The following is a 144,179-nucleotide window of genomic DNA, read 5'->3' as shown; positions in this document are numbered from 1 at the left end:
TTTGATTAAAAAATATTAATTCAGTTTTCTGTTTTTAAATAAGAAGATGCGTTTTGATGCTCTGTTAACTAGTTTAATTCACCTAAGTCAAATTATTTTGTCTCCAAAAACTATACTTGTTTTCCAAAACCTTTGTTGTTTTATTTTCCTGAAAAATTAAACCATTTCCATGAAAATCTGGGTGTCTAGAAACTTATTTTCCTATTCTGAAAAGAGTTTCTGATCAGCTCAACAAAAAATCTCATACCATAATATAGCATTCTGTCAAATTCTTCCTTCATGGATCTGTACCATGTATATCCTTCACATATCTGTGATGGATTCCTACTAATATTTCTTTTTTTAATTCCCTTGTCAATGTTAGAAGTTAATTATTGCTCCTAGTGAATATGTTGGAATTCTGCACAGCACAAGGTCCTGCAGTCATGAACAGTCATGAACAACTGTGACAGGACTTTCCGAAGTCTCTATTGCTTTCTCTTGCAGAAGGAATGGGAGAAATGGAAGTTGCTCAGCAGGTTCTCCTGGTAAGCAAAGTGTAACAGAACCTGCAGATATAAAGGTTTTCCTGCAGATATAAATATACAGTTTTCCCTTCAAATAATATCAATTTGAGTATAATTACCTAAATACTGATAAGGAGATATTTTTTTAATGTGAAAAAGTAGGTTCAGTTGCTAAAAATTGAAAAGACAAATCTGAATGTGATTTAGTTTCTCAGGGTTTGTTCATGCACAGTTGTATCAGCTTCCTTTAGACCAATGCCATGTAAGTGAAGTAAAGCAGTTTTCTATAAAACATTCCTGAGATCAGGCATAGATACTCTACATTACCTTTATCTCTTCTACAACACTCCAAGAAATTCCTTAAATAAGCATGTGGGATTTTAGATGCTTTTGGAAACCACCCAGGCTTTACTTTAAAAGAACACATAGTTGCAATCAGAAAGATAAGCTACACAGTCTTGGGTTACTCTCTGTTTATATATATTTTTAGTTTAAGAGTCTTCCTCAGTCATCATCACCAGCAGAAGAGTACCTCTACATTTTCAGAGAGGAGTTGGAAATGCTTCAAAGAGGTCTCACACTATACTCATGAGAAAATTCCTAATGATTTTTTTTTTCTTCACCTCTCTCCTCCAAATCCAGACAGTGGCTTGGATGAATAGTTCAATAGCCAACTATAATCAGTGTGTTAATTATATGACAATCATTGCAAAAATGTTATAGCTGTTTTTAATTCTGTAAATATTCTAATGTTTGTAGACAAAATACATCAAAGGAATGTAAAATATTGCTATGTCCTTTTAGGACACATCCCAGTTTTCATACGTGCATCTTGTCACGTTTGGGAAGTATAATTTGCATATTAGTCAACAAGTCCACTGTAAAATATCCTACTACTGTGACTTTGAAATAAGTAGTTCAGCATAAAGCAAAGAAGTCCTGTGGTTTGTCTTTTATTATCATAGGAGAGGTGTCTCTAAACATGCAGTGGAAAAAAGACATCTATGTTCAAATAACCATTCAGAATCAAAGCTGATTGTTAAAAAGATAGGAATTTTTCTTTCACTTTTGTTCTACACCTTATAATTGACTCACGCAGTTTAAATGGTGCAATAAATATACTCCATCACCTTAGTGAGAGCTAATAATATACTGTTTTCAAGTGGTTTTGTTGACTTGAATCTGCTGTGTCTGAAATAATTCCAAATGTTTCTCTGGAATGAATTGCTTAATGTGTAAAACAAGGTAGCACTTTTTACCATGCAAAATGATACAAAACTAATAAACAATTCAGTTGCATTTTTAAACATTTGCAAGTTCTAATGTTATATCAATATTTAATATTTTTAGTAGAAAAATATCAATTTTATTGGAAAGAATGGTAGAATTATAAGAATAGCTGCGTGGTTAGCCTAGATGAAAATAGAACTGATATGGGTGTAGGATTAAAATAAGGGTAGGACAACTAACAGTGACATAAAATACCAGACATCTAAATTTAGGATAGTTTGAATGCTCCAAACTTTGTTTTCATTGGCTTTTATGTGATGTTTCATAAAGTTATTTGGATGGAGCTGAGAGCCTATAGCAAACACAGTCTTTCCACAGAACTATTCTGGAAAGCATCTTAATGTTTTTTCCGATAAAAATTGTTAACAGAATAAGAATAAAGATTCTTATACCTTCCATTTCACTTGGGCATGACTGTCACAACAGCCTAGACTGCAAAAGTGGAACATAAGTTTACAAATAGCTATTTATTTCAAAAGGAAAAGTCTCCCCATACAATTTTACCCTTTTCTGTTTTTTTAACTGAGTATTTAATGCCAGGTTGATCTGTCCTGCAGAACTGTCTGATGATCATTTCTATTTCTGCAGCTTGTTCCTTAAAAGCTAACTGTGGACAGTTAGTGCTGGAACATCACGGTGCTTTGATTGAACAAAAGAAGCAGAACACTTCTCATTGAAATATGCCCTGATTCCTAAAACATGCAGGAGGGACTTGTGTCTCAAAAAGAATACAGTGAGAGCAGGTTAGTGTGGGAAGAATGGTTTAAGCTGTTTTCTGCCCTGTGATTCCTTGTCTGGGGTACCACCTTGCAAGCTGAGGCTGGACTGATGGTAGCCACGTGAAGGTTAGTCATCTGGTCAGAACAAATCACCTCAGCTCCCTCTGCAGTCCATGGAGGAAGATGAGCAGGTGTGAAGGGCTCTCTGTCCTGCCCTAAGACTAATTTTACTTCATAATTAGAAGAATCTCTTTCTTACTACAGTTCATAATACAAGCCTCAAGGATTAGCTCAAACTAGAGGCCTGTGTTCCAGACGACTAGAGCTAGGTGAGAGAAATCTTACCTTCCATGAAAAAATACCTTATGAGTACAGCAAAAGATTGTTTAGATTCACACCAGGGCAAAAAAAAAAAAAAAAAAAAGGAGATTCAAAACTATCCTCATGAGCCTTCTGTTACTGTGCACCAAGTCGAGCTCAGAGCTGAAAGTTTTCCCCCTGCTATTCTTCACAGAAAGTTTTTTATCTCCCTCCCCCCCACAATTCTTTCAACTACTTGCTGAAGTCTCTTTGCAAAGCTCTTTCAGGAAGAGATGGAAGACAAATACACAAATCTACCTGACAAACAGCTTTAGAGAGAAGACTGTTCATGTGTATTTCTTGGCATGCATCGCTCCTTGTAAAAAATCTCAGTCCATCTCTAGCTTTTTATACTAATTAAGAGTGATTCCTTCCTAAAGAGCAGAGATAGGTATGAGTTACCTGACATAATCCTCATTCTCAGTGAGCAATTTTTTTTCAAGATCCTCAAGCCTGATATGTGTTCACCAAAGAAAGAACTGGAGACTGGAGATTGAGATAAGTCCACTGAAATGCAGACTTCTTGTACAAAGAACCTTAATAAATCCACCTCTCAGTATTTTCATATTATGAAAGAAAACATAGCTAGTTGCCTTTAAGGTGCCAGCCCAAGTGATGGCAAATTGCTTCCTAAAGTGAAACTGGAAGGGTGAACCTTGCCTTGGAAGGATCTTTTCCTGGGAAGATGTTCAGAATTGTGCACTGAAAGATCTCAAGACAGGTAAATGGAATGGGGAAAATAAGGAAAAGACATGACATGAATCCAGGTGAACTGGGTATGTATACAGACAAAATGAGTCACCACTTTCAAGTTTTGTCTCTAATCTGGCACTTCAGTTGTTTTAGAAAAGAGATGGAATTTTACGCAAATTAAAGAGTATATTTGCACAATTGCCTGATACCTATAAAGCAATCCAGAATTAATTTTTCTTTGCTTTGTGCAAATCTTTTATTGACTGTTTTGTTCATTTTATAAAAGTAAAACAAATATTTCTTCAAATGGTTCTGATTTATACTCTACATCTCCATGTACACATGCATACATGTATAGCTATATTTTTAGTGATGCTGCTGGGTGGTCTGAGAATTTATGAAAAATAAGTTTAATATCTATCCTGTCCAAAGAGTGCTAACAAAAAGAGATATTTTTTTGATTATGAAAGATTTACATTTTCCCTTGGTACCTGTTCCTGCAATTTGAAAATCTCTTTGTTTTGACCCTTTGACAAAGACAGCAGGGTGTGTGGTTTAGAGAGGCAGATAAAATCCTGAAGGCATAAAAGAAAACATTTTTTTAAATTTCATGATCCCTGAATAAATGAACTTTCCTACTCAGGAGGGAATGATAACTTGGCAGGAAGGTGGAGATTAGGAACACTTTATTTTCTATTTTCTAATATTTTTTAAATGAACATTTCTTTTCTACTACTAAACATGAATCTCTGTGAAATTATAGACCTAAAGTTGTTTAATTTTTTTTTATTTTACGTACAAAATATGGAGCCATGAAAGGGCATATTTGTATAGAACAACTCCATCCACGAAAATAACTTCTTTCTGCACTTATGCTAGAAAAAGATGGGCAGTAAGTCATAGAAAATAGCTTATTATCAGTCATTTCTATTTTGTTCTTGTTGATTTATCTGAAACTCTCTATTACATTTTCTTCATTATGACATTTAAAATCTTTATTTAGGAGATTGTATCAGTTGATAAATATGTATTTCCAAATTCTTGAAACTAAGGACTGGAAATTGAGTACTTTTGCAAGTATTCAATACGATCCCAGTTACGGAAGATTTTACTCTGTGAAGGTAATTAAATAGAGTGAATTTACTAGCTCTGTTGGTCCCAGTAGCAATTCTTTTTGTTCCCTTTATTAAAAAAAATATTAACAATTAGTTTCCATTCCAGAACCTAATTCCAGGTCCTTCTAATTTAACAAATAGTTTCTCTCCTTCCAGAGTGTACTAGATGATTCCTCAACCTTTTTTTTTTTTTTCCCTCTCAGCTGGTCTGAAGAGCCATGGCATTAGCAAAGTGCTTGGCTGGTTCTCTGCTTCACAGATTTTCAGTCTCTCCCTATAGCCAGTGGAGCCCCAGCAGTTCCTTCTGGGCCTTCTGATGTGGTAATACTAGATGCAGCTGCATAGTGCATAGGGAGCTATATAGTTTCCAATAAACATTAATCTCCGGAAAACTAGTGGTATCCATTTTCTTAAGTTTACTGCAATTAGATTTTAAATTACTTTATCCACAAGATTTTAAAGATGTTTCAAAATAATAGCACTTCAGATCTCAGTTTCCTCTTTTCAAGCTAAAAATGCTCTGAAACATCAAATCCCCTTTCCTAAAATGTTTCATTTTCATCACAAGGAAAACTGCATTTACATTGCCTTTTAGCTTACAAATGAAAAAAGACAAAATTTCTGGCATCAAGTCACTTGGTGAATAGATTGCAGTAGTATTCTTCACAGCACCATTGATTGCACAAACCCACAGGCAAGTGAAAGAATTCACACTAACTCCTCCCTACAACCCCTTGCTTGGTGGCCCTTGATCACCTCCCCCTCACTTCTGTGAGGTGGAATTGTTTCTGTTTTGTCTGTTGGGAACTGACTCACACCAAAAATAAGTAGGATCTTCGTGTGCTGGAGTGAAACCCTGGCCATGTTGCCTAAGTGCCTATTTCGTATGAACATGTTCCAGAAGCAAAGTGGGGAGTGCTGTTTGAAAGTATCTAGACAAAGTTGATAGAACACTATTATTTTGTCTGGATGTTTTCTATCTCCCCTCTGTTTTCTTCCTGGTCTCACTTTGAGGCTTATAAAAGTAGCAGAAAAGATGGTGGCAGTGTCTCACCTACCTGCAGTGGACTATCTGCTTGCATTAGAAGGATAAAAACAAAACGTTCAAATGTAAGATAACACTGACAAAAGAAAAAACAAGAGTTTTTGGAGATGCTGCTACTGCTCTGCAGCTATCAGACAATTTTCTGTGTTACAATCCACTGTACTGTGATTCAGAGCTCTTTTCAGCAACTTCTCAAATGTTGGGTTTTATTTGTTATTCCTGTTTGAATATTACTTCTCAAATTCAGGTCAGTAAGACAATGATTGTTCCCCTCCATGGTTACTACATCAGTAGAGCTGTAGTGACAGACAAACTTTGTAAGCACAAAGCCTCTGTACTAATACAAAATTATTTACACACTCTATTGCCAAATGGAAAACACAATAATTATGTCAAGGTTTTCCCTTTGCCCAACAACGCTTGAGGTAAGTAGGCAAGCTAAGCAACCCGGCCAGTTTCAAAGCTGACAGTAGTTTTTCCAAGTTTTAGGATCCTACAGGTTATACTATGACTGAATACAAAGCAGAAGTCTTAGCCACGCAGTACCCATTAATTTAATTGCAATTTTATAGCTAAAAACCCTAGATAGCGCTAAGTAGCTCAGCCTCCATTACCGAAAGTCATAGATTATAATTACTGTCCCCTTGACTTCAGAAGACTGATATTTTCTTTTACCTGATATTTTTATTTTATCATAAGATAAATGAAATGTGCACTAAAGCAATAATAGCATGTAACTCTTCCTTTAATTTGAAATACACTTTTATTCCATTATAAGAGGTAAACCTATCTGTTTCTGAGTGCAGCTATGCAATATAATTTTCTTCTGGTGCAGTTAATAATATTTTAAAATTCTTTGTTAAAATGAAAGGCAATAATATACAGTAAAAAAAAAGAATTAAAGAAGCATTATACCTTTAAGAAGAGACATAAAAGGAATGCCTAACTGTTTTCCTGAAGGTGATAGTTCTATTGAGAAGAAAAATGTCACACTGAACAAAGAAAAATGTTCTCTTGAAAAGAAAAATGTTGTATATTTTCAGTTGATGTAGCATTTTGAGCAGGTGAATATGTCTCTATGCTTTAGAATTTCAGTAGTTTACAGCAGCGTGCCATGGAACAAAGTAATTGGACAGAGAAATTAGTGTCAAACTTCTGAAGGACTAAATATTTGAGCAAGAAAGAGGGCTATAATTTCAAGGAGAAGACAGTAGCAATAACAGACATGTTAAAGGATTGGCTGAAAATCAATTAACATAAGTAGCTAAAACATATTTTTATAGTACTGAGTCTCTCAAGCACGTTGTCACACGCGGAATTCATTTATTTATGTAATTTGGTTCTCAGAAGTGTGCATCAGAGTGGAAAATATAGTGTCAGAGATCTGTAATGAAAGTACTTCAAACTGCTAAGTGTTTGGAACCCAGCTGCAGAGGGAAAACTTAAATAGTATCATTAAAAAAGCTTAAGGTCTTTGGAAAAAGGCTGTGAAGTCATCCGGGTATAATCAGCCACATAAACTGCATGTGACAGTGTGATCCTGTTATCTGAAAACTCAGTGAGAACTATTTCTGCTTCTGAAAGGGCTCAAATGAGTTATAGTGTTCTTCCATTTTTTGAATGTAAGTTATTACATTTCAAATGTGATTATGTGTGTATGAAAATGAGTGTGTGTGGAGGTATGGGAGGAATATCACCTTGTCAAATACTACTGACAATCTAGTCTGTGTTCTGTGCTGAGAGGATACAAAATAGTCTTCTTCCTTTACCTGATTAAATATAAACAACACAAAATTTTAAAGTAAAAAGAAAAAAAAACCAGACAACTCTAAAAAGGTTAAAATTTTGATGCACCTTCACACATACATATGCATACAGAATATGAAGTTTATACACTTGCACACAAATTTGCACTTATTTATTTATTTATTTAAATATGAACTGAATTCTCGTTTAAGTGAAACAGTAGTAACGTAAAATGTGAATCACAGATTTTCTAGTAAATCTTCAGGTATAATTTCCCTCCTTTCTAAGCAACTCTCTTCCTCCTTTTCAAGAAACAGGAAGTGAGTTGTTTCTTGCTCTTATCCATGCATACGTCAGCAACTGAAATTTGAATAAATGCCTTTGTGAAGAAGGAGGACTTTCATCACTAGTCACATCCAGAACAGGGTAGTGAGTTTGTCTTCTCAGAATTGAAAAGGACATTTTTTGCGGCACTAGCTCCAAAAAAGTTCAACAGGGAGAAGTGTGACTGAGTGACTCTCTCAGATATAGACATAAGCTCCTTACTCATCAAATTCTGGTTCTTAAGTCTGTGATTCAACATCAGTACAAATTGATTAATTTTGTTAACATTCTTTTCTTTTGGAAAGTTTAGACTCTTTTCTGTCTTCTGTTTCTGTTATTCATCTCTTCATCTTTTTTATTCTTTCTTTTGTCATCTGTCTTTTAATTCTGTTTAGTAGATTGACATAAGAAGGTTATAAATGTATGATACCAAAGCAGTTGAATACTATCAGGAGCGTGGGAGTTTTGATCATCCCTTCTCAGGAACTCCGAGTTCAAGAGAGTGCCATCATGGCTGTTAGTGTTGTCTTTTGGGTTTGCTCAGGCTGTGTAGTTTATTTGCTTTCCAGGGGGCCCAGTACCTTGCACTTACTTTAACTTGGCAGTCTGCAAATCAAGCTAGCCATCAGTCTTCCCTCATAAGGAGTGATGTTTAAATAGTTCACTTGTACTTATAACACAGACAGATTTTAGTTGTAGTCATTAGGCAACTTTGCCTCCAAACATCATAAAATATAAAGAATGACTCCTCCAAAGAACAATATGTTTTAAAGTAAATGGTACATTAAACTGCAGTACTTCCAATCCTTGGCACTTGATTTCTGTTCATTTGAATTGTGGACTTAAGCAGTTTTAAGCTTGCTTTGGACTGAGAAACATGTCAGAAATATAATCACATCAGTTATGCTTTCCTTCCAGATTCTGAAGGTGCTTTCATGAGCCACTGATTAGTTACTGTACCCCTAGCATGGAGAGGATAATTGCTGTCATGAGTCACGCATTAAGGGTGATCTGGAAATATTCCAGAAAGCATCAAGATTTCTCAGGTTTTCAATATTTGATGCTTCATGACTGCTATGGGTTTTGCAAGGATTTGTAATTTCTTCTAGAAGTGAAATGAGGCAGAATATATCACAGCTACTCACAACAAACTAAAGGCCTGGGAGGCCTAGCACCAGCTCCACTGAGATGCATCTTAGTTTTCTTCTACCTTCCCCCCAAAATTTTTTCAATTATGTTAATGTCTTTCTACTTGCACTGTGACAGAGCACATTTTTGTGCTGATGTACACAAGAAGTTCTTTCTCATTTCACACATACCCATGAAGTTTTAGCCCCTTGCCTTCTGCTTCCTTCTGCTGGCACTTCTTGCCTTTTCCACAGAGATTACTATTAAAGCATGATGATGCTTTCTGTATCATATACTCAGATTAACTCAATTTCTGTAAGTCTCCATTCTTTTCCAGATCTTGTAGATCTCATTGAAGGTCTCTGTTGCAAGGATTTTTCTTCACCTCTAGATCAAGTCATGCAAAGTGGTTCAAATTAACAATGCTCAGATGTAGCCGAATCTACAGTGGATCAAACACATCCACAGGACAAGACATTTGAAGTGTCCTGCTGAATCCATATGCAAATATAGAACTAGACATCCCATGCACTACCTGTTGCATGTCCCGAAATATGTCATGGCTTGAGAGTATACTGGAGGGATCAGTAGCAGTCCCATGGGAACAGCAGCGGAAAATGAAACTGAAGAGAAAGTAGCAAACTTGACTAGAGGTATTATCCATAATTCAGTAAGCAGCAGTCCCTTGATAAATTACACCAGGATTTTACCTTGAGAAGAGCTAGTTTAAACAAAAATAATCTATGGACAAACCAGTCTGCATGTAGTATGGATAATCACAGAATGGAACTGGGGGAGGTAACTAGGGAATTATGTTCTTTTACTCTGCAATCTCATGGGTACTTAATTCTGTGAAACCACTCAAATTTGAATATAAATAATATATCTCTCTTTTCTTGCACACTACCATGTAGGATCTTGATTCCCTCTCTCAATGAAACATTTCAGCAGGCATCCAAGAGGGTCTTGCCCACTCTGTGGCTCCTTCCTGTCATCAGCCCTGACCTGCAACTACTCAATGTTCAATTTATTCAGCTGGAGCAACCCAGTCTGACATCACCTCCTCTTCTTATAGCCATCACTGCACAGCTCATACTCATCCCTAGAGCACCATCCATCCTCTGAATGGAAGTTTTATTAAACAAGAGTGCTATTTGATCATACATCTGAAGCTTTTTTATGTAATACACATACAAGGACAGTGAATTTACAGTGGAAGGGTGATCTTTATGTAATTAGCTTCTGATTTTTCACAGCTCGACTATGTTTCAGTAAATTCAAAGACATAAATAAATAAATAAATAAAATCTATACGTTGACTAAGTTACCTCAGGGTCTACAGAATCATATAATTCTTTTTGGTTTTTTGCTTTCTTTATTTTTTCCCATTATGTACATACTGTTTACTACGGGCCCCTGACCTGAAGGACAGTGAGTCCTTAAAACACAAAAATGCCACAGACTTCAAGTTGATGTTGCAACAAGGGTGGGGTGTCACATATTTTGTACATTTAACAAAACTTAAATGTGCAGATGACTAATAGATATTAACAGATATTAAGACATATGAAATACTATCAAGGCAAATTCTTCTGATGTTTGCTTGTGTTTGAATATATGCATGTAATTCTCATGACTGGAATGAGAATGTAACAATGCTTAATGTAAGTACCTACATACTTTGGAAAAGGTCTTTTAAGAGCACTAAGGACACTTTTATTTTCAGAACATAACTTCTCTGAATTTACAAAAACATAGGAATTGTGTCACATTTTGGCACGTGTTATTTGGATACACCTAAAAAAATCAGTAGAACAAAAAACACTGAAATAATGTATCTTTTCCAGGTCCAGATATCTTTTGTTATTATATGGGGAGAGGCAGTGATTAAACAGCTTGAAACACCAATCATGACGAAAAAACACATGTATTTAATGTACTGTCTTGCTCTTTGTATGTGCTGTAGTGACCTACTGCTTCATTCCTTCATTTTGGCTCAATCCAAAAGCTATTGAATTCAGTGAAAAACCACCCACTGACTTCAGTGGGGAGTAGATCAATCTCAAAAAAATATGTAATAGGACAGGGTAAAAACTGATTTAATGCCACATATTACAATCTCTCTTCCACAGCAGAACTTGCAGCTCTGTCTCAATAGCAGTAAGCCAGAATAGGAAAGGAAGAGGCAACTTAACCTTCAGCTGGGAACATCTTGGGTTCTCAGCTCTCAGCAGTAAAGTTTTTTCATTGTGTCCAGCATCCACACCATGGAGCTGTGGCCAGAGGGGCTGAGTTGGAGGCACAGACAAGTAGCTGTGTAAAAACAAGCAGTTAAAAGTTAGATACTTGAAATCCAGACAAAATTGCTCATTATGCTTTTGGGGAAAAAAAAAAAATCACTGCTGGATGGGTTTATGCTGCCTTTTCAGGGCTGAGTCATACAGATTTGGGATATTTTGTTGAAATTGGTGTATCTTGATTTACCAGCTTCTCAGTTGCCCTTTCCTTTGGTCACATCTTCCACTGGGCCTCAAATTGTTAGAAAAACTGTGTCAGATTTCAAACATCTTTCTGTATTATAGATTTGATAACAAATCGGAGGAAAGCAAAAGAATAATATAAATGTAGCCTGGAAATATTTCCCAGGTAGCCTGGGCTTTTCATGCAGAAAAAGTAGCTGTCACAGGTTATGAGGTTGGAAATTATTAAAATCAGAAAATAACTAAGAATTGAGAAATTTTAGTTTTAATATTGTCAGTAACATAAGGAATTGGTAGAGCTTTCTCCTTAGTGTTGTTAGATGAATATAACCACTAATTTTGATGAGACCTACATTCACAGATTCAGAGGAAAATGGCTGGAGAACAACAAAACCTCAATGCAGTCTTTTTACTTCCAGGATGGTTTATTCTCCAGAATTTCAGCAGTGGTTGAGAAAGTAACATTAATCAACTCTAAATTCTGAATTTTCTTACCTTATTTTTTCAGCATTTTCTGGTTACTCAGAAAGAACAGGCAACTGGGAAGGAAAGTTTGAAAGGTATATCATTCTTTTGGCAAGGTTAGGTTAGTTTAGGTTAGGTCTTCTGTTCATGTTGCTCTAATGAAGTTAAAAACCAGATTCTCTGAGACTGTGTTATGATGGATGGTGTTGTTCATGGGATGAGCCCTTCATGTATGATTATACTTTGCATGAGCAAACTGACAGTACAGATGACATAGATAATTTGCGTGCACTCAGTCTACCTGGGCATTCTTACTCCTTGACTTTTCAATTCCATTTTATGTTCTTAAATATGCTAAATCAAGATCTCTTTGTGATAACTGTAGAGTTCTTCCCATTACAATGGGAACTACAATGAATTACAAAGGAAATTAATAAGGAAATCAGTCTGGACTAATTCCTCCCTTCTGCTAGGCTGTTTCAGAGCACCAGCACAGCTGTAGCTTGCTCCTCCTACATCTTGTATTGCTCCCACCTGATTAGTCTGACTGATGTTTGCTTGCATGGCAGGGAAAGGTCAGGACAAGATTTTTGATTCATCTGCTTTCACACTGGGGGCATTTTTTGTCTCCCTAGTCACAGTCTCTGGTCTTCAGGCAGTCTGTATGACAAATGCCCCACCAAGACTTCTTCACTTTGGGAACTGCTGTAATGGAGTTTTTATGAGCCATCAAGCACAGTCCTCAACTAAACTTGCCTTGGGTACAGAAGGAGAGAGAACGAATAAATTACCGTGGTCCATTGACAATAGCAGGGACAATAGGCTGTCAGTTGGATGTAACTTGCCCCAGTAAAACACAAGACTTATAAATACTGCATATATTTTGAGAGGAACTGAGGAGCTGCTGGAAATCACACACACACAAAAAAAACCCTAGTCCAGATCCTGCCCTGACCACTGAGTCTGTTGTAAAGCAGCCTTAAATGAAGAGCAAAAATACTTTAAAAACTTGTTGATTTCTTTTATATTTTAAATGCAGGTCCCACTGTTATCTATGGAGAAAGGAATTTAATAAAAAGAATTGAGGATGGTAGCAGTAATTCTACTGTTAGAAAAGCAGGAAAAATTTCTGGAAATGTATTGTCACTATTTGCATTGTGGTGGGGGAGAAATGACTGCACTGGAAGAGACAAACTCTATTCACAGAATCATTTACATTGGAAAAGACCTCTGAGATCGAGTTCAACCATTAACCCAGCCCTGTCAAGTCCACCAGTAACTTCACAAGAAACAGGTAAATTTATAAGAAACAGTGGTGTTATCTACATGCTAGAGAGTGTTGCCTACTTAATCAGTTGGTTCTCAAACATTATGAATGTTGTGTCTTGGATGTCCAGAGCTTACAACAAAACACAGTGCTTTATATTGTAACTGCGTATAACTGTGGTAAATGTATCAGCCAGAAAGCTCACAAATACAGTCTTAAATAGAAGAATCTGCTTAGCAGAGATACAGAAAATGTTATTAGGGATGCTGGCATTTATTTCCATATTATTTAAATAAAAATGCCACGTAGACAAATACCAGAGATGTGCAGACATGACCTTAGTCTGACAGCCGTTCCCCAAAGACAGCTCCTCTTCCAAGGACAGTGCTTAAATACTGTTGCAGAGCAAACCTGATTTCTTTTTATGACAAAGTAATCCCCCTAGTTAATCAAGGGAAGCCACCTGATTTAATCTTTGTGGATTTCAGTGAAGTTTTAATACTGTCTCTCATAGGATCCTTCTGGACAAAATATCCAACAAATATCCAGCTGGATAAACACATCATGCACTGGGTGAGCAATTGGCTCATGGGTAGAGCACAAAGGGTCATAGTGAATAGGGTGACATCAGACTGTCATTAGTCGGGTTCCACAGGGCTCCATCTTAGGCCCTGTGCTCTTCAACATCTTCATAAATGACTTGGACAAAGTACTGGAAGGGATACTAAGCAAGTTTGCAGATGACACAAAACTGAGAGGAGCTGTTGACTCCCTCAAAGGCAGAGAGGCCCTGCAGAGAAACCTTGACGAATTTGAGGACTGGGCAATCACCAACCATAGGAAGTTCAACAAGGGAAAGTGCTGGATTCTGCACCTGGGATGGGGCAACCCTGGATGTTTGTACAGACTGGGGAATGAGATGCTGGAAAGCAATGCCACAGAAATGGAAGTGGGGGACCCTGTTCGACAGTGAGCTGAATATGAGTCAGGAGTGCCCTGGCAGCCAGGAGGGCCAACCGTGTCCTGGGGGGCATCGGGCAAAGCATCGCCAGCTGGTTGAGGGAGGGGATTGTCCTACTCTGCTCTGCACTGGGGCAGCCTCACCTTGAATATTGTGTGCAGTTTGGGGCACTGCAATATAAGAAAGGTATTAAGTTATTAGAGAGTGTCCAAAGGAGGGTAACGAAGATGGTGAAGGGCCTTGAAGGGAAGCCGTATGAGGAGCGGCTGAGGTCACTTGGTCTGTTCAGCCTGGAGGAGAGGAGACTGAGGGGAGACCTCATCACAGTCTGAAACTTCCTTGTGAGGGGAAGAGGAGGGGCAAGCACTGATCTCTTATCTGTGATTAGTGACAGAACCCGAGGGAATGACCTCAAGTTGTGTCAGGGGAGGTTTAGCTTGGAATTTAGAAAAAGGTTCTTCAACCAGAGGGTGGTTGGGCACTAGAACAGGCTCCTCAGGGAAGTGGTCACGGTACCAAACATGCCAGGGTTCAAGAAGCATTTGGATGATACTCTCAGACACACGGTGTGACTCTTGGGGATGGTCCTATGCAGGACTAAGGGTTAGACTCGATCCTTGTGGGTCCCCTCCAATCACTCAGTATATTCTGTGATTTTGTGAAAGTAAGCTCTGGGCACACGCAAGCTTCCTGGGATGGAGCTTGAATTGTCAGCTGAAAAGGGAAGTGGTGGGTAGAAACATTTCTACATCCCTTTTTTTGTTTGTTAAAGGTGTTTCTTGAACATAATACTTGTTACTGAAAACTGCATAACTCGTTCCATTTCAGGGAATTCTTTTCTCTACATAGTGAATACAGTGAACATTCTGTGGTCTGTGCTAATGGACCATCCCTTAAGTCCTTGGATAATTCAGGCAAAAATTGCTTTATAGCTGATGCCAAATTTACCTGTTTAAATGTTTGTAACATCAGTGAAGGAGTCAGACAATTGATGTGATTTAGGAAGACCGGCAGCTGTGGTGCAGTGCAATCATACTAGAACATGAGTAAATACAGTTTACTCAGATAGAGCTGCTAAAATTACCCTGGTTCTTATTAACATTTCGTCTGGGATTGCAAATATTACCTTTTGTCTTGACTGAAAAGTAAAGTAGTGGCTGAAGCCTGGAAACAATTCCTGTCTATGGGAATGGTTAAGGCTTTGAAGTGACCGGAGGGCTCACAAGACAAGAAAGGATCATAGAAATGGGCAGAGCAGCAGTTAGAGAAGCTAAGCTGTCTTTTATACTTCAAAGGACAGAGAGATCTGGAGTGACAAACATAAAGTAATCTGTCCTAGCCTAGGGTGTGACCTGTGCCACTAAGGGTGAGGCTGTAGGTCTCTTCCAGGCTTTTGTTTCTGAAAGCTGACAAGACCTACAGAGTACCAGTCTGCACCACCCTGTAGTCCTGCAGGTATCAATGCCATCCCTTATAAAACTGAAAAAAAATGGGGCCTCTCTGAGAGCTTGCAGTAGTAAGTTTCACAGAGTTAAAAAAAGTTTTGGATGGAGGAAGAAATATAATAGTAAGATTTAGAAAGGGAAAGGAAGGTCACACTGGCTCACAAGGCATCTATGCTACCACAGAATAAAACTAGCATGCTTTGAAATAGAAGCAGAAAAAAAATGTTAAGGTTATTGAGACTGATAAGTTTACCTTGGCCTTATGTAATTTCCACTCAGGGTCAGACCCTTTTGTTGGCTCAATGACAGTCACACAATAGCTGTGGGATGCAGTTGGGCTGGACTTTTCCTGAATTACCTAGGTTACTCTGTCACAGAAAAATTCACAGGGAACTTGAGTCACCTTTGCTGTTACTGTGATCTAGCAACAAGATAATACCACCCAGTTAAAGGAAATCACATAGCAGTCCCACAGAAATAGATATATATACACCTCAGCCACACAGTTTGTCAATACCCTAATAAAGTAGAATACCTAGCTGGTATCTAAAATTCACTCTAAGCAAAAACAAAGTTTCATATCCAAAATCACTCTAGGAAACTGAACTCTGCCTTGCCAGTGTTTATATCAAAGACCCAACATCAACCAAACAAAGTGCCTCTGGATTTATTCCTTGATAGTAGCTTGATAACTGTGGATGTAATATACCTGAACTTCTGTAAAGACTTTAACCTGGTCCCCCACAACATCCTACTCTAGATTGGAAAGATATAGATTTGATGAATAAACTGTTGGGTGCATGAGGAATTAGTTGGACAGTTTCATTCAGAGTGTAGTGGTCAGTGGTTCAGAGTCCTGATGTACGTTGGTGACAAGTTGTGTCCCTCAGGGGTCTATATTGGCATCAGTACTATTCAATATTTTCATCAGTGACATAGAGGAAAGGATCAAGTGCACCCTCAGCAAGTTTTCAAACTACACCAAGCTGAGTGGTGCAGTTGACATGCCTTAGGGATGGGATGCCACCCAGAGGGACCTGAACAAGCTTGAGCAGTAGGCCCATGGGAATCTCCATGATTCCCATGAGAATTAACCAGGCTGAGTGCAAGGTGCTACATCTGGGTCACAGTAATCCCTTGTATCAATATAGATTGGAGGATGAAGGGATTGAGAGCAAACCTGCTCAGAAGAACTGAGTATTATTGGTGGATGAAAAGCTGGTCATGAGGCAGAAAGGTGCTCTTGCAGCCCAGAAGGTCAACCTTATCCTGGGCTGCATCAAAAGAAGCATGACCAAAAAGGTTGAGTGAGAGAGGTGATTACCTCTTCTACTCCTCTCTGGTGAGACCCCATTTGGAGTACTCAGTCTGATTCAGGGTGCCTTGGCACAGAAAAAGCATTAAACTTCTGGAGCTCTGCAGTGAGGATAGGCTGAAAGAATTATAGTTATTCAGCCTGGAGAAGACTGGGGAGAGCTTACTGTGGCCTTTCAGTACTTAGAAGGGAGTTACAAGAAAGATGTGAAAAAACTTTGTAGCAGGACCTGTTGTGATAGGATGAGGAATAATGGTTTTAAACTAAAAGAAGGTAGATTTAGACCACATATAAGCAAGAAGTTTTTTACAATAGGAGTGGTAAAACAAATGAACAGGTTGCCCAGAGTCACTATCCCAGGAAACATTGAAGGTCAGGTTGGATGGGGCCCTGAGCAATCTGGTCTAGTTGAAGACGTTCCTGGGGTGTTGAACTAGATGACCTTTAAAGGTCCCTTCCAACCCTAGCTATTATATGATTCTATGATAGTGTGCCAGCACTCCAACAGTCAACTAACTAAGGTTTTAAAGAACAAGGTTTCTATTTCTATTCCTACAAAGGTACTACATACATACACAAAGTCAAGAAAGATGTGTTAAAATTCTGAGGCACGTGCCAGGTTGTTGTATTTATTGCTCCTTTGGGTTTCTTTTTGTTTGACATTATATGTATGCATAAATAATTTTTCAGTGAGAAGGACAGTGTCTATGTGTATTCTAGATAGATGGGGAAAAAAATAAGAAGTGTGTAGAGTTAATGAGTTTTGGCAACAGCTGATTACTTTTTCCAAAACCCTGTTTCACACAAATTCTGTGTTCATTGCCTCTTTTTGAGCGTGCATGCAGGAAGGAAGATCTGTTTACTATTTGATTTCATTACTGATTTTACCTGAAGAATAAGAAAAGTAGGTTTTCTCCTAACTTACAGTTTCTTTTTTATTGCATTAATTTAAACTATAATTGAAGAATTTGCTTCCAGCTGCAGATCTGAGATTTTTTCAGTCTTTTTTTTCCAAACATTTAACCATTTATATAAATATGAAAATATTTTTTTCTTCCATAGGGATAGCCTTTGAGGCTTATAGAAACTTTTTTTGGGGTTAGGTTCTAGCCTCTATTAAATCATTTGAAATGTTGGAAAGAATTTCTAAAGTATACATTTTACTTAGTGACATGCAATTATAGTCTTTAGTTTAAACTAGTCTTTTTCTTTTAATAATGTGTTGTGCACAGCTGTGGCTTCTCGTTTGACTGCAAGAACAATGGAAAGGTTGTGAGTGATCTATAATCCCAATATGTTTTGAAAGGCTTAATTAGAGGTAACCTTTAAACAGTAGCAATATGTATTCCAAAGTTCACGCAATCTTAATACTACATAGCAAATCTAGATTTGAACACTGAGGCAAAACCCTGACCTTTATTTATGAGATCTATGTGACACACACATAGAGGCATTGACAGCCCAGCATTCTTCCACGGGTAGGACAAGGCATAGGACCAGAGCAGTTGCCCAACCATCCCCCTGAGCAGAATGCTGCAGGAGGTGGCACAGCCCACTTCTCATGGCTACAGATTTTTTCTTACTAAAAGTGGGTGCAAGGCTGAGGTTAGGTTTGGGTTCCACAGTTTGAAGATAACTTACTTCTTAAAAAAAAAGAGCATACTTAGCTTTAATGATTTTCCTTTTTTTCCCCATGACCTAAAGTATGCCTGAGTAGCCCTCAGCAAACAAAGGTATCAGTGAACTCAATTTATTTTTCCCCACTAGGGAGGATTTTTCTCTTTATGTTCCAATTTATCATTCCTGCTCATTCTCCCTTGACCACTGTTAAGTAACCACCAGGAACAACAGGAGTACATTGTAGGATAGAGGAAGAAATTAGAGGAATGAAGTCCATCTGGGCTTCTCTTTGGAGGGAGCTGGAGACTGGACCTTTTTCTCCTTGAGGAGATTACATTGCTGGCGAGACCCAGACAGCACATATACCTTGGCCATAACCACACATGGAGACAAATAGAGAAGATTAGCTGTGCAGCTCTGAGGACCATTCAATTCTGAGCTACACTTCTGTCCCAGTTCAGTTTGTGCACTTTAAGTGATATAACATCCAGCTTCAAATGAAAAGGGAGTGGGTTTTCTCCCTGTAGGAAGTATGTTATCCGCTATGATACACGGTGAACTCAATATACAGAGGGAACAAAGGGCAAATGTTTTGCTGATATTGTTTCCTTGTCTGCGAAGCCCAGTGGTTCAGAGTACTCAGCGGTCTGACACATTCAGAAGGTGATGACCAATTGTTAACAATCCTGTGAGCAACTTCTCCCAGCAGTTCTCAGAAAAATCAGTGCTGTGATGACGGAAAGGCACAGGATGTTACGGGAGCCGTCTATGGCTTGTGGGATGTGGGAAGCAGAGAGCACTCTGTTTTCGAAGGATGCACGGTTGTAAACAGGAAGCTTTGCAGGGCACAGCTGAGTCCTTGGGCTCTGTGCAGGACAGAGGGAGAAATCTGCTGAAACAGGTATTCGCAGCCAGTGTGGAATTGTCAAGGCTCAGACAGTGTGTTAGGATTTCCTAAAAATACATCATTCAGTGTTGTCATTGATAGTCTATCAGCTTAGTTTATGCACTATTTTCTTTTCAAACCACAAAAAAAAAGTGAGTTCTGAAATCAAGGGCATTTTGGAAGCACTCTACAGGTAAATACAAGCTCCCTTAAGACTTTCTACTTAGGAAAGCACCTAAGTTAACAGGGAGTTGTTAAACCAGTATTATGCAGAACTACTGCCAGTATTTCATTGAATTAATTTACTAGTACTTCAGTTAATTAGAGACCAAATCATTTCAACCAATCCCCAACATAAAAAGTTTGACCACCTGCAGGAAAACTGCACAGGGAAGGGGAAGGAACGGGGTCCCTAGAGTGCTTTAGCAAACCTCCTCTGAAACTCCCAACAACCAAAGAAAAATCAAACAAAAATCACTTGTCAGAATAAATTTGTATTTTGGCTGTGCAGAGAAGAACGGCCAGGTCACTGACACAGGGCATATTCAACCTTTTGAGCCCTTCCCCTATCTCTTTCTTGAAAATCATGTTTCAAAATCTGTTCCTCAAATTATTCCGGTTCTGCTGGCATTAAGATGTATGAGTTTAATAGCTTGACAAAGGATCATGGGAACAGATAAGTACTCCAGCACGTCCACTATTGTGCTTTGTGTTTTTGGCAGTCACTGTTGCCAAATAACCACTGAAGGAAGTGGCGCCTCTGACAATAATGCTTATGCCCCAGCGTTAATGAGTGGAGCAAAACACATCAGCTTCAGAGTTTGCTTTTTGATGGTCTTTACCACAAGGACGATCTGCTAAGACTTTGATAGCAACATCCAGAGGGGAACTGAAAGGCTAGGTCTTATAATTTAAATTGAATGCATTCACCACAATGTCAGGCATTTTAACCCTCTAAGGCAAGAAAATAAAAGAGGATGATAGGACCTTCATCTTCAGCTGACTACTTCTTACCAAATCTTTAGTAACAAAGGCTGACTCAGGGAAGATGAGCTCACAAGTTAGAGCAAAATCTCTGTTCTTACACCCACAGCTCTGGTACTACTGCTACCATAGAGCCTCCAGAGGAAACTTGGCAGAAGCTTGCACCCAGAGCCATTCCTGCTACTCAGACCTCATACGCTTGTTGTCCTTCAGTAAGACCTTTAATAAAAAACTCAGCAGTCTTTTTTCACCCCTATGGTATATATAAAAAGAATACATTATTTGGGAGAGGAAATAAGAACCAAACTGTAATTTTTTGTATAGAAGGTAGTTATCTACTGTGATTTATGTATTTCTCGCAATAGATTTTAAAATAGGAAATAGTAAGGCGGAAAGGGGAGCAGCAGACAGCCCAGGAATGAGAATAAAGATCAGTAATACTCAGCTTGTTCTAATAGAAGCTGAGAAACATATAATCTTTTTCAGACAAGAAGTATTTTGCAAAAATAAAAGTTTCTCTTCATGAGCAGTCTGTTTGATCAGCTCTGTCTCCTAAAATTTGCCATACCTCTTGGAAAACTGGGGTATTCCTTAAAATTTTTTAAAAATAAAACCCTCAAAAGGTGAACAACAGGGACAGGGGCATGAGACAAGTCCTGGAAAACCAGTAATTCCATAAAGTGAATATTAACTTACTATTCTTATCTTATTGTCTTATCCTTTTCACAACTCCTTCAGTCTTAAGCAAATATCCAGGCACCTACATGCTATTGTGGTGTCTTCTGTACAACAGCTTTTAGTTGGTTTAGGCCCTACCAGTATCTCATTGCTTACAGATGGAAGAAGAAAGCAGGTTTTTGTCTACTGAAGGAGTCCATAAATCTCCTCTCTCTCTCTCTGGCTTCAAACACCTGGCTCTGCTTACTACCCCTACAACTAGACCAACGATGTCTCTCGGTCATTCTCTCCCACACTATAAAACTTTCCTAATTTATCTCTCACCTGTCTCTCATAACTACTCCTTAATGGGTACCAGGTGGTTCCCCTGATAGTTGAGGCTGACTCTTCCTATCACAGATATTAACTCTTTCCTTACTTCACTTGACATCAACAGTCTGATGGGTCTGGATGTGTTGTCCTGTGATGAGACCTAAAACAAGGCTGAGGAACTGGGAAGAGTCTTATGACCCCACAAACAAGACATTACCATCCTCTTTTTTTTCCACTTCAGACCAGAGTAGTGAACAGAGGAGTGGATTCAAAGGCATGAGACCTGCACTCTGTTTTCTGTTCTGCTGCTGAACTGTATGCAACACTATTATTAAGCAAGAACAAAACAGACAATTGAATATTTCCTGTTAGCCAAGGGTTTTAGAGGAAAAGCAGAGCAACAAAGACTGAAGAACTTTTTGCCAGTGTACTTCTAATTAATTGCATTAACAGTCCAGGAACTCATCACTACTAAGATCTGTGCTAGGTAAGTTGCTCCTGTTTCAAGACACCTGTAAAACAAAAAGAGAGAATAAAAATCCTGAAGGGGATCAGATACATGGTAGTGTTGAGAACTAGTTGATTCCTTATACCACTCACTTAAAGAGAGCCAAGCCTTCAAATTAAGATCCTTGCACCCTCTCCACAACCACTGTAACTATTGATTGGCAACATCAAACACACAAGAGATTGTTGATGTTTGATAGTAGAAAGATGTTGAAGCCAAAAGTGTGGAAGAGCCTAGCTGAAAAAAGGATTCACTATGAACAAACCATACAAATAGGCCTCAGTTAGGACTGGCACAGACATAACCAGAAACCTACTTGCTGGCTGTGGGAAAGTACAGGGTAGTGATAACAGAAGGTAAGAATGTAAACATCTGTAACCTATGGCAACAATAAGGAGGAGTTTTTGGAGAAAGACAATGATTTCATATCGCAAATATAGCTGCATGTACCCAGTGGAAAGGGTGTTAGTGATACATGTTTGGCTCATGATTTACAGCATTTGACCAATGGTTTGAAGGTGTTCATGCACTGCAGGGCTCTGAAGGTATACAAGACACTGGGTTATGTAAATAAAGTGGAACATTCTGCTTAAATCATATTGGTTTGTGTGTGTTTGTTCACCAGAAGCTCCTCCACCAATACAAAAGAGCTGGAAAATAGAGAAAAAAAAGAATTTTAGTGAAACTTATTCTTTTAAACTTAGTCTGATTGCATGGCAGCAAAAAGCATTTTCTGAAAAAAAAATCTTCTAGTGGAATGATTCTCATTTAACTGTCCAGTTTAATAAACTCTTAAGAAACGTTCATTGTGTAACTGGGCTTCGCACAGCAGATATCAGTGGTAGAATTAAACTGAGAAAACAGATGCCTGTGACCTGACCTAATCATTAATATTCCTTTTTAAAAGAGCAATTCTAGACCACAATTCATCTCATTTGCAGCTACTGTCCAAAACTGGTGATATAAATCTTCTGCAGTCAGATGAACTGTATCACATCCCATCCCATCCCATCTGCCAGGTGATACTCATCTTCAGTAATTTCTTTTTCATATTTGAATCAAATATGAATATTTCATATTTGATTCAAATATGTCTCCTGGCTGTGCCTTCTGTAGACCACACCTCATACAGTACCTTGGAGGTGTAGAACAAGGCTATAAAGAATTGGCTTGTGACTCTCAGAAATCTGACCTGTTGCTTTCTGTTATTGTTGACACCAATGTGGACATGAAGGATACATCGTCAAAGGGGATATATGGCATACTGTCTTCTATCCTTCTTGTCTCTGCTTAGCTGCTTCTTCTATGGAAAAAAAAGGGAAAGGTCTGATCAAATAAAACACTTATAAATTTAACTATATTTTCACATAAATGAAATAAATTTCAATAAATCAGTGGTAGGGGAATCGCAACATATTCTGAATATTTTCGTAATCCACAAAAACTCCCACACCTAAGATAAGATGAAAAAGCATTATTTGGATTACAAAACCACAAAGGATTTATTTTGCATTGTTAATGAGATTCAAATTAAAGGCAGATGTAATTTCTCTTTAGAAAAACAAAACCAGTATTTTTTTTTCAACTTCCGGACATACTTAAATCTGTTCGTAGGTGCCAACACCTTTTAACAAAGCTTTCTGGACTCCAGACTTGTGGGTAACTGTATAGAGTAACATGCTGCATTCCTCTCATCCTCCCTTTCCTTGTGAATTGCGAGTCAAATTAATTTTTTATTTTGATCTGCAGCTGACATATCCAGGACAAAATTGATTTCAGTCACATCTGACCTTTGCCAGATTCAACTGAATCCTTTTCCTGCTATGTTTCACCCTGTTTTGTATTTATGATGTTATAGTTAATTTTCATCCCCTGAAATCAAAATGCTTTTCTCACTTGCTATCTTTAATTATGTTTAAGGAGAATGAACTCTGGTATACAAGACACATAAGAGATCTAGAAGACAAACATTCTTATACAATATTTAAATTGATGTATATTTAAAAATTTCCAAAATAAATTACAAGAAAGAACATTCCCTAAGACTAAAATAAACAAACAATAACTTGATTTCAGGACTTGGTAAATCACAAATGAGCTACAGTGAGCATTTACTCAAAGCAGGTGAAGTACAAAAAGTAGACACTCACTGAAGGTGAATATTTCTGCAAACATGCAGAAGGAGGAGTTTCAGTGAGATTATCACGACCCCCAGTTGTTGCCAGCCCATCAGCTGAGCAGACTGCGTGGTGCTTTCCTCTCCATACCAAACCCATTTCCTCCAGATGTGAAAAGGGCTATAGAGTTATAGTGTCCTTGAACCCTGATATTAAAAGTCACTGATCTGATGGTTTGTGGACGAGTATTTTTGGCTTTGGCTTAGTGGCATGAACCATCTGCTTGAACCACCACCTTTCTTTTCCAGTGTGAACCTATCATCATGGCAATTAGACAAGGCTCACAGACTAGAAACCTGTTTAGCACAGAAAGTATCACAGTTCTGGCAAATCACCAGCTAGGGTGGACACTAGCTTGGAATGTATTTCTTCTTTATTCTGGAGGCAACCACATCTACTATCCCTCTAAAGAAAATTTCAAAACTAGAGTTTTTGTCTGGGTTTAGGGGGGAACAGGGTGGGAGATCTGTGGTAAGGCTAGGGTGATTTTTAGCCATTATTATTATTATTATTATTATTATTATTATTATTGTTATTATTATTATTATTTGTTTGATTGTGTTTTGCAACAACTTGTGGAAATTCAGCAGTTGGAATTTTTTTAAGGAACATTTTCAAATAGTTGGGTAGGTCTTCTGGAACACTGCTACTTTATATAAAATAAAATAAGACAGAAATAATACACAGGTTCGTTCCTCTTTCATGCTGTTTGCCAGGATGAGAAACATACCCATACTAAAAAAAATTGGAGAGTTTTAAGAGAGGAGAAAAGGGAATTCTAAAACTAGAAACAGTCTAGTTAAAACATATAACCTGATACTGGTGCATGTATATACATGTGTGTGGTGTGCTTTAGGAATGGGTTCATAATTTCTACCAATATTATTCCTTTATATCTTTGCAGTCTTTCTGTGTATTTAGCCAACACCCTTAGCTAGAATTTCATTTGGTGGCCTTGATGGAGAATAGTTCTGAGACTGAGTGTTTTAAACTAGAGTTTTTTGCTTTGTGTTGAAGATTTTCACTGTTTCAGCTCAGTGTAGCACCTTGCATACACTTTTGTTTTCTGTCTGATTGCATTAAGAGAGATAAAGTCAATGTTCCCCTAGCTGTCTGCCATACTATTAGCTGTCTACATCTATTATTTACTGTTGTGTGCTGTGCTCCAGGTATCCAGGTATTTTGTGTAGCAATGAAGATAGAGAGATGGAAGAACTCATCCTGGTCAGCTGGCTCACAAACATTACTTTGGAGTTGAATAAAGAAGTTTAGTGGTTTCCATTAAAGCACAAGGTTAGAACTATGGCTGGTTTTTAGGGTTAATTGATTCCATAGAAAGCACAGAGCCACCTCACTGATCAGAGACCAAATGGCACAACATGAAAAAAAAATTGCATAATGCATCTTAAATCATAATTCATTCTGAAATGACAATTGCTCTTTAACAAAACCATTTGCCTCCGTCTGCGGTTAAAGGGAGCTGGATTTATGTGTTCCTGTACAATCTCTACTAATGAGTCCCAGATATTTTTACCAAAAGAAAACCCAGTGTACTAAAAAGAGGTAAAATATAAGGAGAATTTGGTTCACCAGTGGCAGCAGCTACCCACCTAGACTGCAATGTAAGTCACGCCTAATATTTAAACATGCAAATAAGGTTAAGTATGTAGTAAAGTCTCTTTGTACTTGGGTGCAATGCAATTATGTTGCACTCAATGATTCTTATGGATCCTTTACAACTTGAGATATTCTATGATTTTTTATATTTTGCGTTCAGTGCCAAAGCTGTTCAGTGTCATATATGTTTATTATACCATTAATAAAGGGGACCCAGAAGAAATCATCGTATTTAGAAGAGATGGGGAATTAAGGTTGACTTTTCCTTTTGTATTTTGAAATGTTCTGTATTTTCACTGGAAAGCAAATTCTCAAAATGGACTTGTATGGCTCATAATTTACTGTATATTTATATGTGAACAAAAACGTAGAAGCCACTCATTTTTCAATTCAAAGGTAAAAAGTCAAGTGATGGACTTCTCCTGGTTGCTTGTCACAGAAGCTGGGGAAAACCATCACACTTACACCAGAAAGAAAGGGATGAAGAAGGCATCACTCTCCAGAGAGCTTTTGTGGTAATCCATGCTCTTCTGTGCTGCTTACCATTAAAGGATCTGTGTAGTTGTGAAATACCTGCTCCACTGTATCCTAAAATGTAACCAGCTGTTGGACTGTGCTGTTTTGCAGACATAAAATCTCTGTTGTTTTGAGGTCTTTTCATATGTGTGCACAAAAGAGAATTTTATGCTTAAAAGCTTACCGTTTAGAAGACATATTTGTTTTTCTTAGATGCAGGAAAAGTACATAAATAGCTTTACTCTTTAGAATAATAGATATAATTAAAAGTAGTAAACAATCTACAACATCATAAAGAATAATCTGTTTTCTATGTAAAAGATAGGAATTTGTACTTTCAGCCAGTTTCAAGAGCATAAATAACATTAATGATCCATTGGAGTAATTCATCAGTACAGACTTAGCTGACCAAGTATGATGAAAAAAGAGGAAAACCAAGTATTTTTAAAAACTGACATCATTATAAGGTGCAGTTTAAAAAAGGAAACACTTGTCTTATCCAGTAAAACTAAAATCAATGTATTATAGCACCTGAATCTTACCTACCCTACATTACTACTGAGAATTAAGGGAACAGTAAAACTACTGTCCAAAACAAGCAAGCGAAAACTGAAGGAAGGCACATGATTCTGACCTCTGATGAACGAGTAAAGCATAATATGTGTGGTCCTATGAAATGCTGAACACCTTTCAGACCCGACAAAACCCTGCCTTTATTTTTTGTGTGTGACTGTCTCCTATCAACAAAGGGCAAGATATATTAAACACTCACTCTATTTACCTATTAGGGAAGCATACAGCTTCCCAGCCTGCATTGCATTTCCTATCTGTTTAGTTGAACAACTGCTTTTTTCCTCGATTCCCTGCCACAGCAGTGGGACTAAGTGAAAGATCTTGTTGCCTTTTGCCCTGGTGCAGTTGTTCCTGTTCATTTGTGCCTTTTGAGGAGTGAGCTCCAGGGTCACAGGCTGTCTGTCGCGAAGCTTTGTTTCCCGCACTCGTAATATTTACTTGAAGATGACAACTCCGTCCTTCCAGCAGGATGTAAGTGATGTGGGAGTCACACAGTATGAAGTGCACTTGGTAATTGAAGCCAGTCCCACTTAGGGCTTTTGAAAGGAAGCATGAAGCCTTGCATTCAACTGAGTTGTCAATGGGGCACCAGTGAAGAGAAAGAAGACAGACTCTTGTGTTCTCTGTGGTCTGTGTCACTGGGTAGATGGGCTGCTGTGATTTGAAACAGCTGTAAATGTGATCTGAATACTGCAGAAGTCTATAGTTTCAGTCTCTGGCTGGATTCTCTCTGCAGTCTTATATCAAGGCAAGATGGTGTGAAGTAGGAAAGGAGTCCCAGGAAAAAAATGAATGCTGAAAGAGAGGTCCAAATCTCAGCTGACAACTCTAATACATAACATGAGATGTCTTCTCACCTCTTTTTAGACTTCTGTGCAGGTAGCCTATAACATTTTACACCGAGAAAATAGTTCTTTAGTGAAGATTCTTTTCTGAAAAAATAGTGTTACTTTTAGTGCCACATGTACACATTTGGTGTATCGCCTACATGATGATTATTATTTCATTTATTGCCTTGCTGAAAGCAATAGGTACGCAGTCTAATTCAGTGTTAAAGTAAAACTTTAGTTACAACCTTACATTTCTGAGAAGACACTAAATAGATAGAGGACAGGTTACATTTTTTGATTCGCTCTGACTTTAACTCATCCATTGAAATGAGTAGCCCAATAGACCTGTTGTCAGGGCTTGACCTGCAAACTCATTGAAGTCACTGTGCTCCATAAGCATATCACAGACACTTTCAGAACACTCTGGTGTAAACCTGTGTCCAGTGGAACCGTCTCTCACAAAGGGATTTTGACAGGCTTGAAGTACTTGCTGAATTATAAGTAGTCTCATAGATAATTTATCTGTTAAAGGTAAGCCTGAAAGAAAGAGCTTTTATGGATCAGGTGCTGCCCATGGTAAAGACAAGAAGTCAGCTAAGCTAATGCTAGCTCTGTGGCATCTCTAAATTGTGGTATAGTGCTGATTAGTGGTTCTACCAGCTGAGGCAGAGGAACTGGGGAATGATAGGCAGGTTTCCATCCCTTTCTTAGCTCACTCTACCTTTTGTAGCATGTGTGCAACCTTCCACGTCTTCACTGCAGATCCAGAAGGCCCCAGAAGAGTCATCTAATGTGAAAGATCCATATTTGGTAGTGATGTGATCTAGGTCTCAATGCTTATAACAAAGGGATTCAGACAAACTGATCTGAAGTGATAATAAAAATGAAAGCTACATCTGCAGTGCAAATGTGTGCTTTTCAGAAAGTATATTTCTTTCTAGGATGAGTAAAGGCTCAGAGAAACTTACAGAAGGCTATAAAAAACCAAACACCCTTCCCTTTCTTACCCTCTCTGTTGTAATACCTAATTTCAATCAAACCTGCATCTGTCATTTTTCTGTGTTTTCTCTCTATCTTTCATAGCGAGGAGATCAGCTGTGACTTAAGTACATCTGCAGTTATTTCTTTTCTCTCAGATTGCATTTGTTTTAGTTAAATGGAAACCCATACTCTGTCTAATTTGCTGAGGCAGCTGCTCTCTTGTGATTGATAGTATTCGACTTTCATGTTTGCATACCTGTGGCTGATATCTCCCATCCTGCATGACTTCAAAGGGAGGCAGCGCGGACTCTTAATTCAAGGCTCATGTTGTCTGTGCTTGTCTGTGCCAGGAGCACCACGTTTGCTGAGTTTTCTTCCTGTCACCGCATGTGTCCTGAGTGACCCCAGTCACTGGCACCCTTCCACACAGAGAAGGTTGCCTAATGTTGGGTGCATTCTTCAGCTTTCCTCTGCTGATGTCCACAAGATAAAGCCTGGTGCGTGACAGTTTGTGGTTTTAGCTAAGCCTTTAGTGATGTGTAACACTTTTCTGGGAGGTGGGCTAATGTAGGGGTGAAGACCTGAGGTTTGTTCAAAGATTCAAGTCACATCACAATAACTGAACCTGTCATGATGCGTACAGGTCAGGCGGTGTTGTGATAGAAAGTGAATTGATCATTACTTGTGCGCTCAGATGCTGAGAAGAGATTTCCAGGAAATGTAAAGATCGTCCTTTGTTTACCTCATGGTAATGCCTCAGGCACAAGCTATGACTGAAGCTTCATGCCAGGGGTGATGCAAACATACAAAGAGTGTGAATCATTAAATACCCTAGAAACTAAGTAAACACCACAAAGAAGGTATGAAAGGAAGGAAAACATGCTCATATGCTCACATGCTGTTCTAGGAACATAGGATTGGAAGGGACCAGCTCAGTCACTAAGCTCGGTGCACCACTGGGTACTCATGCTTAGGGCATGGGCAACCAGATGCCTAGGTGTCCACAGACAACATCTACCTCAGAGAAAAGTTCAGCACATGGCCTGTGTGCCTAAATGTTCACCTAAATGGTGTGAGACCCAAGTTCCAGCAAAGAGATTTAAGATAACCTTGTTTAATATTTCAGGGAATTTCTTCAGGGAAGAAAAATCTCTAGTGCCCTGTCTGCTGAATGCAAGGTCCTGTACCAGAGTCAGGGAAACCCCCGATATCAATACAGGCTGTTTGGAAAATGGATTGAGAGGAACCCCGAGGAGAAGGACTTGGGGGTATTCATGGACAGGATGCTCAACATGAGCCAGCAATCTGCACTGGCAGCCCAAAAAGCCAACGACATACTGGGCTACATCAGAAGAAGTGTGGCCAACAAGTCAAGGGAGATGATTTTTCCCCTCTACTCTGCTCTTGTGAAACTTCACCTTCAGTACTGCATCCAGCTCTGGTGCATTCAGCATAAAAGGGATGTGGACCTGGAGTGGATCCTTTCCTATGAAGAGAGTTGGGGTTGTTCAGCCTGGAGAAGAAAAGTTTCTGTGGAGACGTTATAGCAGACTTCCAATACCTAAAGGGGGCTTACAAGAGAGCTGGAGAGGGACTTTACAAGGACATGTAGTAATAGGACAGAGGGTAATGGTATTAAACTGAAAGAGGGTAGATTTCGATTAGCTGTTAGGGAGAAATTCTTTTCTGTAAAGGGTGGTGAGGCACTGGAACAGGATACCCACAGAAGCTGTGGATACCCCATCCCTGGAAGTATTCAAGGCCAGTTTAAATGGGCTCTGAGCAACCTGGTCTACCAGAAGGTGTCCCTGCCCACAGCAGGGAGGTGGGAAGTAGAAATCTTTAAGATTCCTTCCAACCCACACTATTCTGTGATTCTATGTTGATGAGTAATCAACACTTTCTTTAGTGTAGTAGAGTCTCTTTAGATCAGTAACACACTCTCTTTTCTGGGCTTACTACCTGGATGGTTCCCTTCACTCAAAAAGATGGCAGGGGTCAGGATGGGAGGTGGTGAGTGCAGAGCATCTCGAACAATTTGAATCTCTGATCTCTACCTGCTCCTTAAATTTAGGAGGTTTGTGGAATTTGAAAAGATTCCTCTTTTCTCTGCTGCAAGAGTCTCAGGGTTTGGGTCTCACAACATCAGTTTTTGGCTAGGAAATCAATGAAGTTTGCCTAGTTGTAAGTGGAAATATTTTGACCTAAATTTTATCTTTTGTGTTATCTGGTTTTTTTGGTTGAAATTTTCAGGATGCAAAAACTATGTGGGAAAGGAAGCCTCTCTACCCTTAGCAATATCTTCACATCTGGCTCAGACCAGATTAAAAAACTGATTAAAACTCTTTTTTCTTCTGATATCTTATGCAATTTATGAGAGAAATACAGATGAAGTCACCTGAACTCCAGGTGGAGAAAGTTCTTAAAGATACACCTCACTGGTGAGCCACCTCAAGGCTGACCACTGCAAAAAATAGAACTGCTTAGTCTGCCAGGAGTGTGGAGTCCTTCAGGGTTACTCTCAGAAAACTGTTCACTTGCCCTCTTGGTGACCTTACTGGACTTCTTCTGAGGTAAATATTTCTGGTTTCCAAGATTCTGTTCATAAACATAAACTTCACTTTACATTTTGTAAAAATACAGAAGAAAACCCCTGTATTCTGAGAAACCACAAAGGGAAACCAAGAGATCATGATACCAGAAGAAAAAACATAGCATCTCCACATGAATATTGGTCTTGGCAGTGCAATGCAGTATCACTGATCTTTTAAAAATATCTAAAATCCCTGCTCCATCAGTATTATTACCTGCAGGGAAGGAGAGACAGAAGAAGTTCCTGGTATAGTTTGGAAAGACAAACTGTCAGAAAAATTGTAATGCACAAAGTAGACTTTTAAAATTGGGATAATAATCCATTTTATCCCTTTTATGTTAGAAGTGAAGTCCAAGCAAATCATGTCCTGTACCTTCACACACAATGAGGAAAAACAGGCATTTGCATATTGTGATTTATCCCATTGGTCCTAAACATGATTTACTATTGGGAAGGGCTTGTTTCTATCTCTTGAGTCAAGGTGGTTAACGCAGCCTGAATGGTCAGTTTTTAATTAGGTTAAGTATGACAAGATAAATTTTACCCTGGATGATTTTGGAGAGTTCACATTTCTTCTTAGCAATGGCATTTAGCAATCAAACTAACTTGATGAAGTAGGCTGAGTTGCACAATAAGCAGTTTAGCACAGTGAAATGGACAGTCATTTATCTAGGTGTATAATCTTATTTATAAGAAGTGGAGTTATGTCCTGCAAAGCAGTTATGCTGATATGGATTTCATGTTCCTGGTAGGTAGCACATTAAACGTGAGTTCCTACAGAGAAAAAAAAACTTAGAAAATAAACATCAGTTTTAAATGTATATACAAATCAATGCCTTGAAAATGTAGCAGATAATAATATCTCTTTCTAGAATATTACTGAGACCATTACAGCTATCTGTTTCCAGCTCTGTTACCCTTCCTTCAGAAAGGATAAACAAAACCAAGAAAAGAAGTTAGCAATGCTTACATTACTGAGTAACAAATAGTATGCTGTAAGACTTGGGTTTTTCTTTGAGTTTATCCAGAATATGATTAAAAGATTACTTCCTCACCTTCACTGAGAAGCAAGGAGGAAGATTAAACAATGGGAGAGGGGCAAAGTGAAACTCTGTAACAGCACAACATTTTTGTCAGTTAATTACCCACTTCTGAGATCCTTTACTTGAGATGTGGCAGATTCCCAGTGGATATTTTTCACTTAAGAGAGAGCTGCTAGTGTGACAGAGGTATGAAAGAGACAGATCAGATCACTTTACAAATGCATGGAGATTGTTTTCCAGTCTAGCATTAGTTTGCATTCATCTCTCCAGAAAAATAATACTAATCAGATGGGTTCTAAACTTCTAAAAAACTTGATAATTAAAGGCTTACTTCAGTCCTGAGATGTCTAAAGTTTTCTCACTTCTCTATTCTGAGTTCTCAAATCCCAGTGGAAACAACCTAATTGTAGAATTTTACTATTTCTGAAATGTGCTGCGGTGCCACAGCATTGAAAAATCCTGTTGTTCAGCTGTGCAGAAAGAAGATGCCAAAACAGCATTCTTCCCATCCCCACTCTGCACCATCATCTAGACGTCTGCCTTGAAAAGAGTGCACATCTGGAGGAAGTCTCCTTTCCTGGGGAATTAAAGCATCTTGGTTTAGCATCAAAGCACAAATAATTGCATGCATGTATGTGTATATATAGATACACGCTTGCATACACATATATGTGTATATGTCCGTACATGTATCAGTAGCTCCTTGCAGCAAACAGAAGACAACCAGCATCACTTTCAGTATTTCCATGTTCCTCAATTAACTAAGGTAATGGCACTGTGAGGGATATATATTTTCATCATTTTAATCTACCCATGATGCCCTGGAGTAAATATTTAAAAACAGAGAAAGGGACAGGGATTACTTCAATTCCTGGGTCCCTTTCTCAGCCAGTTTTTCAGAGATCCTTTTCAAAAACATGCATCTACCTCTTTGTTTGTAAAACTATGCCAGCATTGGCCATCTTAACTCATTTATCTAGCACACAATAATATTTTGTACAGTGTTTCTTAATAAAGAAACTATTATATAAATAATGCTAAATAAAACACAAATCTGCAAATCCCTTGAACTAAATAAAGGGAGATTAAAGAGAAGACATTTAGAGAAGAGGAAAAAGAGAAGTACAAAAGAAATAAAATAAGGAAAGTACAAGAAAGAAGTTCAAAAGAAAAAGAGTAGATTATTTGCTGTAAATTTTAATTTTTGTTCTTGAGGGCCTGATTCAGTTCTCATGTGCATCAAATTCATCTGTACGACTTTGAGATATGGACCACAGATAAAACTTCCACAAATGTTATACTATGCTTTTTGTCCCTCATGGTAACAAGTTGCTTTCCGGTTTCTATCCTAAATTAACCTCACCAACAAAAATAGCCCAGCATGACATCTGTGAAGGTCAGTGACAGAAATTGCTTCTGAAGGGAAGGCCTGAGAGGTCGCCAGCATGTGGTGGACATCCTGAACAGGCACAAGGACAATGAACATGTAGCTCAGCTTCCCATGCACTTCATCAGCTATTGTGTTAAAAAAAATTAGCTGACAAAATGATTTCTCCAGTAAAACAAGTAGAAGACGCTGAGTGATTAGAGAGACGTGAAAGGTGGAAAAGTATTTTTTCTTATTTTTTTCTCCTTCTAAGAGCAATTTCAAATGCAAGATGCTTTTAAAAACTCTCTTTATCTGAAAAAAGGAAAGTGACAGCTTTCCCCTCCACCTCCCCGCCCCCCTCCATAACAACTATTATACTTGCTAGATGTCTGTTCCTTTATTATCAGCCAAGGACAGATAAGACAAACATGTAACAGTCACAGTGATATTGGTACTCACTTGGACTAACTGTTTATTTGAAGCATAGTGCAGAGTTCCTTCTATTAGTCTGAGCATCCATCCCATCCTGAAGTAAAATCCTGACCACTTACAAATGAGGAGATTAATTAGCTGTACAATTGTTTGCTGCTTCGGGACAATAGCAAGCATCATGATTCATGTAGTTATATGTTGATGAAACCATTAGACAAGGACTTCAGCCAAATTCTCCAACTGTGAAGAACTAATAGAAATTCTTTGTCCCTAAAGAATTGTCATACACAAAAATATAGCCTTTGGCTTCCAAAAAGCCCTTCTGCTAAAAACATTTAGTACTGTACAGGTATCCTTGGTCAGGAAAGTACAAGATCAGGATGGTAAAATTTATCTGAAATTAATAAGAATTTATAAGCAGCTGTGTTGCCAGAAAATTCCACTTGTTTGCAAGGTTTTAGAAAGCTTGAGAATTTAAACATAGTTATTGCTGTGTTTTTTACTGCTTCCTGTTTAAGGGCAAGACAAGAAGTGGAAATTGCACAAAAATAGCTTCTTGGAAGTTGCTTCCATACCAGACTAAGTGTGTTTTTACAGTATTTCCAGTCCCATTTTCCATATCAACAAGTTCTCATATCAACAAGTACTTGAACAGCATGTTGCTGATTAGAACCACGCCAGACATGTAAACCTTGGATCCACTTGCAAATGTGATTTTAGTGTTTGAACCTCAAAGTGTAACAACATGTTAAAAGCAATAGATGAGTAGAAGTCCTTGGAGGTATCAGGGTGGAAGATAATTTTTTTTCAACACAAAAAATGTTGCTCACTTAGCCCTAACCCTAAATGTACATGTTGAGTTGTATTTTCTGAGTGCTCGGTTGGTTGCTGCAGAATGTTTTCTCCTGAAAAACAGTATTTTATTTCCAATTAATTATGTTTTAAAATATTTGCTTTTAAATTGCGAAACTTTGTGATATGGTCCTAGTTAATAAATGTATAAAAGTGATTGATAAGATTTATATAAATCCCCAGAAATATCTGGCAAGATAATATAGGGGGAAGGTATATACAGAGATGTAGGAACTGAATTGTCCTTTATGGCCTTTTTATATGTTCTTATGTTCACAATCATCAAACAGATAATCTGGCTTATACAGTCCATCCAAACCTCATTACACCTCTGGGAATCAAACAGGACTGACTCAAAAAGACCTGTCCATCCCACAGTATTATTTTCTTCATAGGGACAAAATTCCCACTTGTCTATTTTTAAAGCAGTTTCCTCTATGCATCTGTTCAGGACACTGGGACAAACTTAATTCAAAGTAAATGGTAAACCAAAGAGAAGTAGAAGGAAACACAACGCCAACATGGTTTTGGTGACTACAGTGGCATTTAATGTGTTAATAATACCCATGCACCAACCTTGTGCTAGAGCTTGCTGCCTGTACAATACTTTAATGGACCTGACCAAGACCATTTTTGTCATGTTTTTCTCTGTCCTCAAGTGCTCTTCTTTCCTTCTCTTTGTTCTCGCTTATTTTTATGCCTCTTCCACTGCAGCAAGATATTTAGGGGTTGAGTTCCACATCTGCTCTTCATGGTATTTGTGGTAAAAACCAAGTTTGGTAGCTGTCTCAATATTCAAAAAGCTTGTTTTCTTTTTCTCCAGAGAGCCTGAGGTGAGGAGGAACCCCAACAAAACCTAAATGCTTGAAATGAAATCTTTTGGCAGGCTGACTTTATTCAACGTTTGTTTGTTCAGTTCTGATGCTCAACCAGGCATAATAATCACTAGGGTGACTTTGGAGGATTAAAGTCTTAAAGTCCAGTGGATTAGTACATTCAAACCTACATCTTTCAGCTGTCAGATAGAAGAAGGGTTGCTTCAGGAGTAGAAATTTTTTGTAAGTGCTTGCATGCAGAGAGCTCAATTTGTCAAAGTGTTGAGCAGCTCCCAAGAACTAACGAATTTATCTTCGAAGCCGCTGGGAGAAGTGGAGAAGGATTATCTCCAGTTTATAGTTGTAGAAGCAAAGCACAGACGGATTAAATTACTTGTTTCAGGTCACATGCAGGGCACTCCAGGCTGCAGGGCTACTTGCTGATTTGGAGCAGAAACAAAAGAAAGTGGTCCTGTGAGCTTCTTCATTAAGAAAGTGGCCCACTTTTTGCAATGTGGGGAAAACACCTTCCTTGTACTTTTGCCTACTGAAAGTTTTGAAAAGCTTTTGGTGAACTCCAGAGCCCCTGATCTCTCCATCAAGGTCTTTCAGAAATGGTGTTGATATTAGCCATTAAAAACAGCAGAGAAAGACTTTGGCTTGGTGCCCTGGTGTAAAGGAGTACATCTTGGCTGACAGAGGTGAACTGGGCAATCCACCAAAAGGTTTGGATTACTACCTCTGCTAAAAACTTTTCTTCAGCTAGACCTGTTAAGGGAAGGAATGTTATTTCATTAGTATAGACCAAAACCTCTGGGAAAATTAAGTTGGAGGAGTAAATGTCAGGTATTTTGTGTGTCATTCGTACATCACATCAATTGTTTTTAGTGCTGGAAGTAACGTAGCAGAGCTAAAGTGCTAATTTAAAATGTTTTCTATTCTTCCAACTGTTCTTATTAGCAGTGACAGTCAAAATTATGTCCTTCCCACTTTTGATATAGTTAAAAGGACTGGTGATCATTCCGAAAGAGCCTTTGGAGTTCAGGTATCTGTTTTCCATGCTGTTATTGTCTTGTGTTCTCGGAGGTGGTTGAAATGACTTCAAAATGCTTCGAAGATTTGTAATAATTTTCTAGAGAAGAAGTGTGGGGGGAAGTGTGGGCACCAAATATACCTGCTGCAGATAGTTAAAAATATGTTCTTTCAGATCTACACTCTTTAAAAAATTTAATCTTAGATAATACATAATATGGGAGGGAAAAAAGGAAGGAAGTGAGGAGGGAAGGGAAGGGAAGGGAAGGGAAGGGAAGGGAAGGGAAGGGAAGGGAAGGAAGGGAAGGGGAAGGGAAGGGAAGGGAAGGAAGGGAAGGGAAGGGAAGGGAAGGGAAGGGAAGGGAAGGGAAGGGAAGGGAAGGGAAGGGAAGGGAAGGGAAGGGAAGGGAAGGGAAGGGAAGGGAAGGAATTCTTAGTTTAATTATTTATGACCTTTTGTCACCAAAGACTGCTGTGCAGACAGACACATACAGCTTCATTGACATTGTAGAACTTCCTCTCCCATCTTTCTATGAGATTGCCAAAAAGGAAACAAAAATCTTTTGAATTATCTGGAGGCCAAGGGACTTAGAATTTTTCTCTACATTATTCAGTTAAATCTTGCAAACACACTGATAATACCTCGCTAGTGCTGTCCTTTTCCAAGGATGTCGTGGTAGAATCAGTAAAAGTCATAAATATTTCACTTCAGTTCCTACAAGCAATGCAAACATAGATAAGAACACTTGTCATCATTTGAATTTGAGAAATTAGTCCTACATCTGTTTTCCCTCTCCTTCATTTCCCTCCTTTTCTTCTAACTTCACCTAGCCTCAGAAGCATGAATATCTCTATGTGTAGTATTCCTCCAAAAACAAACTTGGGTCTATTTTTTCCTGACTATTGCAATAGCAGAGTGAAGCAAAGAGCTGTGATCATTCCCTCTAGTATGATGATTTTCTAATCTCCTTTACATTCATCATTAGCCTATGTAAGAAGTGTGTAAAGCAATCTGTCTCACATCAGGTAAGATACATACAGAGAAAAGTGTAATCTGAGGAAGATAATTGTCTTCTGATATGCTAATCATGGGGAAAGTGAAAAACACACATTTTGACCCATCCACACTTGGCTGGGTCAGAAAACTCTTATGGTTGCTGAGATTGCCTTTGAGAAGTCAGAGCATTACTGTATGTACTGCAACGTATCAGTGCTGCACTTTTTCCCTTCACATCTGCAGGTAAGAGGTTCCCTTGAATGGGGAAGAGCGGGAACAGTGGAAAAATTTCTTGTAAAAATGTGCCTGCGTGGGTTAAAGAAGTTCCCAGCAATACAGCAGTGGATCTCTTTTAAGGATTTTGCTTTGATTTGGGTAACCTGCCTCTCTGCTTTTTACATGAAGCTGCCTTTGAAAAGTGTTTGTAAAGTTTTTCACAGGAACTGGAGAGAAAATGGAGCTGGTGCAGCTCTTCACTTACACAGCCTTTTTGCCTCCCAACTGCCTTCAAAGCCAAATTTCCCTGCATGCATGCAGACAGTTATCCTGCATGGGCAGGCTGGATCCTACTCCTTGAAGGACACGGCACCCATTGCATTTAAGCACACCATGCTACACTGACAGTCTTTAGTGTGTCTTTAACTTCTGCAAAGAAGTTGTGCAATAGGAACGGAAGCAGGGAACAGAGGCCATCTCTCCACTCTCCGGTGAGTTGCTGCCCAGATGTAGCTACAATTTTAGGCCACAAATTTTTGATGTCTTTGGTTTGTGCTGGAGAATAGGGTGTATCTCTCAAAAACAGCTTAACAGCAAATGCATCAGAGTTTCATTTTTTATCTCAATATAAATCTACAAACGTTGAAGGAAAAATAAGAAGAAAGAAAGTTTCCTCCTCCCCCATGATGTTCATTCATCAAAAAGATGACACCACGAGGGTATTCTGGTATATACTATAAATTATTTTGTGGTGCACAGATCATTTTTCAAATAGAAAAGCAGTGCACATAACTATGTATTCACATCTGGATCTAACTTTTTGGTATGACTAAAAATCACCTAAGCTTCTTTATGCACTTAGGAGTTATTCCAGTGCATATGTAAAGGGATGCTACTTCAGTTTATTGTGGGTTTTTTTCCAAAGTCTCTGGAATATCATGCATTTTTGCCACTGGAAGAGTGAAATCAATTTACCTCCGAATGTGCCCCCTTGGCAATACTGTACTTTTGCCAATATTAAGAAAATGTGAGCATGTCTGGGGTTTACTGGTGTGCTTCACAGACAAATAGAAATATGTTTGTAAGAAAAAGAAGTGGCTGAAAACAGTTGATTTCCCTTTGTTCTTTTGAAATAGCCTGTTGCTCCGAATAATATATGTACATAGGATGTATAAGAAAGTGTCCTCCCTCTCTCCAGATTATAAGTATCCAATTTTTCATTACAAATTGCATATATGATGATGTGGCCTCTACCAACCTCTTCAGTGGTATGGTAGAATCTATGGAGTAAATGCAACTGTCAAATGAATCACAAAGTGCCTAATTCGAAATGAAATACATTTCCAGGGTGATCCCATAGTGAGTTGCACCATATATCACTTAGGCATAAATTTTAATTCATGAGTTTTTATCACACTCTGCTATGAGACTGTGCTGTACTCACAAATCTTTCTGTCAATCCACAGAAATTACATCAGTATACATAAATCAGATTTTATTTTACTTGTATTAGGAAGCAAAAATATTTTGGTAGTCACTGAAACGCTGTTTGGAAATGAGTTTATATTACTATATTTTTGATTATATCCTACTGTATCCTTCAAAGAATCTCCATAAAGATTAAGATCAATGTGTGGGGATGGAAAAAGATAAACAGGTAAATCTTTGTGCAGAGATTTTGTGGACTGTAGAAGTAGAGGGATGAAGGGTAGGGTATATATGCTTTGTTTCCTGCACCAGTGCTGTAAGTCATTTTTCAGCAAAAGGGAAAAGTGTGTGGCAATGTAACTGTCTAGCCACTAAGGGTGTTGAGAACAATTCCTTTCTCAAAGCTCCTGAAAGGAAATATAAACACAAACTCTAAAGAGGTCAGACCCTAGAGACCTTTTCAGTAGTTTAGACAGCCTCCTGAGAGAAAGGTTTCAAACTGGATTTCAGTTCCAAGCTTTTCAGGCTGGAGAGAAGTCTGCAAATGAAGTTTCAGCCTGGGTATCCTTCTAGGATAACGAATTATCAAATTAATTTCATAACTTCTGTCTCTCCTCATTTTTCACCAACTACAGATATCCATGTATCATGAGGAATCCCAGTTGGGTGCTAACAGAATTGATTAGCATAATTGGTTGTGCTATGTAATTAAAAATTAAACAAACACTGTAATTGTCTGGAATTAATGAAGGTAAGAGGAAATGGAGTCTAGAAAGTAGAGTCATAGGCTTTCACTGCTGCAGACCTAAAGTGCTAAAGAATGATAAATAACAACAAAGGACTGCAGAGAAAATATCGAATGATAGCTCCTGTTTCTATCAAGTTATCTGAAATTTCCTATCTTGTGTAGAGATGGGGGAAAGAAACTCAGTAGGGTAACATTCAACTGGCTACTATAGTGCACCGTATGCTACTGTATTTATATATATATATATTATACAACATTTTATTCCAGTTTATGTTGGATCTAACTATGACTAAATTGTCACTGGGGACCAAAATACAAAGCAAACCACAAATAAGAAAATAAGCAGATACATACAGATGTCTGCACTGAGGGGTTTACAATATAGCAAGAAAACATTATTCTCCTCATTTTTGTAGTCTGGTGCTTGAGGATAGAGTCAGAGACAGTGTGAAGAAAGAAGACGAGGAGAGAGGTAAGGGGGCAAAGGGTTGTACAGAGAAGCAGAACACCTCTGTGCCACGTGGCTTGGAATGCTTCCTGTATCAGATGATGTCAACAGAGGTACATAGTCTCTACAGTGACACTTTATGTGGTTAAAGAGAATTAAAGAAATAACTTCCTCGTATTTATGTTGTGTTTGGATGATCCTGTAATTTTATTCTGAAGATTTGAGCACCAACCAGGCACCTGAACAGAAAAAACAGTATTCCTTATTAATTTAGTTGTTTCATCACTTGTATTGTGCTTTTCTCCATTTGCCTCTTAATCTCTGTCCCTCTGCCTGGATTTTCTTGTAATGCCTTTCAGGGTCTACACCTATAACACTGAAGTTATAGACCTACATAGTTATGATTTTGTGCTGTGGAATACCTGGGCTGGTTCCCTATTAAGGTTTGTAGGAAAAAGTAGTGTTTGTTATATAGATCTGGCTTTCATGAAGGCAGCTGTTCTTTTAACTAAATAACATTTAAACAGAATGTGTACTAGAAACTACACAAGATGAGGACTAAAAAAAAAGAACAAGACTGGCAAGAAACTTTTTATGCTTTCTGTGTGGATTGATCCATGAATGATCATCCAGGCATACAAATAAAACAAATAGAGGGAGATAAAGAGATGCAAAAAGCCAACATAAGAAAGATTACAGAATATATAAGGCAAACAGGAATAATGAGTTGAAACCCTTGAGAAGGAGATCCAGTATTTTAAAAGGAGATCCAGCATTGAGGCAAGACTAGGAAGAATGAAAAAGGGGAATTTCATGAATGAGAGGTGGAAAATAGAAAAGAGAGGCAGGAAAAAAAACCTCAGAAAATTTTGTCTATTTGTGACAAGGGAGAAAAAGAAGACAGACTTGTTCAAATATCTGACAAAAGGTTTTGAAACACAGGAACAATTGAAAGTATGAGGTGAACACGAGTCAAAAAAGTTGAAAAGACAATATTGTATATGATGTCTACAAAATATTTCATAGACCTTGTTCTTTCTTACACATACTGTCACTTACTAATTCAAGACAGAACTAAAAGTGAAAGCTTGAAAATACAGTGAAAAGGAGGATTATTATGATATTTCCAAGGCAGCTACCAGGAAGGAATAGAAAGTCTCTTAGAAAGCTTGTATTTACAGAAATTCCAATGAAAGAGATGAAGATATATAGAAAACAGCTTTGAACTTCCATTTTCTCAACCCAATTTGCCAGCTTTTGGAGGACCAAGCAATATACTTGAAAATAACAATACAGAAGAAGAAAGAGAATTCACAGAGATAAAAATGGACAAATACTGAATAGAGAATACTGGAAGATGGAAAGGAAGAGTAATAGAATATAATTACATAAGTTTAGTTCTTTTATGCGTGTCTCAACACTGTGTAAATGTTCCAACTCTTGTATTATGGTTCTTTTCTTTCACTCATTCTTGATTTTCTGAAATAGGTAAAAATGAAGCAATAACTGCGTTCAACCATATAAAAGTGACTGTTACAGTTCTGAAATCAGACTTTTTAGTCACAAAACCATCTAAAGCAACAGAAGACATAAGATGAATGTTGAACTGAACTTCTACTGGAGAATCACCAATGGAAAAGGAAGAATTTAAGAGACTAAAATTGGATGACCTGAGTACTTGGGGGAAATGTAAGAAAAATATATGATGTGTGTTTGAGAATATCCAGAATATTCTCTGTAAAACTGCTGTCAAAATTTAAATTTAGAAAGAGAAGGAATTACTTTGGATGAATACTTAAAAATAGAGCTACATATTACAGACTTAGTATCTGGCAGACTGCTGATTAACAGCTATGATAGTGCCTTACTTCCAAAGATAACCTGACCCAAAGCCAAGAAGAAAGTTATTGAGTCTGTCATAGCCTTGAAAACATAAATCTGAAGATACCAGATCAAATAATATGACTGCTAATTGAGCAAATCTCCCATTTATATGCTTTGTAATGTCATGAACCCAACACATGAGCAATCACCACTTAATGATGCAAAATCTGTTTCTGAACAATTTTGAACTCTGTAGGGAAATGGTACGGATACATCAACATTCCTCCCAAGAAGATGTTTTGGACAAACTCCAGATTGGCAGGCTTTACACAACATTTGCTTTCTTGTAAATACACAGTAAACATAAATTGACCCCTCTTTACGTAAGAACATTAATGGTCAATGTACAAAAAGAGCCTTGATGAATAAGAAAAAGTTTATCTATATGAATAACATTGGTCATAAAAAGACACAGAATAGGCTTTTCATGTAAACAGTCAGCCAAAAAACAGGTTGCAGTGACTTCTGCTTTCTAGTACAATTGCCTGTTGAGTGAGACACTCTCCCTGCAAGCCTTTACAAAAATAATTAAATCCAGTTAATTTATATTACTTATTCATGTTGCTATTTTGTACAATAGCTGCAGCACTTAGCATAATCTTATGTTTTATTCAGATATAAAACTTTGCAGTCATCTCGTTGCTCTATAATTTGCAGTTAACTATTATAGGACAGGTTGAAACATACAAATGTACAGGTAAAAATGACCGAATTAAACCCTAAAAATGAGCATGCCTTCATATTTAGAATTCTTTTTTTCTCTTCATAAGTGACTACACATCTACAGGATGACTCACAGTGTGCCTGATACTCAATTTTAAGTGGTTCTGGAACTTGTTAGTCATCCGCATTATGCATTTCCTACGAAGATGAAGGTGTCCTCTGGCAAGGAATGCATACTGACACAAGCAGGGGAAACACTGAAGGGAAAAGCAGTATGCTGTTTATAATAACACTTGATAAAAATGCTTTATAAAAGTATATATCTATAATGACCTATCCATCACAACCCCATATCCATTCATGATTAAACTTTTAGTGAGAGGTTATGCCACTGACCAACATCCTATGCTTTCAGTAATGAGTAGTTTCCTTCTGGTTTTTTACCAAAAATAATAACCAATCTACAAACCAACTGAAAACTATTCTAAAAGTCAATTGCCCTGAACTGAAAATGGTTAATAATCCCATTTCTCACACAGATTTCAGGAACTTCACATTGCCTCTGAACTTTTAGAAAGGCAGAAGCATTTTCCAGTAAATATTTTCTCATTATTGTTCAGAAAATGTTGAAATTCCAGACATCTTTCTTGCTGGAGTAAAATACGTTTCATTTGTCTTGCAAGTCTCACTGGAAATTAAAAAGAAAGATCCTGGTTGCTGTGCTCAAAGGTTAGCACACTGTGTGAAATGTTATATCAGAAAAACCACTTCCTTCTCCAGATGGTGTCATGAGTCTGGTTTATAGAAGATGAGATATGACATCATGTTAGAAGTGGCATCAATTTTCGGGATACAAGAGCAAAAAACCACTCCATCCTCTATGAGCCCCATTTTTCCTTTTTGTCAAATAAACTCATTCTGATTTCAGCAAATACTGTTGAATTGTGGTTCGTTTCTTGACATTTAGAGTCAGCGAGTAAGAAAACTCATTGGTGCTGTATATACTGAGAATACTTTAACTTTGAATGATTCTAAATATTTACTAAAGACAAAGACCCAAGGCATCCAAGTTGATATTACATCAGAGGGCCTTTGATCACTTTCAAAGGTGAAAAGGGTAGGCATAAGACCTCCAGTAAGCACCAAAGTCTTCAATGATGGCAGGCCAAAGATACACCTAAAGAATCACACTTTTGCTATAATTAAGACTACAACTTTGTTGACTAGTAATAAAAAAACTTTATCTTACTGATTAGTCTGCAACTTGGACCAGCATCAAAGCCCAATTCTCACATACGGGGAATGGTCTAGGCAATCTTTATCGATGGAGAAATACAGACTCAACTGGAATGATTCCTTTTCCTTTTTTTTTCTTCCTCCTTCAGTTACTAACAAGTATTTTATCATTCCCTGGGCTGATCAAGATATGTACACAGAGAAACAATCCTCCTGCTTTACCCCATCATTACATTATGTTTGACTGATCAGGGCACAACAGTGTCCATGCACCTACCTATTTCCATTCTGCAGCTATTTCTGTTCTGCAAATAAATTACCCTACCAATTATGTTCTGGCTTAGGCCAATAGGAAATTGTGGTAGCTACTTGAAGCTGAGGATCTGAGCTACTATCTAAGAAGACCTCAGAATCTTCCCAGTTAATACCTGTGACCCCAGAGTCTTTTTTTCTTACCTGTAACTGGCACAATTATTGATTTCAAGAAGGACTATGCCAAATCAGTCCAGTATGATCATTAAGATATCTATGTTCATCATGATAGTTTAACCTCCAGAGATTTCTGAATTTGCTGAAACATAGATCTTTGAAAACAGTGTTTAAAAAACGGGTTTGTGGGTTTATATATTTTCCCTTAAGCAAGCTTCCTCTCGTCATTTACCATATCTCATGCTATTCTCCAGCAGAGCTTTTCTCACATGTAAACAGCAAAAGATACATTTCTAGTTTATATCAGATTAAAATCTCTTGGAGTTATATGTTGTCAGGAGACAACAGAGAAACCATCCTATTTTGCTACTGTTCACGAGCAAAGTACCACAGATACCCGCAGGGACCTTTAGGCTGAGATCATTAAATAATATCAGTCACTTATAGACTGGACCTGACTTCTGAGAACCTAGAAGAAGTCTGAGCTAGAATTTTGGGGAGGACCTGAAAATGGTTAAAATAAATTTAAATAAATAGGAAGCTTCCTGCAAATAAATAGCATTGACTCTGATTTCTGTATGTTTCATTGTAAATCATGTAATATAAAATGTTATTCCAATACGTCCAACAGCAGGTTTTCAACCTTATAAAAACTGGGTTTCAGTTTTTCTTATGAAAAAAGTTTCTAAGGCAATGTTGCTTCCCAGAATGAATGGACTTTTGACAAACAGACATTTCTGGTAGAAAAAATATACTCTGGAAACCATGCAATAATTCTACATTTAATCTTGTAAAATGCTTTCTAAGCCCCAGTCCTTTCCCATATCAGTCAGTAATTTTTTATCATCATGGCAGAACTTGTAGAGTTGCACTTTGTGCACAAAGTAAAAAGCCTTTGGAAAACTGTCTAAAGTGCATGAACCCTACTTTTCTGATCTTAAGATGAAAGAAAGCCCCTCATTTCGTAGGTAATGTTATTTCTATTGCTGGCATTCCATCAACCACAGGAATGTGTGGCACACAAAGCAAATAAGTTACAAGCATATCTAAACACCACCTTCTGCCTCCCCTCATTGTTATGAGAATGGATTGTATTATACTCTGCTCCCCTTTGATGAAACAGATTTTGCTCTTCATGCCAAAAAGCTTGTTTTGAACAGAAAAATGGAAATAAAAGCACTTTTTTTTTAATAAAAGCAAGATTCTGCATGTTGTTATTGGAAGTTACAGCTCTCATATAACGAGTTAGCACTAGACCCATAGATATGGAGAAGAGGGGCTGAATAGCAGAGCGCTGGGACTAGACCCATCCTGTGAAACTGTACTGAGAGCATCAGGATGAACCTCTGCTGGGACAACCAACCCAGGCCTGCTGCTTCATCTTTTGCAGAACTTTCAGCCACTCCTAAGAAAGCTGTTATTTCGGGGCACTTTGGCACTTTGGCACTTTGAGATAACTCACATTCTGTCTCCCTTAGAAGAAGCGTATAAGGGAGACAACAGAGACAAGCACGTCTGTGTGAAGCTGACTCTGTATCCAACCAGGTGATATGTTTAACTTGCAGCATACCTCTGGCATGTGTTACACAATCCCTGCTTGAGTCAACTTGAACACTTGGCTTGAGACAAGCATCCCGCATAGAAATACTGCTTTCTTACACTCCTACTGGGCAGGAAGAGAAAGGGAAATATGACCAGACCCTTTTGAATATTTACTTATAAAGGGAGGAATGAAAAACCTCCATCATCCAAGCACTGTGTGCAATTCAGTCAATAACATCCTCTTTCCAGGAAAGCTTGGTACATTATCAAGAATTTTCCTTTCAATCTCATTGACGTATACTTTATTTAGCAGATGTTATCTGATGGTTAAGAAGGTTACAAAAAGAGCAGATGTGAAGATGAAGAAAGTTTTCAACACCTGAGTTCATGAGCAAAGCAGTGTCAGCTCCTGTAACCTTTGTTTCCTAAGCTATGCAATATTAAAAGGTGTAATGACATGAAGAAGAAAACTAGAGTGTCTCTAGAACCAGCTTCACTATCTATGGGCCTTACTCCTCTATTAAGAGATATAAGTCAGGAATATACCCTAGTATGTTCTGAACAATACTTCAGGTAAAATAGAGTTGACTAATTCTGTCCTGATTTTCATCCACTGAGACTGCCCTGCTGGGATTTCAGAGACCATCTGAAAGACAGATCAACCTGACAGTAGCACTGTACATAGGAACATCTTGTAGTGTATTAGTGACATTTGCCAAGGTTTCCTTAGCAGTCAGGTACGTAATGCAAAGAAAGTTGAGACACATGGTGACAAAAGAACAGGATTTTCCCTGTGAGAAAATGCCATCTTTTCTTGTATTCAATAAACCCAAACAGAAACAAGGAAGAGGAATCTGTGTTTCAACAGCTGAAGCTTACAGCAATAAGTTATTGGAGCAAAAGTTCTATCCCAATGCACTTATGAAAGACCAAACATATTTGGAAATGTCCAACAATAATCCTTCTCAGATAGATCATTTATCTGCTCTAATTCAGAGCACCTATTAGATGATCCTGTCACCTAGCTCTGTGCCATTAATATGGTACTTCGCTGCCTTTTGCCATGAAGGTTAAAGAGAGTAGGGGAGGTAAAAGTGTAAGGAAGAAGGGTGCACCTCTTTCATGGAATTAGAAATTAAGAACTACTTTTGGAGTTACCTTTTCATAGCTTCATAGGATCATAGAAAAAACTGGGCTGGAACAGACCTCTGAGATCATCAAGTCCAACTCTTGATCCAACAGCACCGTGGTTACTAGACCATGGCACTAAGTGCCACATCCAGTCTCATCTTAGAAACCCGTAGGGACGGTGAATCCACCACTTCCCTAGGCAGCCCATTCCAATGTCTGATTACTCTGTCTGTAAAAATTTTTTCGTAGTATTCAACCTAAACCTCCCCTGGTACAGCTTAAGACTGTGCCTTCTTGTCCTACTGTTGGTTACCTGAGAGAAGAGGCAAACACTCACCTGGCTACAGCCTCCTCTCAGGGAGTTGCAGAGAGTGATGAGATCTCCCCTGAGCCTCCTCTTCTCCAGGCCAAACAACCCCAGCTCCCTCAGCCTCTCCTCATAGGACTTGTGCTCGAGTCCCTTCACCAGCCTCATTGCTTTTCTCTGGAGCTGCTCCAGCATCTCAATATCCTTTGATACACTGGGACAGCCTGCTCCTGTGCATTCAAGACTTCATTCTTGAAGCATGTCCATCCCTCCTGGAGCACTCTGTTTTCAGGGAGTCTTTCCCAAGGTGCCCTCTGAATCAGTCTTCTGAGTAGGCCAAAATCTGCCCTCTGGAAGTCCAGGGTAAAAGTTTTATTGATAGGCCTCTTTGTGTCCCTGAGTATTGAAAACTCTATTATTTCATGGTCACTTTCATTTCCAGTTGCAGTTGATTGTGCGAAATTAATTTCTGCAATAGCATATACTTTAAATGTGACAAATTCATTCAGAAGCTGAGTTCATATGATTCTGGGAGAAGATGAAACATCCTACTAAACCACCCTCCCTCCTATATGCTACTAATGCCAATAGAAGAGTTCCCTGTCAGCTCTAAAACTTTGTTTCAATGATGTTCATATTGTGGCCCTCATCCTTGGTCCTTTCCTTTGGAAAAAATAAAAGGAAATTATCTTTTTGGTATAGAAGGTTATCTTCAGGCTGGAAGAAAGGTACAGGTGAAGCTAATAAAACATCTTGTTCAGCCAATTAGGTTTGTCTCAAGGTCAAAAACATTTGATGAGTATCAGGTTATGCAAGTTACTATTGTTAAATGAGTTAATGGTTTGCCTTTCACTGCTTGTCTAAGCAGACAAAGGAAGTGATTTCATATAGAAAAGTCCAAACTTATGACACTACCAGTTCCATTTCACAGACTTGGTTATTTCAAGTGAATTTTAAGAAATGCTGAGAAACATTTTTCAACCTTCTGATATGTTTATTACAATCAGGTTTAAGAATAGATTTTCATTGTAGATCAGACTGGAATTTTGAGTGTATGTGTAGTTATAATGTACACGGATGCCTGATTTGCTTAAGCATCCAACAAATGCCAAGGTATTTCTTTACAGATCTTTTTTTCGCAACCTGTGTTTAATTGACTCATCTACTCATGCAGTCCAGTTATATGAATGCACAGATCAAACCATGGGTTTGAATAGATTTGAGCAAAGAACTGATTTACCTGTCCCATGAAAATTCTCAAGAGTTAACAACATTTTCGCATTCTATCACAGGATGATTCCAAGATTTAATGTCTCTCTGATTTCTCCCAATCACTCAATATTGGAGGAAATGGGAAAAATACTATTAGCAAATCACACAGTTGCTTGGTCAGTCTCTCGTTCATTCAGTAGATATTATTTGGTCAAGGTGCAAAAGCCCCAGGAACACATGCTAGTCCTCATTAGGGTGTGAAAGAGCAAAGCTCAAGCCTCTGTTCCAATCTGAAAAGCAGAACAGTCACAGCAGGGGATTAACGAGAGAGTCCACTCATCAGGGCCACCCAAGAACAGTCAGCATGTGTGAGACTGAGAGTCAAATCCCTCCACCAAATCTGCAGTAACAAAAGCCTTGACTGCTGTTTGGTATATCTTAGTGAACATCTTAATGGCTGTGTGTTAGATCTTCAATGTTTTATATTCAACAGAAAACTGTATACATATTGACAAGATATTTTGTCAAAAAGTGTCTGGCCATCTTCAGCTCAATTGACAAAAGTCGAGTTATATATCTTGTCTTCTTTTCAGTCCCACTTTCCTGGCCTTAACAATTCCTCTCTGACCCCAGGGTCCTCCATGTCATTGTCTTTCTACTGTTACCTAATTCTGCAGGCTTTTACTTTATTTTCATTTTACTCTATGTTTTCATCTTTTACTCTGCAAGCAGCAGAGGACTATAGTTTTTCCATTATTAACTGATTTTTTTTTTTACAAGATATTTCTAATGCTGCTTTTTCTAAAATAAAGCAATCAAATAAATTATAAAACTTAAAAATAGATGTCAACTCTTTTATTCACAGGTCTTGGATAATTAATCATTTGCAGATTCTAACTCTGACAGGAGTCTCAGTCTTTTATACCTAAACTTTCTTAAAAGTTCAAACCCTCCTAATGATACCGACCTGTTTCTAGGAACTCATTCAAAGATTTTCAATAGATTTGAGATTTTCTCCCTGTTAAATCCTATCATGTGGTCCTGAGACTTTTTTCACTACCAGATTATAGCATGAGAGGGATCATATGACCTAGGGCCCACATTCTCAACACTATCCTAATTCCTCAAGGAAGACCTCCAGGAAAATCTGCTCTCCCATCTCCTTGACTGTAGATTTTACTTTATAGACTAGTCTACTTTCCATGGGATATTTCTGGAAACTCTTGATTTTAGTTTAGTCCAATGCTGTGTTTGTTTAAGGCTCAGTTCTTCATGGCATATACATACCTTTAATGAAAATACAATTCAAGAATCTAATAACAGCAGAGCAAAAGTGAAAGAAGCAGAGTTCACATTACTGCTTTTGTTCACATTAAGTAGATGTGCCAATCCTCTGATTCCTCAAGAAGCCTTATATAAATCTTCTAGCCCTTTAGACTTTGTTCCCTTAGACAATTACCCAAACTCAGCAGTACAAAGAATTGGTTGGAAAAAAAAGCACACCATGTTCTGCCCACTTCACTTTATCTGCTGTGTGTTCTTAGGCTCCTCCTGCAAACCTCCAAGTGTACAACTGACAAAAGTAATTTTTCTGCCCTCTGCAAATCAATTGCTGCTCTTTTGAACAGCAGAGCTTACATTTTTCTCACATATTCTTCAAAAAGACCTTTCAGTGAAACCATATTCTCTTAAACCACCCCAAAAATAAGCTGTGACCAGAATCCAACTTTTGCTGAAAACGTTAAAAAAAAGCTTTTTACCTTAAAATACACTTTTCTAACATCATCCAAGCATCTTATGGTGAGAAACCATTTTCAAAGCAACGTCCCTGAGCAGGTTGAAACATGATTCTTTGCTCATACAGTCAGCAGGACAAATTCTAATCCCCATGTACACACACACACACAGACTGTACACATTTACATGATGAATACAGATAACATCAAACCCCTGGGAACTTTGGAAGATTTATCAGGTTCCGTAAGTCTACCTGGCCTACCATTTGAAAACTGTGTCTAAACATAAGTGGATACTTTCAGTGCATCACTCACGGATCAAAAATATTCCTTATGTCTATCTTAGGACCAATTTATGTTGTTCCAGCTAATCTTTTCCTCTTTTCTATGTTAAAATAACAATACAGTTTCTGCCCTTGCAATTATACACGCAGTTTCATGAAAAGCCAATACAAATTGTGGTTTGTGTACTTCAGAACAGATTCTGAGCCTTAAATTGGGCTTTGGGTTTTGGGTGCGGAGACATTTTTATAGTGATAAAATCGTTTGTGATTTTGCTTTTGTGTTCCTGCTGTGAAAACTTCATGGGTGTCTTATTTTAGACTACTGAAAACAATCATTAAAAAAAGATTGTAAAGAACCACTAAGTGTATAGGAAATACGAAGCACCAGAAACACACACAATAATTCAAATTGTTGTTAGGCCCTTGTAAATGTAAGGGTGGAAAAATCCATTCCAGATATCCGATAGTTTCTCATAATTATTTGGACACATAGTTCAGAACTGGTGCCTGGAAAAATTATATAAGGTCTATAGAGTTTGGACTTAGGCATGTGATTTACCCAGCATTCGGTTCACAGAAAAAAACCCACAGGGTTTAGCAGCACTTAGGTCATGTCCCTGCTCACTCTGAGAGAATGGAAGTTTTAATTAGTCCTTCTCAGGCTCTAAGATTGGATTCTGTTTTCTCAGATTCATGACTTTGATCTCATCATTTCTGAGCTCCCTAGTGGGAAAATCTTAACCAATATTTTTTAAACAAAATGCAGGTATAAAGTTTTTGCCCTTTAAAGATGCTGTATTGTTTTGTGTAGTTTTTGTTTTGCTTTGGTTAAGGAGTTGTACTGGTAGAATCTGACTTCAATAAACATTCTTTTAAGGAGCAAACATATTCCACAGTGCCAGATAGCTGGGGTTAAACAAGGTAGAAAGGGAAGAATGTGCCAGCTGTGTTTAAGGTAAACAAAATACCTCAATTTATTTTTTAAAAATAAAATATACTTCTAAGTTTAAGTTAAAATAATTTAACTGGCAAGTGGTATGAGAGTTTAAAAAGGCCTAAAATGTTTGGGGTTTGGGAGTGGTTTTTTTGCCAAGAACATAACAAGGACAAATAGGGAGGAGAGACCTCTATTAATTCAAAGATAAGAATAGATAATAATATTTTGATATGCAACATAATAAATATAATTACCAGCTTGCCATTGACAATGTTAACTTTTCAGAGACAGAAATACTATTCAGAATTTCATCAGACTGTAAATACAAATCTAGAAGAGTTTCCTTTAAGTTTTGCAGAACCAATGAAGAATCATCAGAGAAAAAAACTACTAATAACAAACACAAACTGTGCTAATAACCCTGCACACATCTCAAAGTAATTGTAAAATTTTAATATCAAGAACAAAGAACACAGCCTCTCATCCAACAATTTTGTATTCATGGACACATCTTTATCATCATGCAAAAATCCTTGATGAATTCAAATTGTAATCCTTCGCAGAGCTGAACACAGGATTTTTCTTCCAGTAACAGCACATTTTCTGCAACCTACTGTACTTGGAGTAACATCTGGTCCTACCAGGGTATCAGAGTCACAGATATGTGAAAAATTATTTAAAAAGCTGAGACTTGGGACCTAGGATGAAATTTAAGAAGTGTAACATCAATTTGGAAATGGAATTTAATACATGGGAAATTTGATTAATGTATATCCATTGTATGTCACACTATACCTATGATCCTCAAACTTATTCAACTGGATGTTTTGCCTGCTTGTTTTAGGATAAAGCTGGGACTGTGATCTGACCTTCTTGTTCTTTTTGCACTTGAGTTTTTTCTGCCTCCAAAAGCTATGCCTGAGACTGATATTTGACATAATTCTGAATATGTAAAGGGATACATTTTTATGGCATAAATTTCATAAACACCAATTTCACTGCTTTTAGTTACTCCAGAGTGAAAATATGGTGCCAATATATGTTTTAAAGGTTTTGTGAGATACTCAAATTGCTTAACAATTGCTTGATTTTTGAAATTGTAGGGACTTAGCTACCAGTAAGAATGAATGCTTTTCCAGCCACTGCAGATCTTTAGATTTTAAATAATGAGGTGTTTGGATATCTTATGGCATACAGAATGATCACTGATATATGCAGTCAAACACTGTAGTTTCCTTTGTTCTGTATTTTGGACTTTGGCAAATGGAAAAATTACATGCAACACTGTGACCATGTATTTAAAAACATAAAAATGAAATCATGGCTCATGTATCTACATGTGTTATAGATTGCTTTGTATAGATATGGATACAATTAAGTCATATAAATCATAACATATGTAAGTTGGCTCCATGGCTTTAAAATTAACATTTTTCTTTTACATTTTCAGTCACCTTAGTAGTGTTAGAGAGGGACTCTTAATTTAGCTTTCCTTTAAGTGTTAAATATTCATAGATAGCTTATTTGATCTTAATCCTTTCCCGACAAGGTTATTTAAATGAAGATGGAAAAAACATCATTGCTTTGTTTAATTATATACCTGCTGAAAGTTAGTTCATTCTCAAGACAGTAGAGTCAGAACACATTAATTTCCATGAATTCAAATGCACACAGCCATTATTCTGTAATATAAATATGATGGAGTAACATGAACTTAATTGCAAAAACACTTCCTGGGGCATCTGTTTAATCCACAGCCAAATGATAAACAGCCTTCTCAGGAAGACCTGTCCCTTTGCCCAGTGGAGTCTATTAGCCACTCAGCTTTCACACCTTCCAAAACTACTCCTTGTTTGTTCTTTAGCAGGGACTCAAGTATATGTTCATTTGGTAAGAGGAATGATATCTTTACAATGAGAAAACTGCCAGATGCTCAGTTCAAGGAATATTTTCAAAGATTAGACCGATCAAAGAGTTTGTTTGAGTTCAAAATTATTAATTTAGCCTCATTTCAAGCAAAATAGTCTGAACTTTTAAAAGCACACAAATCTGCAACTCTAAACAATAGGTATAAGAAAATCAGGGCTTTAATATTAAGAGCCATTTATTTTTCTGATGACTTGCTGTGATGATAGCAGAACATGCAGAACTGTTCCCAGTGCCGGGCAGTTTCACTCCTGCAAAGGTTATTGCAAACATTTTCCTTGGTTTGATTCTTTGTGGATTTACACCCTTCCCTCTAAAATTTTTGTTTTGGTGATGTTCAATTGGACAGAAATGTTAAACTGACCTTGGTTTGATCTAAGGACCACTAAAAGATTATTCATGACCAGAGCTGAACTCAAAACTGAAGATCAAGGCCTAACTGCTGAGTCTCACTGTTTTTCCACTGAAAACACAAATGTTTAATGCTCTCAGCATTAAAGTTTCCCTTGACTATAATCTTCAGTTGGAATGCTTTATCATAACTAAACTATAATTTCTGCAGACTCATGTAGAAAATTGAAATGTAGGAAGGATGTGTCTTTTATCATTCCAAAAATATTGATTGTTGAAGAGAGATAGTGGACCTGAACCTGTTAAATAAAGGATATTGATAATAGTTCAGCAGAACATTTAAGCAGATGCTTTAAATGTGGCTTAACTATCAGTCTGTAAGCCTGAGACTTACAATTTTGTGACTAAGCAACTAATTAGGTGCTCTGCTAGAAAGGGTATGGAAACCCTTGCAGTGCTAAACATATGGCCAGTTTATAGCAAGAGATTTACGCTGAAATAAGGTGTAGTGTCATTCCTGTCTGGCCAGGTGACATTTAGTATAAAAATAGGGATACTAATTCATCTAACCTAAAAATGTGCCTCTGACAGAAATAGAGAAGTACAGCTACCTACACGTAGGGGACAAATGACCTTTTAGTAACTGAGGATGTTCTGCCTAATCTCCAAAAGCTGTTCCAAAAATATACATATATCCTGTAAAATTGTGTGCCACACCTGTGTTAAATAACATAAAAAAATGTCACTAGATGCATGTGTTCAAGCACCTGAATTTCTCCATTTGCCAGAGTGCTGTGAAGTGCTAGTAGGTATTTTGTTATATGTCCTTTGGATGTTAAGTGTCAGTCTCATTCAGGAGAGCTGCATGGAGTTTTCTGGGGTTTTTTTGGTTGTAAATTATTATTCTAAATCATTCTTGAGAGTGGTAGGTTTAGTTGGCAACCCTGCCAGATTGACTGACAGGGGAAGCAAGATCTCTACTTGTACATTTTTGCTATACGTACATATATATCAATCTTTACTACATACTAGATGTCTAAAATAACTGTTCTTAGCAGAGGAAAAGTCAGATGGAAGGACCAATGAGCTATCTGTTTTGTCAGTTCCTGTATTTTTATGTCCCATTGATGAAGAGAGGTAATGTAGGCTTAAACTGCAATAATAAGTTTATCCATAAATAACACTCTTATCCTATATTCATTCCTCATTAAACTCCAATTTAATTCCCATCTTGGTTGATTCTATGATTTTATGATTCCTTTTTTATGCAAAAAGAGAGTGATATTTGCATTGCTTAAAGTAATGTAAAACTCATCTATCATGGACTGCATCACTTCCCACTCAGGTTGAATGGTCTGCTTTATGCATTTAATGACTTTCTTTCCTCCAAATAGTTGATCCCAGTTATGGAAATCAGGTTGAACAAACTAATTATGAAAACTCAATCGGGGGTCAGGAGAAACCAAAAAGCCTATCAAGAACCGCTCTGGAATCAACTTGAAGGACAGTAAACAAAAGGTATTAATTTTTGGTTTTAACTGATGAAAGCTGATATTAGGAAAATAAAGTATGCCATTTTTTCACTCAGAAAACAAAAATTCCATGAAGTTTTTTTCGTTTTTCCTGTCTGTATCATCTTTAGAAAATGTCATCTCGAACCATGATCTGTGTGTCAAATGGCAGCACTGGTGAAGAAAAACAGGCTCAGAACACAAGCAAACATTCACAAGACCCGGAGGCCCATGGCACCACTCTCATATGTGGATGTGAAAGCAAGCTTTGGTAATCTGGGGAAGAATGTAGGGCAATGTCCACTGCCTCCAAACTCACAGTCTACATGTAGCTGCAAAGAAATGAATTTGTTTGCTTTTCATAACTCATGCTTTCTTTGGCCTTTTCTATCTGTTATAGCCAAAGGCTTAATTCATCAAGAATGTGCTGATGGGCCAGACCAAGTAATAAAACATACCAGCATGCAGATTCTTCCCACCCAATGATCAAGAGGAAATGTAACTAACAAATGCATTAGAGAAGCCAGAGTTGCTGTCATGAGGATAGTGCTTGCTCCCACTGTGAACAAGACAAATCCCACAGACAGTATGATCTCAGGTCTGTGGCTCCACAAAGCCTCATGGAGGGTGCTAGATGGAGTGTTAAAAAACAAACTTATCCACAAGGACCAGGTGATGAACTTACCCATAGGAAATTTAAAGTTATGAATTAAGGCATGGTCCACTTGCTCACAGCTTTGACCCACAATTTGCAAGCTCATAGTTTAGAAATGATAAAATAAAGAAGTCTCACCACGCCAGGTGAAACTATTTTCTGTACGACTCCTTGCAGTTATGAAATACAAAAATATGCAAGTCCTATTTTGTAATCCTGCCATTCAGATGCCTTTTCCTTCCAGAGAGATTTTGCCTTAAAAAGTATATCTGGAATTACCTGATATGTGCACAACCCTAGATAAATGACAGTATTTCACAGTTGACATTTGAAGAAATCCTGATGTTTGTTCTCACAATTCTCTGAGTGTATGTATTTTGCAAAAGTATTCTTCACACTTTAAGCCTTCTCAGACTTTCTCACTAGACTTTCTTGACATTTTAGTTTACAGTCATATTGATGGTATGAGAATATTCTTGGTAATTTAAGTACTTCAGGCAATTTCACATTAGGGAGCTGCTGTGCTGGATTATTTTCTGGCTGCACTAGTTTAGATCACAGACTGCTTGTTTTTTTTTACTGTTATATTTTAGGATTAGAAGTTACAAAGATTGCTCAGTGCTGTTCTTATAGACTTCCTGAACAGGCTTTGCCTCTTGGTGTCACATCACAAAATTTCAGACAAAGTGGTAGCTGTGATTTTCAGAGCTGTCACTATTTTCCTATGCTCAACAACAGCAGGATGAGTTCAGGACCAGAGTTCTCCACACTACTTACTTTTAACTTTGCTTACATTTACATTCAAAAGTAAAAGGCCATGTCCATAAAATATGATATTCTGTGAGATCTTTTCATTGAGTCTGCTTCATATTTGCTAGTTCATTTAATTTACACCTTCTACTCACATCTTAGATCTCTCTGGTCAATTCTGTGACCTATATATAGTTTTGAATTTGCTGCAGAAATGCCAAAAAAAAATCCCCTAACCATGTTAGCTGAGAAAATGGTTAGCTTAGAGGATTTTTAACTTATTCTAGTTGAAGAAGATATGAGGAAAGAAATATTTGAGCGTGATTTACAGTATGAAGCCTAGAAAAGACCAAAGAACAGTTTGGTTTTTTTAAATTAATGTTTCTGAAATTGAAAATAAACTTTTTTTTCTTAATCTTTCTGTCATTTTCCCAGTGTGGGAATTACAATCCATGTAAATGGACCATCATCCAATCAAGAGGAGAATACTGTCCCATCAGGGTACCTAAGACCATATTTCATTTGGGGCTTGGGTGCAAGGAGCCTGCTACAGTGTCTCTGGAAAAGATCTGGTGTTAAATCTTGACAGGAAGTGTACAAGAGGCAGAAAAAACATTGTATGGTACTTCTCCCACTATGTCCTCTCAGCTTCAGGAAATCTGTAGTGCTGGGACTTCCTAAGTTCATGGCAACTCTTTTTTTTTTTTTGTAAAAGAAACCTTGATAGGCAGAGAGTAACTATATAATTTTTAGTCATTTTTGAACTTATTTATGCTCTCTCACATCTTTAGCAACCTGTAATTATGGACTATGTAAAAACCTACTTATTTCTCTCTTTATCCCTCTTAGTTCTTTTACTGTAAGAAGCAACAGATAATGATTACCTCCTCAACTTTTCTAAGCAACTCATAATTCAAAGATTGCTCTCAAATCCCTCCCCTTACATTGCTTACATTTATTGAATTTTAGCTGCTTTTTTAGTTGCCAGTTTTAACTTGGGAAAATCTGTCTGTTTACTCCCCATTCTTTGCTTTCCATTTTTAAAATAGCATTTTTTTCTCTACTTGTCTTTTAAATTCATAAGACTATTTTTTTTTTTCAGCCTGTGATAGCCTAATTTATCTAATGATCTTTGGTGAGCAATCATCTGAGAATCTTCTGGAAACCTAAGCCCACTCTATTAACTTGATCTCATGCATATACCTCTTTGCTTCCTCAAAGACCAAAAGCAGCTTTTGAAGCCTTGGAAGCAACAACAAATTGCAAGTAACATGTTGACTCTTTTCTGGTGACTTAATTTAGCTAAATGTCTTCTATGCCTAGTTTTATGACACATTTTTCCAATTTTACACGCACAAAAATATGGGTTACCGGGCTATAATCTGTATGATTCCCTGTTAAAGAAGAAACCATTTTCTGTTTTATATAGGTGGTGATTCAATTGATAGACTCTATACAACATTTAATAGTTTAGAAATGTAATATTTCAGCACTTTCAAAGATATTGCACGGATGTTATCTTGGCCTTCTGACTCCCCATTCTTCATTTAATGAACATTTTTCTAAGCTTCTGCTGCTGCTGCTTCTGCTTAAGTTGACTCCTCTGACATCCCCCAGAAATAACAGTTCCAGGATAGAAGCTTCCTCATGTTCCTCATAGGCTGCAGAAACGTGAGGAAGTAATCTAGTTCTTCTCTTGCTAGTCTTTTCTGAGTAAACCTTTCACATCTTGATCACCTATGAATCCAGAAGACTATGTCAGGCTTCTAGTTTCTGGTATATTTGCTTTCTAATTTGATTGATTAATAATTTTATGCTTACAATATGTTGATTCTAAAGATCTGGTTTAGTCTGTATTATTGTTTTGCCTTTAATTCATCATAGTTTGTATTTTCCTTATAGGGTTAGTAAATTGGCTTTTTGAAGAACGTTTTTTTCATAGGCACCCTTTCTCCACTGTTTACCGATTTGTTTTCATTTTTGCTGCTCTTTTGAAGTCCTTTTCGATATGCATTACACATTCAGTTTGAGCTCCTGATAGAATGCCTTCAAAAGGTTTTTCCTTACATCTGTAAACATTTGGCTACCTTCCCTGTTTATGTTTTCTTACATTTTTAAAATAATCTGTGATTCCTCATTCCTATGTTGTTTCAAGTTTGGGTTTGCTTTTTTTTTTAATTAAAAACTACCAGATTTCTGTGAGTAGTTAGGCTGAAGGAAGTTTGCTTTCAAGGAGAAGCTACCGTCAAAATGTCTCATTTCAACTGTATTTGTATATCTTTCTTATTAATTACCATCATAAAAGTTACTTGTAAGAGTGATATCTGTCAAAAGTATTTATCAGAAAACACATTATTTGGCTGAAAAATCTGTCTAGATGTCATTTGCAAAATATCTGCTAGCAAGACAATATCCCTTCAAGCAAGTTTCTACTTCCATGCAATACCAGCCCCAAATAGTTTCACAGGGTAGCCTCATAACAAATATACTGCAATTACTTAATCTTGAGGTGACAAGGTTTCAAAAACCAGTGGCAATCTTTGCACCTAAGAAGAAAAACAAGCTTGCCAGTCAACAGCATTGATAATATCTGGTTGAGTTGTGAGTATGAATTGTCATTAGGTAGCATCTGGGTACTACTTCAAGTTATGGGAATTCTTAGCCATGAAATGCTTTACTCTGTCACTAGAGTGGCTGAGGCTACTTCTGCCATCTCTGTCATCAATTCCTCCCAGCTTGTCTTCCTACTCTCACCTTATGTGAGCTGAACTGCATTTAGGTTCTCAAGTACCATGTGTCCCTAAGTCAGATACTTGTACAGTGAAATTTTGGGTTGAGTGTCTTATTAACATATAACCATAGAAAATGTTTGGGTAAAAAATTCAATAAAAGAAAGGGAGAAACTAGCTTGGGTTCATTGCTCATAAGTTTTTGTGCTTGTTGCTTTTTGCCCCCTGCCTACAGAGACCAGGTTTGTGAGAACTTCAGGGTCTAACTTCTGCATCAAAGACAATAGATTAAATTCAAAAAATAGGAAAACTGCTTGAGGAGCACAATAGACTAGTTCACTCTGACATCTTCTTTGTTTTTAAAGTAGAGGGTAAGGATCTTTCTTGGAATAGAAGTTTTAAGTTGTAATAAGGAACATAACCATAGATCAGGATGGAAATAGAATAGTGCAAATTTTACACATATGAATTCCTATATTGATTCTTGTGAAATATTTGTATCATTTTCTTGTCCATTTATACAACTCCTCCATGAAACTGCCAACTCAGGTCATATAGGCCTTTTCACCTTCTTTTCCTGTATAATCAAATACTCTCTTCCTATCCTGGATGTAAGAGCACTTCCCTCTGGTCCTACCTAGATTTGACCAACCTGTTTCTCCTTCAGAACTGTCCCCCAACACATTTTTGAAGAGTTCTTCTAGTGATCCCTATCCAAGTCAGTTTTTGGGACCAGTGCCTATTCACAATCTCATTGATCTTCCTTTTTTCTGTCCTTTCATCCACTGATTTAGGGATTTCCATTTTCCCCTGGTTTTCTCTCTAACACTTTAATGAAATGTCTTTCTTTTCCTGCTATTCCTGCTGCCAGTGTTCCTTGGTCCACCTTCTATACATTTTCTCTAAATTACTATCTAGTGAGACAGGTCAGAATTGTGAAGGATCGTTGTAGAGGTCTACAGATTCAGAGAAAATGAGAAAGTCTATGAAGATGAAATGTCAAGAAGCCTTCTTAAATTTAATCCTGCCTGTCCAACCCAGTACAGCTCTATAAACCCACAGCACAGCACTATAAACCTACAGCAAGTTTCTGAGCTTCTGTACTGTTGCTGGATAAATATTGAAAATATGTAACTCTCCATGTCCTTTTCTCTTGCCTACAGGTTTTCTCCTCCTCCTTATGTAAACTATGCAGCGTATCAAAAGCATTTCTGGTTCAGTTTGTCCACTGAGGACCCTCATGTGTTTTCAATATAACACGTAACAGATTATGCTGCTCCCAAAAAGGATAAAAGGTTTTATAAGGTACAATATATTTACAGAAAGAACAAAAATCACTCACATTACACTTTTTTTTTGTCCTAAAATGTGGTAAAATATTGTAGAAAAAGAAATATTTGTTCCTCTGAATCCTTCATAACCCCTGTGGGACAATCAGAAATTTATTTGCAAATAGAAAACACATGCATTGTCAAGTAGTGCCAGATAAGTTTGCTTACAAAGACTTTAGAGCATTTCAAATGTTCATGTTTATAGCAAACATAATGCTCTTCCAATAGGAAATCTATCCAGGCATGCAACTGTTGTTTACTTTTAAAGTCCACAGGATCTGAAATATGACAGCTCTAAAATGCCAGGCTTTTTTAAAAGTAGACCTGACAAAAAACCCCATCTTTGGCTCTGGTGATGTTGGGACAGCTGCAGGACCATGGTTAACTCTACCAGAGGAGGTCTGGAAGGCAGAGAGGGCCAGGGACCATTCACCGAGGGGTATTTTGCATGTACCCATCCTGCTTGAGAGATCTGATGGAGTTAAACAGTATGGAAGTGGCCAGACTACTCAGTGAACTCCCAGTCACTTAGTTTACTGCCAGGGATGCCATCAGTGCTCCTGCACTGATGGTCAGGGTGCTGCCTGCATCAGCATCTCCCTCGGGGCCATGAGGAGGGACCAGGGGGTGCCAGGGCTGGCAGGGCAGGGTAGGGCCTTGCCACCGGAGTCTGCTACCACACACCCAGCTAGGAACAGGGCAGGTGGGGGGCACTAGGGCAGGCAAGGATGTGGCATGGGCCAGAGTCAGTGGATGGGCAGGGAAAGGCTGGGGGGACCTGGAGACTGGACCTGCTGCAGCATCACTGAGGCAGGGGCTGATGGCCTGGGGGACTGAAACAGGGTCCTGGGCCATGGACAGGGTAGGAGGGAACCCTGCCGGACTGAAATGGTGTCCTGGGCTTGGGCAGGTGGGAGGAGACTCCAAAGAGATGGGCAGGCACAGTCAGGACTATGAGTGCCCTTATGACCATTGTACTGAAGTATTGCTCCCCTTCTTTTAATGATTTAATTCTTTTGCACACTCCACTGTAAAATAGTGGAATGTTTAAATATAGATGAGTGTTTACTTAGAAAAAATCACTACGCACCATTAAATACCAAGAACAGAGCTAGCACAAATGCCTTCCAGTTACAGCAGCCACCTCCCCCTGCTCAGGCTTGGCAGCAGGTGTCTGTCATCCTTCCCATCCCACCTCCTCCTATGGACACCATGGGGATCTGGGAACAACTGGGTAGAGTGCTAATGCAGAGCAGACTTCCACTGTTTTCTGAACAGCTACTGAACAGAGGAAGAATATAGTCAGAGCGTACTGTACAGACACTCAAACCCCAGAAAACTACTTCTACCTATAGGGAAATATCGTATCAGATAAATGATCTATTTTTCCCCCTACTACCTAGAATATCTAAAATTTGAATCCAAAGATACTCTGTACCTGTTTTCATGGCCCTGAGGGCCTCACAGGGAAGCATTTCATAAGCAAGAGCTCTATTCTTTTGAGCTCCAAACATCTGCCTTAAGCATCTGCTTTTAATCAAAGTGAAACCAATGCCCTCCTTCAGTGGACAATGTGGTGTAGATAAAAAAGGCTGATGGTGTATTGACTGCAAAGACCTCAGCTTTCTTATTCCCCACTTCAGATCCTTTGCCAAAGAACCTTTGGTGTCATTTCAGTTTTCAAACTACAACCCAAATTTAATGGTCAAAATTTCAAGGAAATGCTATGTATAAATATATTCTCAGGGATTCATTTTCATCTAACTCTTCTTTTACACACTATGTTCATATGCTTCTTTGAAAGAAAAAAACTAAATTTTGTTCATTCAAGGATAAAATATAGTTTATTATCTCTGAAGGAATTGTAGATGATTATTAATGTGGTATGTACTGGTGGGAGTTAATCACATAATTTCTGTTAATGATGAAAAATGAGTAAGCAGTTCAAAGTATACCAATTTAAAAACACTCTGAACATCACAAATACACATGTACATGGTGCTTCCAAAGGCCACATTACCAGGGGCATATAAATCATTTTGCGCACATATGTGACAGCTTTTAAAATGCTCACTTCTGCTTCAAGAAACACTTTTTACAGTAAAACTAGATTTCTTCCGACTCTATTTGGCATAAATTGCATATGCTGTTTGCATCAGAGAATAAGCTATCTGAAAACATCAGATTTAAGTCAATGAAAATAAGAACATGGCCTGAATAATTAATTCTTTTAAAATCAGATGCTGAGCTGGTGACTGAGGCTGAGTTAAATCAGTGGAAAAAACTCCAGTTAACATTAGTTGCACTTTTAATCCATCAATTCAAACACCGACCTCACTGTAGGTTTTTACCATTGTTGTCAACTGAACTGAGAGTTCATGTTCAAGCACTGTGTGTTCCCACAGGGTTATTGATTTCCTGCTAGAAGGACATCTTCTGGAAGTGGCTCCCTTTCAACCAAGTCAGTTCAAATGTGGTTACGCTGAGATATACTGCGAATAACCACAGCATATCTGTGAACTGCTGCATCCAGGGATATGGTAGAAATCATTCTAGAACAATAAATGAGGTAGTTTTGGTAGTTTTATGGAAGCTATGTGCTCCTCCCAGTACTCTCAAGCACTATTTCTAGATACATGCCCTTCTGTTTTTAACATTAATCCTTAGTCTGGTTGGTTGACTGTTACCTTATTTTAACTGCTCTGTCCTCTCCACTGCTGTGTTGTGAAGGCCAGCTGGAGAAGGAGTGCTGGTCCGACTGCAGCGCAGGATGTGATCAGCTATTACTCTCAAATGAGTCAGCAATGTTGGCTATGGAGTGCTGGGCGAAAACACATTGTTTTCCCTTTTCCCTAGGAAGAAAGTGAACCATAGGAAAAAGGAGAATTAATGAGAGTCCTGGAGGCTGCTCAATTCTTGATTGGGCTTCCAGAGTTCCTTTGTCATTTCTTTAGCTGCTAAAAAAATGCAAAGAGCACAGAGATGTGAAATACCACTGTCCCTCCTCATCCCCTACTCCTGTATTCTTGTCCTGAGTACAAGCTTTGGGGAAGGGGAAGTCTCACACAGAGATTATTATTTTGTCTTAGCTCAATTCCCAAAGGGCATATTATTTTGAAACAACAATAGCTCAATGGATAATTAGTGGCCCTAACTCTGATCTCATTATTTACGTGTACACCCAGAACAATTCCCTAAAAGTCAATGGAGTTGCAGTGATGAGAATTTCATTTACACTGAAGGAAGACTTCTAAAAACTCAAGGCAATTTATTTTTAAAGAAAGCAAAAAGACATTATTTCTACTGAATTTATACATCACAAATGAGATTTTCTCATTTTCTCCCTGCTGCACAATATCAAAACTTAGTGCTACAAATACACCAGCTTTGTAATCTGGAGACAATATGTGATTTTAGTGTTTTATGCAGAAGACAAGCCAGATAAAATTTGCCATTAGAGGATTGCACATGAAGACAGATGTATCCTTCTTTTCCAGTTATAATTTTTATTAGCTTTTGAAGAAAATTCAAGTACAAACATGTTAAACTACAGCGTTACTAGCATAGCAGGGTAAATGCTTTCTTGGCAACAATCTGTCAATTACATGTTTGTTGTTTATATCTTCATCATCTTGTGTTGCATCACATCAGCATCCTATCACAGCCAGACAATTTGCAACAGGCTTCACTGCCACGAGTCCAATTGCAACAAACTGAATTGTGCAACAGAACTATTACCATGCATTGATCTCCTACTTTTTCCATTGTAGCATTTCTAATCCCACTTCAAAGGTCATAAAATGATCCCAGGGAGGCACTCAGTCTCTTACCGTCTTTCAAACAACTCTATAGTTTGAAACAATTAAGTAGTATCTTGCTTGTTAATCCTGTTTGGAGTTAACAAACTATTTTTTGTGGACTGGAAACACCTTCCACTTTTGCAGATAGGATGTAGGCTTTTGATATCCCTCTTGCTTCTGATTTTCCCTATTGTTTGTGCCAAACACAGATGATATTCTTTCTATCTTTTTAAAATTAGGAGTGGATAAAAATAACAGGAAAAGTTGGGAGGAACAACGTCATGAAATGCCTGTGTATTCAGAAGGAAGATTTCACTTCATTTGGATAAAGGCTGTGCAATAGTCTTTTTTTTTTTTTTTAATGAGCTGACAGTGATCAGACAAAACAGATCCTTCCATGTTATTTGCACATTTGAAAGAAAGAAAACAGAGCCATTTCATCGTATTCATTCAGAGAAGTTAAATTTTGACAGAAGAATTGCAAATTATGTCATCATGTTGAACATTCCTATCATGGGCAAGCACTTTTCCTATTCCCTCCTCACACCAGGAAAAAACCCCAGTTTTCTTTTCATTGTTATTGTAATAAAACCTACCTGAAAAACTGGGAGAGTTTTTCTGAAAATTGATTACTTTTGTTGAAATAGCTTGCAGTAAGAATGACAGCTGAGAATAGGTTAAAATGTTTTGAGCTGACATTAGAATTCAAAGCTTTTAACTTTAGGGCCTTACTTCACATCTTATTTTTATGCCTTTGTATCCCAATGTGGTGGAGGGGGAATGGAACAAATAAAATTATTGAATAAAACAGTTTTATTTACATCTCTAATGTTTTCATAGAGAACAGATAATATTTTGCTTCATTTAGCCCAGGCAGGTGCAAGATGCACTAGGGACATGGTAGTTAACGAATAGGTTACAGATGTTACTTTTGGCCTTAAGTAGTATTTTATGCAGCCTTAGAGAAATTAAGTCAATTAACTTGAATTTATCATTCTTCACATTTGAGTAGTATGGATGTCTTCCTCTGAGTGGCATTTATCTATGCTCAGAGCCCAACAAAATTTTGTTACAGCAGTCAGCTCTAGCTGTAACGCTTGTCGTGCAAGCACCATCAATTCTGAACAGCATGAACCAGGTTTGATACAGAAAATGATTGTGAAGTTGCATGGTTGCCTTCCTGATGTGTGATCAGGAATGAGGCATGATATAAGAACAGCTACATCTCTTCTGTTCTCTTATGTAAATCCATTTTAGTTAGTCCCAGCAACTATGTGAAGCTTGAAATTAACTTTTTCAGCCACGTCACAGTCACAGTTAATGTGAAAAATATATTTACTTAAACTACAAAATATTCTTGCTGGTGTCTCACTAGATAGGTGGGATAATTCATTTTATTTTCTAATGGAGAAAGAACTTACATAAATTTCAAAATAGCAATATAGAAACATCTTTGTTAGAACACATATGTGTGTAAACATGCTTTGTACATTCACACCATGTAAACAAATGACCATCTCTACCACTGTTTGCAGAAAAGAAAAACTGTCCAGTTACAATTAAAGGGAGTAAATATGAATTCTAAGTAATGAAATGTTGTTTTTCGGAATTAATTCCTGTTCCAGTAATATAGTTTATCATACGCAGAAAAATTGTTTCTTATAGAGTTGTTAAAACAATAAAGATCTCATCTGCATTGTTTTTAAAATCATAAAATGCTGCTCTTTTCTAAACCATATGCTCCATGGATCTCTGGGGAAAAAAGTCCACATTTTTTATGTCACAGTGATGCAGAATTATGGCAACTGCATTTTTCCTTCAGAAGTACTGGTTTCTGTGTCAATGCTTGTGGGAATATATTGTTTCAAAGTAGTTCATGGGGTATAATTTTCAAAGGGATGTATGAAAACCATACACTTCCGATTAACGCTAATGGGGAGCTGTGTGGCTAAACACAGCTTTGAACATTCTAGTTAAAAGTTTATATCTAAGTGGGCTGCACATGGTTCCCCTGGTCTAAGCATATGGTGTTTTTATAGATTGCAGAAGAGCCCTGCTGTGGATCAGCAGACACCATATTGAATGCTTCTCTCTAGAATCGCTGCTATATACTAGTGTACATAGATACCTCCATTAGGAGAGAGAGACCTTTTCTCTATTAACTATCATATTTTATAGGCTTAGATTATTAATTATGCATTATAGATATCTTTATAATGAAAGAAACTTCCCCATGCAAACTCAAAATAGTTCCTTGCTAACAGTAACTCCATCATACACATACATAGGATGCCCAATAGTCTAAATTGCTATTGTATGGCGTTTTTATCAGACCTGCAAACCACTGTGGAAAGTGCTCAGTTAGATGTACTTCCTAATTGCATGCTCAGTGAAAGAGTTTACTGTTTGTCTGTGCCCCAGGTGCTAAATGATGATACAGCATGACATAATTACAGCACACACTATTTGAAACTGAGTGTGGAATAATGGGAAGCCATGCAATGCTGAGTGGAAAGAGGATAATGGTAATGTGATAAGATAGTATGAAAAATTATTGCTCGAGTAAGTGTATACATTGAATTGGCATTCACACTTGCTAGCCCTGAGCTGGAAGCTGTTATGAATAAGCCCTAAACTACCTCAACTATACCACATAATGTGGTATATTAGAATTAATAGCATTAATTATGTAATTTTGCCTGCTAGATATCTAGGCAAATTATCTTTTTGAAATATGAAATAATCAATCCTTTTTTTCATTGAGGAGCACTGAAGTGCAAGATGTGTACTGCAGAAAGGCAAGTCATCTCCTGGTTAGGTAACCATTTGCATGATTAGGATAACAATCAGCACTAGAAGGATTTCATGTGGCTTTTCAACAACAAAAAAAACTACGACCAGAAAATAAAACCAATCAGATCTCCCTTCTCCTCATATCGCTGCAGGTGTTCAAAGAATCCAACTTATTTTATTCCAGATATTAGTGTTGCCAACTAATTGTTTTTATAACAATAGCTTATGCAGAGCGTGGGAAACCAGACTTTTATGTTTTCACTGCCTGTGTTCTGATTCACAACTCAGAACAGAGAACCAAGATGTACAGTAAACCTCTGGTATCATAATGACTAAACTACAAGCTCTGTAATACCTCATAAGGCATAACATAGGGCTGAATTTAATAACTCATATTTTTGCTGATGCTACACAAGAGGACAATAGAGATACAGGTTTACAAGAACTAAATGTTAAAAAGATAGTTTTCTGCTTTGACTATATATTGCTTAATGAAGTGCTTATAAACTCTTCAAAAAGTAATACAGATGAGTTCAGTTTACTACCAACTCTGGAAGAAGAACGGTTTTCCAACTTTTTACACTGATAGAAAAGATGAACAGAATAGCTTCACCAATCTTGTGTTTCTCTCTGTTAGAAATCAATGAAAATCTTGCATTGTAATCAGTGACTTCTGGAGCTATCTCCAAAGATGGCAGTTTTACAAATCATCCTTAATCAACTAAATCATGAATCTGGACCAGAACATCACTGAGGTCAGGAGGATTTAAGATTTGTTTCCGTAGTGGAGTCTTAGCTTGTGTCTCATGATATATTCCATCATTAAATGTTACCTTTATTGGTAAAACATTTGTATCAGTTACTTCTGGAAAAAAAAATCAAAATTTCCACTCACTCAGTAGTATTGGTGTTATGATTCTATGCATTATATGAAATTCAGAAAGTGTCACTGCTACAAGAATCTCTTCTTCTCCTAAAATTGTAATCTTTCATTTTAAGCATCAATGAAGAGTATGACAGCTAAAATATGCTATTCAAAATGTTTTCATTTTTATAGGTCAGAAAATGTTATTGGAAATAAAGTTTTAGCAAAACATAAATTTTATCACATATTTTACTCGTAAATATTGCTGAGAATTTTCTTGAGGAGAAAATTTGATAGGCAACATTTTTAACATTTTTAATTCTTAATTCTTGCATAGTCTACAAGAAAAACAATAACAAATGGCAAGTTTGCCTTTTTAAATACTTACAAACTGGACAGCTTAAATAATCTTATTAGCTTAAATTCATATGTCTACTCATAATCCGAAGAAGAACAGACTCTAATAGGCAAAGAAAAATAATCAGAAAATGTTCAGCTCTTTTCCATGTTTGTTCAATCACGGTTTACTGTAGGTGTCATTGATAGGCAAAAACATGTGAGCTGATGCAAAATCTTTCCAAGCCATTAATATGACATTTATATTCATAAAACTCTTTAAAAATAATAGCAAATTAATGTATATTTATGAAAGTAGTTAATAATACAGATCAAGGTAATTTCTTTTCCTGAAGGCCACAAAAGCCTCAGAAATCAGACAATATGATGGTAATACAACAAGATGATCAGTTATAGTTTTGTTTAGTCATTTGTTCAGTTCAGTTTATATGGATAAATCTCATAAGGCAAGAGAGAGCATATTTTTTGAAATTCATTCCTAATGAAATAGACCTCACACCTCTTTCATGTTCATTGATATAGGTGAGATTTCCAAATTAATTTTGATTTCTGGCACCTAGGAATGAACATATTTCTTTGTGGTAGAGAATATTTCTGACAAACTGTGAAAAAAATGGACAAGAAGATGCTGATACAAAATTCTGAACGTGAAGTAGCAACTAGAGGTCTCAAGAGGCTGAGTCAATTATGTTGATTAAAATACCTCTAACAAAACCACTGTCACTGACATACACAGATCTTTGCTCCTTTGGGAGCATTTGACTTTCAGAAGAAAACCATGGCAAGTTAAAACTCCCAATTATTTCTTTTCCTTATATTCATATTATAAGCTCTGCTACAACTCTGATAGAGCTTTCCTAATTATTTCCCACAGCTATCCTATTGTTCCTTATTCAACCAAACATCTTTCTTTTATTGTTTGCTAACAGGGCATTTCCTGCAAGCACATTCTAAAAGATCAGACAAAACTATGTATTCTGCACAGAGTACTCATCTGATTTGTTAGTCTGAGCATGAATAAAGTTCAGTACAAACAAAGATTTGAAAACTGAAATAGCTAAGATGCCATTGGAAAACTCTTGGCCATCAGTGGAAAAATTTTAAATGCCAAAAGTGTATCTATTCATCTTTCAACATTTGGAGTGGTATGGAATATTTTCATTCTAATCTTCAAAATCAGATCAGACAGTTCAATGGCTGAGTGGTTTGTTCTCTGACTGGACAACAGAAACTTAGATTATTCACTGTAGGACTTTTTTCCTCAATTCACCCTGACAAATCAATGATCCAAAAACATATTTCCCATGTGGGACCAATCAATTTACAGGTAAATTATGCAGAACAGATGAAATATACTATACTTTCAAACTTACTTTGTATTTATTGTACTATGTGAATGAAAGCTGAAAAGAAAAAATTGTTTGAAATTATGGTAAATCTACTTCTTAGTATGGCAATATGTAATAGTTGTTTTTATGACTTCCATATGATTTGGATGTGACTATCAACTTTGGTTATTATATTTATACATTAATATACAAGAAATAGTAAATTCTAACAGTAGAAGAATTTGACTGAATCATTTAAGGCCCAAACTCCAGCTGCTTAGTGCCCTAGACAGTATACTTCGTAGTCATACCCAAAAAGTAAATTATAGAGAGACTCTATAAATATCACATCTATAAAAATAATTACAACTGATGCCATCTTATGGTTTTACCTGGAAATGTTGTACATGGTGGCTTAAAAAACCGCTTACAGCAGAAGACATTTCATTACTGGTTTTATAAAGGGTTTCAATAAAAATATTGTGGCTTTCTGTTTAAACATCTCATGCAGAGCAGTGAAACCAAAGATAACAGTACTGAGCTACCCGTGAGAGGCAGGAAGATAGAAATCAATATTAAATAGAATTGAGAGAAAAGTAGTTTTATTGTCCAGACAGACACAAAATCTAAACAAGTAGTTTAAATAGTGGAAGGCATATTACATAGTAGAACATGTTTTTAATTGACACTTTCCTGTGCTGATTAACACAATGATCTTTTAACATGTTTTTTATAGTGTTTCTTTTTACAACCATTAGTATCTCAGGGTTAAGAAATCTCTTTATCAAATGTCAGTTTTGTGTTGTGGCAGGTGGTGGAGCTGATGCAGTCCCATAAAGACTTTACCTCCTGACCTTTAGAACAGTGATTTTATTGTCTAGGCAAACTTTAAAGTTAAGCCTCAGCATTAAATAGTAATACAAATATATCCCATCCTAGAAACATGGTGCTTGGAGGTACACATTCCTTTCTAACTAGTAGAAAATTGTGTGAAAATTAGTCATCTTTACCTCTAATGTTCACAAACCAAAGAACCATGTTTTTTGAAATGCCCATATCATAGTGTTTAGAAAATAATAAGATTTCAGGGCTTCTTCATAACTCAGCAGTAAGACAAACAATCACAGCAAATTTGTTTTATTTCCTAAAAAGTACTTTATTTACAGTTTCTGTTGGGCACAGTTTTAGTGGATTTCAGTGGAAGTTTAATCAGTGAGTATGGCAACTCTGATAGGATGTTCCTTGACTGGTATTACCAGTTATTGGGGACTGAAGTTTGTTAGTACTGGGGACACTAGTCACTAGATTTAAACATGTGCCCTAATATAAGCTATTTGTCCTTAGATCTTTCTACCCCATGATCAAGTGAGTTTGGAGCCTATCCACTTTTGACACAGGTGATTTTTATACAGTAAAACAGCTTCATCAGAAGGGAATGAAAAAGTTACACCATGGTAAAATCAAGTGCTTCAGACAATGGCTCAATCTCTCTTTGAAACAGGTGAAGTAGGAGACAGACAAGCTTTTCACTTTTGAGGTGAGTGCTTTCAAGTAGTTTGAAACCTTCAAGCCTATGGTTCTAATGAAAGACTCCAACACACCTAAGGTTCATCATCATGCTGAAATTGCATCTTTCCTCAGCAGAATCTGATACCCCTTTACTTGCCATACTTCTTTCTCTACTTACTGCTCGCCACAAGAACAATAAGCAGGTAATCTTACTATACCATATCTTTGCCTTCCTACCTGCTCCCAAGCAAGTTCTTTTGACACACTTATGTATTATCAGCAGAAGCTATGCAGCGCCACTCCAGAACAACGAAGATCTCCTGGAACTAGGAGCACTGGGAACTGCTATGCATTGTCATCTCATCTAGTTGTTGTGTCTACAAAAGAGCTGTGCTATTAAAGCAGTACCTTGTCCAGGCATTAAAATAGCAAGAACCTGTCAGTACCACAAGGCTACTCTGCACTCTCCATAATAACTTATTTTAACTGAGAAAATCCTGATTCAATCTCAGCAGAAATCAGGTCAACTCTTGGCATTGCTCAAAATTCAGACATTTTCTTCAATAATTATTCTGTCTGTGACTAGATTTTGATTACAAGAATGAAGATAATATATAATATTTTATACCTCCAAGTTTTTGCTGCTTTTCAGGAGGTACAGGCAATCGGGGAGACCCTGAGCTCATTTGGACTCTTTGTTTCAAATAGGAAAAATGAGCAGAAGGTACCAAAAGGCTTTTCTTTTTAATGACTGCTACTGAAAAAAAACATGGGTAGAAATAAGGTTGTTCCTGATGCTAATGAACTCAAGAAGACAGGAACAATCTCCACTAATAAGTTTCAGTGGGCCTAGGAACGCTTCCCTGCATTAAAATGACAACACTTGTGCTTGAAACACTACATTATTCTGTGACACAAATGTGTCCTCTTCCTACTAGCACTTTCCTTGTACAATTTCCATTGTTTGAAGTCAGAACACACCAGAGGCTGTTCCTGGAAGGAAATGTGCACAAGATCTCCCTGTTTTGGCAGCACTCTTAGCCTTTACTAACACAAATACTAGTGATTCAGTTTCTGCTGGTCTCACTGCTGTGCAACACTCTTTTTTTTTATTAGAACACATGTAACTGTATTTACTGACAACAGGCATGATAGTGCTTTGAATACATACATATTAAGTTATCTGGGGTTTATCCATGAATTTTGGTACCACCTTTACATTCTGAGTGAATACAGTAGGGGTAAAATCTGTGGTGTTATAGTAACTAATTGTATATTCTGGTTACCAAAACAACACAGTGTAGGATATGTTTGAAATTATCAATATTTCTTTCCTTAAGATAGAACAAATAGACCCTTGCATATGAATCCTGAGTCTTTTTCATATTTAAACAAGTTGACGTGAATTGTTTTAGTATACAATATTGAGCTTTTATACTGGTAAAAGCCAAGAGAACCGAAAGAACATAAATCTGCAGGAAATATCTTTAGAAGGTAAAACCCCCAAATTTTGAGGGCCAATTAATCCTAAAGTGAAGCTACCTCCAACTACATCACTATGAACTGCAAGAGGAGAAAAAATATGTATGTAAAAATCAGACACAGAACCATAATCTCTGTCTTGCCTTGTGTTTTGACTGAGGTATGGGAAGGGAGAACAGAAAGGAATAAGTCCAAGAAATAAGACCTTCCTGTAAATCTTGCTTTCCATCTGAAGTAAGTTCTGAGCAAAGAACAACTTGCTTCATCTAGTGTCGTAAACCCACTGAACCACAAAATAACTTTGACTGGAAGAAAGCTGTGAAGTCACCTGACCGAATCCCTTAATGAAAGCAGGGGCAGCTTAGATGAGGTTGCTCAGGGCCTTGTCCAGTCACCTTTTGAATATTTGCAGTAATGGAGATACCAGGAACTCAATGGACAATGGTTCAAATAAATATTTGACCACTCTCTTAATGATATTTGCTTCTCAGTATCTAACTGTAATTTCCTTTGTTGCAACTTTGTCCACTGCCTCTCATCTTTCCTCTGTGAACATCTGAGAAGAGTTTGTCTCCATCATGTCTCACACTCTCACGGTTGAAGAGAGCAAGAAGATCTGATTTGAACCTTCACTTCCTAACACTGAAGAAACTCATCTCTCTCAGTCCCTTTGTGTTATGTCATGGACTCCCACCCTCGCACTCCCTAAACATAGACTACACTTTCTCCAGTATTTTAGTGCCTTTTTATTTTTTTTCCCTGTCCTGTAAAGCTGCCTTCTAGTAGGTCTGTCCCCAGACTGCTGTCATATTGATGCCACCATATGATGTTATTCCTCCCGAGCTGCAGGATTTTGCTTTTCCCATCGCTAAATTTCATGAGATTCCTATCCCGTCCATTTCTCTAGCATATTTGAGATTCCTGTGAAGTGCAGGCCTGTTTTCCTGTGCATTGACTATCTCCCCTATCTGGTATAATCCATGAATGTTCTAAGGGTACAAATCAAGCAATCTGCAAATATAACAAGCAATCACTCTCTTTCTTGGAAGTCTGGTTTTATATTGTGCTTAGCTATGAAGCGCCATGGGCAACACAGGTGGGTCAGAAGATGAAGTGGGTCATAAAGAAGTATGGGTAGGCAGCTCTTCATCACTTTTTTCACTTCCCTGTTTAATGTTCCTCAAGAGATTATCATCAGAGGCTTTGCCATCGCACATGCCAATAATGTTACAGTGCTGACACTCTGAGATTGCCAGCTCAGCACACAATCTTGATCAGTATCTACAAACTACGTGCTCCTCTGCCACATCCATTGTAGGACTTGATCCAGCATAATTTTTCAGAGGAGGCTCCCTAAAGATATAATTGGTACTATTTACACGAGTGTGTCAGAGGACTATGATGTTACCAGCCTTGCTTATATAAAACCCAAAGGGACAGACCAGTCATGTCTGAGAAGAGCATCTGAGAGTCTGCATACACATTACCTGAAAGGGACCAAGTCCATCTCAAGCTGAATGTTGAATCTCACCTATTATGCAGAAACAAGCATTCATAAGTCAGTCAATCGGACAAAAAAAAAACCAAAACAAAAACCAAACCAAAACAAAAAAGAGTGATTTCCTGTACGCCAAAGCAAATGAGATTGTGAAAGTCACTATGGAGGCAACTGAAGTTTCTAAACCCAGGCTAATCAGGAAGGCTTTTAAGTACTGTGCAGGACAGGTACAGCACGAAGTTTGGCTGTAGGCTAAAGAAAGGTGGCTACTCTATGCTGTTACTTCAGACTGTAGAGAATGTGTTGAACTCCTTAACACAGTACGCTCCATGGAAGGAGAAAAACTATTTCTGTGTCGGCAGACATGAAAAGAAAATGTAGGCAAAAAGCATTGTTCTTTACACTGTTCAGATCCAACTTTGATGGAGGAATGTGGATTTCTGTGTCAGAAGAAAGACTCATCGAGGAAGAATCTCTAGCTATGAAACAAACAAGACAAGGAAAACAATATCCAAAATAATCAACTTTGAGTTTTGTCTGTACTGAACCTGGTGATTTTCTAAGTTCTTTCTAATACCCTTGCAACCAGAATCTCTGACCAGTCCATACAGAATCACAGTAAGGTAACCCACTTAGTTGATCAAGGGAAGCCAGCTGATGTAATCTTTTTGGATTTCAGTAAAGTTTTCAATACTGTGTCTTGCAGGATCCTTCTGGACAAGATGTCCAGCACACAGCTGGATAACACACCATCTGGTGGGGGAGCAACTGGATGACAGGTCAAGCACAGAGGGTAACAGTGAATGGGGTAACATCAGACTGGAGACCTGTCACTAATGGGGTTCCACAGGGCTCCACTTAGACCCTGTGCTCTTCAACATCTTCATAAATGACTTGGACAAAGGACTGGAAGGGACACCAAGCAAGTTTGCAGATGACACAAAACTGGGAAGAGCTGTTGACTCCCTCAAAGGCAGGGAGGCCCTGCAGAGAAACCTTGACAAATTCAAGGACTGGGCAATCACCAACCATAGGAAGTTCAACAGGGAAAGTGTCGGATTCTGCACCTGGGATGGGGCAACCCAGATGTTCGTGCAGACTGGGGAAGTATAAGAAAGATATTAAGCTATTAGAGCACATCCAAAGGAGGGCAATGAAGATGGTGAAGGGCCTTGAGGGGAAGCTCTATGAGGAGCAGCTGAGGTCACTTGGTCTGTTCAGCCTGGAGAAAAGGAGACTGAGGGGAGACCTCATCACAATCTAAAACTTCCTCATGAGGGGAAGAGGAGGGGCAAACACTGATCTCTTTGTGGTGACCAGTGACAGGAACAGAGGGAATGGCCTGAAGTTGTGTCAGGGGAGGTTTAGCTTGGATTTTAGAAAAGGGTTCTTCACCCAGAGGGTGGCTGGGTACTAGAACAGGCTCTCCAGGGGAGTGGTCAAAGCACCAAGCCTGACAGAGTTCAAAAAGTGTTTCAATGATACTCTCAGGCACACGGGGATGGTTCTGTGAAGTCTTAAGAGCTGGAGTCAGTGATCCTAGATCCCTTCTAACTCAGTGTATTCTATGATTCTTGAAATACTGAAAAGTACTAACAGCAGACATGTGGGAAAAAAAAGACTAAAGAAACAATAACCATAAACAGTGGAATGTAGATCCACATATATGAGTTGTATATGCATTTTAGGTTGATTTTTATATCTCCAACTCATACTTAGGACACAGAAAATAAAAAAGTAATAATAGATTTTAGTTTTAAATCTGGAGCACCTGAAGTGCCCATGTGAAGGAAACAAGCAAGCCCAGAAATCCACTGAAGTTGTTAAAGACATTATGCAATCACCATTTACAGGTCAGTCGTTTGTGGGGAAAAAAAACACCCACCAAAAACTCAAAAAGAAACAATAAACAAACAAAACCAAAAGCTGTTCATAGCAAAAGACAATGAAATGAAAAAATAGCAGAATTAAAGTCCCATGCTACAGGAACCAGGCAATTCTTTTTAATCTCCAAAAAAGAGTGATTCAAAGGTCAGCTGGTTTTAAACCTGAGCATTAATGATCTTAATTCCATGGGCTCCAATGACTGGGAAAGAGGCCAGGGCATCTTAGCCAGTAAAATATCTCAATTAACTGCAAACTCTTTGCCAAGTCGAAGTTGATCAGACACATAATGTGGCTCTCCTATCTCAGTCAGTTAAATACTTTTTGGAATTCAGCAAATGGGACTAGACAGAGAGAACTGGAGGCAAGCAATTATGGTAGACAATTTTTCTTTTATGAGGAGCAAAGAGAGGTTTTCCTGTACATGGACTTCCACAAGGTACTGATCACAACTATATAATTTAAATTTAGATAACTTTTTTAAGTTTCTAAATTTTGTTTTACTGTAGGCCAAAACCCCTCAAATTGTTGTATCTGTTTGATGCTTCTAACCGTAACTTTTACCCTGCAGCTTGATTGTTCAAAGCCTGGATCTGTTGCATTGCTAAAAGGGTAATTTCCTTCCATGTCACCACAAGTCAACACAAACTTGATTCTTTTATATTGAATCTCACACTGTAGCTACAAAACTACAGTCTCCTTCATAGTCATTTTCTCCCTCTCTCTTTGGTTCTGACACAACTATCTGTCTGTGTCTTCACAAAGTATTTTGAATTTACTAAAACACAGTACTTTGGCAAAAAAATGAAATAATTATTCCAGCTCCAGTGAACAGATAACTTATATATAGATGCTCTCTATCATTGCTTCATGCTTTTGCTTTATGCTATCGATGTTTACAGGAGAGACTGTATACAAAGGGAAACTCAACACTGTTGTTCAAAACAAGATTTTTAACATTTAACTATAGATGAGGTCTCTCAGGATCTTGGCTTTTTGCTTTCCACCCTGTCAGTAGACCTACACTGGACACTTCATCTTTGTAGCTGAGAGGGCTTGACTGTTTTTAAACATTTACATTGCACCAGACATCTATAGCTCTTTATCATATGATGATCTTGACTTACAGGATTTACACTCAATATCGTGAAACCCAGATTTTGAACCCCATACCCCAGGAGAGGATGGTGACACCATTTCACTGGCACCACTGCATTCACTGGAAGCCCAAAAATCCCCAAGCAGGGATACAAGATTGGACAAGAGGATCTCAAAATGATATCAGGTTCATGCTTTCACTTATAGCTGAAATGACACAGAAAGACCATCCACGTTTACCGTTGGTTTTCTGATCTAACTTTCACAAAACACCTATGACATTTTCAACTCTCCTGTTCCAGTGCTTAGTTTCCTGTATAGTTACAGAGGCCTGTTTACTATTTAATCCAGATCTTGCTCACTAAAAGTTAAGCTGATTATTTCTTCTGGGTTTCTTGGGAATATGAAACAAACTGATCATCAGTCTTCCTATAACAACATTTGAATAGTCTCCAATTTATTTATGTTTTAAAAGTATGGGGGGAAATATTTTTGTTCAGGTGATAGAAATGTAACATGACATAATTTGTTTTGGTTTAGAGTCTTTAGCAGTTTATAATGTTATAATGTTTTGAGACATAATGTTTTAAGACATATTTATACCAAATTTTTCAAAAGCAAAATTAATTTTAGAAAATGTTAATGCAACTATTTCAGCATTTCCAAAGCAGAATATTTGTGTGGCCAGCGATGAATTTGTCTTGGATCTGGCTGGTACTGGTTCTATTGGACACAGGGGAAGTTTCCAGCAGCTTCTCACAGAAGCACATGCAATGCATGTGAGATGAACACACACACACACCCACACCTTTCTTTCCTAATACCAAAGTGTGCGAGGTGATCACTTATAGTGGAATTTTTCCCCTCTAGTAGGGGTTTCTCCTCAAAATCACTGGAGCTACACTTGAACATGCAGTGGGAGAACAGAGCTGAAACTTTTTTGGGTTATTTGATGTTGCAGAACTGACTGGTGACATAAATGCAGGGAAATATTTTTGAAGTAGAGATAAAAGAAAACTAGATATGCATTCCATTTTCATCTGAACCTTCACTTCAATTTGCTGCAGAAATGCAAGGCTGTTTAGATGTAGAATTTGGGTTTGGTGTGACAGGGATTTACAGTAAGGTAGATGAGTGACTGAAACTGTAATTCTCTTTGAAAAATACCTTCTACTTGGAACTCATATATGGCACTAAAAATAATATTTCCTTTCCAGAAGTTTTATCTGTAGACCAAAATTATAATTATAAACAGTAGTGGTTGTTACTAGGTAGAGTGAAGAAAACATATACAGTAACCAGAGTTCATAAAGAAGTCCATACTAGGAAATCTATAAAAGGTGAGTGGTGTCTTGACTTGTCTCAGCTTCAGACTGATTTTGTTCACTGTTTTAAGTGGGCTGTTATAAGTATATATAATGGACTGAAGAGTTTATTTAGTCCCAAAGTGTATAGAGAGATGAAAAAGGCAGAATGCTTTGTAATACAAAATGCACATTACTTTTCTAGCCAGCATGCATTATAAGGCCTTTTAAAATATTTTGCAACTGTTTCATGTCTTTCCATTCCCAGGCTATGCCATCAAATAACTTTACGTAAGTAAATGAAATTATGTTAGTGCTGAAGTAGTAAGGACTATATTTGAATCCAAGTCTTTTCTTGGCCTTTGAAGCTACGTGTGTACAAAACTGTTCCTTCATGTGCATAGGGCTACAGATTTGACTGACTGCAACACCTGCGCAAACACGTGGTATTATGTGTTGGCATTATCTTAGTGAATGTTTGAGTGCCAGATCTCCCACATCTTCTAGTGGTAGTGTTGAATACCAAGTCAAGTGTGGGTGCAAGTGTTTTCACTGCTGGATATGGGAAAGTATAACTGTTAGTGCAACTTCATAAGCACATAAAGGAACCAGCAGGTTGAATATCTGGTCCGTGGGGCTGAGTGGCAATGGTATGGACATAGCTCACAGTGCAACTCTTCAACACACAATGATTCACTGTGTATCTACACCTAAAATTACCTCATCTGTGTCAAATTTGATTGCTGGGAAGTCACAGCTTAGGTCCTTGGAAGGCTAGGCAGTGAGCAGGAACAGTTTCCTACATCTACCCCCAAGAACAAGATTCGTGCTGTAAACCAGATGTAGGAAAAATCAAACTAACAAAAAAATCACCAAAAAACCCCCAACAAACCACCAAAAAAAAGAACACAACGCCTCACCACATTTTTCTTCAGCTATTTGCCTGACTCACATACCTTCATAAATTCTCAGATTTGCTTCCAGAAAGTTTCCAGAGCTTATCTTTTACTGCTTTTTCCTCTCTCTCCAATGGTTTGTGATTTTCTCTCCTCATTTAGCTGCTCAGAATGATTTTTAACAGTGTAAAGAGCAATTGTAAAAAAATGGAAAAGTTTTTCCAAGGGAAAAAAAAAAACACCTGCTGATGAGTGGTTGTTATTGGCCAGAGCTTTATTTCAAAACTCTATTTCATAATAACTATTGAGCTTGCAGTAATTTGTGGCTTCAGCAGAGGCACCTTTAAAGTGGAAGTGCTAATCACTGTATAAGCTGGGACATACTGAAGTGTATTTTCAGACTCAGTATGCAGTATCTGGAGAATGTTAACAAAAGAAACTCAATTACTTTAAGACTAAGTGAATAATAAGTTGAAATACCTTTTTTCCTCAACTGAGGAAAAAGATACTATTGCAGAAACTCACCCTGCTTGACAATGATGAGCTTAGGAGGTGTAGGTCACATTCTTGCAGAAACAGGCAATGACAGTACTAATAAAAGTTTCTGTGTTTGGAAAGCAATCTAGAAAAAAAAATACTGAATGGAAAATACAATACCCTATGAAACAATTATACCACTTGTCTCAAGCCTACTCTGGCTTCTGAAAATGTCTGACACATTAAGATACTGCTTGGAAAACATCATCTACCATAATACTGTCAGTCTGCACTGCTGTCTTACCTCATTTGCACTGAGAAATTTTTGTTGGCCTCTCCTGACTGGGGTCACTGTGATCCAATTACTTTGAATGGGGATAGGAGATGTCTCCTGACCCAGTGTTGATGGGATAGTTAAGGTCCTTTTGGGCCTGCTCGATAGTTATTCAGAAAACTTCCCTACTCTCTTTTTTTTTTTTTTCTTTAAGTGTGAGCACTCTGCGCTTTCTGAACTGATTCCCATCTTCCTTGTTGAAGGACTAATACACCATGAAGTGTGACATCAAATGCCAGGTAAGCTGAGCCTACAGCATTTCTTCACCTGTGGAGGGGAAAACAGATATCTTTCTCGGAGCAGTGGGCATAGGAGTAAACAGCTCTCTGAGGAAATGAGAAGGGTGATTGTGCAGAGTGACAGGGGGCATCAACGCACGCTGTGACTCCCTGAAATTGTGTTTTATTTTTCATTACTGTGTTTTTTTATTTACAAATATTTTGTAAGCTTACAGTTTATTTTCTGTGTGATTTCTCACTTGAAAATAATGCACTGAAGTGCAAACACACCCCAACCCTTACAACTTCTCTATGTTGTTTAAGCAAATTGCTTTAATTAAAATTCTTATCAGTATCATGATTACATTTTTTTCAGCTTAAGATTCACATAAATTAGATTGCTAAAATAATTTGTTCCATACAGAAGAGTAAAAGTTCATAAATAATTAACTCAAAAATTATCTACTTAACATTCTTAGTATTAGATCAATAGGAGAGAAGTATATTTATATACATTCATCACAAGAAGTCAAGCACCTTTCTGAATGAGTGATATTCAAACATGTACAATTTGGTCACAAGTTTTCTAAACCTCTGCCTAAGTGAATTTGCAGCAAATGCATTTTAAACTTCTAATGTTGAAGGCCATTTATCTTACATACCTGAAGAGTGTTGATTTTGTAAGACTTGCATCTTTCTGTTGAATTAACTCTAAATCTGGCACTCACTGAACACAAAGGGCTTTCTGCCAAGCCTTGTCCTATTTGGTGACATCAGCAGACATGATAAATCCCTTTACTGTACCATTTCCATTCCTCTTCTCTATTTTCATATGAATCTGTAATAACCAATGGCAGCATGTTTTTGTTTGAGCCAGTTTTAACACTTGAACTTTAAATAGCTAAGATTGCAGGAATTTTTTTTGGTTTCAAACCGATGATCACTTTAGTATTCCTTTGCTTCCTGACTCATAAAGAATGAAACAGATGAGTATTTATGAGACTACTTCTTAGAACAAGTTAAGGACTGGCTTCCAAAAGTTATGACAGGCTTTGATTTCTTGTGGACATATTTTTAAATTGGAAAAGAGAAGAAGAATGTTTATTGGGTTTTATAGTATTACAATTTTGATTCATGTTGTACTAAAAAAACCCCAACAAAACAGAAACCCATCTCTTGAAGCAAGCAAAGTTGTGTTTTGCAATACAAGGATTTTATATCTCATTGCAACAATCCGATATCTATGTGAGGTTCACACGCTGATGACTGACTGATCTTGTCAGAGATTTGTCCTGATGAAACAAACCAGAAGGGAGTGGTTGATATTTTTGTCAATGTATACACAAAAAATGTTGCTGTCTGAAGTTTGTTAATAATCTCTCTTGCATGGAAGAAGAATTTTACCGGAGAAAATTTGATATCCAGTTTTCTCCTGAAATTTTTTTCCATATGGAGTGGCTCTCAATTAATTTCCATTCTCTTCACACATAGAAGGGAGTTCAATTCAAACTGTTTTCCTGGACATGGTGTTTTGCTTCATCTGATACTTGAAAAAACAAACAAGAAAAATGCAGTGAGACATGATGAGAAAATCTCCGAAGATTTAGAACATGGGTTCCAAAAGTATGGTCCAGATGTAAATTGTCACTGACATATAGACCTTAATGGAATTATGCTGATACATGCCAGCTGAAGGTCTAACCCAAAATGTTCATAGGAAGACCTGAATGTGTGAAACTCAGTGTCCAGTCAAGAATAAATTAATTTTCTTGGACAAATCAGATCACATTAATCTGGAAAGGAGCTCGACTAGCTGGTATTTTTAAAACATTTTTTAAGCACCTTTTATGAGACCTGATTCAAACGCAATGAAGTCAGTGGAACAGCTCCCCTTAATGGGTTTGGAATCAGGCACATCATGAAAACTGTTTCAACATATGTTTCAATGACATTTAAGCTCACTCGTTTGAAGAATTCTTTATTCATCTACTCACAGCTTGAGAGTCTCAGTTCTTAGGACATTTTTGGTTGATTTCATTCTTGTCTGGAAGAAGCTGGAATGGGAAGAACTCAGGGAACGTTTTATGCTAGAAAAAATAGTGAGCTCTCTGGGATTTGCTTTAAGGATGAAGAAATTAACTTTTTTATGCTAAATTAATTATGAGTCCTCAAACTTTGATAAAAGTAGACTAATACTGATATGCCAGAGAAGAGAAAGTTTTGAAAATTCTTTTCCCAAATTCATTTTGCTTCAAAAGGAGGAACAAAATAGAACCCAGACCCTTCATTTTGCAAGATCATGCAAGATCATGTAAGAGCATTTTTAGTGTTCATGGTAGCTTTACTGATAACCACATTTAGCGTGGAATGATTACCCTTCAAAATTGTAATAATGCACCACTAGAAATATGGCCGTCATTATTCTCAATACTCTTACTGTTACAGTGGCAGCCATTTGGGGGATGATTCCAAAGAGATCAGTACGATCCTGTAGGGAAGCAGGACATATTTGTGCATAAGCTTTCATAGAATCATCCCATCTTAAACAGCTTAAAATCTCCCATGAACTGCTGAACATCTAAAAAGAAAAACTGGTTATTACTAGAAAGAGCAAATATAAATGGAAAATAAGAAAAATGTGTGTACAAAAAGTCATGTCTGGAATTCATTTTTCTGTTACAAGGCATTAGTTCGTCTAAAACTAAAAATAAAGACAAGCTGAAAAGAATCCTAATAGTGTGGTTTCTTTTGAACTGCAAATTGACACAGACATTTTATGGGGAGAAAAAAAATAAAAATGAGGCAAGCCATCTACCAGTGTGAAACAGTGAACGTATGCTGCGAGTGATATATGAATCCCCTTACAGTGGCGATAACTTCCATATTCAGCAGAGGTAGATTTAAAACGTGGTTGAGTCATGTTAGAGTTTGCTGTCAAATCATTACAATTTCAAAGGCATCACCAAGGAGTTATGCACATGGAATATCTTACTGTGAAATGGGGAACAGGGCCTGTGGTAATAAAAATATTTACATCCGCACATGTTTTCTTAACAAAACCAGACAAGCTCCCCCCCATCCCTTACTGCAACCCCCATCCCCCACTGCAACAGCCAGAATAATAACAAAAAAAAAGGAAAAAACATTATGGTTAAGGAAAATTTTGCACCTATTGACTAGTGACCTGTTGTTTAAGGATTTAACCTTCCTTTGTTAAAAAAAATGAGTATTTAAAGACAAATTTTAAAACAAATTATGATTGTACTGAGTTATCAGCTTAGACTCTGGACTGAGAAAAACAGTACAGACTTCTGGGTAATGGTACTTCCTTCAATTGATTTTGTCTGTCAAGGAACGTTAATGGTTCTTCACAAAAATATTTAAACTTCTTAGCATATTCAAATTAAAGGAACTATTTACATCAGAATACAAAAGTTTAATTGTGTTACTTTATGTAAATATGAATGTAATAGGATTTCTGAAATCTTTATGTACCTAATGTGCATCACCATCTCTTAGGTACCTTCTCCCTATATAGTCAACAACTGCATTAGCACACTACCTCACTGAGGTAGCAGCTGTGTCCCTGTTTCCCTTTGGAAAATTACCATGTTTGGCTGGACTGCATTTTTGAAAGCCCTATAAAGTGTTTCAGGAAAATCCAACAAATTAGTTTAAACAACAGGTCTTTGGTAACCTAACTCATTTGGTTAAAATGGATTAGGAACAAACTGCATGGGAATAGGAGGGGTTAAAAACTTGCAGCAAAGAGGGCCTGAGAGCACTAGGGCTGGTAATTCAGCCAATGTGTTGAAGGTGAGTGTAGTCTAAGTCTCTGGATAAATGCACCCAAAGGTGTTCTCCAGAGATAAACAAACCCAAATGCACAATTACATCTAGTGAGAAAGCATGTAAAGGGAGAATTTGGTGGATGTTAGCCTGCTGGCTTGCTCTGTTTTGTGTTGCAGTTAGAAGTCAACTTGATACGACGCAGCCCAGCATAAGCACATATGGAATGAAATGTGACATGCAATAAACAAAGTATTTTAAATGAAACTTTTTATAGCCTTAAGAAATAGAAGAAACAGTCACACGCTGCTCATTAGCTTGTAAAAGTAGACACAATGGCTTGTTTTGTAGGAAATTTCAATTCATGTCCATAAATCAAGTAACAGCGTAAGTGGTTCTGATTCTAGTTTGCGGGAAAATATTTAATTGCTTATTTATTTGATTTGTTGTACTAAAATGTATTCTTATACAATGTATTCTTAGATCTTGTGTCTGCAAAGAGTAGAGAGATGTTTCTTAAAAGCGTTTTTAAGAATTACTTGGTATCAGTCCAGTGCTCTGATGTCACTGGAACAGAAACAGGACTCTGTCTGGGTTTATTAGAAGGGGAAAGGCTCTTTTGAGTTTTCTCTGTTTTATTACATCTTCCTTGACATTAAACTCCAGTACTCAGTACAGCCTATGCCAGATGTAAAGTTTTTCTTTAAAGTACCATGCCAATTACTGACACATAATGTCATATAAATTATTGTAAACTATTAGATAAAATGTACTGATAAAATCAGCCTATTAAATACTTGCTCCTTAATTTGATTTCTCCTTTTAAACCAGCACATTAAAATTATGAAAGGTAATATATTTATTTTATACCTTTCATACCTATGTAACAAATGTTTGCACAGTAAAAATAACAAAATATAAACTTAACTTTCCTTATTACTGATTGTCAAATAAATTTTCTAACAGAAAGACTTTTAGCAGCTCCTGTAGGCTTTATTGCAAGATTGCATGCTTCCTCTACTACGGTCCCAAGATAAAGGTCTGATGTCACAGATCTCTTCTCCAAACAACTATTTCTTCTTTCTCTAAAACATCTTATTTTTATCTGTAAGCTGTAAAACTCCAGCTCAGACTTGTAAATTATATCCCTGGCTTCAGAGCCTCACGATATGCATCATATATTTTATTCTATTATATAATATTAACTTGGACTGTACTATCCAATATTACAGGGTTGTTGGAGACTGCTTTTGCACATATGGGAGAAGGTAGCCTTATTTCTTGTCTTCTGTACTTAAGGCTGTTAAAGATCAAAATACTTAAAACAAAACAAATTAAAAAAGTATTTTAAACTAGACCTCTCCAAAGCCTAGTTTGTTTCTATTTGTAAAATCATTGTTTCAAGGATTATCAGTATATTCAATAAATATCTTTATCACATGGAGTGTCAGACATTAGAGTGAGGAACGTACTTTAGTTGCTCAAACTAGGCATAGAAACTTTTGACTTATTTACAGAAGGAACTAGAATGGTTTTTTGAGATTTCTGAAATAACATTTCTGAATGATCATGCAGAAAATATATATATATACCTCTGGGTAAATACTTATTATATTTTCTTTTAACCTCTGAGCACTTCTGTATAGTCAAGAATTAGACTGAGGTGAATGCCAGGGAATTTAAAATAAAAGAAAAAGAGAAGGGGAAACAAAGAAACAAACAAAAAAATCAAAACAAAACCCACAAAAAATAAACACCCTGCCCCCTCCCAAAAAAAGAACCCTCCTGCACACATAGATCATCAATAAAAAAATCATCATGAATGTAAATAATCTATTTGTTAGTTTTTGGGAAATTTTGGAATTTCTTCTGAATTGTTAGCCAGCCATACAATGCAGTTTCTTCACCAAATCACACCAAAGTATGATTTTATTGGTAGATCTAATTTTCAGCAATATGTCATACTAAGGGTATTCAGTACAGTCCATGATTCACTCAAGACAATGATTAAGAGCATGAATTTATAGTTTAACTGTGCTCAAAGGACCTGCTTTAGAACCCTCTGAAGAGCATGGAGAGAGTTATTTGCTCTGCTGAATTTTCTTGCTACTGTTTAGGCAATGAGCTTGAGCACATATAATAGATAACATTTCCACAACTACTGGGGTGAAAGGCATTGCAGGTAAAGGGAGGACATCAAAGCCTGGTAAGAGATGTGTTAATCTTTATTTTAATCCAATTAGGAATACCTGGGAGCATCTGGATGAATCACTGTTTCACAATAGTTTCCCAAATTTCTTGCACAACAGTAAATAAGACATTAGCACGTAAGAATATTTTGGAGGAAAGTAATTACTCCATTCTTAGTGTAACATAAGCTTCAAAAAACTATAAATCCTATGGTTTCTCAGGAAATATTTTTACAGTACACATAATGAAGTAATTTGTAGTTTAGGATAAGTAAGGAAAGAGTAATCCTACTGTATGTAAAAGAAGTTGGCTTAGTTAATATAATAAAATAAAGGCTAAAGAGGGACGTGACTCTTCCTCAGAAAATATGAATAGCTCAATAGTAGAGAGGGAAAAACAATGCTGGCACAGGAATAAATATGAGAAAACTGACCATTAATAAGTTAAAGCTGAAAATTGGAAGTCTGTTTCTTGCTTTCTCTCTAAAAACCCAAAGAAATGTACAAGTAAGGGTAAAAAATGTAACTGGTTTTGGGGGAAAAATGTGATACATTTAATTTAAATTAAAGATTTACATTCCTGTGTTGAGGAAGATTGATTGGGAAAAAAAAAGGTGGGATTTCAATCACAAAAATATATTTTGATCCCCTTTGCATTTGAAGTTATATCACTCCCTACAAAGGTAATTGTTCCATGTTCGAGTGTTTCATAGGCAGCATATAGTTGCATCTAGTTTCACACTGGTTAATTGCTTCATATCATTAGAATAAAATCATGTTTTTGCAAAAGTTTCCTACCTAAAATGCTCATAAGAACTCCAGTCTACAATTGAGCAATTGAGTTTACTGAGGGTGAGCAGTTGTAACCAGGAGAGAAAAAGAGTTTGGGGCTAGGTTTTTCATTTAAGTTCTTGCATTTGCCTGGAGCAACATAAACATATGTTATTCATCATTTGATTTAAAAAAAAAAAAAGGAAAAAAAAGGAGAAATTACTTCATCTATCACCATGTGAACCAATCACTTGTTGTGAATGAATAATTGTGACATTAACCATTTTGGATTTGAAGTAATCAGAGACCTTCCACTGACTCCAATGGAAATCTTATAGTCAAAATATGTTAGCAAACCATAAGTATACTAGCAAGATCTTTTGAAAACAAGAAATTAAGAGAATATATTTTATTTGTATCCATTCCCCCATCCTGTCTCTCACAACTAGGAGACAAGCAAGTGTATATTTGTTTCCCAGCACTAAAGCACTAATTTTTTCTCTAAAAAAAAAATCTCAACTAAGACTGGACCTTCTTCACATGGTTTAGAGCAGATGACTCAGTGTCAGGTTTCCTTTTCTACCACTTCATGTTTAATTGTATCCTGTGCTTCTTTCAGCTCTCTTTGAGATCAGACAAGATTGAAAGAAAAAAGATTTCAGCATCTTAGTAATGTAAATTCAGGTATTATACTGCACTTTCTTCCTGGCAACATAGGCTTGTCCCCCAGGGACTACTTGGAGTTTTCTCAGGATAAGATGAAAACCTCCAAGGAGTGAGGTGCAACGTGTGTGTACCCAGAAGCTTTGTCCCAGGCCTGAGTTGCTCTTTTCCCATACTCTATACACATCTGACAGTGCACAGTGGCTTCAAGCATGTAGTTTAAATTTACCTCAGTATTCCTTAGAAAGAGTCATATTTTATATTTTAGAGACTGATATAAAGCTTGATTAACAAACAGACTAAGAGGTTCCTGGACCGTGAGGAAAAAAATTTCTTAGCACAGCTGGTGAGTGAGCCAACTAGGGAAAGTGCACTGCTGGACCCAGTGTTTGTGAAGAGAGAAAGACTGGTGGATGCTTTGATGGCTGGAGACCATCTTAGACACAGCAATCACAAAATGACAGTTTTAGATTCTTGAAGTAAGGAGAGATGTCAGCAGAAGAGCTACCGTAGACTTCCAGAGGGCAGATTTTGGCCTGTTTAGGACCATGGTTGAGAGAGTCCAGAGGGGAAAGTCATCATCTTGAATACCATCAGGAAGCATGGTTGTCCTGTAGACAACCAAGGGTTCAGGTCCAGCCAGAATGAGTTTGTGGAAGGCAGGTCCTGCCTGACTAACCTGATCTTCTACAACAATGTGACCTGCTTAGTGGATGAGGAAAAGGCTGTGGATGTTGTCAACCTGAAATTTAGTAAAGCCTTTAACACCATTGCCCACAACATTCTCCTGAAGAAATTGGATGCTCACGGCTTGGAGGAGTGCACTGTTCACTGGGTAAACATCTGGATGGATGGCCAAGCCCAGACAGTGGTGGTGAATGGAGTTAAATCCAGCAGGCAGCGGTCACAAGTGGTGTCCCCCCCAGGCCTACTGTTGGGACCAGCCCTGTTTAATATCTTTATCAATGATCTGTATAATGGGATCAAGTGCTCCCTCAGTCAATTTGCAAATGGCATCAGGTTGGGTGGGAGTGTTGATTTGCTGGAGGGCAGGAAGGCTCTGCTCTGGACAGGCTGGATCATTGGACCGAGGCCAATGGTATGAGGTTTACCAAGGCCAAGTGCCAGGTCCTCAACTGGGGTCACAGCAATCCCATGTGGCACTACAGGCTGGGGAAAGAGTGGAAAGCTGCCCAGCAGAAAAAGACCTGGGTGTGCTGGTCAACAGCAGGTGAACATGAACCAGTAGTGTGTCTGGGTGGCCAAGGCCAGTGGCATCCTGGCCTGTGTCAGACATAGTGAGGACAGCAGGATTATGGAAGTAATCGTTCCCCTGTAATTGTCACTGGTGAAGCTGCATCATGAGTCCTTTGTTCAGTTTTGGGCCCCTAAATACAGGAAAGACAGTGAGGTGCTGGAGTGTGTCCAGAGAAAGGCAATGGAGCTGTTGAAGGGTCTGTAGCACAAGTCTTGTGAGGAGTGACTGAGGGAGCATGGCTTGTTTATCCTGGAGGAATGGAGGTTCAGGGGGCACCTTACTGCTCTCTACGACTACCTGAAAGGAGGTTGTATTGAGGTGGAGGTCAGTCTCTTTTCCCAAGTAACATGGGAGAGGACAAGAGCAAGGAGCCTCAAGTTGTGCAAGGGGAGGTTTAAATTGGATATCAGAAAATAATTCTTCACAGAAAGGGCGGTCAAGCATTGGAACAGTCTGCCCAGGGAAATGGTTGACTCACCATCCCTGGAGGTATTTAAGTGACATGCAGATGTGATGTTTAGGGACATGGTTTAGTGATGGGCGTGGCTGGACAGTCAGATTCAATGGTCTTAGAGGTTTTTCCAGCCTAAATGATACAATGATCTGTATCTATTCCCAATGTTGTGTGAAAATAATTTACATCTTGGTCCTAAAGTGGATTATTGTCTGTGCCATTCGTGTCAAGTAGGCATGTATCAGACCCCATGGGTTTTCATAGTTTCGGTTGTTTATTACTGGTCTTATGAAAACTGGTGTAATTAAGGCCTTGCAGTTCTTAATGTATGTGAAAAGATTAACTTGATAAAATGCTGAATGTGAAACAAAAAGTCTGAAGAAAATAAAAGGAAAATGCATTATCTTCATGTGCATAGGAGGCATGGGTCATTAAAAGCACATGGGCTTAACATTGAAAAACCCTGAACACACTCAGGTGAAAGGATTTAATTAGGACAGACAATCAATTCCCATGTAATTTGGATTTGTATGTCACAATTTCTCTTTATTGTTTAACATTTGAACTGAGTATGTAGGATAATGAGGCAGTTGAATGCTTTTCATTTTCTTGTTGCTGTTTGGGTGTTTTTTGAAATTCAAGACATGAACTTCTACTGATTCTCTAAAGACAGTGTTGTCTTCTTGAGAAAGACATGGGAAGCAGTTTGGTAAAAAGAGGCAGCAAGCCTCATCCTAACTACCCAGCTTTTGCTTTGATCACCCACTCCACAGCACTCATGATCCAGAACATTGTGTTTCCTTAGCTGGGATTCCTGAAAATCATTTTGAATATCAGGCTTACAGAATGGAGCATGTTTTGTGTTTCACCCTTCCTCTTCCTTTACCTTTCACAAGCAAAAAATTCTACTTGAGAAAATATATTCCCCTCTTCTCTTCTTTTTGGTAACCTCTTAGAAAAGAAATCTCAAGTAGCCAGTGAAGTAACAGAAGCATTTTTAGTGTACTGACTTTTTGAGAGGTTCATAAATCTGATCTTTCCAAAAGAAGCTTTCCTTCAGAAAAGAGAAAAAAACTTCCTTTAAAATGCATTCTTTTAAAGCAGTTATTTATCACCCTTTCAAATCTAATTAAATCTAATTAAAACATTTCCCAAAACTGTTTAATAACAAACATTGCCTTTTTCTTAAGCATCCAAAATGTGTACTGCTAGCATATTCTCTGAAGCAAATAAATACAGCTGATCAGCCTTGAATCATTTTAGGAAGTTTAAAACAGCTGTGCTGCAAAATGAAGTGAGAAAAGCACCAAGGACCGTCGTTGGCAAGTCTGGATTTCTTCATAATGAAACAAAGGTTCTAAATTATTTCAGTGCTGGTAACCTGCAAGCTGTAACTCCAGCTATGCACTTGGAGTGAATAGCACGCAAGAATGACCCAGAAGACAAATTAATTCAGCTGCAATTGGGGCACAAAAGAGTGATGACTTTATAAAATTTATTTATAAAAGTGTTCAAATACTTTGCAGACTTAAAATATGCTGTTTAGAATGTCCTGAGCCATCTGCACGCTCAGAAAACTGGAAGAAAATTAACCTCTGACAGATAAGGTGTGCTTATTCGATTAGCCTGATATGAGAGAGAAAAGCTATTAAAAGCATTCAAAGACATTGTACAACAAAAAGAATTTAGTCCTAAATATTGGTTTCTTTGGTCTTATTGAATAAAATTCAAGAGTCATTTCTCAGATAAATAGTGTGTGTATGAAATTTAGTTTCCAAGCATTGACCAAAATGGCAAATCACCAAATTTAGGGGATTTAATCCTTTGTGTTAACTAACTGCTTTTCTTACAGATGATGTTCCAAATGCAGATTGCATACTCTTTCCACCAAAGAAAATTGTAATTAGCTAACATCTCACTGTATATTTCAAGAAAGCAGGCAATGAAAAATTTTACTGGAGACCACTTAACACAATTATTTCCGTATAGACTGTTGACCAGTTTTTCCAGATCATGCATGTATTGCACCATCTATCTTCCCAATGAAACAGTATGCTTCTGTATAAGTCATTTGCATATGAAAGAATTTTAACTTTTCCCTTTAATTCCCTCTTTTTAAAAAACTAATGTTCCAGAAAGTATCAAGTGAAATGATGCCATGTATATGTTATCATTCAAGCAACTCAGGAAAGACATTTGTGAAAACGTTTCTTAACATTTTCTTATGTCTTCCTCAAAACATTCCTGCTCTTATTGAGGGTCTTGGTGAAATGCCCCTAGAAAATAATGGAATCCAGGCCAATACCTCAACCTTTGATTAGGAACATCATCCTAAGAACCAAGAAAATTGTCTTCTCAGACTCAAATTCTGCCCTTTTCTGTTCACACTTACTTTTACTTTTATGAGCTACTGTAGCCAGAATGAGACTTCTGGAGACCAGAAGTTCTTAAATATTGCTTCCTTATGCTCACTCACATACACGTCCTAAGAATTAGGGAGTCAGGGGTTGGTTCCTCCTGGATCATTTCAGGAGAGCACATTAGAGATTAGAAGCCACTGGGAATCAGAGGAGGCAGATCAGAACATATGAAGGTAGAAGGAGTAATCCCAGAGTTGCACCAGAGTGAAAAATATTCACCAAACAATACCTAAGTGTCGCAGTCTTGCTTTCTAGGAAGGGAGCAGACCAGCGACGGGGGTTCTTGCAGGCTGCTTTGTGAGTGGTTATGGTATGCAGCAGCAAGGGCTTTCAGGTTAAGTTCACACGTGCTGTGACCCGCAAGGAAGACACAGAGACAATGTGAACACCTAGGAAGCCAAGGCCAATCCATTTATTGAACAAAATGGAGGGCTTTTTATACCCTCAGGGAGAGAACACTCTGGAAAGGGGGCGGTACCTAGGCGGAGCATGCAAATCTGCTACAACCTATTGGATAAAGAGGGATACATAAACATAACTGGGTGTCAACTGGGGAGGAGAGAACTTGGAGTAACTTGATTGGGTGGTAACTCATGGTACACTGACCAATGGGGTGAGTGCTGCCAAGCCTGACAGGGCTTATCGGCTAGGGGAAAGAAGAAGGGAAAATGGAGGATTGGCAACCTAACATTAGGTTTAAATGTAAAACACGAGTTACTGCATAACAGTCTATGAGGCAGATTTCAAGGTCCCATTTCCATGTTGTCTCTTTGCACTTTCCAAGCGTCAAAGTTGGTGTTGTTTTCTCTGTTCCTTTTCTATTCATCCATGCTCTCGTAGACCCTGTCGCCAACACCTAAGTTAAGAGAAAACTTCTGGTTACTGGGAGCCTTTTAAGAACTCAGTGCTTCAGAGTTTGATCATAACAGTGTATCTGGGCAAGATAGTTTCATCATACCCAGGTGCACCTTATTTGCTTCACAACTGGAGTCCTCTAGTTATAACTTTGTGTTTTGTCTCTGACCTAAGACACCTCTTTCCAGCTGAAATTCTTCATTTTACACCCAGGACCACTGCAGCAACACTTCTTCCCAAACTTCATCTCTCACTCCTCTATTCTACACACGGAGATGAATTCCACCCACATATCCCTCTATGTAAGAGTGGTTATTCTTACAGGTTTAGTTTCTTGACAAAACAAGAGAATTAGAAAAAAGATCTTATAAGGAATAAGAAACTGGCCTTGGGAAAATTATCAGCTTCAAGGATAATTATCAATTATCTTTCAAAGATAATTATCAATTATCTTTGAAAAGAAAAAACACTGTATTGACATTCTATTTGAAAAGAAAAAACATGCTCAAAGATGATATGACCTGCCAAAATTTCTATGCAATCAACTGTATATGCACTTGATTTTTATTCTTGACAAATTAAACCTTATATGATATCAGATGTGTATTAATTTATTTGAGATTTTTAATTAAAAAATGCTGAGCACCTACAGACACCTAGTTGGAAGATAACGCTTCTTGAAAAGATAATACCTTGGCATGCACAGAATCAGTATTCTGACACTGCATTTCTAGTGCACAGCCCAAGGAACCCAGATGGTTAGCTACAGACAAGATTACTTGTAGGCAGCAGATCCAGATTATACTAAATTTCTCATCTGTGATCTGGGAAACATAGTGGGGTAGATAGAAGCAGAGATAGTTATTTACTACTATGGATCATTAGCATTTTCAGGCTTGTGCCTCTTGCCTGGGACATGCTCTCACATATTCTTAAGGTTGTGCAGAGATTTTGACAGCTGTAAAAGAGTGTAGCACTTCCTTTTGTGCCAAAAACTTTAGGAAGGAATTGGAGGTGAGAAAGAGTTCAGGTCATTAAGTTCTTAAATCAGTATCAGCGATAGCAGGAATGAAGAGCACTAGAAATATGCAAGGAGATTGTAAAAAAATCTCCAAAGTAAAAATATATAAAAGATATATCTTTGGTTAGAACAATTATGCCATTGCCAACTTTAGCCCAATGAAAATAAAAGTTATTAAGATTCAGAACTTTCCAATTTTTAATGTTCTGTTTATATATGGTCAATCATTTCCAATTGATGAAGCTGCCAGGACAGTTTGATGTTTTCTAAAGGACATATCACATTTCTTTGGGTTCTGCCTTTGCAAATCACTAGCAGAGTAGATAATGTAGATGACAACAGCCTGACCTACAATAGACCTTCACAGAAAATAATCAGTGAAATTCATGCTCAATTAGCTATATTTCTGCCTCTTAAAGGGTTCTTTTCAATATACAAGTTTTCTAATGTGACTGATTCAAGCTGTAAACAATTCAGAAGATGCCTTTCTCTTTGCCAGATGTTTCTTTGCAGCAAATTTCCCAGCAATCAGTCTTTAAGTGATGTCCATCAACTGTTCTGGGAAAAAAAAAAAGTCAGAATTTTTAATCATTCCATACTACCATCTTGAAAAGAAAAGAAGTGTAAGCTTATGGTCTTAATAACTTTAAGTGATAAATAACCTATCCAGTAACACACCCAGAAAGTTGTGGCATCAAGTTCTAGATCCAAGAATATTTTACAGTATTTAAAGTTGCATCACATCTTACCTTACTTACATGTTTGTATTGACATTCTCTCTCTTTCTTTTTTTCTTTGCCTTTCCAATGAATTCAGTTCATTTTGTCATTTACGAGGATGATTAGTTGTGATAAAATGTTAACAATTAGTAAACTTGTATTTATATGATACCTGTATTGCACACAATAAAGGGTTGGTACCTGCGGCACTAAGCATAGTATTAAAAAAAAAAAAAGAGAATGTACTCTATGATTTCCCTCTCCTCCCAACATACCTCTGCTTTAAATAGCCAAGAAACCTTTACACAGGGATGTATTTAAAAAAAAAAAAATATGAATGATATCTTGTTTGATAGTACCGATGTTTTCAATAGTTAAAAGCTTCTGAATACATATGACTGAGACATCTGAATTCTGGTGGTATTTACTGGACTGTGCTTTTCCTTTGCAAGGTCAGTATGGAATGCAGAGTGGTAAAACTTCATTTTGGGGAACACAACAGTCATGAACGTTGCCCACACAGGCAGAACCATAGTGGGTCCTAGCACGCAGAGGGCAGGAGGTCAGCTTGGGACTGCTTCAGCTCAGAACTATGAACAAGCAGAGCAATCTTCCCTCTTCCTCCTCTGATCTACTCTGTGCATAGTGTCTTCTCCTTTTCTGGGTGAGGAAATCAGCAGAAGTCCTCCAAACAGCAATAGCGAGATGAGCATGGACAAGCCACAACATCGCCTCATTGCTCTTTGTTTCTGTGGTGTTCAGAGTAGAGTCAAATGGGGTACAATCAGACCATGCTGTTACCATCAGTGCTTTCTGACACCTGCACCGTTTGGCCCCATCTGAAAGGTGCCCTGTGAGGGTTCTTTCATGCACCCTCACAACAGCACTGAGTTAGACCTTGAAATTAGTGAAACAAGAGGAAAAACCCAGGCAGCTTCAGAGGAAGTGTCCCAGTTTTAATGTGAATGTAAAACTGAGTAAACATCAAATTAGCCATCTAAGAATCAAGTATGTTCCAAGATAGCTCTCAGTGCAAGAGAGAGAGAGCACCAGAGGGCCATCCAGCTCATATTAAGAGTGGATCTAAAATGCATGGAACGAGTTACACTCTGAAGATGCTTGCTTCTCCCTTTGCCTCTCCTTGGACTACAGAAAGAGCTCAGCCAACAGAGTAAGCACCTGTCACACAGAGAGTCACTACTATATGCAATATAATCCACCCTAACTCTATATCCTTGCCTTCAACAAGATGACTGATAGAGAAAGAGTTCATTCATTAACTAAATCTCTGAGCAGGCAGGTTTTTCCATCAAGTTGCTTCTTTCCATTTTATTTTGTAGAAAGCAGCAGTTCAGTGTTCAAATGTTGCACTATTTCTGTGCTCATTCCCTAAAGCAAAGACATGTCTACATTGTAAAGAATTGCATAGGCAATTAACTTATTCCAAGAATAATAAATAAATCACTTTGGTAGGAATTAAATGTTATTTTCAATAGGTTCAAATATTTTGGCCATTTATTGTGTGTTCATGTCAGTTTTTGCTGTTTCGTGACCTTTGTGACATCAAAAGACACTCTTTTGTTACTTGGCCACATTAGCAATTCGGAAACTTATGTCTTGATCGTAGGTTCCTATTGTTCATCAGGACTCTCTGTATTATGCATTCCTCAGTCAATTCTTTTGTGGGAACAAAATGCATGTCTTAATTTTAACTGATACAATGCATAGGCATCTGTTCTTTAAACTGTAATTATTAGGCCTGAACAAGCATGCATTGAAGACATCTACATTGTTGGTACCCTGGTGAGATCACTTGGAAAACCAGTGGTTAGTGGTGTACAACAATATGCTAAAATGCCCAGAGGAATTAGGGCACTTTCTTAGCATTGCCTGTAAACTTTTCTTATTGGCTTGCCTTTTCTTGTATATGCCACTCATCATTAACTACAGCAAAAGAGGGCCCAGCAAGGAAAAGCAATTTATCTGAAAGCCTCTATTCTTTTCTCAAAATGTATGAAGGCTTATTTTGTATTTCCAGCTGGCCAGTATTTCCTTTTTGTTTGCTGAATAATGATATGATTGTCTCAAATAATGGAAGAGCTTCTAGGGAAGCTCAAAGATGGTACAAATTTGCACTCATCTTTGCTGTAGCAGCTTCTATACTGGTAAGGAGCCACTGCCCTTCCTGCCTAGAAGTGAGAAGCATGTAAAAGCACAGCATGAAATAGTGGATATTTTAGCAGCTGTCTCATGTGATTCAAAAAAAAAAAATTAATTAGGAACTTTGGATCTTTTTGGCAAGAAAATAGCCAGTAAGTTTTATCATCCATATAATGCCATCTGTGTAAGTATCCTGCATTCCTTTGTAGGAAAGTAATTTCTTCCTTCATCTGTTGGAGCCAACTTGTTGCTTCCAGTTTTCTTGAGGACATTTCTTAGTGTTGGGGAAAATTCTGTAGTTGTCCAGCTTCTGCACCAGACAGTTTGACATGGTAACATTGTCTAAAAGGATCATGTACGCAACAAGTGAAACATATTAAAAGAAGTAAAAGGATGTGTAAGGGACAAGTATGCAGATCAAAAGCTCTTCCACAGAAATTATAAGCCCTCAGAGTTAGTTTGAAAGGCCTGTGCATGGCTGATTTTCCATGTCAGCCTTTAGAAACTGGTCAAAGACTGGTGCCTTGCATTGGACTGAGGAGGAATCTACTCTCTGTAAACAAATGTTACACTTGTGACAGAGTCTCGGGCTTCCAGGAATTTGTATTTCCCCAGTTATATTTTGCTTTTCAAATGTTAACAACAAGTTACCTTTAAAAAAATGACAAACATTCCTATAGGCCCAAACATAATAAGACTACATTGCTCTCCTCTTAACCACACCTTCACTGGAGTGTCTAAATGTTTGGTCTGCACTACTTCATCACTGCCTTGTCTTGGGTCCCAAATGTCAAAGACAAATCAAGGCTGAACAAAAGTCCACTGAAGTCAGTAAAAATCCCTTCAGTAACTTTAGTGAGCACTGGATGCAGCTGCTAACTTACAGGTCATTGCCAAAAAGAGATGCCTGCTGCTGTCAGTAATATATTGACTTCCTAAATGTTTACACTTTATTTTTTTAAAAAACCACCCAAAAACAAACAAACAAAAACAACAAAAACAAACAAACAAACAAACAAACAAAAAAAACCCACAAAAACCAAAGTGAAATTTTTGGACTGAATGGGAAAACCCTGGAAAATAGTCTTTATTGCAAATGGGAAGTATTGTTTAAAACATAGCATTTCAGTGATTACGCTGATGCCTTGCCTTCCAATTATGCATGTGCTTACCAAATGTAGAAAATGCATATTCAAAACTATTTTGAAGTTAAACCAAAGGTGTTTGTAAATGTGAAAGCAGTTCCACCTCCTGTGCCCTAAAGTTAGCCTAACCAAGGTTATTCAAAATGAATTTCAAGTGACTATTTCTGTCTTAATACCTCCTTCTGCTAATTTTTAGCAGTTCAAAGTAATTATTTTGGCAGAAAGTATAAAACAATGGAAACAGACTTTTCACAGTGGGCAAATGAAAAACACTTTCACAGTCTCACAGGCCTGACAGTGAGAACTGCCTAAACTGCTGTTGGTTACAGAGATGAAAAAGCTTCTTCTTTGGGTTTACAAAATGATCTACATTATCTTGATTTTCTTCTCATTCAAGTCTTTTTTACAACATTTCACTAAAGGTAAGGGGAAACTGTTTAGTGAACTGTTAACAAGTATAAAATGTTTCTTTTGCTTAAATAAAGTTCTCACATAAAGATTGTATGGAGTCACTGTTAAACAAAAGGGAAGAAAACATTGGACTTTAAAAAAAATCAAGACTCACAGCACAGATAAATGAAAATTTCAGTGATTAGCTGTGTATTGAATGCAGTAGACGTAGCTGGCTAAGACAGAGCTCAAAACATTTAAGAAATAATCAAGAGCAAGAAGACATTTTTTTTTTACCAAGTAAAAGATTTAAAAGATTTTTCCTTGCATACCTTAAACAGAATTTTTTTCATGTTGTGTTTGCCATCTATTTCTCATGTGCTACTAACCAGGCATCATATCATCTTGGTTTGTCTGCTGATCCAGACTGCCATTCTTTTCAATTAAACCTCTTGGAGAAGTGACTAGAATGGGTGAATTATTTTAAACAAATTCCCAAACATGTTTATATTCTTTCTCCACATAGACCAAATGTGTTGTCTTCCTTGTCTTCTCAAATAAATTATGTAAGAGATGGTTATAAATCAGAATGCTAAATCTAAGGATGAAAAGTTATGTACACCTCCCTTTCAACCCTTTTCTCTGCATTGGTGATACTCTAGGAAAAAGATCCCAACAGAAGGGAATTTCCCTTATATCCATCACTGCAGGCTAATCTCACGCCTGCACATGCTACCTTTGCTATTTGCTAGACTATTATTGCTCTGAATTATATTCAGTTCTTAAACTGACAAACCTTCCTGTCTGCTTTACGTGCACATTTCCCCTCAAAGCATTTTGTTAGACTTGTTCTCTCCTGTTTGAGATGTCAAAGCTTTATTGACTAGGAGTTATTCAGCATCTGCCAACCTTTCTCACCTTTCCAGACCCATGCTGGGGTTAGGGCACTCCTTAGACATAATGCTTTGGCACTGGAATAGCAATATTCATCACTCAGAGAAACACTACAAAACAATATATCTGGAATCACTCCAAAGCCAGTACAGCAAGTAAAAAGTTGTCTTGATTGCCAGTGAGAATAAGATAGAACTATCACAAAGGTCAGCTGCGGCCCTACATGTGATCTGTATTTAAGTTGCTTGTACTTGGCAGAATTTGAGGTGGAATAGAGACTCTGGATAAGACAGAACTGGAGAAAAGCTCATCAGCATACCAACTTCCATGAAATTACAGACATGGAGAGGTGGATAATAAGCTTCAGCTTCCTACTTAGCCTTGCAGATGCAATAACATTTAGTGGTGCAGCACCACAGCAAACGCAGATATGAGTGCAGATGTATGTGTTTCTGTACCTATGTGAAGGGTGGCACACATTCCTTTCCACCTTACCATCAGTCCTATCCCCTCTTATGAAGGCCTTCAGTGCCTACTTCTGAATCTGAGATCATACAAACAATCCACATTTGTGTGCATAGCTGAATAGCAGTCATTTTTGCAGAATTCATCATGTCTGGGCAAAGTTTTTCATAATTTCTTCTTGATGGTAAGGGAAACCACCTCCTGTGTTGTGTTAATAACATCTGTGCCTACAGCAGCCCTTGAAAGACAGATGAGATCTTCAGTTGAAGTATACAGGGAACTCTTAACACTCATTTGTTTCATTGTTCGTTATTAATTTTGTGCTTTTTAGCAATCTTAACACTATAACCCAGATTGTATTGGTTTGATATCAGGGTTAGCTTGAATAATGAAAACTACAGAAAATGAGTACATAGCTGTGCACCTTGGAAAAGGTATGGAAAGAGAGATTAGATATACCAAAATTTTTGGCGCTGTTCCTAAATCTAGAATAATATATTAACTGGACCTTGAATGCACTTAAGTGAAACATGAAGAAATAAATAGGGATTTGCTCACCATTGAGGCCCCCATCACTGCTCATTCTTCTGCACTCTTTCACTGATTCATCTGCACTTGCATGAAGGAGGCTTCTGGTTTATGTGTTCGTCAGTACAATTGAAAGGCACGAAGTACCATGAGTATGTATTTTTGGCTGTAACACTGAAGAGACATTTTTTTAAACATTAACAGCTGATTAAGTTAGGGTAAGCTGAAACATACAAATCCTAAAAGCCCACACACATCCCAGTCAAAACACTGAGTTGCTCAAAGCTAATAGGTATCTTCTACACTCAGTCACACCTCTGATCAGCTGATGGTGCCTTCAGCTATCCCCTATTGTTCTGATCAGGACTACGGGTAACATAAAATAAAGGATCACCATAGGAAGCCTTTTTCCTCACCTTTGAATCTAATGTCACTGTTCAGAAGCTGAACTTCACTTTCATCCACTGGTGGAGTCATGCCACCGCCCTTAGGCTTTCTAGGAAGATGATAGTGTTCACAAATGCTTTGCACACTCACACTTCTAAAAAGCTGGGGTGAACCATATGGCTGCTCTTGTCTGACCTCTTGCATAATACATACCTTGGTACTTTACATCAGATTCAGTAAGCTGTGGTAGAACTAAGGCATCTACTTTTACATCTCTCTCAATTTAAAGTTGTCATGTGGCTACATGATTCACTCTGAGTTGAAGTAACTAGTTCATAAATTTAATTTTATTCACTTATCAAAAACTGTACCTTCTTTCTATGTTAAATTGCTTTAGTTTCAACTCCTAGCTACAGAACTTCCTACACCTTTATCTACATCTTTATCTGATAAAGGAGCCCTTTACTATCATAGACATGTTTCCCAGGCAAGAATTTTTAGATCCTACTCAGCTGAAGTCTCATCTTTCTATACTTTGGTCTTGAAGCATTAATTGCCATTATATAAAAAAGAAAAATAACTGACTAAGTTAGTAGTATATTAACATTAAAACTGACTAAGACACAAGCAGTTAATAAACATTTGTGAGTTAGCAGCACACCAAGTAAAAAGAGGAGATTGAAAGCCCTCCAGAGCTAATTTAGAAATGTTTTTTCTTTCTGTCTGCATCATAATCCTGAAATAGCACTGAAGTTGTTCTGCTATCAACAAGCTCTAGAGATTACTGGTTATGTCCCATTAAAGATCCACAGCCAAGCATGGCTTGGCTTTATTTTCCTTCATTGTATTCTTAAAGATAATCCATTTTTATTCACTATATTTGCATTGCTAGAATATTTAATTTATCTTTGATGAAACTGAGAGGGTCAAAAGTTAAGCCTGGGTAAGACAGTACAGACAGCTCTACTAATATCAACTTGATTGAGTCAACCACAAATGTGGACCAAACTGGCTCCCAGCTTGACAACTCTTTAATGCAGTGGATTCATGAAAGCAAAAACTTCCTGATTTTAATATATTTGTCTGTGACAGGAAAAAGCTGACAAGCTGAGCACCAGGATGTTAGCTGCAGGATAAACAAATTGTATCTGTCTGGGAAGCTGTAGATCTGAAGATTTCTCAACAAATTCCATCACAAATATGCACCAGTTTTCAGTCAAAACTCATACCTACCTTAGTATACCTGGTCACTTATCCTGAGATAGAGTATACAGTGCAGATCAAATGTATCCACACAGGAATATGTTATTTCAACCCTACCCTATTAAATGTATTTTCTTGTCTAACTATCTGTGGTTTTATGCAAGAATGGGAATTGCATAAATAAAGGTATATTTCCTGTGCAGAAAGGCAGAATACTGTATTTCTGTGTGTCTGAATCTTCCTGTGGTCAGACACATCTTTATTATTTAAAAAAATTCTCTGTATATCAGCTGTAGATAATGTTGTACTGTTATGGAAAAATAATAAGTCATAAAACCTTCATTTCTGGAAAATACTGCACATTTTGAACATGGTTAGTCATGAACCAGCACAAAGCAGTTATGTGTACTTCCTTTCCCTGCCTGTTTTGAGGCAGTGCTTGGAAAAAATTATGATAAACCAGATTAGAACTGTGAAATCACTTTGCCACTTCTATATACTGTCATTGCTTTGGTGGATGAATAGCTATGAAGATAAGCGCAGCTATGCCACATGCTCCGCTCCCTTCTCCACCCTACTACCCACACTAAAGTTCTGATTCAAACGCAGCCCAGCTCCTCTGGGGCTGTCCAGGAAACTGCCACCCAGAGATTTCCGTAGTAGCATTTGCACTCAACACCACCGAAGGAGATAAAAGTTTGTTTGGAGGAATTGTCTTGAACTGCTCTTTCCATTCAGTCAGCAACAGTTGTCTTAAGACTGATTGTGACCTGCCATCTCATCATTCACAAAGTTTCTGGCATTATACAGAATCCTTTTGCTTTCTGTACAGTCAACATGTGTGTACATATGTACATAGCATTTCTCACAGTGGAAAAACCTGCAGAAGTGAAATTTTATTTTAAGAGAAAGTAGCAGAAGTAATATCATGTTACACTCTCACTAAAATTTCTACAGCTGCCCTGTGATATCTGCCTGACATTATAGGAATCCCTCCACATGAAGTGTTACCGTGTGAGACACTGAGGCCCTTCTTTGTAATTCCCTTCACTTTTTATAAAGCAGCTGTTTGAAAAGCAAGTGGACGAGAAGTGACCCTAGAATTTGCTCAGTAATTAGTTGTTATTCTTTCTATGATTACTACAAGGAAAGTTTACTTTTCTAGAGAATATACCCTGGTATGTTCAAACACTGTAAACACAGTAAAGTCATAACCCTTCTGGACAATCTTCCCTTAGCAAGAGATAGTTATCAGACCACTCAGTCATTGGCTGTACTGTACAGAGAGATGGAAAACTTGGCTAGAAACAGAAGTGATCACTTTCAAATGTAAAAAGAAGGAAGGAAAAATAAAAACAAATCTTCCCAAACCAGAAATGCCAGCCTGAGAAGGAAGGGGCAATCAAGGGCGTTAAAATAAGGAGTCCATGCAGAAGCCAAGGTGAACCATATCTGCTTTTGAGAGTAGAACTTTAGTTACCCTGCAGTACCCCTTAGGTCTACTCAGAGATGAAGTTTCAGGTAGAAGTATTAGGAAAGTTGCCATAAAGCACACAAGCACCACGCAGCAGCTGTAGAGATGATGCTAGCTGATAAGGGTGGGAAATGCCTCTGGGAGTTATAGCAATGCCATAGCTGTGACCTCTATGCTGAGCAGCTTCTGAACAGGCATATTTATGCTCCTGCTTCTACTGTTAAATGAGAAACTTGGTACCTCTTAGGTTCCTCAGAAAACCTGGGACCACTTGGACAGAGATTTTTTTTCTTTTCATTCTAAAGAGAAACTGGTACTCTGGTGCTCCCAGAGGAGTGTAAAGGGTAGAGAACAAGCAGCACCTTCTGCTCTCCTGCCTGTGCAGCCCAGGGGTAGAAGCAATAAGGATGAAAACTGGAGAATGGTTGCTACAGCTACCTGGTTTTAAGAACTCTCTTTTACTGTTCAGATGAAGATTTAATAGTTTAGACACAACAAAGAGGGTTTTCCCTTATTTCACTCAGATTTGTTGAAGAGCACTGTTTAATGGCAGCTAAGATAGGTTCTTCTCTCAGAAGGCACAAACATGGGAACAAAAGTAGTTCAAGTCCTTAACGCTATAGAGAAATTATGTGCTTCTTGCAAAGGACTGCAAGGGAGCCAGGACAGCCTGCAGCAGAGGAATGAGCAGGAACAAGAGCAGATGACATTGGCTCATCCAAGAATGTACATCCTTGCCAAGAGGCTTTTCCAGGTTTCAGACACAGAGTGCCTCTGTGCTTGCACAGGAGTCAGTGTTTTCCTGTCCTGCACATGGCAGCACTGAGGCAGTAATCTGTTGAGCATTTGCTACTGGATTTGTGCCCCTATATGAGGAGGGATGACTGGTACAGATTCAGTGGTGGTAGCTGAGGAGCACTGAGAAAGCCAGTGGTTTTTTAATTCCATCCCTAGCATTAACCAAAGCATTAACCACAGACTTTGGGCCCTCTAGTCTTCTGAAGAGCCCCCCAGCTTCAGTGCCAGAAACAGGGAGGCAGGCAGCCTCTGGTAACTCTTCCCTGAGGAGCCATCACCCTGATCCAGAGTATAGGAGCAATAATCATAAGTTTTTTCACAGTGGACACATCCCTGCTTACATATATAATTTACTACATAAATAATTACATAAATAATTATTAATTATTTCTAAATCCTTTTCATATGTTGTTTCCTTTGCAATGTGGTGGGGAGCTGCATTAGAGAGGTTGTGGCAGAAACATTTCTGGTGTTTATCTTTTATTCTGAATTCAGCTAGACTTTCTCACGTATTTCAGTTAAAAAAAAAAAAAAAAAAAACCCAAACAAATAAACAAACATCTGGATCATGTTACTACTGGAGAAAGGGAGGTCATGTACTTCTGGTCTTCAGCCTTGGGAAGGCCCAGAAAGAAAGTGGCACTGGATTCCAATCACAACTCTACTTAAAGAAAGTTTTTTGGCTCCAATCACAGTTAGAAAGCAAAAGGAATTATAAACATTTGTAATTGTAAAAGCATTTTCAAATAAATTATTTGACAAATCTTTAGTATGAATAATTCAACCTCTCATGTCTGTGAAATTGCATAGTATAACATAGACATTTCTTACTAATCCAGTACTCCTTAATGCATTCATTTTATTGTCTTTCTTGCTTAAAATAATCTATAAACCCCCACCACTTTCTGTTCTGTGTGGTGTTCACATCATATATAAACTGTTCCAACTGTTCATGGTTTATAGTTTTGTTAAAAACCCTTAACAGAAGTTACACAGAGATCCAATACACCCAACAAATGTACTCTGTTCTCCATGCTTAAATACATAAAACCCACAATTATGTTTCCTAAGTGCCTAAACCTTTTCATCCAGAGTAGTTGTTTTTTCTATGTTTCTTCATACCATTCTTGAGTGGCAGGAAAATGAAAAAATATGTGAATGTATCTGCCTAAAATAACCAAGAGATGGCAGCACTCCATTCAACCCAAATTTGACCTGTCATATAATCTATATAATTGCAGTACGGCAGACAAGGCAAGTGGGAAATACAAGAGAGACAGAACAGTCAGCTCTGTGCATCATTTCATGTGTCATTCTCCCTGTTTGCCATAGTGGGGCTGAGAATCACAGAACTGATGGAAAATTCTTGACTAAATGGGGAGAACAAGGAGGTTCATGACAATTGTGTTTCTTCCTGGTTCTTTGCCTATTGGTGGCAGCAACATTTGCTGAAGTCCTGAAGCTTTTCCCTTGCATTTGAAAGCATTAGGAAAATATTGTAACTATGAGGAAAGGTATTAAGATAAGGCGCATAGTGAACACATTCCAAACTGGATTAATGATACTTTTTTTTAAAAAAAAAAAAGGCCAATGAAATTTTCACACATACTATAGTAGATAAAATTGCATACAGCATTCTTTCCTTCCTCTTTTAAATGCTAGAGTGGAATTAACTCCCCCTAATTCTCCTAAATCTTCATACACTACTCCCTGACAGTGCAAGCTACAAATTATTAGGTGCTTTGTCTCAGTTTGCCAAGGTGCAAATGTCTATGTGGAGAGATTTTATTGGATGTCAGGTGCTTTGGGTTCTTTGGGAAGAGAGTTACTGTGTGGAGAACAGAGTGCTAAGGCATTTGAAATCAATCTTGAAGCAGCTACGACCTGACATAGTGGTATGCTTTACATATTTTGAACTACAGAAATCTTTGGATGCTTTTTAAGCTTCCTTACAACTATCCAGGAATGCTCTGATACTGACAATCACTGCCAGAGCTAGACTCAAATATTTTTCCTTGCATGACAAACATGGATGCATTCGCAAAAGGTAAACTTTCTTTGCACTTAAATGGCTACATTTATCTTGCATGTTCAGTAGGTTGATTCCACTGTGGGTTTTGCAGTACATGTTTGGGCAATCACTCTATTTGGCATTACATTTTTCCCATGCATTCTTTCACTGCCAAAAGGTGGGAGGTTGTAAATTAGCGTACAAGAAATATCGTGTTACAAAATCCTAGCATATATAAAGTACCTGTCATTTATACCAAGTCAGCTCTGTAAAATCGCTGCTTATGTGTGACTGAGTCAGTCACCGTGACAACAAAATTAAAAAGGCATATCACCACTAGGATGTTAGAGCAAGACAGCTTGCATTCATATACAAAAACCATGGTGTGGTAATTAAATCTCAACTTTTAAAAACATGAAGAATCCCATGGATGATGGTCCTCACCTTTCCTTTCCTTTTCCCCCTTTCCTAGATGCCTTGTCAGAAGAACACTTTGCAGCTTTCTCTCTCCCAACCCACTCTTCCTACACAGAGGGACTTTCTGTCATAATTTAGCACAAACCTTAGTGGATTTAGCTAATACAGGGAATGTTAAAGGAGACTGATGGCTGTTTCAGATAAGGCCAAATTGAATATTTCGGTTTACCCACTTTGAAATAGATGCACCTTGTGGGATGTTGTAAATGAAGTCCCTAATTTATGTATATTTAGCATAGATGAAGTAGTTGATAGTCCTTTCCCATTATAGAAGGCTCTACCTTTTTTAATCCATTAACTTTACCAAGAAAACATTTCTTTCACCCTGCTTTTGAGTAAAGATTTCATAGCAGAGACCACTCTCAAGAGACTGTCTTTCACTATTTAAATAAAGGAAAAATACAGCTGGCAACAGTCTGTTAGGAACTACTCTATGGGACACTGGCAGGATTTTTGATTATCACAGGTTCTTGAGATTCTTCTTCTAGATGTCTTCTGAAAGGCAGCCTCCAAGCAGCATTGCATCCTTAATGCCACGTCAGACAAGTGCCTTCTGGACTTGCCTCATACTTCACACGTACATAGGTTCAGGGAAGACCAGGAATACTTTACAGCTTTACCACTCAGCATATAAGCCAAGGACAAGCAGAGTTTCTATAAGAGGAAGATGTAGCCCCTCAGATGCTGAGGAAGGAGAAAAAGAGGGAAAAAGAGAATTTTTGACAGAATGGAGGAGAAGATACCTTCAGAGGAATGAAGTTACACTTCAGAGTGTAGCTGCTTGGACAGCATGAGCGGAGCCATGCCTTGGCAGGTTGCAGCACGCATTCCCCCAGGGCAGCAGCATATGTGAGTAGGAGTTGGCCTCCCCCATGCACAGTCCCTCCTGATGTTACCACTTGATTTTTTATGGGCTTCTCTGGGGTGATGGTTACCCCCACACATTCCTCCTCCACAATTTTCTCTGTTGTCTCCACCATCAACCTTTATCCCTTCTGAGCTTAACTTGCTCACGATACTGCAACCTGAGGGGAAATGATATATTTGATGTTCGTTATCCAAAGTTCTGATCTATTTACTTTGGAGTAGGTGGGGGAAATAGAGTTATTTGAGGGAACCTGAAAAGTTCAAGGAAGTGCTTGAGGATTAATATGCTAGACAGCATAAAAGAAATTTTGCCAATGAAAACACTATCAGGCCAAGTGCAAATGAATGCTGAGATTGGGCTGGGAGGGACTGCATGGGCAGAGAAAGGCTTTTGGATTAGCTCAGAGGGTCAGGAAAAAACATACGAATGACTGGAAGATGAGCAACGGGAAAGAAGGAGTGTGTTGGCCCATGTGTCAATGAATTGGCTGTTGGCAGCACATAAATGTTAAGGAGCAGCTTGCAGTCTCTGACTATTTGTAGCCTGATTTCTAAACCAAAGAAGAAATCCAGAGCAGCACTGGATACCAGACTACACCTCTGAGCCATCAGAGCCTTTCACTAGCACTAAGGAAAATAGATTATTGATGCTGGCAGGGACATGTGCTCTAAAAACAGACAAGGAGATTGCAGCCTAATCCAAATCCAAACAGAAGCAAGTTGTCTAAAGCCAAATTCCTTTTACAGTCCCTTAATTTCACTACGAAATTGCTTTCCTTTAAGTTCTAAATTGTGTAGCATTCGAGCCAATCTAGCTAACTCCTTGCTTACAAGAGCAGTCTGTCTGTGCAGGAGTGGACCCATTAAAAACTCAAAAGACTAATGGCTTGCAGGACTCATGGTAAAAAAATCTTGGCCCCACTGAAGGCAGTATAAAACTTGCCAAGGATTTCAGTGGGGCCAGTATTTTACCTTAGTTCTTTACAAGCAGCAGTGTTGCTCATTTAGAAGCATAAAAACACCACTGTGAAATTCCTGAGGTCCAATCACTAGCTTTTTCTGGTGCTTCCGTCATCACGTGGTTTCACTTTGAAATCCGAAGGGAAGAGGCTGAGAAGTGAAGCCATGTCCTCTCACCAAAAGCCAGTTCCTTTTACGTGACCTCTGTGTGATGTTTAATTTCAGGGAAAAGAGAAAGAAACCCCAAACTTGGGTGTTTTTCTTTTCCCCCTTCCTCTCATTCTCCTGAAAAAAACCTCCTTCCCCATGAGGATAGTACAAAGAGACTTAGCTAGAAATGACAGGGCACAGGGCTGCTGGCCCAGGCGGGGACATGTCGTGATGTGGCTGGAGAGCCAGCCAGGAAGCACACACCAACCTCAGGCCACTCATGGGGCCCCCACCCAGCAGATGACCAGCCACTGACACAGCCCCATCAGCCAGACGTGCTGTCAGGAGGACACGCTAAATGAAAACAGCGGGTCCTGCAGTCTCCATAGTAAGTGCTCGGGAGCATGTGATCAATAATGCTCCATGGGAATCTTTTAAAGTCCTCCCAGCCACATCACTCCAGTAAAGGATTTGTCAGCCTTTCCATAAATCCCAGTTTTGAAAAGTTTATAGCTCAGCTTGTTTTCATTACCTTGAGGTGAAAGTTGCCATATAAAATTTCAGACCAGAAACACTTTTTTCCCTTGTTAATACAAAATACCATTTAAAACAAATTTTTGTCTCCAAATTTAGAGTCCTGGTAAGAATCATGTTATTCCCTGACTGCTTTGAGTGTGCTGCTCAGAACTTCTGTATGAAAATCTGTTGAATTCAAAGATTAACAAACAAATGGCGAGTTCTTCTGCTGAATTTTTAAACCACTGACTAATATGTCCAGAATTGCAGAGTTATTTTGCTCGCTCCCAAGTAATGCTGTAAGTCTGCGTCAGGGACCTCTGTGGAAGAAGAACAGACAATGCTCTTCTGTTTCTTCTTCTTCCAGCAGCTGAAATCATGGCTTTGCACTGCTTTGTTGTTTTAGGGAACAAAATTTCAGCTCATATAAAGTTGCTGTAGTTCCGTGTGCTTTGCATCTTCTCTCTGTTAAAGTTTCTACACTGCAGCCTAGAAATAATTAAACTTTCAGTAACAGACAGGACTTTTCCTGTTACATGCATGAGTCACATTCCAGCTACCTGTACTTACAGAGTACAGTGGGAGAAGAACCAGAAATCAGCTGACATCAGGTGCCTATGCCTCACGCAGACAGGCAAAATGTTTCTCATCACCTGAGCAGTAATATCTGACCTCTTCATTGCCAGCAGCTTCCCTTACTGCTGAATTGGAACCCTGCCCCTCACAGTGTGGTGGGATCCCATCTCTGCTGCTTTCTGACCTTACCAGCAGTCACAGACTGAAGCTGCTGCCTCTCCCAGGAAGGAGAGAGTTGTGAGAGCAGCTGTTTCCAGGCTTGCAAGCCTAGTGCCATTGTTTTACAGCAATAGGTGTTAGCAACCAAAACAATGGCCAAAGAACACACGGAGAAATCATGTACCTGTCCATATCACCTCCACCTATCTATGGTTGGAAGAATTAAGATATTAATTTCCTTGTATAATTTCATGAAGTTAATTTCACACAATGTTCTTACAGAAGAGGATATAGAACATTACAGTCCAGTATCTTTGGAGATCCACCCAGGAGAAGCAGAGTTACTGCCATGCAGATGAGTTCATCCACAGAAACCAAATGGATTTATATTTGCTAGACCTCCAGTTTCTGAAAAGTCTGCTTTATGCAAATGTCATATGACCATGTTACTTCTGGTGGAATTAATGTATTCTGGATGCTTTCTTGATGAGAAGGCATATTTCACCTATTTTTTGGCATGGCCCATGCTTAGGATAATTTATTCTTATCAATGGATTTTTACTGGTGAAAGAAAGTTTGGAAAAATCAAAGAGGGGAAAAAGAATTTATGTTTTTTTCTAAGCAATGCTTAGAAAAAGTATCTGTGTGGATATCTATGTTAGATGAAAAGAAATAATACAAAAGATTTGGGAAAGGGCAACAGATGGAGGGAGCCTTCAACAACATTAATTTAAACAGTTCTCATTTTGCCACTGCAATGAGAAGCTGAAAGTGTATTGTCAACTATAAAATGCCAAGTACAGATACAGGACTTTTTAGTCTTGTTTTGTAAGAAAATGAGGCTTATACAATTGTGTGATAGCGTATATATAAATCATATTTCTGTGTGTGCACCAATGGGTTTTAGTCTGACAGTTTTCCCTTCTTCAATAATTTTTAATTCTCTAGACTAAATCATAAGAACAATAGAGATTTCAAATTCAAAATATTCCAGTGAGGGTCCTAAAAGCTTGAAGCCCATCAGGAAAACAAAACCAAAACCAAACAAAAACCAACTTCCCCCACCACCCCCAAAACTATTAGCACTTCCACTGAGGCAAATGATACTGTAAAAACTCATCTGCTTTTGAAAATTAGAAAATACACAAATGGTAATATACAGTCAGAGCACTTCAACAGCTGGAAAGGTTTGACTTTAAGCTGTTACCTTATTAGAAACAGAAAACCTATTGAAAACTAAAACACACAGACTCCCAAACTAGATGCATTGACAGGCAAAGGTGTCATGCACTGACTCTGACTCCAAAATTTCCTATAAGTTTTCAGTGTCATATATCTTGTAATCTTCACAGGGTGCTGGCAAATAGACAGTATTGACAGAAAGCTAAGCCCAAGCTAACTGAAAGATATATAGACCCTTATTGAAAGGATTTCCTTGGCATTAATTTTGTGCTGTAGCCAATAGACCATATTCCCTTTTCATTTCTTTTAAATCGAGGCCATTTGGAAAGCTATAAATTCTTCGTAGGAAGTAGATTTTCCTCCAGTATTATCCTATTCAAAGGCTGTATTTCTTGGGGCTTTCCTCTAAGAAAATCTCATGGAAAGTGAGTCACCCATTAAAATGATACAAGCCTTTTGTAAATGCCTTCCCTAGCCCTAGGGCCATGGGTAGAATGAGAATATATGTTAAGCAGCCATCCAGAGGAGGAAAGGAGGCAAGCTTCTGTTTGTTTCATACATTTCCAAGTTACCACAGAATCATGCAGCAAAAGACAACAGTAAACAATTCCCAAATCTCTTCTTCATGGTAGAACATTTTGCGGTTGTCCCATTTTGCCCAGCTAAAAAGTTTGTGTCCTTCAGTATGTTATTTTATTGCTGTCAGCCTTCTGCATGAGACACAGTGGAGCAGAAGATTGAGTCTTTTGTTTTGCTTTCTACTGTAATGGGAAAGTCTGTAATGCTGCAGGGTTCTCAGCCTGCCTGCAGCAGGAGGAAGGGCACGAAGTCCATGCAGTCTCTTGCAGGGCCCACACCCTTGTACATGGATGTATAAGGCGTATCAGCCACCTTGATGCTGAACAGAGAAGCAGCAAAAGAAAGGCAGTTTTGATGAATTAAAGAGGGAAATTCATGTAGTTCAAATGAACAGCAATTTAGAGTTTTTATATACGTTATCCCAGCCTTCTTTCTGTTGTCAAGGATAGCAAACAAAGTGCTAATGATGAACAAATCCATCTGGTGTCAGCTTGAGGGGAGTTCTACTCGCCTCAAGCACAGATCCTCGGATTCATATAGCCCGGTGCCAAGTGCTTTGACTGGCATAGATATCAGAATTCCTCTCCCTCTCCCTCTCCCTCTCCCTCTCCCTCTCCCTCTCCTCTCCCTCTCCTCTCCCTCTCCTCTCCCTCTCCCTCTCCCTCTCCCTCTCCCTCTCCCTCTCCCTCTCCTCTCCCTCCCTTCCCTCCTTCCCTTCCTTCCTTCCTTCCCTTCCTTCCTTCCTTCCTTCCCTTCCCTTCCTTCCTTCCCTTCCCTTCCTTCCCTTCCCTTCCCTTCCCTTCCCTTCCCTTCCTCTGAAGCCACTCACTTAAACTTTGAAACATAAAAGGTTAACACAAAATTGTAAGAGAAATTTCAAAACCTTAACATTAGGAAACTAGGCAGTCCTTGACATAGCAACTCAGCGAATCCTAGAGCAGTCCTAGAGAGATAGCTGCATTCCTCACAGAGATAGCAACTCAGCAAATCGTAGGATGAGCCAAAAGTCAGCCTGACCTTATTGTGTTTGCCAAAACTGCCTTAAAAGGAGAAGATCGAAAGAAAGTTCAGAAGTTTACAGTGAGGAAGACTCACACACGACCCCCGCCCAGAGGAAGGCAACAGGAACTCCCACCGTGAAATCTCCCCAAATTGAAGACTCCACCCAGACTCCACCTTCATATGAATATTACAACTAGATGTTGCAATTTAATGAATATGCATGATTATGTTGTAATCCTATATTCGAAAACTGTATAAAAGAGCTATGCTGATTATACACGACGGAACTCTTTGCCCAGGGCGACCTGGAGAGCTCCCCAACGCGTTGCAATAAAATACCTCCTGCTTTAAAGAAACAAACTTTGTCTCTAAAGCAGTTTCTCCGTGCCTTTTGGGGCAAAATTTCGGCATCACCTCTCTGTTGATAAATAGCCAAAGCAATGTTCCTGTCCTTGTGAGGCTGATGGAAATCCCTCTGTAAGCACTTGTCTCTCAGTATTTCCACTGAAAATACCACAAGATTCCTGCCCAGCCTGAAAAATAGAATGGTAGGAGAAAGCAAAATTGTGTCTTAGGTTTATCTCTTTGCAGTTATTTCAGAGAGGCACTAATAGCAGGCATGCTGAGAACAAGGAAATGGCTCACTCTGCAGCATTCCTGCTGCTACTGCTGCTAATGAAACTATGAAGAGACCTTCATAGTGCTCATGACCTCATACCAAATCCCAAATGTTAATTACTGTATATCGTTGGGCTTCCAGTCATGAAAATTTGAAAAACAAAACAAAACAACACAAAGCAAACCAACAAAAATGTCTTCACAGTTTTTCTGCATGGCAGCAAGCCTGGACATTTTTGTTTTGAATCCACCATAAATATTTGACTTTCAAGTCTCTCATAGTCATGATTCATTTTTTTCACAGGCTAGTAGGCACACTCTGGCAGAGGACTCACCATGTGCCAGATATTTGGAAATATGGACACATTGGAAACTTCCTTTCTTGACCATCTACTAATCTATTTATCAAATTGTAAACACGGGAGAGGACTCAGGGACAGATTGTTCCTGGCCTACAAAAGCTGGAGAAAGAGCAGGGAGCTTTGTGTCTGATCAGTAAATGCAGTTCTTGCAAAAGAATAAAAGCTCTTGGGACACCTTGCAATGACCACTCAAGTCAGGAGGAGATGGGCAGTTCATTTTGTCAGGAATTGGATTACTCCCCATGCAGGAATAAGTGTAGAGAGAGAGGGACAAAACCAGTGGCAGCATCTGTCCTTTGCTGAAGGGATGCACTGTAAGCAGGTACAATCAGTATGAGTGAATATGGTAAGAGAGCTCCAAAATCAACAGGGGACCAAGCACAGCATGCATCTGCCAGTGCTGACATTGAACTAAAAAGGAGACAAATCAAAAGGACACAAGGCCTTATCTACATTTAAAAGTCAACACTGGAGCAGCACTAATACTGAGGAGAAAGCTGAGAGCAGCTGAGGAAGTTCATTTCTCTTGACTATACTTGGGTTTGTACTTAGTGTGATCTGAGTCCTTTCCTGGAGCACAGTGAGAGTACAAGTGGATGGGAGGGAAGCTGAAGAATGGGTTGTGCATTGTGGGAAGAGGTCAAGTGTTAAAAAAAGAGAGTGGATGAAAGAGAAGAATGACAAATTGCCTTCCCCGAGTGTCTGTGATTTTACCTACCTGACCAAAAAGTGGAAGTCAAATCTAGAATAGGGTTTTTTCATTTCACAGAGAGCTGCTAATAAACTTTAAGCCTGGTCCTTCTGCAAGGTATTTTATATGCCAGCTGTGAAATATCACAAACACTTGACAAATGTTTAACAACCCAGTTCTGCTATGTTTATCCCTTTCAAACAATACCTTGTTGGGGGCCTGGTTCTGAGAAGCAATTGTGCAAAGAATGTAGATGGGCGGAAAAGCAGCTTGTCAGAAAAAAAGAGAAACAGCTTTGACAGAAGCTCCAAAATTTCTATGGACTCTATTCTTCCTCTGACACACAGATGTCACTCCCTGGCAGGTGGAATCAGCAGCCAAGAGAGCTCTCCAAGCCTTACTTAAATGAGGAAATGTTTTATTTTCCAAGCTCAGCTGTGGCAGAAAGCTGCTAGGGATGTTAATTGGTGAGTCTGGATACATCTAAGGCATGAGGAGCCTGCAATCATTTCCCAGAATTCAGTTCTCAGCAAATGGTTCTGTTTAGCAGGAATGGGAAAGACAACCTACCACAGCTCCATGTCACAGCCAGTATCTTTGCAAAGAAATACTTTGATGCTTGCTTTTTCTGAGTGGCCAGTTGTACTGTATATGGTAAGTGTAAAAATTTATTTGGTCTCAGTTGTGCAATGAAAGAGGCATCAAAATTTTCTCCAGGCAATGAACCACTGGAGACTCCCTCATTACCTTTAACTCTGAAATCATCATTCAGAAATTTACAGGCCATGCTATAGCTCCCCAGAGAAACTCTGCATTACTTTTGTTTGCCTTGCTCTGGTATGCCTACCTTTTCCTTTGCTGCCTTTTCTTCCACTAGAACTTTTTTGCCCTGATGGTTCCAGTTCAATTTATGCAGTGAAAGGTGCAAATGTATTAGACCAGTCTTGGATGACTTAAGCCCCTTTGAACATTTTACACGCGCACACACACACACACATGCCCAGGTATGCTCCCACTAGTATATCCCTGCCCTTGCTGGAGCCATGCCACAGTCTAGTCTCTGAGTAACAAAGCGATAGACATTTTTAGGGAATTGTATCCAAGGTAAGAACTTACTACCTGGCTGTGTTGCATGAACCCTGGCAGGCAGCTAAGCCCCTCCCAGTGACATGGAGGAGAGAACTGGAAAGGTGAAAGTGAGAAAACATGTGAGTTGAGATAAAGACATTTTAATAAATAAAAAAAGACAAAACAAAACAAAGGAAAACCAAGTGATGCAAACCCAGCTGCTGACCACCCCACTCAGTGGCAGCCCTTGGCAAACTCCCTCACAGTTTTTTTGCTGAGCACAGTATGTGGCACAGAATATCCCCTTGGAGTCAGCTGTCTCACTGTGTGAGACTTTTCCCAGTCTCTAGCCCATCTCTAGTCTACTTGCCAGCAGGGTAGAGTGAGAAACAGAGAAGAACCTGGCACTGTGCAAACACTGTTCAGCAACAACCGAAAATACTGTTTAAGTCACAGTTTTAAAACATAGCACAAAACCGACTGCTATGAAGAAAATGAACCATCCCATCTCAGCCCAGTACACCAGCTCATATGGCTGGCTACAGTTCTTACCCACATACCCAAAGCAATGCACAATCCCCTTCGCTCAAGAAGACTGATACCATCCAAAGCTGCTTCAAAAAATCTTTTCCTTTTCGATTATATCTGTTGCTCTAAAATGGAACATAACCTTTTCCTACACATCTTAAATCCTCCCTTATATACTTAGGCCACTAGGACAACTCAAGAATCACTGTTCCTTTACTTATCATCCATGAGCTGACAGGCTAAACTATAGGTCCTGCTGGCATGCAAGCTCCTCACAGCCTCATCTGGATGTATTTGGACTGAATGAAATTCACCGTCTAATCCTGTTTACAATACTCTCCCATTTCTTTCCTATCTGTAGGATCTAAGAAGGTAAGGGATGGCAACCAGGGTCATTGGGCATTATCCTAAGCAGGTTAGGTTTAGGAGGAAGCCAGAAACCTCTTCTGGAGTAAGTGCTGGAGGCTTCTGCCCTGTGAGGCTCTAGATCTGGGAGGGCAGAAGCTAGGACTACCCATGCCCAGCCTGTCGACTTTAAAGCTCTGATCTGAGAGTGTGAAAGAAGCCTGGGAGCAGGAAAAGGAGATGGCATAGCTCATGATAGCCTTGCTAAAACCCTTTCCTGACATGGGAGATTGCATGCTTGGAAGACAGATGCCAGCAATATTAGAGCATCCAAACAGCCAGACAAGAGAGAGAGAGAGAGAGAGAGGAGGTTCAGAAGAAGGGGGAGAACCTGGAGGCATCTGAGCTGGGGAAAATGGTATGCCCATATCGAGCCACAATAGGCCCTTCATCAGTAACAGTGGAGAATAAGCAGAGGTACCTATGCTGCCTCTGCTGGGTGTGTCACTGGCAGAGCAGTGCTGGCAGGGACCATCATCACCAGCTGTGGTGGAGGTTCGCTCAGTAATAGGCAGTTCTCTGCCTTCTGCAAGGCCAGATGCCATTTGTGAACTCTGGGCTATGCCGCAGCTGTGAGGGAAAACTGTAATCTTTGATCACATGGCATGTAATCTCAGCCAAGCCTTCCATTAGGAAAAACTGCCAGGCTTGGGAGATCAATTTCCTGGTGGTATCACTTTTTAAGTAAAATGACCCACCTTGCTTGAGAACAGAAAATTTGGTATAGAAGAGTGAGAAAGGGTAAACAAAAGACCAAAGTGCGTATAAAATTCTGTGTGTAAGTTAGTAATGCCAGATGACTCATGGAAAACCTAATAATCACCTCACTTCAGTTTCAAAACAATGTGAAAATGTTTTCAGTCCTATGTCTGCGCTTGTTTCCTTCTCCCACCCCAACACCTTTACAAAGACCCTGTCTGGTGGCAGGGTACAGCTTCTCTCTGCCAGAGCTCAGGGACAGAAGGTTTCAGGCAAACACCACTTTGAATTTAATACAACAGGTCCCACTGAGAATCTCTACAGACAGGTAAGTCTGGACATTGGATTAACTTTTTCATCCAATTTTTTTTTTAGTGTAGACATTCACTGAAAGCAGCCAAAATTCACAGAAAAGCAGTCATGAGTTTACATGTCCATCACTACATACTTGTACCATGTCCAGTACAGAGAGGGATTAGTCTTGATGGGGTTGTTCAAGTTGCCATACTACAGAGAAGAATCAGGAAAGCCAAATCATTCAACAAACAAATTTCAGTGGAGTAATTTTGGATTCATACAGCCAATCAAGATCAGCAAATACTTAATCTCCATTTTATATGGAAGCAGATTAACCCTTAGCTGGACTTCATAAGCTAACCTTCATCCAGGACCCAGAGTCATATTCAAATGAATCAGAGGAGAGAGAACAGCAGGGAAGATGAAAATCTCCAAAGCCACTGCATTTGTAATCTCACATGTGCACATACCAGAAGATGCAGTTGAACTCAGATGTTAAGTTTCTCAATGACATTTCACCTTAAACTCTATGTTCTTTTAATTCAAGAATAAAGACCTAAAAATCATTTGAGAACAAATACATCTTTCTCATGCAAAAGAAATATTTTGAGATATATGACTTTAATAATATGGCTTGGTGTAAAAGCTATATATAAGCAAAAATTTGGGTTTGGATCAGCCAATACAAAACTATTTGCTCTGATCATTTTGTGCTGTAAGGTTATGATTTCTTAAAATGGCCAGAGTTGTATTAGTGGTTCTGTACCGCAGAAGGGGAGGAGAACCTGCTTCCCCAGTATCCATCTGCTCTGTTCATCCCCAGCTTCTCTGTTCCCTTCTACCCAGCAGCCAGCTTTACCACTTGTCTGACTACCGAGGAAGCTCATTTCACTCACAAAAAAAAAGAAAAATATAAGGTAAAAAAGCAGTCCCCTCACCTTCCCAAATGAAAAACAAGGGGTTTTGCCAGGGATTAAGTTGGCTTCTCTCCTGGTCTCAGGGATTCCAGAGCTGTCTGAAGGGGTGGCTGGCTGGTGGTTAAGAAAAGGAAGGCTGAGGCAGGGCAGAGTAGAGAGCAAGACTTCCCCCTTTTGGCAGCTGCAAGTTTTTATTTCAGCTCACAGTTGCAACTTTAATCCAAACCCTAAGTGAACTGAAAGAACTGGTTTTCATGCAGTTCTGCCTTTCCCTATCAGATGAAAATTTCTGCCTTTTATTTTTGCATCTGTAGCTAAGGAATTGAAATTATCAGATTAGGTAAATTAGTGATTCAGTCTTAGAATATAATTTAGTACTCCTATCTTATCTTGTATGTTTCTTTATACCTCTAAAAAAGGATCATTCTGAAGAACATGAATGCTGGTTGTATGTAGTCTTTGTTCCTAAGCACAAAATAACACACAAGTTCAGCTAAGTACATATTTAAAATATTTTATAAAGAGTTCCTGAAAAACATCAAAGAAATATTCACATTTTGTCCATTCTATAAAGACAAATTCACATCTATAGCTAGACATGCATGTACACAGACACTCAGAGTGATGTGGGCAGCTACACACACAGAGAGGATTTTTCTAGCCTGACCTTTTCAACACCGTGTATGTGAAAGCAGGACAGAGACTAATTGCAGCAAACCAGAAGTAATAGTAATTACTCTGATTCAGAAGTTACCAACCTTAGGAGAAGGGAAACACAGGAATGGAATCATGTTTAAATGCAGCCCATTTTGCTTTGTTCTGCAACACAGTCCCATTCAAAATACTTTGGAATTTATGAGTCTACTGAAAGTGAGGTCTCATAATGTGCACAGCATGTTGCCAGTTAACTTGAATGAGCTTCTCCTCTGCTTTCTGTCTGATTACTGTAATACTGTGGTTGAAAAGGGGCCCTTCCTTCTAAAACATATGTGTTATGATGAAGTACAAAACCAGTCCATAAGCCGTCCAGGTAGGTTTGTGCAGTGAGCCTAAACATTGGCCTTCCAAAACATGATCTGGTGTCTCTTGAAGCAAGTTGGAGCAGTGCATTTCTGTGGTGCTCTGGCCCCAGCCCTGCGACAGCATGGCTCTTTGTAAGCCTTCCAGTGCTTCCTGGTGCAGTTCAAGAGAGAAATGCTCGCTTTCTTGTGGGAATGCAGTGCTTTGATCTCCGCTTCCAGATGGAACCAGAAGTGCCGAGGCACGTAGAGAAAACAAAACCAAATTTTTGCAATCCGCAAGAAAGATGCCTAAGAATAATAGAAGTATATTCCTATATGCTGGCCACTTTTATTTTTGTGACAGCTTCATAACTTTAAGCAAACAAAAATCTATAAAGCACCAGACAGAAAATAAGGATCACAGATATCTTTCTTTTTTTTCCCCCCTAATCTTTTTGACATTTAGTTCTCCCAAAGACATACACAAAGCTTCTTCTGATCTCAGTGGAACAGGATTTGACTCTAAAAATTCAAACCACAAACAATGAAGCTATTACTCCTATGATTCATCTGACCCTCCACAGGAAAAAAAGAATACCCTGTTCCTATAGCTGCAACACTTACTGTACTTAATCACGCACTGACATGTAGTACTGGAATATCCAATATGTTTTATATGTAGACAAACTCTGTAGCACTGGCAGTTGAAAGCATTCAGCTGTAAAAATTACTTCAAAAATCATTTAGACAATCTTCTATGTGTTGGTCTTTATTTCAGCTGCAGTGTTTGAAAGATTTAGAACTTTCAATCAATTTATTAATATTAATTTCAATTACCTCTTACATTAGTCTGCATTTATAAGTATGAAAAACTATAGCTTTAGAAATGCATTTGTTCTCAATATCCTTTCATTACACTCTACCCAGAAGTACTGGAATTATTCTTCCTGTAATTAGGGCTATTTAAACCCTTCATGACATATTGGCACTAACATTTTGAACTTATTATTCAAATATTCTGATATTTTATCTGAAATTGAAATAAAAGTAAAAAAAAATACATTTATAGGAAAAACTTTGCTTGATGCTTGATTTCACTCTCCTTTAGGTCACTGAAGTTGAATTTCTGTCCCCATTGCGGTAAAAATCCTATGGTTGCTTAATAATCTGTATAACATACTGTTCTCCATTTGTAGAGAGGAAATACAAAGAGTGTTTCATCTGAGAAGTCCCACCTTGCTTTCACTATGAGCTCAGCTCTAAAATGGATGAGACAGAGCTTCAAGGCTCAGCACAGATTGGAGCTGCTGGTTTGTGATCCATGAGTGCCATGGCCATCTGCTGCAGTCTCTTTGCACTGTGTCCTGGGTGCAGAGTTGCAGCCAGGCCAGATGCTTCCCGTAGTGGGAAGCCCTCTGCGTACTTAGAGAAGATCTTAGTTTTCTCCTCTCTATTCTAGCTGCCAGAGCTGCAAGAGAAGCATTTCACCTTGGGAGGTCTCCATTCAGCAGTTCTGATTCCCAGGAGATCCCCAGGTTTGCCCCACAGCCAATTTACCACCACCCTCCACAGAGTATGTCACCAAGGGCCTTTTGCTGCTACAACCTGCTGGATTTCACCAAATAGAGTTCGACTAGCATCATCCTTTCTCTTAACCACATCACCAGCAGACAGCCAAGGACAAGATGGGAAGTGAGACTGCCTTTCCTTCCCAGAACTCCTAGTTTTCTGCTCTGGTTTTGAGATGGCTGAGAAGGGGTACCAGCTGCAGCAATGTGGTACCAAGCCTTTTGTCTCATACCTGCATCAGCAGGGCATGTGCCGTGGCAGTAAAGCACACTTGTCCTCACCACGCAGTCTGATTGGACATATCCTACTATACATATGGGAAAAAGGGGGTCACTGAAGGCATGAAAGTCAACTATGATGTTTTTGGTCTCAGGACAGGAGAAAATATTGATTGTCCAGCACTGCTGGGTTTTGTGGTTGGTTTTTTTTTCCTTCTTTTTATTCATTTGCTTGGTTTGTTTTGTTTATTTTCAAGTTCTCACTCTCCTGGTGAATTTCAGATTTCCATAAACTACAAGTCGTTTAAACAACATTTTACTAGACATGTCTCATATATGAATAGCTGATGATGGCAAGAGGATCTGATGTGACGTGCAGCAAGCCCTTTGACAGCTCAGTTTCAAAGAGCCAAACATCCATTAGGCTATTAGGAATCTAAAGAAACCCTAATGTTAAGGTCCAGGAGCAGGATATTTTAGAAGTTTCAGGCCCAGGTCTTGCTAATTTAATGTACTATGTGCTATACTTCAGAAGCATCAAATCTTGAAGGAGAGTCACTCAGCTTTGAAGTCAATTTTAAGGCACTTTAGAAGTATAACTCTTCCTTATCACCTGCCTACATATGCTAGTAGACAGCAGAATTATAACAACAAAATAAACCACTACACCTATGTCAACATAACAGCTTATAGGAGACCTAAGGAGCAATGAAGTGACTTTATTTTCTGTATAATTATTTAGTTTCCAAACAAAAATATTCTGTGTATGTCAAGAAACCTGTATATTAAAAAATCTCCAACTAGTTCCCCTCTTTGAGATGAAGGTTTACACCCTCTGACATTTAAAATCACTTTTATTTAAATGGTCACATTTTTTCAGGGTTACATAAATAATAATCCATTTAGAATCACAGACATACTTAGAATTATTTTAAGGACTTTTTTTTAATTTCTTGATTATTTTTCCAAAGGGAAAAAAATAAAAAGGGAGGAGTTAGAAACCGTAAGATAAATTCTTTCATAAAACCTTCAGTAATGAGGGTTTTTTCCTTTTTCCCCCAAGAATTTTAAACAGAACTTTTTCTGGTTTTGTTTACTGCCCATTAGAGTTACTCTAATGACAGAAGGGTGATGTTGTTAAGTGAAAGTAACTTACTTTAACATTGTCACTGTCACTTTAAGCTATATGTCCATAATTATCTGCCTAATTACTGTTTTTTATATCTGATCTATCACAGAGATGCAAAAATACAAATAGTACATATGGTAGTGGACAAAGTTAATAAGCTTTTTTCTCAATTATTTTTGTTCAAATCAGTCTGCATTTAAAACACTGTTCTCTATGCTCTAAGCTTTATTCCAGGGGACATTTATGATACACTTAGAAGAAGACCCTATAAAACACAAACAGTTGCCAGCTTTGCCAGCACATCATTATTACATTGCTTGGTATGCTTGATCTTTCTTCTGTTTTATGTAAGCAAAAGTCACCTTCAGTGGAAGAAAAGCACATGACCAAGGCATGATTTAAATCCTTAAATCTCAGTTGGACTCTACATCCCATAATTGTTGAATTTCACATATTCGTATTTTTCTGATGTCTATGACTTAGTTTCAGCTGATAAGCGAATGATGTTGGGGAAGATTTTACTTTTGCCCTGCTCTGTCTTGACACAGTAGGTCAGTTTGAGTGGAGCTATTTAATCTGACTGCAGTCAGCTACTTCCATTATTCAAGTGACCTTAATTAAAGTTAGCTGTAGATGAATGCACAATATGTGAGAATTATACACATGGACGTGGTTAAAAAAATGTTGTAACTCAACCACTGAGAAACTAAGCAAAACCAGAATAAATGTGCAACAGTGCAAATATGTGTGTATGCATATTGAATCAGAAAAACATGCAACTTATCATTAATGCCCCTTAACCAATGCCTTACTAGAGCAAAGCATTAATGATATTATCTGAGAACTATGCAAAGCAGAAGAAGCATAAAGAAATTTCAAGTGAAAACAAAGTTCATTATCATTTTTTTCTTTTCTCTGAATAGATAAAACAGGCCATTTGTTAAAATTGAAATCAAAAAATCTGACCACAATTATCTTAAATGTGTTACTTATTATTATGTGAGGCTCTGTGTGGATATTGTCTCTGGAAATGCTCTTTTCAGATCTGGAAGGAAGCTCTGCATTCCTACTCCCTGCAGCCCTTCTTGGGAGACATGAGGTTTTTACTTGTCCTAGCAAGCTGGATGGTATTTATCCATTCCAGTTATTCCAGCTAGTTTGTACCACCCTTGATGAGCTACAAAAACCATGAGAAAAAATACAAAGCAACATGGATATTCAAGGCACAGGAACAAGGTGATAGTGTCTTTGTTTGCTTATGCACAGACTTATCTAGGAGTGTTTTATTGCTCCACATCGGTGTCTGTCAGAACTCAACCCTGATTTCAGGACACGGAATTGAACTAGTCCAAAAGACTGTGTGGGAATAATTGCACTGCTGTATCTTTCACGTTTATGGAAGCAAAAAGGCCAGATGAAGCCAACTTCTGATTCATCTGATTGCCAGATCTCTCAAAGCCACACCCTTTTGCTCACACTGCTTAGTGATTCATTAAATTTAGTACTATTAATGCCCATAAACACATTTTGGGAATGCTGACAACTTTCTTCTGGAATGGTGGTTTGTGAACAGTCTCCTTCCCATTCCCTACACCACAATGATGTAATCAGAGTAGGACCAGGTGGTGTCACATGCTAGAAACCTAATGTGCATTGCAAATGATAACATTCACAGATGGGTGAGAAACTTTTCTGCCCCGACTTGTGGACCCTTGGGAGTTTCCTGCTTTTGATCTATGAAAATCAGTTAGCAGTGAGAACTTTTTTGTTTCTTTAGGTTAGCTTTTAGAGAGCTCAGATGAAAACGAAATTAACAACAACCTAAAAATCTAGTTTTTCCCTTTGCACAAAAAACCTGTCATTTAGCCATCTTTTGTCTTTGAGACTGAAGATCCATTTGTTAAGCATAATAGGTGAAAAAATCCCACTATGGTATTTTCAGTCCTATTTATTAGGAAGAATACACACAGGAATATCTTCAAATTGAGCAGGAAGATACTGATTCAATAACTAAAGTTATTTCAGCTTAATTTCAAATTATTTCAACGAAGTTAGGTACATAAAGGTCTTCAAGGGTGGAAAGTCTGTAAAATCAAATGAGGAAGCTCTTTCAACTGTGCCCATAGGTGCACTCCCCTTCCCAGCAGTGCTCTTGGCCTCTTTCCCCTTCTGGTACAGGGAATGCAAATGCTCCCCAGTTCCTTCTCTGGAGAGACAGTGACACTTCATGCAATACTACAGCAATCAACCTATTCATGGTGCATAAAGAGGAAAGATCTTTGGTTAATTCACTCTGAATGGATAGAAATGAGACTGAAAGCCTCTAAGCCTCTTTAGTTTCCCATGCCTATGTCGGCCAGGCAGGTTACACGGCAGCATGCAGATTTCTCTAGCATGCATTCACCTTTCACATATCCAAATTCACTTATCCAAAATTATTATTTTTGCATTAAATTGTTATTGGATAACTTTCATTTTGCAAAGAAAATTGAACTCCACTTCTTTTCTTTTTAGAACTACAGGTATAAGCCTTTTTTTCTGGTCACTGAAACATTCAGAGCTAACAGCATGCTAACAACTGAGTAATTTTCCAATACCTTATGGGAGAGAAAATGTTATGTCTTTGTAGAAATGAAGACAAAACAGAGGAGCAGCTGTTTCAGACATAAAGGCACTGAATTAGGTCAGGCCCACCGAACGATGATGACAAATGATATTTAGTAAGACAACGTTTTGAAAGTGAAATTTTAGAACCATGAATAGGAACTTTTATTAGGCTATACCAGAGCAACTTGGTTGTTTTATTTTTTTAAACGTACCTAAGTGTACCTGCTTTTTAAAAGATGCATATTCAATATGTAGAAAGATAGTATGCTTCTGGTTATCCAGACCCTTTAAATTTCTAAAACTGCTGTCATTTTTACACCTAAAATAAAGAATATGGTTTTCAGAGGCAAAAGCACAATTCAATTAATTAATGTCATTCATTCAAAAGTTAATTAAATACTTTTATTTAATAATTCAAAAGTTTATTAATTGCTTCAAACTTCAGTAAATCCAATTAATACAAAATTTAATAGATAAAAGGGAACATAGGTTTTAAGCCAAAGCACCTGTGTTTGGAAATGTTAATGTTGTAACTGCACAGGTTGTTGCAACATGGAAGAAAAAAAACCAACATGGTTTTAATCTTGTACAGATACCTCCTACAAACTTCAGAGATTAATTTGGTTACCTAATTACAAATGATAGCTCTTCATGACTGTTTTTCAAAACATGTTGGGGAGAGGGGATACCTGTTTGTCTCTCAGATGCAAATAGATAGTAACTGAGTTTTTTTAATTTAAACCAAGAGAAATCAAGTATTTAATGTTCTTTGTGTCCATAACTGCATATAAAATCTCATTAAACATTAGGCATTTGGGCATTGTTTTTTATTTCCTTGGAGACAGCATCAGATTCTACAGTACAATTGAAATCAATGACAAAACCTTCATCAACGTCCAGGAAAAACAGTTCAAGTCTACAGTGAGGTAATGGGTTTTTACTTAAAACCTAAAACAAAACAAAAACAAAGAAACACCCCAAAGCAATCAAGCAACACACCACCCTTCCCCCACCAAAAAAACCCTGTACAAAACCCAACCACAACAGCACCACCACCAAACCAAAAAGTTTTCAAAGCCTCAAAAATGTAGCCCACTAGGAGCTTTGGGTCCTTCCATCTTTCTGTCTTGCTACTCTTCCTTCAACAGATGAATCAATTAATTCAAGTAGAATTTAGTTTTGAAGAAGACTGGTAATTGAGTAATTGGTAATAGGAGAACAAAAACAAATGACACGCATGGAGACCTTAGTCTGAAAAAAGGATTCTCTTGGAAGAAATAATTCTGACATCATCTTGGGTTTATGGCTGGGGAGGGTTTAATACATTTTTGTCCCTGACAGAATAGGAAGAAGTGTAGAAATTAAAACTTCTGATTGAAACTGCTGAACTCACTAATTTGGGAAAGATCAGGGAAACAAACAGGAAGAACATGTGGAAATGACATTGCAACAGAATGAAATCTGACAGAGAGAATTGTGGGAGCCGACACCATGAACTTATCCCATAATTGAGGTGTTCATCAACCAGAAACAAGTAGTGAGATGAAAAGATCTGGGTCTACAAGATGATGTCAGTGTGACAACAAACTTACAAAGCAACGCATCTATAAAAAACAAAAGATAGGATATCAAGACATACAAGGTTATTACCTTGGATGATTCCCTTGTAAATTACTGGCATGGAGTGAAATAAAGCATTCAGTTCTCTGCTCGAGAATGATGAGTTGAACTTGAATCAGCATAGTGAAGGAATAATGAAAGACTGCTGAAAAAAAGAGAAAAGGTGGTTAAAAGAGTTTTACATTGTTATGTTAAGTAAATCTAAGGCCTGGACAGAAAATGGCATTTCTTAATAGACAGCATTAAGAGAAAGACAAGCCATGAATAAATTTAGGGTCAAGATGAGCAGATTTCCTATCCTTGCAGGACTAGGTTTTTGGAACAACTTGTTTTTAGATTAATCGTTATAAATTTGTGCAAGGATTGCATGACAGAGCCACAAGTAGCAACAAGGGATGAGCCTCATCGACACAGAATGTTCCTTTCCTGGGAGCCTGTGTTGCTTGGTTTTAAAAACACTATTACAGCAGCTGCTGGGGGAAAAACCCAAACAAAAGAATACAACAAAAAAACCCAAACAAAACCAAAACCCCAACCCCTCTCTGCAAATAAGGGTAAAACTCACTGAGCAGCCTGCAACTGTCCTCTAGCAATACATATTTTTATTGTTCAAAATGGGAACATTTTCTTCAGATTGTACATAAGAATTTGTATGAATAATAGAATCTGATAATATTTTCAAGTAAGGCATGTAGATTAGCATAAATTTTGAAAATAATCTAGGTTTTAACACAGCACAACCTATTGGAACAACAACAGTAGTAATGAGTCTGAAATGGAGAAAACACATCTGGAGTCAACTATAATTTGTAGGCTTACAGTATCGAGTGCTCTGTAACTCACTCTGCCTTGCATATCATCCCTGCTAATAATATATTTGATGGTAAATATATATATTTTTTTTTTTTTTTGAGAAAGGAAGACTTTACCACAAAGTAGGTGAGGCAGAGATTTGCTTTGAGCCATTATACCTAACTTGGCTCAAAGTGAAGGCATTTGCACAGAATTAAAGAAGATAATATATTTCCTAGGAAATAGAGCATTGCGCATGATAATTTAAATGAACTACAGGTAAACAGATGTAAGTGATAAAAAGTAGATTCTTGGCCTGTCATTAGAGAACATATCAACTACTTTAAAATACACTCTTCTTAGACTAATCAGCACACTATTGCCATTTCAAATGAGGCATGCAGGTGTGAAACTGGAATTGAGAAGTCCTTTCTGCTTGTTAATGAGGAGATTATAATGTCTTGCAGTTCAGAGTTTTAGGTGTTCAGGGACCTCAGGCATTGAACAACATCCAGAGAGCAAGATGGGACATGTGGTCCAAAGCTATGTTCTTGAGGATTTCTTTCTTTTGAATTCCCTCTGTCCACCATCCTTGAGGAAAAAGAAAAGTCCTGTAACTTATTATTCTAAAGAATTATTCCTGCTCACAGCTCTAGAAAGCAAGTTACAGTGAAAAGAGCTGCTTTGCATGGATGTTACACAGGCAAACTTTGAAACACCACTGTCCCCATCCCCAGCCTCGTGGCTGCTTTCCCACTCAGCCTGTAGGTGCAACCCAGAGAAGAGTGTTGTAAAATGTGTGGGGAAAAAAAAAAAAAATAAAGGGTCAGTCTGTGCCTCCTTGAAATGCTAGGATAAAGAACAGTAATGTAAAAGCATTTTAATATTCCTCTGGGGGAAATGGCATGCCCTTGCTTGGTCAGGAGTGCTCAAAAAGTTGCCTTGTGCCAGCTTTCACACTGATGGAGAAACTGAACAGGCTTGTGGCCTCATGACAGTGGCCTGCTCTGTCAGGGGCATACACTGGCTATGCTTGTGTCAGGCTAGGAAAGCAATAGTTCTGGTTCAGGCAGTGGGAGCTTTCCTGAGCAGAAGCCACCCAGAGGGCAGCAGGGACACAGTGCTGTCTTGGGGCACTGGACATAGAATCAGAACGGTTTGCGTTAGAATGGACTTTAAAGATCTTCGAGTTCCAACCCCCCTGCCACGTGCAGGGACACCTTCCATTAGACCAGACTGCTCACAGCTCCATCCAGTCTGGCCTTGAACACTTCCAGGGATAGAGAACCCACAAAGTCTCTGATGTTGGGCAATGGCAAGCAGCTCAGCCTTCCCTCTGCCCCTCAATAAAATAGCTATCATTTTCTTCCCACACATGCCAAGACACGTGTCACTAAAAAAGAAAGTACTGGGGGGAGGGGAGAGTAGGAGTTGGGATACAACATTAGAATACAACAGCAAACGGTCACATTTTACTGCTGGACAAAGAATCTTTGGGATCCCCAGCCACAAACCTGGTCGTGCCAGGAAAACACAGTCCACTACTAACTCCCCTTCCTCCTCAGTGCACCCACAGCTGGATGAGCTGACTTTGGACAGGATTACTGCCAGCTGGCATTTGCCACCCCACAGTTTTCCCATGTTGCTTGGAGCTAAGGATGGTTCTAGAAGCACTGAGAATAGAATGGCGTATCCAGGGTAAGACTGATGCTAGAGTTGCTTATAGAAAAAGAGAAGAACTCTTTAAGATTATCATTATACATGATAATCTTATAGTCTTTACTCTGAGTATACTTTTTTTTTTTTTTTTTTAAATAAAGGCTGGTACATCCACTACTGTAGCAGAGGATATGCATAAACAGCTGCAGGCACCACACTCCCATTTAGCAAGAACATCCATGTCAAAACAGACTGTTCTTTTGAAATTCATGAATATAACATCAACACTGTTCAGGAACAAAAGCAATATTTTATGTTTCAGTAGTATCGCTGTACTATAGCAAATGGATATAAAGTTATAATTCACACTAGTTAGAGTATACCAGTTCATGATTTATAGTGCAAATTTACACAATTTTTTTGCTTAGAGTTTGACATTTGAAAGTCTTGTACCTTATTTACAGTCAAAAACCCACAAGTCTTTACATTCTGTAAATATTTTTCTTCTTATTTAGTTGTTTGAAATCTTCACTTGCCCTGTGTTCTCACCCCCAGACAGAGTTTACACAACCAGAAGGAGACTTTAAGCATGTGATTTTTTTTTAGAGTCAAGAGCCAAGGACAAAGTTAATAACAGCTTGTGGGGTTTCAGAGTATGAGGTTCAAAGTTGTCTTATTTTAGACATCTTAGTCATCAACTTCTCATAGTTTCCTGCAGGACATGAGCTCAAAAAAAATCTGGACACACTTTTTCTAAAGTGATAACACTCGGAGGGAGGGGGATTGTCCTCTTTTAAAAATTCTTTAAAAATTTCTTTAAACGCACAAACCTGTGCTTCTTTCTCCCCTTTCCACCCCATGAACATCAATATGTTTCCAAATGACCTCCATAGAACTTTCAAGGGAAACATTTTTTCTGATTGTGATTCTTGTGGTTCTTGTGATTCTTCTGTGGTCTTCTGTGATCTACCATTACTGTAGATAAACATTTGTTCACCTGTTTCCCAATAGAAGCAAATAAAAGAAAAAGTTAAGGTGGCAAATACATTTTCATGTACAAATAATAAGCATGATTGCTTCTTTATTGTATTTGCATTGGTTACAATTTTTTTTATTACATCTCCAAGCATTTCCATGTTCTTTAGCACAGGTCTTTTCCAACCTAGTTGATTGATTCTGTGATATCTCAAGAACATCAGTCTGTAGAAATGCATTTGCACTAACTCGGAATAAAAATGGTCCTTTTTCTTTTTATTCCCCCTATAAGTTTTCCAAAGTATTCTTTGGGTCATTAGATTCAGAAATATTTCTCCAAAGTTTTTTTTTCTCTAGTAGTTGAAATAAATCCCAGGCGTTTGTCCCCTGATTTCTATCTGTAGTATTTTGAGGCTAACTCCATGTGTTATTGAGTCATGGCTCTGATAGTGTAGCGTAAACACTTTTCCAGTGCTATAAGAAATCGCTGCACCATTAGGGCTGTTAAATTTATTTCTGACCTTCAAATTATTTTTAAAATTGTTTTCAGTGACATTACATTCCCTTTTGAGCATGCCGTATCCATAACATGTATGTACGTATTATTGGAATAGGTGCCCGGAGACACTGCGGAGTCCTCATCCTCGAAGTTGTTTACCTCTCAGCTGGTCAAGACCCTGAGCAAGCCAATGCAGCTGTGACATTGACCCTGTTCTGAGGGAGTGCTGGGACCAGATGCCCTCCAGACAGCCCCTGCAGACAGCACAGATTATTGGATGATTCTGTTGTTCAGTGTCATGGTAGCAAACAGTGCAGGTGCTTCCTTTTTCTGCCATGTATTTAATGTTTTTCTCATTAAGTTATTACCAAATCCCGGTGTAATGAAATTTCAATGCTTTTTAGTATTTTAAGTAGGCACAGGAAACAGAGAGGATCATTTGTTAAGAAGCAAGTAATATCTCTAATTTACTTTGTATACTATTTACATTCTAATTTGTTTTAAGTGTTTTTAAATACAGAAAAACTATGAATTGAAATTATGAAGTACTGGATGGAGCTATTTATATACTTCATCAGATCAGAGACCATATGTATCAGTTCTCCTAATAGTTTTACATTGGGTAAATTAACCACTGACATTGCTCAGCTTTTACTGTAGGGGGTAATTGCCAAAATTTGTTTCTAGTCCCAAGGATTTTTATCTGGAATACGGTCTGATAGAAACTGAAACCTCCTGGGCAATCCAATGAACAAGATATTGGAGTCAAAGGCTTTAGTATATTCATCTCTCTGCCACTGAATAAAGTAATTCTTAAGTCAGGCTGGGCCCCAGTTCAAGGTTTACTACAACCAGGAGGAAGCTTTATATTGAATACAGTGAACTTTGTCCCAGTGTCCATAATGTGGGTCCTGGGTCTCGTTTCAGTTCTGATTCTGAAAGTCTCGTGCTGGTGAAAATGTTCATTTGTCACCTTTAAGGTAATACAAGATGCTACTTGCAACTTCACTGAGAATTAGGAATAGGGCTGCATAAAAGAGCAGTGGCCCCTACTCACTCACTGGGTAATATGTGCTGCAGAGGATGGTGCCAAATGATGAGGAGGGAGGAGGAGGGAGGGAAGGAGGAAAAGCCTTTTCTTCCCAGGTAAGTTTTCTTATGAAATACCCACCAATTTGCGTCAGAGGGCTCTCATGAATATTAATTGTTTACGGTAATCATTTCTGTTGTATTAATTGCTGTTAATTACAATATTATTGCAATAACGCCTGTAGGAAATGCGAAAATGATGCTCGGCTCCTACCTGTAGGAGAAGGATTGTGTCTTAGTTGTTAAACACCTTCATTATGCTGAAGTCTCATAGACTTATAATTCCACCTGTCTTACAGACAGGGAGGCATTTGTGTTTTGCTTTGAGGCGGGTTGGTTTTGGTTGTTGCTTTCTTAAGAGCTCAGTGTTAATAAAATTCACCCTGCAGGTCAGGAAGTCCTTCTGCAGGCAGATGGAATTTAAAGATTATCCAGAAACACCATCCAAAACTGCCTGTATCTGGCAGGGATGTTGATCACGGTGGGAAAAGAAGATCCTGTTTATATCTTCATTGCTGCAAGGGTATAAATTATAGGATGCACATGAACCAAACCTCAATTTCTGCGCACCTCTTGCAGGAGGTCTGGGTTTATAAACACATAAACCATCTGTTTAACATTTGTAAATTAAACACCTGTTTTTTTATAGTGTAATTTAATATCTAGTTTCAAAAAAGCCTGTGAGGTCTAACAAAGCTGTGCAGGCTGTTGCTTGATTCTCTGCAAGAAATGCAAGATAATTGCATAGTTATAGAAAATACCTGCAAATGGAGACTGCATTTTCCTGTTTGAATCGAATTCCTGTGTTTAAGTAATTAACTGCACCTTTGAAATGAAAGCTTTGCAAGTGCTTCAACTTTTTCAAGTCCTATATCAATCTGTGTGATGTATTTATCTTCATTGTGAAGTAACTGGAATAAGTGTACTTAAAAGAAAATCAGTTTTACAAAATAAGTAAATGCATAACATACTCTGGATATATTATGTGAACACCAAGCTGACATATCTGCTTTTTCATTCACAGAAAACATCTCCAAGTAAATGTTTATGTCAGTAAACCCTTTCCACCACCAAGGTAGCTACTAGCTTTCCACAGAAGACACTGTTGGGTTTGGAAGGGTGGTTTGGCCTCACAATTGCAACGAGTACTCCATCTGCAAATTCTGAAGGAAAGAGGTTAAAATAGATTTTGACTATCCTTGGTTACAATAGCTGGACACTTAACAAAATCTCACAGAGCATCTATTTACATTGTTAAATACATTCTCCAGACTGTCCTTAAATCAACAAATAGATTGTGTTGCTAAAAGATTCTGAGCCTTTATTTGAGAGTGAAACCAGCCGTGAAAATTCTGGCACATTCCTAAATTTGTTCCTTTGGATTCTTTTTGTAAACGTTAAGTCTAATTTGAACAGGTGCTGTTAAAGCTTGTGCTGTTTTATGAGGGACATTTTGGTCAGCTCTGCTGAAAATTCATGATTCACCAAGAATCTGTCAATCTTTTACTGTATTTTGCTGTGTGATGGAATAGAAACTAAACTCTTGATCAGTGAATACATCCTTCAGACATAAAACAAAACAAAATGAAAGAGCCCACTTGATTTAGGCCAATCAAATGGCTCCAAAGTAAAATTTTCTTTTTACTTAGCTTATTATTACTTTATTCCAGGCACTGCAACAAAAATGTGTCATCATCCCAGCTGCACCAGAACTTTACTAATAAATCGCTGTAACTGTCTGATGGTGCACACAAGGAGTTTGGTTCTGTTCCCACTGAAGTCAAGGGGAGTTTTGCTACTGACTACAACAAAGTATCTTATGCTTGTGTGAGCTTAATAAATGTGTCATTTCCACGAATGGCATGCGCAGTGTTTTATCATCATTATTTGGTTTACTAATCTTTGATTATTGTTCAATTGAAACTTACATGTTAGACACGAAGATACATTTTCTCCTCTGAACTAGGTACTTTGTGCAGCCACAGTAAGAGAAGTAGGAAAGATACTGGCACATTAGGGAAATTAAGAATTCACCTGCCAAAGAGGTTTCCTCACCTGGTGCAGGGGAAAAATAGCTAACTCTTACATCTCACAAACATAAAGCCCAGGATATGGTGTTACAAAGCCAAAATCCAAGTGGTTACGCTGATTTTTAGTTTTTAAATGGCCCTGAGAAGCATTGCTAGGCAGTAGAGAGCAGTGCTTCAGAGTCTGTACATCTCAATGTCAGCACTGCAGCAACAGAAATCTATGATGTTATCTGTCTTTGGCTGAGTTGTTGGCTTCTGAGTTTGAGCACCAATATATCAATTCTTCACAGTCTTAACAGCAAATATCTTTTAAATAATCTCTGTAATGCTTTATACAGACATGGGTCTCTCTGATTTCTGAGAGAACATCCCCTTGTTTTCTATGCAGTAGTGGGTGAGGGTGTTCTCTGATCCTTTCCTGATGAACTACAGGAAAGTTTGTCTGTCTCTGGCACACAGATAGGAGGCACTTGAGGACTGGAGCTACTCAAATGATTTAGCCTGAGGGCTGGAGTAAAAAACTTGAAGGGGAAGTAATGCCAATAACTTATTGAAGGAGTCTTCAGTTGAAGACATACGAGCTACAGGTCGCATGCCCTGTGTGATGTGCTGCTTGTTAGTGCCTACTTCCATTCAACACCCTTTAGCCCATGAGTGCTTTCTCCTGGCTCATCACAGCTGTCTCTGGACACTTATAAGAGCACTGCTCTCTCTCCTCATGAATTACAGCTCCTTCCATTCACTCTTAGTGCTAGTAAATGCTGTGATAGTGATGATTGCTCTGAGCTGTTCAAAGAGCAGCAGGTTCAGCAGCAGCAGTACAGGAACAAGCACAGGCTCCTCTGCCCCTCCTCATGTTCCATTCATGCATGAGCCTGCTCACAGGGCTCCTGAGAGTTTTCCTATGCCCTGGTGCTTTGAGACAATCTCAGCATTGAAGAGGTTGACCCAGTGACTGAGGTGTAAATTTTTCTTTCTGTTCTTACTCATTTGCCACCATGGGGAAATTTTCTTATTCTCAGGAAAATGTGTTTCCCACTTAAGAAATTACATGAATATTGGTCAGCCACATTGATGGGGCCACTGTGATTATCAGGAAAGCAAAGAGGAAAACCTTGGCTCCTGGAGCATCAGTCCACCTTGCTGACCCATGCCACAGAAGTCCCCATATGGTCCCTGTAACACTGTCCTTGTGTCCAGGGTTTTCAAGGAGAGGGGACATTCTCTGGTAAGTTCAAAACCTTTCAGCTATCAGTATAACTTACAGTAATTAGCAGAGAACTGCAACAGATAAAATAAAAAATAAACATGTTATGACGGGAAGGATAACTCTACTACAAACGTGATCTGCCTCAAGCAACTGCATTGCCTGTGCAGCACCACCAGTTCCTTGTCCTCCACTTTCCCATTACAGAAGCTTCCTTACACTCATGAACATGTGTTTCTAATCAGAAAAGGCTCAAGGAAAGACCACCTGCCTACAAAAGATACTTTCTTTCCCAGTCTGAGTGGGCGACTTACAGACAGGTTTTAGTACACAGCAAAAAGCAAGCAGAGCAAAAAAAATGAAAGGACATCTTTCTTCTAATGAAAGTCTACAGTGTTATCTGAGATGTTTGTAACAAAACTAAGAAAAAAGAAATTTCTTAATTCTTATTCCTGCTGAAGATATCATGAATAAATAACTTCATGGGAGAACAGAATAGTAAGAAACTTGTCCTTTGCTTTGGTGCTTTAGTTTACTTTGGCTTGTCTAACCAAGACTTTTTTTAAGGAAAATATGTCTGAATGTACTCAAACAGGGAAACAAAAGTTCCTTATGATTCCTGATCAGAGGTTTTGAGCCACTAGTAGAGAGGTAAAAAAATCAGTGTTGTTGTTTCTGTAACTCTTTAAATATAAACCAAGAGACTGTTAGATAAGGAAGGTAGTCATCTTTGTGGCTTATTACATTAATATTAGGTAAGCCAATTGTTAAAACCCTCTAAAACATGGAACTAGAAGAGTAGGAGTACAATCCCTTGCATTTGAAGCTTGATCCAAAATGGACTTGGTTATATGTTTTCTGTTGACTTGAGTGGAGACTGAGTCAATCTGATCTGCTCTAGTACTTTAAATTTCAGAAATTTTAAGAATAATGCCTTTAAGAATAATGTGAAAGCATCATGAGAACGATGGAAGCTTTACTTGGCTGGACCATCAGTGTAAAAAAAAAAGTTGAGGCCACTTAGATCCAGCAAAGACTTGGTGCCATAAGTTTAATAGCGAAAATAAATAAATAAACAAAACCACTAAGAAAAGACGTTGTAATCTGTAGAAAAGAAACTTTAGCAATTTAACAAGGCTCAGAGTCAACGACACAGTGCTAAGTATCTATAACAATGTTAAGCAGCACCTAAATAGGTGAGCACACGGGAAAACAGCCCCTTCTCTCAGAGTTATTCTCCCTGTAGGTTCTTTCATTCTAATAGAAATTGGGGGTGAAGATTTCCTCCAGTCCAAAGGGAATATAAGGAGGTCATCATACAGAAACAAGAGAGGCTTCTGCAGTCTGAGCCTGCGTTAGGCAGCTGCAGACAACTCTCGGGATATAGGCAACGTGCCAGGTGAGAGGCCAGCAAGAGACCTAGCAGCAAGCCCATGTGCTGCTGCTGCCAGAGATCAGCCCAGAAGTTGACGGCTTAGTATCCTCCAGCTGCCACGCACATCCTGTGTGCGTACAGAGGTGGTTGAGGGTCACGTACCGCAGCCAAATGAGTGTAGGAGGAGGGCGAGCCGTGACATTACGGTCAGACCGCCAGCAACAGGAGGAGGAGGCTGAAAAGCAGTGGTTTGTTCTTACGCATACACCACACGCATACACATACACACTTATGAGTGAAACTGCTCGCTAACAGCTCTGCTATGTAGCAGATACAAAATCCACGGCTTAGGAAACTCCCCTCTCTGTGCAGAACTTCATTGTTTTTCCAGTAATGTTACCTTATGCAATTCTTGCCCATGGGAAGTCTATCAAAAACTCAAGGCCTAGGGACACAAAACAAAAGGGATAGCCGAGCAGAATCATGGGATCAACAAGTCCTAGTATTCTGAAGTCTTTTAAATGGAGAAAAGAAAAGCAAAAAACACAAATACTAAAAAGAAAATCTTATATCTTTAAAAGTTTTTAAAGGCCCAGACCATTATTAATTTTCAAAACTGATATCTATTCTACAATTCTCTCTTCTCAAAAGTTGAACACACACACACACCTTTCTTCTGTGAACCTTCTTATCCATGACTAGCTTCTTAATTCCTTTCTGCTGCACTTGAAGGCCTGAGATCAATGGGATAACAAAAAAAAAATCCTCCAAACCCAACAATAATTCTACTCCAGTGGCTGTCTGTGTGCTTCCATCAACAGCTCTTAGAAGATGGAATTTAAACAGACTCTTAAAGGTTCATGTGGATCATTCAGTGACAACCAGAGTTCTCAAGAACTTTCAAGCTAGCACTTCTACGTGCAGGAAGAGGCAGGCAGGTAATGTGCATGGACACAAATATAAACATGTATGCTTCCTAATCACCCACACAGTATGGATGAGAAGATCAAGCAAGACTTTATTGCTTGATATATATAAATAGAAAATTATGTACTTAGTGATGTACAAACTCTCAAGTGGCTTAAAATTTGTTTAGAACCAGCAGGGACTTGCTGTTTATCCAGGTCTTATCTGAGCAAATCGGGTTTCTCAACTTCTTCTCAAGAAAACAAGACTAGAAAACTAAGAGTGATTGTCTGTTCACAGTACTTGATGTTCAATCTGGTGCCTTTATTTCAGACAGAGATGAGGCGAAGAGTTCCATCAAAATAAAAAAGACAAAATGAAGGGACGGAAAATATCTGTACTGAAGATATTGAATTGATATCACCATTTTGAGCACCTAAATTCATCCTGCCACTTTTTGTTTACATAATTGATGTATATTTCTAAACAACTAAATTTGCATTTGATTTAGATAACATCTGAAATCTGCTGCTAGGGACTGGAAATGATGGTATGAGCAAGGCCTTTGAGTCCAATTCTCTGTCTTTGAAATGATACTTACAGCTTTGGGTTTTCCAGTGCTTGCTAGAATCACACTACTCTAATGCTCCTCCATGCTGGCTGGATGGGTTGGGTGTTTTCCCCATCTCCTGTATTTTAGAAAAATTTCAGCCAAATCTCCTAACCTGCCATTAATTGTATATTTTATGTCTTTTTCACAGGATCTAATAGAGGTCAGGTCAGCTGCAACTGGGAAATATGAATGAAAATAAATAAATTTATCCTCAAGACTTGGTATCCTTCAGCCAACCTGTGTATATTCACTATCCGTCTCTGCTTTTCACCAATAGCCATGTGACACCTCAATGTCCATTTCTGACCATGCAGTACCATATCTGTTCAGTCACTAAAGACTGACCCCAGCCAAAGAGTTATGCAAAGATTAACATGCCATGTTTCTGATAATGTTACCAGGATTTTATTTCTATCTTGCCAGGTGCAATGATGGTTTTGTAAATGATATATCCATTCTCAGCAATTTTTTTTTGTCCTTTACTCCTAATTCTCAACAATTCAATCCACTTGGAATGTTTTTAAATTACTTACTTTAACCCAGGAGGTAATATGATCTTCCCTCAGAAGGAGTGGCCATCTTCAAGGCTTCTTCAAGAAGGCCTCCTTATTTGGAAAGATTTCCTCATTACCTACCTCAGGTATTTAATAAATAACATAGGCACTCCAAATTTTCTTATTGTTTAGGTAACAGCAGTTGTTGATGGCAATGTAACAAAAGTTTTGAAGACTCTGGTCAAAGCACAATGCTACAGCCAGACAGCTGCAATGGCTGGCACTGAGTTTCACCAGCAAAACCCACAAGAGGTTTGTGATCTGTCCAAACGGTAAAGAGACTTCCCATGCAATTATGGAGGCATTTTAGGTCCAATGATAACAGTTAGGTTTTCTATCTCCCACCAGCAGTAAATCTACCCTGTCAGTTCACTATTCTCCAGTGGCTGTGCCATTATGGGTCAGAACTACCCCTTCTCTTACATTACAGATAAGCAGTTGCTCAAAATAAATAAGCAGTATGGAGAGCCTGGGAAGATCTAAAATACTTGTTCCTCTCTCTCAGTACCAGGCACATCTCCTGTTCTTAGCAAGACACGCCAGTAATTTGAAACTACTATAGCACAAGAAGAAACAATGTTGATAAAAGGTAAATGAATGTACCCGTGCTCTTTGATGTTATGTTTGAAAAATCTGAATCCTTTTACTGTTCTTCCTACGTCTTCTGCAAGATAGACTTCCTTTCTGTCTGTTCTGCTGCCATCAAGATCCTTATTTGTAGTTTACGCATGTGTTTTCTTTTACAGAAGGCGTTTTACAGAAGGCTTCTGTGTTTGTTGAAGTACTCTTGTTGCTTCTAAGTATTACCTCTGCAAGAGGTGAGCTGTAAACAGCACATGCTAAATCACCTTCCTAGAAAATTCTGAAAGATGATTAAAGTTCACCTTACAACCTACTACATCAATATACACAACCTTTTTGAATGTCTAAAACATCTATTTCTTACAATCATCTTCCAACTAACTCCATTGGCTAGTTCTCTGTACACATAAAATAATTATCTAACATTTAGACATTATTGAGTAGTTTTATATAGCCCCTTCAGATGTGGGTGGTTTTGTATGGTTTAATGATAGATTAGGTTCATTCAGAATATTTCAGTGGTGAAATGGTGTTGGCCTATCATCTAGACCCTCTAATTTAACCTCATTTTTTTCTCTGAGGATCTTTGATGCTCATTTTGTATTCACATGTTTTGGCCTAGATACAAATCTTGGTTTTTACAGTTCCTTAACCCCTTTCAACAAAGACATTATGTTCTTCTTCAGTATCTGGTAGATTCTCAGATTTATGGTTTTCCCCAGTTTCCATTTAATTTCTTATCTGCAACCTTCTACCCATGAAATTTACAATGGTCAATTTATTTTTCAGGGTTTGTCTTACTCTATATTTTAAGGTTTATATTTTAAGGTTTATATTTTAGCATTTATTTAATTTAGTTTTTTTTTGTCAATATTACTCTTGTGACCAGGATCAGCCGTGCTATGCACAGTTGATACATACACTCCATGTATATTGATAAATAAATGTCTAATTGAAGTCTTTATCTTCATATTTTGAATATATAATTATTTATCTATGTCATTAATTGGCAAGATTCTACTTTCTTTCCATTCAGGCATATATATCTTTCCCCAGGACAAGAAAATTCCTTAGTCTTTTCTTTTTCTACTGTCTTTTGGTCTGTAGGTCATTGATTTGAGCAGATGATTGATAGACTACTTTGCATTTTCTGCATGAATGCCTAATCTTGAGGCATTTCTGACAAGAGGCCACTTAAAATATACATGAGTGAGCTAGCCCCTCCAGAGCAGAAAAATCCTTTGTAAGCTTGAGACTCTTCTGGCATGCTTTGTATTTTGTTTACTAAGCCAGTTTGTTTCTCCTTTGGTCCTAAGCACAAGTCTTGCAGTATTCCTCAGTTCTATTGGTAATACTAATGTCATTACTTTACGCAATGTTGAAGTCACTTCTGCCTTAACTTTGAAAGCTGTCATTATTCATAAAAAACCAATCTGTCCCGTAACATATCATCAGAAACATTTCCAGAAAAGCTTTGTTGCACAAACAGCTATAGATTCCCTGTGCATCTTGATACAAGTCTGAAATATGAATCATTTCCCAACAGTTCCATGGAAATGGTATGCAGCCTTCTGTTAAGTTTTACGAATCTTCAAAAGTCCTTCCCGTAGGTTCTGAGGCTGTAAGAAAATCTGTACGTGAATAGGGACTTTTCAGCTATAAAACCCTGAGGGAATAATTTGCTACCCCAGTCTACCATGTCCTTCACAAGAAAACAGTGGCTACATTTTAAAACAAAATTGTAATTTTCACTGGTTGCACTGGCTTCCTAATTTGTCATAAATTTTAATGATTTTCAAGTGTTCCTTGTCAATAATGTTGTTAACTCTCTACCAGAATATTTCAAGATGGAAATGGCTGCCTAACTTAAGTATGGCATGACTGGAATGGGAGTAGGGGGGAAAGCACTACCACATAATGACAGGGGTAAGATTTCATATCTTCTGCTTGCTGAATTCTGAAGTGAAGTTCCTTGTGTTGCAGATGACTGGTTTACAAGAAAAACAAACTTGCACAGTAGTCTTTCATCTTAGTTTGGATTAAACTGTCTATTCAGAGATTATGAATTATTATAAACAATATGATTTCAAATCTAAATGAATAAGAAGTGTTCTCATAGTAAGTTTTTTCCGCATAGGTTTTTTTGGTATTATTTTTCAGGTGTTCCAGATTCAAAACAGGTACCTACAGGCAATTATTAAAAATAAAGTAGTAATTTATGTCCATATTTTTGTGTATTGAAGTAGCCTGTCCACTGCTGTGTGGAAATTGGACTGGCGACCAGCTGACAATACTTTATTTCTTCTTCACAAATCTAAATCTCTCTCAGGATCAAAAATCCTGGGAACAGAGGAAATGATCTCTCAAATTCTTTAGACATTCTCTGCCCCCATATTTGTCATTCACATTTGCATGTAACTAGGAGGACAATGATGTTCCATGAATATCTGTGGGCTAATGGTACTTGTACATCTGATGTTTGTTAACAGCAATGCATTGAGAATATAGTCACTCAAAATTAAATAGACAATCCTTGTTCATCACCTGCCTCGACTAATAAAGACTATTCCATCCCAAAGCTGGACTTTGGCAGGTTATCCACATGTAAGTCAAAATCCATGACTCAAAAATTTCACCTTTCCCTCTAGGTCCTCTTTAGGATTTAAACTTCACATCCACCTGTCTGGGTAGAAGCATCTCAGTACTGCAAGTCCTGGTATGTTACATATTCATCCTCCTTATCTTGTGCAATGCCAAGCCAAGAGTCACAAGGATGTAGAATGGTAACTGCTCCAATATCATGGGAAGGAGCAGTACTTTTTTTGAGGAAGGAGGTCTCAAACCAGATCAGCACTGAAGGAACTAATGAAGTGATATAAAGGTCCTTAGAGAGGTGTGAAATGGGGCAGATATATTTGTGCAGATTTGGGAAAACTGTGACATAGGACAGAGAGGGTCAAGGACAATTTTGCTCAAGCTTAGTTTCCATTGATTTGGAAGAGTGAGAATAAAAACTGAACCCAGAGAATATGTATCAATCACATTGCCAGCCAGAGAACAGAGCACATATGGCAGGGGAAAACTAGAAGTGGAATAAACTACTCTAGAAGGATTAAGAACTGACAGTACAAGATACAGGTCAAACACAGAGATACATATTCTGATGTAACCACCTTCAAGTGAGGTACTGCCATATCTAACTTTATTTTAAATTAGTCCTTTCTCAAGATTGCCTGACTAGAAAATACAGTTATTTTAATCAGGAAACTGAAATAATATAATATAATTTAGATATTAAATCACATCTAGCTATCCCACATCATGACAATATTATTTGCCAAAGTGATCAAGCAATAGAATGAAAACAAAATATGTAAAAGCATCAACATATAAATTTATAAGTGATTTCAATATATTTACATGTTGACTATAGGCAGCAGGAAAGACTGATTAATTCACTTAACAATGTTTTTCCTAATCAAAATAGTCATCAACAGAAAATCTATTACAGGCAGTTGAAAGAGTATGCGATATTTCACATTTTCCTTTCTCTGTTGCATTACATCTAGTGGAAATTAAACCCTCCCTATTTGACACTGAAAAAAAGAAACAACCAAATTATTTCTGTTTATCAATATGCCTATACTATAAATAAACAATCAACTAAATCTCCAAAATTTTGTAAGTTTTTTATAACCATAGTAATGAACTTAGAAGAAACTTAGCTTGAATTTCTGTTCATTATATATGCTGCTAGGACCAGGTTATGACTCAAAAAAAGATTTAGGTAAATTTGATCTTCTAATATTATGAAATTGTTATGTAAAATATGACCATTATTTATTCCTCAAAAATTGCCACAACATTTCTCTTTGGCCTTTTGTTTAGAAGCCAAAAACCTTTCAAGTTTGGCACTTGAAAAACAATTTCAACAATGTGAATCTAATCTGTTACCTAGGTCTATCAGACAAATTGCCAGATAATGTAGAAAGACAAATGTTCCTTTCTTTGATTAGCTTTTATGTTCAGTAAACCTTTCATGTTGGTTTTAAAATAACATGGCAGTGTCACAAATTACCACCTTGCAGTATGATATACAGCAAATGTACCATAACAAATAATTCAACAGCCAAATGCTAACTCCCTTCTTGTTGGTGAATTTTGTATTAACAGAAAATCTTTATCATTTTAATTAAACAGGAAAATTGTTTTGCAATATTCTGTAGTTTATTTAAGAGCATCTGGTTTCATTATCCAAGACTGGAAAAGTGGAGTGCTTTAATTGGATGAATTAGTCACAAGATATGGGGTAAGAATGCTTTCACTTGGCAAGTATTCTTCCTTATTACTTTGAAATGTACTCTTTCAGTAAACATTCCTGAGAAAAGCTCCCCAGCTAGCAATGGACACATGAGGCCAATGTTTATAGTCACAAACTAGCATATTTAAGAGGTGACTCCACCGAAGTCCCTGCTCAATTAGTTCCTTCTCCTTTTCATTGATACACTGCAAATGGAAAAAAAGATGGCACACACACTGTGGACCACTGCGAGTTTTCTCTCTGCAGCAAAGTCTTCTCTGAACATTAAAGACACTGTAAAATCAAGGGGGTTTTGTCAACTGAGAACTGTTAAGGTGGAAACCAGGGTAATCAGCCCAACCATATGGCCTCCTTTCTCTGCTAAATCCCCAAGTTTCACCAAGGCCAACCACAATCTGATTCTCTTTCTTAGAGCATATCAACAAGGTATCTCCTAAACTCCCTCACTCAGGTCTCCTAGGAAACCATTTGTGGTCTTCTGGTCTGTCTAGGTTTATAAAACAACATTCATCTTGAGGTGGATTTGCTGCAGATTGACTTGTAGTGCTCCATGCTGAAGGATCTGGCTTTCTTTGAATTTGTGTTTTGATTGTACTGTGTATTTAATCCTAATGAAAAAGAAACTAAGAAGAGAAGATTATAAATAGACACTGAAGAGACCTCTTTTCTAAATTCAGTTAGCAACTGGTCAGTATCTAGCAAAGACTCAAAAATATTAGTAGTGTTTTACACCAATTTTACCCTCTGGGATTTTCTGTTTATTTTGTTTCTTTGGCTAAATATTTGCAGTAAAACTGAAGATGAAAATCTTGGAA

This window comes from Myiozetetes cayanensis, unplaced genomic scaffold, assembly GCF_022539395.1.
Source record: "Myiozetetes cayanensis isolate MyiCay16 unplaced genomic scaffold, myiCay2020 scf2-11, whole genome shotgun sequence".
Lineage (NCBI taxonomy): Eukaryota > Metazoa > Chordata > Aves > Passeriformes > Tyrannidae > Myiozetetes > Myiozetetes cayanensis.
Note: the sequence above shows the minus strand (reverse complement) of the source record.